The following is a 144,179-nucleotide window of genomic DNA, read 5'->3' on the forward strand; positions in this document are numbered from 1 at the left end:
TATTTAATTATTTTTACTTATTTACTTTATAGCACATTCACTGCCCCCTCCCACAATCCTTCCCCTATTGCCCATTCCTTTCCCCTTCTTATACGCTGAGGGCCCTCTGGGTATTCCCTACCCTGTCACTTCAAGTCTCTGTGAAGCTTGGTTCTTCCTCTCCCACTGACTTTGGACAAGGAAGCCCAGCTAGAATAACACCCCCCACACAGAGACAAAAGATTTTGGGATAGCCCCCAGTCTAGTTGTTTGGGACCGACATGAAGAACAAGCTGCACATCTGCTACAAATGTGAGGGGAAACCTAGGTTCATTCTGTGTATGTTCTTTGGTTGATGGTTTTAGTCTCTGAGAACCCCAAGGGTCCAGGTTAATTGACTCTGTTGGTCTTTCTGTGGAGTTCCTATCCCCTTTAGGGTTGCAAACCTCCTTCCTATTCTTCCTTAAGAGTCTTTAGGTCCATCCAATCTTTGGCTGTGGGTGTCTTTATCTGTCTGAGTCAGTTGGTGGGTGGAAATGCTAAGAGAACAGTCATGCAAGACTCTTCAAAACATAACAGAGTATCATTAATGTGTCAGGGATTGGTGCTTCCCCACGGGAGGGTTCTCAAGTTGGGATGGTTATTCATTGTCCATTCCCTCAGTCTCTGTTCCATCTCCAATCTCTGCATCTTTTATGGACAGAAAAATTTTGGGTCAAAAGGTTTGAGATCATATAAATCTTACAATTAGACTTGGACTCATGATCTATAATATGATCCTATACATGGTTCCTTTAAATCCCTATATCTACCCTGATCCCATACATTGTGCTCCACCCTAGTACAGTTGACATGCTTCAGAATACTCCTATCTCTTTTGCTTAGCCCAGGAGTCATATCATGTAAAACAACCTAGCTTACCATGTGTCCACCTGACATTATCTTATGCCATGTTAAATGTTTAGGAGTCACACTTCTTTCACATATTATGCTTTGTCACAACCTGTTGTTTCCATATCACATACAGAAATAACAAAAATTCCACATGCACAAGTCACAACAAAAATGAAAATTCACTGTTTTCTAGGATGAATGACAATCTCCATGTGAGGCACACATATTTGAGATCTTGTAGCAAATATGTAGTAATTTGCCAGCAGTCATCAAGCAGAAGATAAAAAGTAGCAGATGATCTTCCTGAGATGGTTTCACCGTGAACTGTAAAGTCATGATGGATTTTCTCTTTTAAGTAAGGATGAAGAGACTACATTTGTGAAAAGATTCCTTCTATTAATATACTTTTGCTGATAATTTATATAAGAGTTGCTATGAATTAGCCCACCCTTATGAGAAGATTTCTGCAGAACAAGATGCCCATAAACATGCAAGAAGCCTACAGAACTCCAAATAGACTGGACCAGAAAAGAAATTCCTCCCATCACGTAATAATCAAAACACCAAATGCACTAAACATAGAATATTAAAAGCAGTAATGAAAAAAGGTCAAGTAACATATAAAGGCAGACTTATCAGAATTACACCAGACTTCTCACCAGAGACTATGAAAGCCAGAAGATCCTAGGCAGATGTCGTACAGACCCTATGAGAACACAATGCCAGCCCAGGCTGCTCTTCCTAGCAAAACTCGCAATTACCATAGACAAAGAACACAAGATATTCCATGACAAAACAAAATTTACACAATATCTTTCCACAAATCCAGCCCTACAAAGGGGAATAGATGGAAAACATCAAAACATGGAGGGAAACTATACCCTAGAAAATGCAAGAAAGTAATCTTTCAACAAACACAAAAGAAGATAGCCACACAAACATAATTCTACCTCTAACAAGAAAATTAACAGGAAGTAACAATCACTTTTCCTTAATATCTCTTAACATCAACGAACTCAACTACCCAATAAAAAGACATAAACTAACAGACTGGATATGCAAATAAGACCCAGCATTTTGCTGCATACAGGAATTGTACCTCAGTGACAAAGACAGACACTACATCAGAGTAAAAGGCTGGAAAACATTTTCCAAGCAAATGGTCCCAAGAAACAAGCTGGAGTAGCCATTCTCTTAATGAACAAAATCGACTTTCAACTAAAATAACACATACAACTATGGTTTACATGAGAAGAAGAGATGCATGGTTATGACAAATAAATATGTTTAAGAAGAAGCCAAGAAGGATGGGATCCACGTGAGCACAGTACCAGTAACATAGGCAACTAGAAGAAATGAAAACAAAACTAAATATTCCAGACTATTCACCTCAATATGTCAAATGACCCCTCCACAAAATGCTTTTCAGTTGGAAAAGACATGATATCAAACTGCTTTTAGGTGCAGCAGATTATAGTTAAAACATTCCAGGTCTTAAGTAGTTTTGGAAACCTAAGTATATAATGTCCTCTAAGACTTTTGCTGTCCTTGGAAGGAATGAGGGCAGTCTTTAAGATACCCACGCTTCCCAAACTAATTCATAACATCTATGGGATCTACCCTGGAATTGACTTAAGTAAACACATTGGCCCTTCTTTGTTGGATGCTGAAAATCTAGAGAGGAAAATCAAATAGCAACATCATATTACAATTTATGGTTATCAAATTACACCAGATTTTCAAAGCAATAATAAGGATTGCATTTGTTCCTTCTCCTACTCCTTCACCCTTTCTAAGACAATCATATACTACCAATACCCATTCCATGATTGAATACATTAAGATTCAAAGAATTTAAGAATGAGTTCTGAGATTCTTAACTGTGGAAGAAGAGGACAAATGGGCACGATGGAGGATTCAAAGTACAACTGACGTAAAAATCAGTGATACGAAAGAAACAGATGTATAAAAGTTGGGGTCTTAGACAGATGCACTTAACACATAAAATGAGCAGAATGTATAGAAACAAACAGTTATCTAGGACTAATTGCTAGTCTGGGTCTTTTGTTGTTTTATATCAATTTGAGGATTTTCTTTCTATTTATGTGAAGAATGAGATGAGGATGTTGATTGTGATTTCACTGAATCAGTAAATTGTTTTGGTAGGAAGGTTTTTTTTCCACAATGTTAATTCTACCAAACTGTATGCTTGAGAGGTCTTCAAATTCAAATTCACATAGTGATATGTGAATCTTTTCACCATTTTTACTGATCAAATAAAGGCTAGAGCTTGTGATTGGGCAGCATAAGTTAAAAATGGGATGGGAGGTCTGAAAGAGAGAGGAGGAAGAGAATATGGAGCAAGGGTATCATAGCTGTGAGATAGTTTGGTGTGGTGATAGAGCTGCCTGATCTAGACTTATAGCTTATAAATATAATAACTGAAGTGTGTGTTTTTAATACGGGTTTATTGGGGGCGAAAATTACTGCAACAACTGGTGCACCAATGTCTCCCTTGGAACCCTCTAACCTGAGATAAAAGTCCTCCCTCCCACTAAAAATAAATAAATAAATAAACAGCTAGGTCCGTGCTTTAAAACTGCAACCCTGGTTAAAGTAATCACTGAGTGGGTTTAAACGGTTTACCGAGAGCTACTGAAAAACTCCCTCCTCAAGTCACAATGTGGGTGGGTGTTCCTGGAGCCTAAAAGAAAGACCAAGGACTCAGGGGTGATATTGCCTGTAGAATGGCCTTCAACAGCTGAGATTTGACAGCTGGCAAAACAGTATTTAACCTTCTAAAGCTTTCTCACTGGCATAGCGAGCTTATCTGGGCATCTTTGCTCCAGGGAGCCTTCCCTTGCAGGCTTACCCTGATTTTCCCCCAAGTGTAAACAGGATGCAAAACAGCCAGACTCGCTCTACCAACTGAGATTGGTGTGCAAATGCAGCAGGCAAAGGTAGGAGTCCAAAAGTGAACTGCAATATCCCGATGTGAACAGCAGAGGGAGACAAAGGTACAGCAAGCTCTGGATCAGGAAACAAGATAATTTTCAGATACTTGAAAACTAATCTCAGCTGGGCAGTAGTGGCACACGCCTTTAATTCCAGAATTTGGAAGGCAGAGGCAGGCAGATTTCTCAGTTCGAGACCATCCTGGTCTACAGAGTGAGTTCCAGGACATCCAGGGATAAACCCTGTCTCGAAATATAGACGACAACAACAACAACAACAACAACAACAACAACACCCAAGCCGGGAATTAATTCCAGCGCTTCGGAGGCAGAAGCAGGCAGATTTCTGAGTTGGAGGCCAGCCTGGTCTACAAAGTGAGTTCCAGGACAGCCAGGGCTATACAGAGATACACTGTCTCAAAAAACCAAAAAACACAAAACAAAATCAACCCCCCCCCAAAGAAACAAAACCAAAACAGAAAACCAAACAAAAACCAAAAAACCCAGCAACAACAAAAAACCCTAATCTGAAGGATAAAAGTGTTGCAAAATGCGAGGAGTGGTGGGTGTACACCCTCATAGAAGCAGGAGAAAGAGGAATGAAATTAGAGGTTTCCTGGGGTTGGGGATTGGGAAAAGGCATAACATTTAAAATGTAAATAAATAGAATATACAATAAAAAAGAAAGAAAAATGAGAAACACACTAAATAACTTTGGATTTTATGAAGGATATTTTGAATGAATAAACAGGAATGGATTTAAAAGAAGTTGACAGTTATAATTATTACAATATTAAGTAGCTTATCTTCTCAGGAGACAGAGCTCTAGATAAAAAATACAAGCCTTAGGAAAAGGGTTAAAGGAAACCTTGGATAAGATGTTAGAAAAAAAGATGCAGAATTTCATAGATCAGACTGAATGGTAAAGAGGTAACGATAAAATTTGGGAGCAGAGTCTAGAGGATAATTAACTAAAACTAGTAAGTCAAAACAAGATAGTAGCTATAATATCAGAATTACAACACAAAGAGAAATTAAAATCATGGAATCAGGGTCCAGAGTAGAAGATACAGGAATATATAGAGTAGAATGAACAGCACAAAGAGAAATTTAAGACCTGGCAACTGGATTCCGCCCAGACTGGACTGTGCAAGGGAGAGTGTGGACTACAGATGCTAACAGCTTCTGGGTCACGCAGAAGCCACAGAGCTTCTGGGGCAGACCTTGTTTCGGGCTCCAGACATCCGGAAACCTTCCCTGCCAGAGGAGAGGTGTCTGCCCCGCCTGAAAGGGATTTGCCACAGCATCTGGGGGAGACATATTAGTTCCTGGATCCCACCGAGACTACTCTGCGCAGGTTAGAGTGTGGACTACAGAAGCTACACAGATTCTGGGACAAGCCCTGTTTCGGGTCTTCATCTTCTGCCAGGTCCAAATGCCAGATATCTGTCCACCTAACCTGCAAGAAGAGAGATAACCTGCAGAAAGTGCTCTAACCACTGAAACTCAGGAGAGAGGTAGTCTTCCAGGTCTGCTGATAGAGGCTAACAGAATCACCTGAGAAACAAGATCTGACCAGAGACAACTATAACAACTAACTCCAGAGATTACCAGATGGCAAAAGGCAAAGGTAAGAATCTTACTAACAGAAATCAAGACCACTCACCATCATCAGAACCCAGCACTCCCACCTCAGAAAGACCTGGGTACCCACACCCGAAAAACTAGGCCCGGATTTAAAAGCATATCTCATGATGATGGTAGAGGACATCAAGAAGGACTTTAATAACTCACTTAAGAAATACAGGAGAACACTGCTAAAGAGTTACAGGTCCTTAAAGAAAAACAGGAAAACACAACCAAACAGATAGACGTCCTTAATGAAAAACAGGAAAACACATCCAAAGAGGTGATGGAAATGAACAAAACCATACTAGACCTAAAAAGGGAAGTAGACACAATAAAGAAAACCCAAAGTGAGGCAACGCTGGACATAGAAACCCAAGGAAAGAAATCTGGAACCATAGATGTGAGCATCAGCAACAGAACAAGAGATGGAAGAGAGAATTTCAGGTGCAGAAGATTCCATAGAGAACATCAGTACAACAATCAAAGAAAATGCAAAATGCAGAAAGATTCTAACTCAAAACATCCAGGAAATCCAGGACACAATGAGAAGACCAAACCTACGGATAATAGGAGTAGATGAGAATGAAGATTTTCAACTTAAAGGGCCAGCAAGTATCTTCAACAAAAATATAGCAGAAAACTTCCCAAACCTAAAGAAAGAGATTACCATGAACATACAAGAAGCCTTCAGAACTCCAAATAGAATGGACCAGAAAAGAAATTCCTCCCGACACATAATAATCAGAACAACAAACGAACTAAAGATAGAATATTAAAAGCAGTAAGGGAAAAAGGTCAAGTAACATATAAAGGCAGGCCTATCAGAATTACACCAGACTTTTCACCAGAGACTATGAAAGCCAGAAGATCTTGGACAGATGTTGTACAGACACAAGAGAACACAAATGCCAGCCCAGGCTACTATTCCCTGTCAAACATTCAATTACCATAGATGGAGAAACCAAAGTATTGCACGACAAAACCAAATTCACACATTATTTTTCCACGAATCCAGCCCTTCAAAGGATAATAACAGAAAAAAGAAAAAAAAAAAAAACAATACATGGACAGAAACCACGTCCTAGAAAAAGCAAGAAAGTAATCCTTCAACAAGCCAAAAAAGAAGACAGTCACAAGAATAGAATGCCAACTCTATCAACAAAAATATTAGGAAGCAACAATTACTTTTCCTTAATATCTCTTAATATCAATGGACTCAATTCCCCAATAAAAAGATATAGACTAACAGACTGGCTACACAAACAGGACCCAACATTTTGCTGCTTACAGGTAAGCGATCTCAGGGAAAGAGACAGACACTATCTCAGAGTGAAAGGCTGGAAAACAATTTTACAAGCAAATGGTCTGAAGAAACAAGCTGGAGTAGCTATTCTAATATCGAATAAAATCGACTTCCAACCCAAAGTTATCAAGAAAGACAAGGAGGGGCACTTCATATCCATCAAAGGTAAAAACCTCCAAGAGGAACTCTCAATTCTGAATATCTATGGTGAAAATGCAAGGGCAGCCACATTAATTAAAGATACTTTAGTACAGCTCAAAGCACACATTGCACCTCACACAATAATAGTGGGAGACATCAACACTCCACTTTCATCAATGGACAGATCATGGAAACAGAAACTGAACAGGGACACAGCAAAATTAACAGAAGTTATGAGACAAGTGGATTTGATAGGTATCTACAGAACATTTTATCCTAAAACAAAAGGGTATACCTTCTTCTCAGCACATCATGGTACCTTCTCCAAAACTGATGATATAATTGGCCACAAAACAGGCCTCAATAGATACAAAAATATTGAAATTGTCCCATGCATCCTATCAGATCACCATGGACTAAGGCTGATCTTCAATAACAACATAAATAATAGAAAGCCAACATTCACGTGGAAACTGAACAACAATCTTCTCAATGATACCTTGGTCATGGAAGGAATAAAGAAAGAAATTAAGGAGTTTTTAGAGTTCAATGAAAATGAAGCCACAACATACCCAAACTTATGGGACACAATGAAAGCATTTCTAAGAGGAAAACTCATAGCTCTGAGTGCCCCCCCCCAAAAGAAACTAGAGAGAGCACACACTAGCAACTTGACAACACATCTAAAAGCTCTAGAACAAAAGGAAGCAAATTCACCCAAGAGGAGTAGACAGCAGGAAATAATCAAACACAGGGGCGAAATTAATCAAGTGGAAAACAGAATAACTATTCAAAGTATCAACCAAACGAGGAGCTGATTCTTTTAGAAAAACAACAAGATAGATAAACCCTTAACCAGACTCACTAGAGGGCACAGGGACAGCATACTAATTAACAAAATCAGAAATGAAAAGGGAGACATAACAACAAGTCCTGAAGAAATCCAAAACATCATCAGATCCTTCTACAAAAGGGTATACTCAACAAAACTCGAAAACCTGGATGAAATGGAGAAGTTTCTAGACAGATACCAGGTACCAAAGTTAAATCAGGATCAGGTTAATGACCTAAACACTCCTAGATCTGCTAAAGAAATAGAAGCAGTCATTAATAGTCTCTCAACCAAAAAAAAAAAAAAAAAAAAAAAAAAAAAGCTCACAACCACGTGGGTTTAGTGCAGAGTTCTATCAGACCTTCAAAGAAGATATAATCCCAGTACTTCACAAACTATTCCACAAAATAGAAACAGACAGTACTCTACCCAATTCATTCTATGAAGCCACAACTACTCTGATACCTAAATCACAGAAGGACCCAACAAAGATAGTGAACTTCAGAACAATTTCCCTTATGAATATCGATGCAAAAATACTCAATAAAATTCTCACTAACCGAATCCAAGACCACATCAAAACAATCATCCATCCTGACCAAGTAGGTTTCATTCCAAGGATGCAGGGATGGTTTAATATATGGAAATCCATCAACACAATCCATTATGTAAACAAACTCAAAGAAAAAACCACTTGATCATCTTGTTAGATGCGGAGAAAGCATTTGACAAAATCCAACACCTATTCATGATAAAAGCCTTGGAAAGATCAAGAATTCAACCTAAACATGATAAAAGGAATCTACAGCAAACCAATAGCCAACATCAAAGTAAAAGGTGAGAAGCTGGAAACAATCCCACTAAAATCAGGAACTAGACAAGGCTGCGCACTTTCTCCCTTCCTACTCAACATTGTACTTGAAGTCCTAGCCAGAGCAATTCGACAACAAAAGGAAATAAAGGGGATACAAATTAGAAAGGAAGAAGTCAAAATTTCACTTTTTGCAGACGATATGATAGTATATATAAGTGACCCTAAAAATTCCACCAGAGAACTCCTAAACCTGATAAACAGCTTCGGTGAAGTAGTTTGATATAAAATTAACTCAAACAAGTCAATGGCCTTTCTCTACACAAAGGATAAACAGGCTGAGAGAGAAATTAGGGAAAAACACCCTTCTCAATAGTCACAAATAATATAAAATAACTTGGTATGACTCTAAGTAAGGAAGTGAAAGATCTGTATGATAAGAACTTCAAGTCTCTGAAGAAAGAAATTAAACAACATCTCAGAAGATGGAAAGATCTCCCATGCTCATGGATGGGCAGGATCAATATAAAAAAATGGTTATCTTGCCAAAAGCAATCTACAGATTCAATGCAATCCCCATCAAAATTCCAACTCAATTCTTCATCGAATTAAAAAGCGCAATCTACAAATTCATCTGGAATAACAAAAACCTAGGATAGCAAAAACTCTCCTCAAGGATAAAACAACCTCTGGTGGAATCACCAAGCCTAACCTAAAGCTGTACTACAGAGCAATCATGGTAAAAACTGCATGGTACTGGTATAGAGACAGACAAGTAGACCAATGGAATAGAATTGAAGACCCAGAAATGAATCCACACCTATGGTCACTTGATCTTTGACAAGGAAGATAAAACCATCCAGTGGTAAAAAGACAGCATTTTCAACAAATGGTGCTGGCACAACTGGAGGTTATCATGTAGAAGAATGCGAATAGATCCATTCCTATCTCCTTGTACTAAGGTCAAATCAAAGGGGATCAAGGAAGTCCACTTAAAACCAGAGACAGTGAAACTTATAGAGGAGAAAGTGGGGAAAAGCCTGAAAAATATGGGCACAGGGGAACAATTCCTGAATTGAACAGCAATGACTTGTGCTATAAGATAGAGAATTGACAAATGGGACCTCATAAATTGCAAAGCTTCTATAAGGCAAAAGACACCGTCAATAAGACAAATAGGCCACCAACAGATTGGGAATGGATCTTTACCTACCCTAAATCAGATAGGGGACTAATATGCAATATATATAAAGAACTCAAGAAGGTGGGCTCCAGAAAAATCAAATAACCCCATTAAAAAAATGGGCCTCAGAGCTAAACAAAGAATTCTCACCTGAGGAATACCGAATGGCTGAGAATCACCTAAAAAAATGTTCAGCATCCTTAATCTTCAGGGAAATGCAAATCAAAACAACCCTGAGATTCCACCTCACACCAGTCAGAATGGCTAAGATCAAAAATTCACGTGACAGCAGATGCTGGCAAGGATGTGGAGAAAGAGGAACACTCTTCCATTGATGGTGGAATTGCAAGCTTGTATAACCACTCTTGCAATCAGTCTGGCAGTTCCTCAGAAAATTGGATCTAGTACTACCAGAGGATCCCACAATACCTTTCCTGAGCATATATCCAGAAGATGTTCCAACCGGTAAGAAGGACACATGCTCAACTATGTTCGTAGCAGCCTTATTTGTAATGGCCAGAAGCTGGAAAGAACCCAGATGCCCCTCAACAGAGGAATGGATACAGAAAATGTGGTACATTTATACAATGGAGTACTACTCAGCTATTAAAAAGAATGATTTATGAAATTCCTAGGCAAATGGATGGACCTGGAGGGCATCATCCTCAGTGCGGCAATCCAATCACAAAAGAACTCACATGATATGCACTTACTGATCAGTGGATATTTGCCCAGAAACATAGAATAGCCAAGATATAAGATACAATTTGCAAAACACACGAAACTCAAGAAGAACGAAGACCAAAGTGTGGACACTTTGCCCCTTCTCAGAATTTGGAACAAAACACCCAAGGAAGGAGTTACAGAGACAAAGATTGGAGCTGAGCGGAAAGGATGGACCATCTAGAGACTGCCATACCCGGGGATCCATCCCATAATCAGCCTCCAAACACTGACACCATTGCACACACTAGCAAGATTTTGCTGAAAGGACCCTGATATAGCTGTCTCTTGTGAGGCTATGCCAGGGCCAACAAACAGAGTAGTGGAGGCTCACAGTCAGCTATTGGAAGGATCACAGGGCCCCCAATGGAGGAGCTAGAGAAAGTACCCAAGGAGCTAAATGGGTCTGCAACTCTATGCGTGGACCAACAATATGAACTAACCATTACCCCCAGAGCTCGTGTCTCTAGCTGCATATATATCAGAAGATGGCCTAGTAGGCCATCAGTGGAAAGAGAGGCCCATTGGTCTTGCAAACTTTATATACCTCACTACAGGGCAATGCCACAGCCAAAAAGTGGGAGTATGTGGGTAGGGGAGTTGGGGGGAGGGTTTCGGGGCCTTTTGGGGTAGCATTGGAAATGTAAATGAAGAAAATACCTAATTTTAAAAAAAGAAAGAAAGAAAAAAGTACAAGCCGGAAGCTAATAAAAAATAGTAGGAAGAGTCAAAATTAGGTAGGTTATTAATATTGTGAAGAAAAGCAAGATGTGTAAACTTGCATTCAAAAACATAATGCTGTCTTGTATTTTCTAAAATAATAATAATAAAAAAAAAGACCTGGCAACATGGCCTAGAGAAACCACTGGAACTACAGATAAAAGGATTTATGGGTCAAGTTAAGCAACAGAGAGATTAGAATGAAAGTTACAGACGTGACCTGGAAAAGATGCTAGAACAAAAGATGCAACAGCTCACAGATCAGACTCAGTAGTAGAGAGAAAATAATGAGAACTGGAAGCAAGGATTGGAGAAGAACCTTTTAAAATTAATCAAAACTATATAGCAGAATATCAGAATTACAAAGAAAAAATGTAGAAGCAAAACCTTGAACAGAGAGAGTACACAAACGTACAGAAAAGGAGGAATTTAAAATATCAATTAGGGAAAATACTCAACTAGAGACAGAAGATAAAATTAGAGGAAGCCAATCAAAGGTTGTTAGAAAACAAACTTTAGTTTATCTAGTTAGTCTACAACAAAGACCACCATACGATGATCATCCACAGGGTTATCAGGAATTCGAATGGCAACCATGGATGTGTTAGGACTGAGAAAATTGAAGGATAGTATCACTAATTTTGGAATGCATTCACCATTTGTCAAACAAATCCTGACTTATTGGGCTACTAAAAATAGAATAATCCCCCAAGACTGGAAGGATATGGCAAAAACAATGCTAGAACCCGCATCATACTTACAATGGTTTTTATGGTGAAGAGAAGAGGCAAAGGAGATAGCACAACAAAATTGAGCCAGGGGTAGAGAGATTTCCAAAGACTAGCTGCTTGGTGGAGGCCAATTTGCAGAGATAGCAGTGCAGGCTATAATTTGATGAAGAAATCTTGACCTTGTGTCACTTGGCAGTCTTAAGTGCTTGGGACAAAGCTGCAGATTCAGAGAAAAGATTTGAACCATTTTCTCAGGGCATTCAAGGTGCAAAGGAAGCATTGCCTGATTTTTTACAATGGTTGGCTTCTGCTGTGGAAAAAAGTATATAGAATCTATCAGCAAGAAAGGCAACAATTGAGTCCTTACCTTTCAAAACCTTGAATGCTGAATGCAAGGAAGTAATCAGACCATTGAGGACAAGGGCAGGAACAAATAGATGAGTGGATTAGATAGTACAGTTGATGTTAGACCTGGTTTGCCTGATATGACCTTAATGGGAGAAGCTGCTACTAGAGGCCTTGAAATAACCCAAAATTTCAGATGTCTTAATTGGAGTGAGCAGGATCATTTCAGAATAAACTGCAGAGAAAACCAAATTAATCTCAAAACGGAGCCCATGCTTCCTGGAATATGTAAATGATGTGGCAAAGGCTGACTTTAGACTAGGGAATGTAAAGCAAAAACAGACAAATTGGGAAAAACTTTTCCAAGAAAATCCTGGGGGAGGGCATTCTTGCAGGCCCTAGTGCCAGACAGGGTGAGTTCTCTTCCTCAAAACAATTAAACAACACTGCTCTGCAGGCAAATGTGAATCCAGATAAGGCCAAGGCCGATTCTACAGACAATTCAAAAAAATGTAAAAGGGGGCCAAAACCAAGTATTTTGGCAAACTTTTATAGAGGATCAAAGACCCAACCTTAGAATATTATTGAACAATATTGAAATTGGAAGGAATAGTCAATACTAGAGCTGATGTCACCATTTCTCTTCAAAATCTTGGCCTTCAGATTGACACTTCATAAAGTAGACATCCATTTTCAAAGAGTTGGGACTTTATCCCAAATAAAGCAAAGTACCAGATGACTTAAATGTACAGGGCCTGAGGGTCAGATAGGAAAATTAACCCATACATGGCTAAAGTAGCCATAAAATTATGGGGAAGAGATCTGTTAGAACAGTGGAAAACACATATTAATATCCCTTCAGTCTCAGAGGCTGCCCATTAGTTAAGGAATGTTATCAAAGACAGTTACGGACTGTGCAGGCTGTCCATAAGACACAGCAGGGTCTGACAAATCAGCTTTACATCAAGGACACACTGATGTTAAAACTCCAAAAGCCTTACCAGTAACATAGTTATCAGACCAACCCATTTAGATTGATTAATGGTCTATGATAAAATAAAAACCTCAGGCACTAGAACAGCTAGTCCAGGAACAGCTGGAGGCTCCACATATAGAGAAGTCCACCAGCCCTAGGAATTCTCTAGTATTTGTCATTAAACACACACACACACACACACACACACACACACACATACACACACACACACACACACAAGGAGTGACCCATAGCGCTGACCACATATGTGGCAGAAGATGGCCATGTTGGACATCAATGGGAGAATAGGCCCTTGGGTCCTAGGTTGTCCAATGCCCCAGTGTAGGGGAATTTGAGGGTGGAAGGATGGGAGTGGGTAGGTGGGGTATCACCCTCATAGAGGCAGGGGGAACAGGATGGGAAAGAGGGTTTCCAAAAGGGAGACCTGGAAAGGGGAAAACATTTGAACTGTAAATAAAGAAAATATCCAAGAAAAAAAATACTGCAAAGCTACACTGTATTAATGGCATAGGGAAAGACAGTGGAAGAGAATAAAGTCCAGAAATTTTTTTTAAAAAAATGTTATATGTGACACATTAAAATTGTTATTCTATTTTACAAAAAGAAAATAGGCTAGCATATGGAGGATGTTGACAGATCTCAAAGCAATTAATAAGATTATCCAGCTAATGGTTTCTCAGCAGCCTGGAATCCCATTGCCTTCCTTGTTGCATAAGTGATTGATTTAAAAGGTTGTTTTTTCACAATTCCTCTATATGAATATGATAAGGAAAGATTTGCCTTCTCAGTACCTATCTTTAATAGAAGTTGTCCAATAGAAACACATCATTGGAAGATCCTGTCAAAAGAAATGTTAAATAGCTCTACCTTTTGTCAATATTTTGCTCAACATCCATTGGAGATGATTCACAAATAATTCTCTCATTCCATTATTTATCAGTATATGGATGGTATCCCATTGGCTGACTCAGATATAAGTATCCCAGAAAGAATGTTTGATGAAGTAAAATAACCTTGCCTTGATGGTGATTGAAAATCACCCCTGAAAAAATACAAAGAGGGGTGTACTGGCTAGTTTTGTGTCAACTTGACACAGCTGGAGTTATCACAGAGAAAGGAGCTTCAGTTGAGGAAATGCCTCCATGAGATATAACTGTAACACATTTTCTCAATTAGTGATCAAAGGGGAAAGGCCCCTTGTGGGTGGGGCCATCTCTGGCCTGGTAGTCTTTGTTCTATAAGAAAGCAGGCTGAGCAAGCCAGGGGAAGCAAGCCAGTAAAGAGCATCCCTCCATGGCCTCTGCATCAGCTCCTGCTCCCTGACCTGCTTGAGTTCCAGTCCTGACTTCTTTCAGTGATGAACAGCAATGTGAAAATGTAAGCTGAATAAACCCTTTCCTCCCCAACTGCTTCTTGGTCATGATGTTTGTGCAGGAACAGAAACCCTGACTAAAAGAAGGGGATTCTATAAATTATCTAGAATCTAGAATAAGCCTACAAAAGGTTAGACCACAAAAAGTGCAAATTTGAAAAAAAAAAAAAAACAATGAAGGACTCTTAGTGACTTTCAGAATCTACTAGGAGATATGAACTGGCTGTGGCTGTCAATTGGCATAGCTACTAAGGAGATACGAAATTTATTTCAAACCTTATAAGGTGATAAAGACTTAAATAGCCTGAGGAAATTACCAGCCAAGGCTGAGAACTAGTTAGCTCTGTTGGAAAGGAAATTGCAGGATACATATCTATATCATATTGATCCAAAGATCACCTACATCTTAGTTATCTTGCCTTCTTCTCATTCTCCTACTGGAATTCTTATCCAGAGCAAAGATTATATATTAGAATGGATATTTATCACACATAAATAGGGTAAGAAATTTAAAACCTACATAGAAACTTTTTCTGAATTGATACTAAAAGGAAAAATGAGACTTTGACAACAAGCTGGAATAAATCCAGCTGAAATTGTGGTACCTTTTACTCATGCAGAGATTTCCTCGTTATGGGCACAAGATGAACACTGGCAAAAAGCATTCAGTAATTTCTTGGGAGAGATTAACAACAAATCCCCTAAAAGCAAGTGATGTCAGTTCACAAAAAGAAATAATTGAACTCTCCCTCATATAATAAGAACTCCAAATCCTGATGCTAATAAATGCTAATAAATCAGGATTGGCAGGGTAAAAAAATAAGAAGATATAAATAAGGTGGCTGCTAGTCCCTATAAATTGGTTTTAAAATATGAATTAAATGTAATACTTATGATATTATCAGATTTTTAAGCCCGGCGTGTTGGTGCACACCTTTAATCCCAGCACTCAGGAAGCAGAGGTAGGCGGATTTCTGAATTCCAGGCCAGCCTAGTCTACGAAGTGAGTTCCAGGACAGCCAGGGCTATACAGAGAAACCCTGTGTTGAAAAACAAACAAACCTACCAAAAAAAAAAAAAAGTCTCTTAATATAGTAGCTGACTCTCGATATGCAGAAGGGGTTATATGCTGAACTTATTCAAGATGGTTCTGAATTGACTTCAATGTTTGTTCAGCTCAACAAATGATCAGAAATAGGATGCATCTGCTGTATAAAACACATATAAGATTCTATACAGGTCTGCCAGGCCCTCTGGCACAAGATAGTAATGAAATTGATCAGCTATTAATAAGAAGTGTACTAGAGCCTTTTGAATTCCATAAAAAGCACCATGGTAATAGCAAAGGTTTAAAGAAAGAATTTTCTATCACTTGGCAACAAGCAAAGGAAATTGTGAGGCAATATTCTTGCTCATTATATAACTAAACTCTATTACCTACAGGAACTAACTGTAAAGGTACCCAAAGAAACAATATTTGACAAAGGGTGTGTCCCATTTTTTCAGAGTTTGGTAAGCTGAAATATGTGCATTATACTATAGACACCTATTCAGGATTTCATTGGGCAATGGCCTTAGCTTCTGAAAATGCTGATCCTGTAATTACACATATACTAGAAGTTATGGCCATAGTGGGAATATCCACACAAATTAAAATGGACAATGCTCTGGAATAGATCTCTAATGAGATGGAGTACTTTTTAACATAATGTAATATAAAACATGTTGCATTATAATATAAAACATAATCCTACAGGACAAGCAATTTGGGAGAGATCTAATCAGACTCTAAAAGAGATGCTTAACATACAAAACAGGGGCAACAAAAACCCCCAGAGATAAAGTACATAGTATTTAATTAATCTTAAACATTTTAAATGCTAATGTGCAAAAAACTGTGGCAGCTAAAAGACACTGGAGTGTGGGAAAAACCTGCTAAGCCAAAAGAGCCTGTTTATTTTTAGGATGTTCTAACATCAGAATGGAAAAACAGGAAATGTGTTACACTGGAAGAAAAGTTATGCTTGTATTTCCATAGGAAAAGAAAAGCAATGGGTTCCTTACAAGTTGATTAAAATCAGGCATGACAAAGGGAGACCCACTGAAGACCTTGGCTATGGACAAGAAAAAGAGTGACAAGATCAAAAAGATAGCTGAGGTATTTGTGGTGATGTATATGACTCTGTACACAGAGACATCTCTGGGACCAGTTGAGACTTAAATATCTATATACAGCCAATAACACTTGTTGGGTACAAAATTCTCATCACTTATTACATACCATCCTTAAAGATGGCATGAATGGAAATTTATATGGTAGTTTGATTGTATGATCAAACTACCTTCTAAAGAAAGGCAGTTGTCTTTTGTTATTGATCTTCCTTAACTGATATGGGCTCCCTACATGTTCTATATGGGTGCCTTTACAGAGCTATGAGTTGCTTGTAACATTTGTGTATTGCAGATTGGAAGAAGAGAAAGACAGCCCTGATAAGATTCACACTCTAGGGTGCTGAGAATCTAGGACCTTCCATTCCAGCCCCTTGCTTGATTTTGCATCAAATACATCGAAGTTGTTCCCTCTCAAGACTTGCCTCCAGGATATTTACATAACAGATAGCTTTCCCACCCAGCCTTTCAAACTCTTACATTAAGCCATGAACTTTCTGAACACATAAAGACTCAAAGGCAAATGATGCCAGCTTTGACAAAACCAGTTTCCCTATTTCTGATTGGGCCCCCAGAAGGGAATTCTTTGCTCCAATTCAGCTACAAGAATGCAATAGAAGATTGTCATCACAGTCCCATAGGTTGGGCTATATAGTTCTGGCTATTTTATAAATTATAGATATGTTGTCACGTTAAGGGGTAACATTAAAATGTTATAACCTTGGACAAAGAGGAAACTAGAGAACTTAGACTCACGGATTTCTACTTTCCCTTTTCTCTTTTCTATCCTTCCCTCTTAGATAAAGGGAGGGGGAGTGGAAAAGAAAACGGGGGTTTAGTAGTATTTTAGAAATTAGAGAAGTAGACAACTAAAGATATAATATTAGATTTATTCTTAAACAAAGCATTGTATACCCAAAAATCTTACACTGATAGAAATCTTTATAATTGATCCAAATTGAATTTACAATTTTTACATTGGTACAGAATCTATATGTTGATACAAATTTAAGATTTTCATTGGTATAAATCTTTGCATATTGATACAAAATTTGAAATTATTATTTTTACTCTTAGATAGACATTGTACCTATGCAACTCATTTAAGAACACAAGGCTTTGACCCAGTTCTTTTTTTTTTTTGATTTTTAATATTTTTATTACATATTTTCCTCAATTACATTTCCAATGCTATCCCAAAAGTCCCCCATAGCGCCCCCCACTTCCCTACCCACCCATTCCCATTCTTTTGGCCCTGGCATTCCCCTATATTGGGGCATATAAAGTTTGCAAGTCCAATGGGCCTCTCTTTCCATTGATGGCCGACTAGGCCATCTTTCGATACATATGCAGCTAGAGACAGGAGCTCCGGGGTTCTGGTTAGTACATCATGTTGTTCCAACAATAGGGTTGCAGATCCCTTTAGCTCCTTGGGTACTTTCTCTAGCTTCTCCATTGGGATCCCTGTGATACATCCAATAGCTGACTGTGAACATCCACTCCTGTGTTTGCTAGGCCCCGGCATCGTCTCACAAGAGACAGCTATATTTGGGTCCTTTCAGCAAAATCTTGCTAGTGTATGCAATGGTGTCAGCGTTTAGAAGCTGATTATGGGACGGATCCCTGGATACGGCAGTCTCTAAATGGTCCATCCTTTCATCACAGCTACGAACTTTGTCTCTGTAACTCCTTCCCTGGGTGTTTTGTTCCCAATTCTAAGAAGGTGCACAGTGTCCACACTTTGGTCTTCATTCTTCTTGAGTTTCATGCGTTTATCAAATTGTATCTTATATCTTGGGTATCCTAAGTTTTGGGCTAATATCCACTTATCAATGAATACATATTGTGTGAGTTCTTTTGTGATTGTGTTACTTCACTCAAGATGATGCCCTCCAGGTCCATCCATTTGGCTAGGAATTTCATAAATTCATTCTTTTTAATAGCTGAGTAGTACCATTGTGTAAATGTACCATAATTTCTGTATCCATTCCTCTGTTGAGGGACATCTGGGTTCTTTCCAGCTTCTGGCTATTATAAATAGGGCTGCTATGAACATAGTGGAGCATGTGTCCTTTTTACCGGTTGGGACATCTTCTGGATATATGCCCAGGAGAGGTATTGCTGGATCCTCCAGTAGTACTATGTCAAATTTTCTGAGGATCCGCCAGACTGATTTCCAGAGTGGTTGTACAAGCTTGCAATCCCACCAACAATGGAGGAGTGTTCCTCTTTCTCCACATCCTCGCCAGCATCTGCTGTCACCTGAATTTTTGATCTTAGCCATTCTGACTGGTGTGAGGTGGAATCTCAGGGTTGTTTTGATTTGCATTTCCCTGATGATTAAGGATGTTGAACATTTTTTCAGGTGTTTCTCTGCCTTTCGGTATTCCTCAGGTGAGAATTCTTTGTTCAGTTCTGAGCCCCATTTTTTAATGGGGTTATTTGACTTTCTGGAGACCACCTTCTTGAGTTCTTTATATATATTGGATATTAGTCCCTTATCTGATTTAGGATAGGTGAAGATCCTTTCCCAATCTGTTGGTGGTTTTTTTGTCTTATTGATGGTGTCTTTAGCCTTGCAGAAGCTTTGTAGTTTCATGAGGTCCCACTTGTCAATTCTCGATCTTACAGCACAAGCCATTACTGTTCTATTCAGGAATTTTTCCCCTGTGCCCATATCTTCAAGGCTTTTCCCCACTTTCTCCTCTATAAGTTTCAGTGTCTCTGGTTTTATGTGAAGTTCCTTGATCCACTTAGACTTGACCTTAGTACAAGGAGATAGGAATGGATCGATTCGCATTCTTCTACATGTTAACAACCAGTTGTGCCAGCACCATTTGTTGAAAATGCTGTCTTTCTTCCACTGGATGTTTTTAGCTCCCTTGTCGAAGATCAAGTGACCATAGGTGTGTGGGTTCATTTCTGGGTCTTCAATTCTATTCCATTGGTCTATTTGTCTGTCACTATACCAGTACCATGCAGTTTTTATCACAATTGCTCTGTAGTAGAGCTTTAGGTCCGGCATGGTGATTCCACCAGAGGTTCTTTTATCCTTGAGAAGAGTTTTTGCTATCCTAGGTTTTTTGTTATTCCAGATGAATTTGCAGATTGCACTTTCTAATTCGTTGAAGAATTGATTTGGAATTTTGATGGGGATTGCATTGAATCTGTAGATTGCTTTTGGCAAGATAGCCATTTTTACAATGTTGATCCTGCCAATCCATGAGCATGGGAGATCTTTCCATCTTCTGAGATCTTCTATAATTTCTTTCTTCAGAGACTTGAAGTTTTTATTATACAGATCTTTCACTTCCTTAGTTAGAGTCATGCCAAGATATTTTATATTATTTGTGACTATTGAGAAGGGTGTTGTTTCCCTAATTTCTTTCTCAGCCTGTTTATTCTTTGTGTAGAGAAAGGCCATTGATTTGTTTGAGTTAATTTTATATCCAGCTACTTCACCGAAGCTGTTTATCAGGCTTAGGAGTTCTCTGGTGGAATTTTTAGGGTCACTTATATATACTATCATATCATCTGCAAAAAGTGATATTTTGACTTCATCTTTTCCAATTTGTATCCCTTTGATCTCCTTTTGTTGTCGAATTGCTCTGGCTAGGACCTCAAGTACAATGTTGAATACGTATGGAGAAAGTGGACAGCCTTGTCTAGTCCCTGATTTTAGAGTGATTGCTTCAAGCTTCTCACCATTTACTTTGATGTTGGCTACTGGTTTGCTGTAGATTGCTTTTATCATGTTTAGGTATGGGCCTTGAATTCCTGATCTTTCCAAGACTTTTATCATGAATGGGTGTTGGATTTTGTCAAATGCTTTTTCCGCATCTAACGAGATGACCATGTGGTTTTTGTCTTTGAGTTTGTTTATATACTGGATTACGTTGATGGATTTCCGTATATTGAACCATCCCTGCATCCCTGGGATGAAACCTACTTGGTCAGGATGGATGATTGTTTTGATGTGTTCTTGGATTCGGTTAGCAAGAACTTTATTGAGGATTTTTGCATCAATATTCATAAGGGATATTGGTCTGAAGTTTTCTATCTTTGTTCTTTTATAGTTGCTATTAAAAACTGTTTAGGATGATTAAGTAATACAAGTTAAGGGCGAGATAGTAACCTCATGATTATATTAGATTCTGATTTAATTATAATAAAGTGTTTTCAATATTATTAATTTAGAAATAGCTAAGAGTTCTCAAGGTATAACAGTTCATATATATATTCTTTAAAACTTGTATATACATACATATATTCTTCAAAAACATAAGAAGTTCCCAGCATCTGACATTTACAATCTTTTCATCATTATTAGAAACTTTGACTGAGACATATGTGACAATACTCTCTTCACAGTTCAAAGAAGAAATTGAGCATCATAACCTCCATATGCAGTTGCTCCAGTTGTGACAAGGTAACCACTGGGCAGAGATTGCCTATATCATTTGCAGACAAAATATTGTGCAAAAGGGACAAACAGATGTGGGATAGTCAACTGCTAAGCTCTGCCAATACAGAGAAAGCAAGTCGTTCATGTTTCCTGCTTCATATAAAGTCTGCCAGATGGTTCTGGCTCATAAGACTGAAGACAGATGTTCTAAAGTTATGAGAAATTAGGGGCTGTCCAGTTAGTCAACTGTCTCTCCAATTTGGTTAAGTTTTGGAAGCTATGCTTTGTGCTTCCTATATATTCCGGTAATATTTAATATTAGTTCTCAGATTTCTGATGGGGTTGAATATTAGTTATAGTCTTATTATCATACTTAAGTTGTTAACATTGAGGAAGATGATGTAGATTTGAAAGTGTGATTTTCAGAACATAATGCAAGTTAAAAATCAAAACATAATTATAGTATAGAATTGTAAATTCTTTAAGTTAAGACAAGTAGTAAACAACTTTATCTAAATTGACAAATATCATGGACTGGATGTTATGTGTATATCACATTCCATAATTTGCATAATTATTATAGTTGTGCTCAATTTATATCGGATTGAGAGGAACCTTTTTTTATTGAACAAAAAGGAGAAATTGTGTGGGTTGCTCTGATGCTATTTTCTGATGTTAATTTTCCTTCTTTCAGAGGGGCTGCCTTCTGTTGAGCACTTGCTCATATACTCATGTGATATGTGAATCTTTGGGCCATTTTTACTGGTCAAATAAAGACTATAGCCTATAATTGGGCAGGGGAAATAAAAGGTAATGGGGTAGCAGAACCATGTGGCCAGGACAAATTGCAAGTAGTGAGGGTATCATAGATGGGAGTTAGTTTAGTTTGGTGATATTGCTGCCCAATTTAGTCTTATAGTTTATAAATATAATAACTGGAGTGTGTGTTTTAATATGGGTTTATGGGTGAGGGAGGGAATATTACTGCAACAGAACAATAGAATCAGATGCAACTCAGTTCCCTTATATTGAATCTCACTTCAAATAGCTCAAAGACCTAAATGTGAAAATTGAAACATTACAACTGCTAGAAGAAAATGTAGAGCCGGGCAGTGGTGGTGCATGCTTTTAATTCCAGAACTTGGGAGGCAAAGGCAGGCTGATTTCTGAGTTCGAGGCCAGCGTGGTCTACAGAGAGAGTTCCAGGCAACCAGGATGACACAGAGAAAACCTGTCTCGAAAAACAACAACAACAACAAAAAAAAACAAAGCAAAACAAACAACAACAACAAAAAAGGAAAATGTAGTTTGAACCCAAAGTGATATTTTTGTGGATATGGACTTTGTGAAGATAACTCAATTTGTCCAGGAATTAAAAATAATTGATCAATGAGATTTCCTGAAACCTAAAACCTTCTGTATAGCTAAAGAAACACTTGAGTAAAGAATGAAGCCCCCAGAGTGGGAGAAAACCTTGAAAATGTGTGTATCTAACAGGGGATTCATATTCAGAATATATAAAGAATATTTAAAACAAGTAGTCAAGGGCTGGTGAGATGGCTCAGTGGGTAAGAGCACCCGACTGCTCTTCCGAAGGTCCAGAGTTCAAATCCCAGCAACCACCTGGTGGCTCACAACCATCCGCAACGAGATCTGGCGCCCTCTTCTGGAGTGTCTGAAGACAGCTACAGTGTACTTACATATAATAAATAAATCTTTAAAAAAAAAAAAAACAAGTAGTCAAAACACTAATGATATACTGAACCAAGGGCCTGCAATCTGAACAGATATTTCATATAGAAAAAGAGGAGTGATAAATACCTCAAACAGTCATTATTATAACTTAGTAGTTAGGAGAATTCTAATCAAACCAACTTTGTGATTACAACTTACTTCAGTCATAATGTAAAAATCAATAAATGCAAATATACAGACAGAAATAATTCACAACAAATGCCCAAATGTAACCTCCAACAAGCCTGAAGCAAGCTGAGCCAGACCTTGACTTTGCTGCCACTAAGGAGATTACCTAGGGTGGAGCCTTTCTCCCTGGATTAATCTATTATTGTTCAGCCACTGTAGCTGTTCCTCTTCAAGATACTGATACCTGCTGAGAGGCCCTGGAGCTATTCTGGAGACTATGCCCTATCCTGCAAGTCATCACCTGCAGCTGGTTCCAGGCTCCAAGGATGAATTGGCGGGAATGGGCTCCCCCCCCCCTTTTATAAGCACAGTTGCCATTAAACATTTGAACCTTGAACAGACTAGCATGTCTTGGTTCCATTATTTCTCGACCGACCTAGGTTCCCTCTTTTTTTCAGCTCCAGGTTGCCTCCTAGGCTCAAACCGAACATGTGAGCTGCTGGCCGGCTCGCAAAATCAAAGCAGAAATGGAAAAAAAAAGGGAACCTGTATTTACTGTTCATGGTACTGTAAACTGTTCCAACCACTATGGAAATTAAAGTGGAGAACTATTTTTTTAAAGTTATATATGAAAGAGAGAAACATAATTTTTTATTTTTATTTCTTTTAAAAATAGATCCATTTTATTTTTTATTGGATACTTTCTTTACATTTCAAATGTTATCCCCTTTCTCTCATTCCTCACCGCCTGGAAACCCCTTATCCCATCCTCCCTCCCTCTGCTTCTATGAGGGTGTTCCTCTACCCACCCACCCACTCCCACCTCCCTGACTTTGATTCCTCTACTTTGGGGCATCTATCAAGCCTGCATAGGACCAAGGACTTCTCCTCCCATTGATGCATGACAAGGCCATCTTCTGCTACATATGGAGCTGGAGCCATGTGTAATCCTTTGTTGATTGCTTAGTCCCTGGAAGCACTGGGGGGTCTGGTTGGTTGATATTGTTGTTCTTCCTATGGGGTTGCAAACCCCCTCAACCCTTTCAGTCCTTTCTCTAATTCCTCTATTGGGGACTATGCGCTCAGTCCAATGATTGGCTGTGAACATTTGCATCTGTATTTGTAAGGCTCTGGCAGGGCCCTTCAGGAGACAGCCATATCAGGCTCATTTCAGCATGCACTTCTTGGCAAGGGTAGAGAACTCTTTAAAAAATCTTTCATATGACCACCATTATCACATGTTAACATATGCCCAGATGACTCCAATTCCTATCATATTCTTCTTACACCCACTCAGCCACATTTATTGTTATTCTATTCACAATATCTTGAAACTAGCAACAGTATACATATACTTCAAATGGAAAATGGATGATAAAAATTGGTACATATGCAATATGGAACATTGAGTTGTACTTGGAAATATAATCTTAAGGATTAAAGGGAAATAGATGGAACTAGAAAGTATATTGACTGAGACTTGGAAAGACAAATGCTGCATATTTTTTCTCAGTTTAGGCATTTATCTATGAGTATTCAGATCTGAGATTCAAACATAAAATAAGCATGAAACAAGGAAGTAAAACAAATACAATGTGGTATAAGGTTTAGAGGTGTATTGTAGAGGGTCGCAGCAAGAAATACAGGAAAAGAAGGTAGAAGTAGAAAAAATGTTGAAAAGGACGTTTGCATTTCTTTCCACTGGTGACAGTAGGATGTTGAAGTCTCCTATTTTTTTTTCCATTTTTATTAGATATTTTCTTCATTTACATTTCAGATGTTGTTATCCCAAAAGTCCCCTATACCCTACCCCCACCCTGCTCCCCAACCCACCCACTCCCACTTCCTGGCCCTGGCATTTCTCTGTACAGGGGCATATAAAGTTTGCAAGAGCAAGGGGCCTCTCCTCCAATTGATGGCCAACTAGGCCATCCTCTGCTACATATGCAACTAGAGACACAGTTCTGTGGGGTACTGGTTAGTTCAAATTGTTGATCCTCCTATAGGGTTGCCGAACCCTTTAACTCCTTGGTTACTTTCTCTAGCTCCTTCTTTAGGGTCCCTGTGTTCCATCCAATAGATGACTGTGAGCATCTACTTCTGTATTTTCCAGGCACGGGCATAGCCTCACAAGGGAGAGCCATATCAGGGTCCTGTCAGCAAAATCTTGCTGGCATATGCAATAGTGTTTGGGTTTCATAACAATATTTCTTTTACAAATGTGGATGTCCTTGCATCTTGGGCATTGATGTTCAAAAGGAGGTCATCTTGGTAGATTTTTTTTTTCTTGGATAAGTATGAAGTGTCATTCTGTATCTCTTTTAAGAAATTTCACTTGAAAGTAAATTTTGGTAGATATTAGAATGGCTATACTACCTTATTTTATAGATCTTTTTCCCTCCCACTCACCCACCTACTCCTGCCTCCCTGCCCTTGTATTCCCCAACACTTTTATCATTGACATTAGGTTTTTTTTGTTTGTTTGTTTGGTTGGTTGGTTGGTTTTTGTTTTTCAGACAGGGTTTTGAAACCTTTGAACCTTTGTATACTCAAGAATGCATAGATCTTTTTCTTTAGTCTTCTAATCTGACCATGCCTCAATTATTCACATTCGTCCAATAGGAAAATCAAAATAAGAGAAATAGCATGGACTTATTTCCTGAACCTACCAGGCTTCAGGTAATGCCCTCTGTACAAGCAGTATTTGTATGTTACCAAAGACAGTAAGGGTTCCCTGCTTTCTTGGGATGCTTCATTGATTTGTATTTGCCCAGGTACTTTGTTAAATGAAAAAAAAAATACCTAAACTTATATTCTGACAGACAATATGCAGTGCTTGAAGTACAGCATCTAGAATCAGTGTGGATTTCTTCATCATATGATAGTTAACGAATGCATTTCTTATGTAAGGTTTATTATCAAGCCTCAACCCTCAGATGGTATGACTCCAGTAGGAATACTGTCAAATCAAATTTGGCATGTGTATGTCACTCATTTCTGCAGTTTGGGCAAGTCAAAATACATAGGTATAATCTTATGAATATATTGATCAACCTTTTACTTAGAGCCTTTGCTATATTACTTCCCTGTAAAAACTGACAATTCTCCATATATTACCAAGCGTTTTCAAGGATTTTCCCAAAATTATGCTGTAGTTTATGTTACAAGCATTCAATATAATGCCCAGAAACATTATTTTCTGAAAACAGGTAATGGACAATCTAAGCATTATTTTAAAATGAATGAGGGGAGGAGAGTAGGATGGCTACTCCATTATAATATATTTCCTATTCTTATGCCTTTTTAAAAATTGTACAATGATGGTATATTGCTGAATAATATGTTTGGCCTCTTCAAAACAAATTGACTGTCAAGATCCTTTGTTGAGATCTTATGTCAGGTCATTGAAAGTGCCCAGAGCTGAGCACTGTCTAATTTACTAGAGCTGAACTTATGTTTTTGTTTTTCATTTTTTCACTCATGGTGTTGAACATGAAGCGCTTATACTGTATATGAAGCACTGAATTGTGTTCCTTGCTATGTGTTCTCTATTTAATGCATGTGGTACAGCTAATAATAACACACCCTAGGCAATGATGTTAATATGTCAAGTATTAATTTCAGGCCTTGCATATTGAAATATTAACTATTCAGCAGTAAAATTTAGATTTCCTCCTTTATTGATGCACAAAACCTAGCAAAGATTTTTAGTCATTTTTAAAAAAATGTCTAATTGGTCTTCTACAACATGGTCCATAAGAATGCCTTTGGAATTTTGATTTACAATTCCATGTCTACTTTAAATTTGACTTGCATCCTTTTAAATTATATGTGGCAGGGATATTGGCTTGTCTAGCTGGCTGGAAAAGCATTTGCTATATGGCTTTCAGTTTAGAGTTTATAGCTCCTGTGTAACTGCAGGATTTTAGATCCTGGCATCAGAAACACTTCCTCAGTAGAGGAGTAATCATACTACCTGTGTATCTTTTCATTCCCTAGACAGGGGGAAAGCATATAGAAGCTTTCTAGAACAATTAGTCTTATACAATAATCTTGTGTACCCTGTATAGATTAATTGTATCCTGCCAACTACATTTGTATTATTCCTGGAAACAACCATCATATTTTGTTTCTAATGAAGGTGTAAAAAATCTGATTACATGCAATAAACTTATGACAACATCATGCTTTGTGTTGTCCTTCTATCCTGTGCCAGATAGATAAAATTCCCTCAGACGATAATAAGGTAACCTGGCTTGGTAAGTGTTTATGCTTACACCAAGCCAAGGATCTTTTGAGTCTCCTAAGGTTTGCTCATATCTACTGATTCTACATTGAAACTGTAGCCCATTTTGACTTGCTGTCATTTTCTAAATCAGTAACCAACTACCAAATAAATCATGGGAGTCAGGACAAGGTAATTTATAAATTATAATAGACGTATGTGAAGAAATGACAAGAAAGTGAGATGATTACGTAGGCATCTGAATCTACATTTAAAATTTCATTAAAAAAAAAACAACAACAAAAAAAACCAACCAAACAAAAAGCCTGGCAGTGGTGGCACACACCTTTAATCCCAGCACTTGGGAGTCATAGGCAGGCGAATTTCTGAGTTCAAGGCCAGCCTGGTCTACAGAGTGAGTTGCAGGACAGCCCGGGCTATACAGAGAAACCCTGTCTCGAAAAAACAAAAACAAAAACAAAAATATAATATGATAAAATAAAATAAAATTTCATCTCTATGAAATCCCCTTTCCTTTTCACGGGTGCTTCTTTTTCCACTGGAAAATGTTTATCTCTGTTATGGGAAATAAACAATCACTTCTGCTGAGAGCAGACTGGTCTTTTTCTGCCTTCTCTCTTTCTACAGCCTCAGAAATACAACAGTCCATGAAGTTAAGACCTTCTATTGTGCCTCTCAAAATCCTATCTTTTCAATTATACCACAAAATAGCAAACCCTCTATCAGAAAAACTATAAGGGGCTTGACTTGTCCTAACTACATTAGGTAAAACTGATTTGCATTGATGACATTTAGGATGTTACTTGAATAAGAGAGCTTAACATCTTTTTTCACAGAGCCATAGTATTTCTCAAGGGTACTGAGTATCCAAACATTGTTAGTATGATCATGTTCAAAGTCTCTCCCTGAAGTTATTATAAATAATATTTTAACTTCCACTGTCAATTACTCATGACATCTTCTTCTCCAAGAAAAAGACTCAATTTTTTTTCAATGAACTATATATTCTCAATATTATTCTACTGTATAATTTTAGGAACACCATCTTCCATAATGCCTGTTGGTAAACTGAGCTCATTCTACTTGCTTATACCCCAAATGCACTATAATCATAACAGCCTAGGGCACACATCCTTTTCCTGAGCTGAGTATTTCTAAGCAATACCCCACATCAAAAGTTTTCATTTTTCCTCATAACAAAATCATGAGATATCAAAATACTAAAATATTTCTACTTTCTTTCTAAACAATGAAATTTTTCTCAAAAAACATAGAAAAGGAACCTCTTGAATTGATGCTTGAGAGACAGTCTGCTCTTATAATGTTCAATTTACACAGAAAAATATAAGAGATTCTTCAGGAGTTAAAAAACAAATGAAATCAATCACAGAATATTTAATGTTTCCTTTTTTTTTTTTATTCAGAGAAGGATAAAATAGATATAGCATTGCTTCAAATGGTGGCACATATTAAGCCCAGGTAACTTTTAGGCAAAGAAAGTCAGACACACATTTGTTTATGCCATACTGCGCTATAGGCCAACAAAAAATACATTGTAATATTTCCATACAAAAAAAAGTGTAACATGAATCTCAAACATGAAATAAAAATTATAGTTCCAGCACAGAGATTTTAATACAATAATGTGAAGGATTATGAACCAACAGAATCACTTCATATTATACATAATTAAGAGATTTAGAATGGAGTGGCAGTTCTTTCAACCATTGTATTTAATTTATAATCATAGTTTGATTTTTAAATAAAATTTAAACCACTATTCCTTTTTGAATGGGATTTATGTCTGATGTCAAGACAGACATTCTTATCTGGCCTTAATAAAATAATGTAGCACTTGGGGCCAAAGATCAAGCTAAGGAGAGCTGTACTGGAAGCCAAGATAGAGAAGACTTCCATAGCCACCATTACTTTTCCTTTTGTGCTATGGTAGACAGGGAGGAAGGTGATCCAGACACAGAAGAATACTTGCATGCTGAATGACAGGAATTTCGCTTCATTGAATGTGTCAGGCAGATTCCTGGAAAAGAAGGCCAGGGTGTAGCTCACAAGTGCCAAGAAGCAAAGGTATCCCAGGACACAATGGAAGGCAACTGCTGAACCCTTGTTGCACAAAATGATGATGTGACCATGTTCAGCATGAGCATTTTGATCAATGAAGGGTGGAGAAGTAATAAGCCATATTCCACAGACGAGAAGTTGGATGAGTGTGCAGATGGGAATGATGAAATTAGGCGCCCTTGATATCATTAACCGCCTCACTTTTCTATTTGGAACAGTGACCTTGAATGCAATAACCACTGTAATAGCTTTGGCCAACACTGTGGAGAGAGCCACAGTGAAAAAAATTCCAAATGCTGTCTGCTGCAAGATACAAGTTGCAGTGTTTGGGTGGCCAATGAACAGCAAGGAACTGAGAAAACACATGATAAGTGTCAATAGGAGGGTGTAGCTGAGAGTCCGATTATTGGCCTTGACAATGGGTGTGTGTCTGTGCTTCACAAAGACTACAAGCACCACAGCTGTAAGCACAGATAAGCATAGTGCTGTGGTGGTGAGAGCTATGCCCAAGGAGTCTTCATAGGCCAAAAAGCTCACAGATTTCTGGAGGCAGTGGTTCTTCTCTGAGTTTGCATAGTGAGTTTCTGGACACGTCATACACTCATCCATATCTGTGCAGAAATGAAGATAAGTGTGAGTCAATTCCCAGGATGTCTCCTTCTTCCTAAGCTGATACTCAGCAGCAGCTCTTTGAAATCCTTCCTGAATCACCCTTTTTCATTATCATTGAAAGAAGTATTTACATATTCTTTGAGTCATTTCAAATCTTTACTACCCTCACTGCATATACAGACACAAATAAATATAAAAATGGCCAGTGCTTTTCCTATGTTTTTATATGCTTTTCATAATTTTTACTTTGTTGCATCTATTTGATAAGTCATAATATTGCAGAATTATACTGTATGCTCCTAATTTGACTCTGGCATCATCTTACAAAGGTTTTTAGTTCTAGGTTACATGTTTTATAGAATATACATTTTTGAAATTCATTTCCTATATTTTGTTGTTAGATTTAGGATCCATATTTACTTACTTTCATTGAATCCATTGTGTTGTTTAATTTAGCTCATACTGAAAGAAAATTAAATTCAAGGTCCATGACTCATGCGGCTTGCTAGTTAGGAGGGCTTTTTGGGCCAAGGGCAAAGAACAAAAGCTGTTGCTGTTAAGTCATTCCAGCAGCTGGCTAGCCATAAAGATAGGAGAAGACCTGCAAAGACATCCGGACTATCACAGCAGGGATGTCTGGACTATCTCAGCTGAGTCATAAACGCATGCCCCTCAGAACTGCTGTTACTTCGCTCTGCAATACAGTTGTTTGCTGATGTTTAAACTGTCCAATTGTGTGAAGCTGCACCAGTTCTTCCCCTACCCCCACTCTTTTCCTATATAAATCCCTAACTTTTGAGCCTCGAGGTCCACTCTTCTGTCTCCTGCATGAGATACATGTCAGCCTGGAGCTCCATCATTAAACTACCTCGTGTGTTTGCATCAAGATGTTCTCTCATGATTCATTAGGTGTGTGGGCCATCTCGGGACTTAACTGTGGGTTTCCCCACTAAGGTCTTTCAATACTCTGAATGAGTTTGAAATAGTAAATACCATTAAAATCTTGAATCTTAAAATCTTCCATATTAATATGTTGTTTATTATAGCATAATAGTAGTAGTAATAATATTATAGCATAATGTAGTTTATTATAGCATATTAATATATGCTATAACATGGTTTTTTTAACATGTAGAGAAAGAACTATTAAAAGATTTCAAGGTTCTCAAAAAAAAATCAACCAAGTTTTGAATACTCTGCTTTTAAACATTTGTGATTTTTATCTTTAACTAAAAAACATATAGTAAATAAAGTAATAAAAAACCTGCTTGCTGAGTCCTCTGGAGAAAGCCTACCTGACCTGAGCCACCTCCTATCCCATCAAGACATTTTTTTTTTCTATCACCTCCTTTCCATTTTAGTCAGGCAGCTGAGCCTGAGCCATGCAGGTGAACTTTCCTTCTTGATCCATCTTCCCTGCTTCCTGGGTCCTCTGGAGCAAGCCAAGCTGCCCTGAGCATCCTGCTATTCCAGTGGAGAATCCTTTTTCCCATCACCTAACTGCTCAGCTTCATTGAATCTGAGGCTTCTGGGCCATACAGACCTGCAGATCCTGAACCATACAGATGTGAAGATCCAGAACCGCACAACACAAGGAGGTCTGCCACACCAGGACCACCAAGGTTAATCCCTCTCCAATATTTACTACAATAGGAATATCCAGAGACCAAAGTCATCCAGATGGCTAAAGTTCCTTGAAAGAACACAATCAAGAAAATCCAGGAAAATATGGTGCCTTCTGAGCACAGCTATCTTTCTTTTTCTACAGCAAGCCTTGGATATCCTAACACAATTCAAATACAAGAAAATGACCTTAAATTCAATCTTATAAAGATGATAGCCTCAGTCCTTTAAAGAACAAATGAATAAATCACTTAAAGAAACACAGGAAAATACAACCAAACAAGTAGATGTCTTTAAAGAAGAGAAAAATAAACCCTTTAATGATGCACCTGAAAATACAATTAAACAGGTGAAGAGAAACTAAGGAAGTGAAAGATCTGTATAAGAAGAACTTCAAGTTCTGAAGAAAGAAATTGAAGATCTCAGAAGATGGAAAGATCTCCCATGTTCATGGATCTGCAGGATTAATATAGTCAAAATGGCTATCCTGCTGAAAGCAATCTACAGATTCAATGCAATCCTCATCAAAATTCCAACTCAATTCTTCACTGAGATAGAAAGGGCAATTTGCAAATTCATCTGGAAAAATAAAATTCTAGGATAGCAAAAACTATTCTCAACAATAAAGGAACCACTGATGGAATCACCATGCCTGACATTAAGCTGTACTACAGAGCAATTGTGATAAAAAAAAAAAAAGTCATGGTACTGGTACAGTGACAGACAGGTACATCAATGGAATAGAATTGAAGGCCCAGAAATGAATCCACACAGCTATGGTCACTTGATCCTTGACAAGGGAGCTAAAACCATCCAGTGGAAAAAAGACAGCATTTTCAACAAATGATGCTGGCACAACTGGTGGTTATCATGTAGAAGAATGCAAATTGATCCATTATTATTTCCTTGTACAAGCTCAAGTCTATGTGGATCAAAGACCTCCACATAAAACCAGGAACACTCAAATTAATAGAGGAGAAAGTAAGGAAAAACCTCGAAGATATGGGCACAAGGGAAAAATTCTTAAACAGAAGAGCAATGGATTGTGCTGTAAGACAAATGGGACCTTATAAAATTGCAAAGCTTCTGTAAGGCAAAAGAGACTGTCAATAAGACAAAAAGGCCAACAAAAGATTGGGAAAGGATTTTTACCAATCATAAATCTGATAGGGGCTAATATCCAATATATACGAAGAGCTCAAGAAGCTGGACTCCAGAAATTCAAGTAACCCCATTAAAAAAATGTGGTTCAGAGCCAAAAAAAAAAAAAAAAAAAAAAAAAAAGAATTCTCAACTGAGGAATACCGAATGGCTGAGAAGCACCTGAAAAAATGTTCAACATCCTTAATCATCAAGGAAATGCAAATCAAAACAACCCTGAGATTCCACCTCACACCAGTCAGAATGGCTAAGATCAAAAATTCAGGTGACAACAGATGCTGGTGAGGATGTGGAGAAAGAGAAACACTCTTCCACTGCTTGTGGGATTGCCAGCTTGTACAACCATTCTAGAAGTCAGTCTGGAGGTTCCTCAGAAAATTGGACATAATACTACCAGAAGATCCAGTAATACCTCTCCTGGGCATATACCCAGAAGAAGTTCCAACTGGTAATAAGAACACATACTGCACTATGTTCATAGCAGCCTTATTTATAATAGCCAGAAGCTGGAAAGAACCCAGATAAGTCAGATAAGTCATTAGATATGCATGCACTGATAAGTGGATATTAGCCCAGACACATAGAACACCCAAAGATACAATTTGCAAAACACAAAAAAATCAAGAAGAGGAAAATACAATGGGTGGATACTTCATTCCTTCTTAGATTGGGAACAAAATACCCATGAAAGTAGTTACCGAGTCAAAGTTTGGAGCTAAGAAGAAAGGATGGACCATCCATAGACTACCCCACCTGGGGATCCGTTCCATAATCAGCCAACAAACCCAGACACTATTGCATATGCCAGAAAGATTTTGATGAAGGCACCCTGTTATAGCTGTCTTGTATGAGGCTATGCCAGTGCCTGTCAAATACAGAAGTGGATGCTCACAGTCATCTATAGGATGGAACACAGGGCCCCCAATGGAGAAGCTAGAGAAAGCACCCAAGGAGCTGAAGGGGTCTGCAACCGTATAGGTGGAACAACAATATGAACTAACCAGTTCAACCAGAGCTCCTATCTCTAGCTGCATATGTAGCAGAAGATGGCCTAGTCAGCCATCACTGGGAAGAGAGGCCCCTTGGTAATGCAAACTTTATGTGCCCTAGTACAGCGGAATGCCATGGCCAAGAAGCAGGAGTGGGTGTGTAGGGGAGCAGGGCATAGGGAGGGTATAGGAAACTTTCGAAATAGCATTTGAAATGTATATAAAGAAAATATCTAATAAAAAATAAAATAAGAAAAAAACAAACCTGTGCAAGATCTGAAAGTCGAAGTAGAACCAATAAAGAAAACATAAATTGAATGAATTGTGGAGATGGAAAACCTAGAGAAGGGAAAAGAAACAACATATAAAAGTTATGCAGACCCTAAGAGAACACAAATGCCAGCCCAGGCTCCATACCAAGAAAAACTCTCAATTACCATAGATGGAGAAACCAAAGTATTCCATGACAAAACCAAATTCACACAATATATTTCCACGAATCCAGCCCTTCAAAGAATAATAAAGGGAAAACACCAACAGAAAGATGGAAACTACACCCTAGAAAAAGCAAGAAAGTAATCCTTTAACAAAACTAAAAGAAGACAGATTCCCAACTTTAACAACAAAAATGGCAGGAAGCAACAATTACTTTTCTTTGATTTCCCTTAATATCAACGGACTCAATTCCCCAAGAAAAAAACAAAGACTAACAGACTGGCTACAAAAACAGGTCCCAAACAGGGCCCATCTTTTTTCTGCTTACAGGAAACCCACCTCAGGGATAAAGACAGACACTAACTCAGAGTAAAACGCTGGAAAACAATTTTCCAAGCAAGTGGTCCAAAGAAACAAGCTGGAGTAGCCATTCTAATATCTAATAAGATCCACTTCCAACCCAAAGATATCAAAAAATACAATGAGGGGCACTTCATACTCATCAAAGATAAAAATCTACCAAGATGAACTCTGAATTCTAAATATCTATGCTCCAAATGCAAGGGCAGCCACAGTCAGTAAAGAAACTTTACTGTCAGAGACCATCCCCTGAGAAAGCAAGCACTTCACAATCTCCCTGACACGCCAAATGGCCTCGTGCTATGAGCTGGTTCCCTTCCTGGTACCTGAGGCTGTAAAAGCTGAATTGTGGTCCCCTCTTTCCTATCTCTTCCTGACTCTCATGGCTTCTAAGGACATGAGTTACTCCTGAGCCCGGCCTGACATCCCAAGGCTGTTAAGGAGGATCTATGTTCAGGAGATAAGATGCAGCATGCCCGCAACCTGGAGCCTGATTTCAGCCCTCATGTCATCAGATGCCCACTTCATTGTTCTTTGTTAAAATTCCCCCTCGACCCCTCCCTATTCCCCGAGATGTATGCTTTAAAGAAAGGCACCTCAGCCTAATAAACGGAGACCTTGATAGGCACCCTTCTTGGTCTCTGCTTCTCCTTTCCTTCCTCCCATTTTCTACCAGGTTTGCACCCCCCCCCACACACACACGAATAACTGAATCCTGCGGGATGGAATACTTTACTAAAACTCAAAGCACACATTGCAGCTCACACAATAATAGTGGGAGACTTCAGCACCCCACTCTCATCAATGGCCATATTCTGGAAACAGAAACTGAACAGAGACACAGTGAAACTAACAGAAGTTATGAAACAAATGGATTTAACAGATATCTACAAAACATTTTATCCTAAAACAAAAGGATATGCCTTCTTCTCAGGACCTCATAGTACCTCCTCCAAAATTGACCATATAATTGGTCACAAAACAGGCCTCAACAGATACAAAAATATTGAAATTATCCCATACATACTATCAGATAACCACATACTAAGGATGATCTTCAATAACAGCATAAATAATAGAAAGCAAACATTCACATGGAAACTGAACAGCACTCTACACAATGATACCTTGGCCAAGGAAGAAATAAAGAAATGAAAGGCTTTTTAGAGTTTAATGAAAATGAACCACAACATACTCAAACTAATGGAACACAATGAAAGCAGTCCTAAGAGGAAAACTCATAGTCCTGAATGCCTCCAAAAATAAACTACAGAGAGCATAAACTAGCAGTCTCACAGCACACCTAGAAACTCTGGAAAGAAAGGAAGCAAATTCAACCAAGAGGAGGAGACCACAGAAAATAATCAAACTTAGGGCTCAAATCAGCCAAGTGGAAACAAAAAGAACTATTCAAAGGATGAACCAAACCAGGTGCTGGTTCTTTTAGAAAATCAACAAGATAGATAAACCCATTGCCAGACTAACTAGAGGGCACAGGGACAGCATCCTAATTAACAAAATAAGAAATGAAAAAGGAGACATAACAACAGATCCTGAAGAAATCCAAAACATCATCAGATCCTACTAAAAAAGCTATACTTAACAAAACTAGAAAAACTGCATGAAATGGACAACTTCCTAGACAGATACCAGGTACCAAAGTTAAATCAGGATCAGATTAACGATCTAAACAATCCCATTTCTCCTAAAGAAAGAGAAGCACTCATTAACAGTCTCCCAACCAAAACAAACAAACAAACAAACAAACAAACAAACAAAAAAAAACCCCCAGGACCAGATGGGTTTAGTGCAGAGTTATATCAGACCTTCAAAGAAGATCTAATTCCAACTCTCCTCAAACTATTCCACAAAATAGAAACAGAAGGTATGCTACCCAATTCATTCTATGAAGCCATAATTACTCTGATAACTAAACCACACAAAGATCCAACAAAGAGAACTTCAGACCAATTTCCCTCATGAATATCGATGCAAAAATACACAATTAAATCCTTGTAAACTGAATCCAAGAACACATCAAAAAGATCATCCATCATGACAAAGTAGGCTTCATCACAGGGATGCAGGGATGGTTTAATATATTGAAATCCATCTACGTAATTCCTTATATAAACAAATTCAAAGACAAAAATCACATGATCATCTCATTAGATTCTGAGAAAGCATTGGAAAAAATCCTACACCCCTTCATTATAAAAGTCATAGAAAGATCATGAATTCAAGGCCCATACATAACATAATAAAAGCAATATACGGCAAACCAGTATCCAACATCAATGTAAATGGAGAGAAGCTGGATGCAATCCCACTAAAATCAGGGACAGGACAAGGCTGCCCACTTTCTCCCTACCTATTCAATATAGTACTTGAAGTCCTAGCCAGAGCAATTCAACAACAAAAGGATATGAAGGGGATACAACTTGGAAAGAAAGAAGTCAAAATACCACTATTTGCAGGTGATATGATAATATATATAAGTGACCCTAAAAATTCCACCAGGGAACTCCTAAACCTGATAAACAGCTTCAGTGGAGTAGCTGGATATTAAATTAACTCAAACAAATCAGTGGCCTTACTCTACACAAAGTATAAACAGGGTGAGAAAGAAATTAAGAAAACAACACTCTTCACAATAGTCACAAATAATATCAAATACATTGGTGTGACTCTTCCTTGGTCAAGGAAGGAATAAAGAAAGAAATTAAAGACTTTTTAGAGTTTAATGAAAATGAAGCCACAACATACCCAAACCTATGGGACAAAATGAAAGCATTTCTAAGAGGGAAACTCATAGCTCTGCGTGCCTCCAAAAAGAAACTGGAGAAAGCACACACTAGCAGCTTGACAACACATCTAAAAGCTCTAGAAAAAAAGGAAGAAAATTCACCCAAGAGGAGTAGACGGCAGGAAATAATCAAACTCAGGGGTGAAATCATCCAAGTGGAAACAAGAAGAACTATTCAAAGAATTAACCAAACATGGAGTTGGTTCTTTGAGAAAATGAACAAGATAGATAAACACTTAGCTAGACTCATTAGAGGGCACAGGGACAATATCCTAATTAACAAAATCAGAAATGAAAAGGGAGACATAACAACAGATCCTGAAGAAATCCAAAACACCATCAGATCCTTCTACAAAAGGCTATACTCAACAAAACTGGAAAACCTGGATGAAATGGACAAATTTCTAGACGGATATCATGTCCCAAAGTTAAATCAAGATCAAGTTAACGATCTAAACAGTCCCATATCCCCTAAAGAAATAGAAGCAGTCATTAGTAGTCTCCCAGCCAAAAAAAGCCCAGGACCAGATGGGTTTAGTGCAGAGTTCTATCAGACCTTCAAAGAAGATCTAATTCCAGTTCTGCACAAACTATTCCACAAAATAGAAGTAGAAGGAACTCTACCCAACTCATTCTATAAAACCACAATTACTCTGATACCTAAACTACAGAAAGATCCAACAAAGATAGAGAACTTCAGAACAATTTCCCTTATGAATATAGATGCAAAAACCCTCAATAAAATTCTTGCTAACCAAATCCAAGAACACATTAAAGCAATCATCCATCCTGACCAAGTAGGTTTTATTCCAGGGATGAAGGGATGGTTTAATATACGGAAATCCATCAATGTAATCCAGTATATAAACAAACTCAAAGACAAAACCCACATGATCATCTCGTTAGATGCAGAAAAAACATTCGACAAGATCCAGCATCCATTCATGATAAAAGTCTTGGAAAGATCAGGAATTCAAGGCCCATACCTAACCATGATAAAAGCAATCTACAGCAAACCAGTAGCCAACATCAAAGTAAATGGTGAGAAGCTTGAAGCAATCCCACTAAAATCAGGGACTTGACAAGGCTGTCCACTCTCTCCCTACCTATTCAACATTGTACTTTAAGTCCTAGCCAGAGCAATTCGACAACAAAAGGAGATCAAGGGATACAAATTGGAAAAGAAGAAGTCAAAATATCACTCTTTGCAGATGATATGATAGTATATATAAGTGACCCTAAAAATTCCACCAGAGAACTCCTAAACCTGATAAACAGCTTCAGTAGAGTAGCTGGATATAAAATTAACTCAAACAAGTCAATGGCCTTTCTCTACACAAAGAATAAATAGGCTGAGAAAGAAATTAGGGAAACAACACCCTTCTCAATAGTCACAAATAATATAAAATATCTTGGCGTGACTCTAAGGAAGTGAAAGATCTGTATGATAAAAACTTCAAGTCTCTGAAGAAAGAAATTAAAAAAGATCTCAGAAGATGGAAAGATCTCCCATGCTCAGGGATTGGCAGTATCAACAGAGTAAAAATGGCTATCTTGCCAAAAGCAATCTACAGATTCAATGCAATCCCCATCAAAATTCCAACTCAATTCTTCCACGAATTAGAAAGGGCAATCTGCAAATTCATCAGGAACAACAAAAAACCTAGGATAGCAAAAACTCTTCTCAAGGATAAAAGAACCTCTGGTGGAATCACCATGCCTGACCTAAAGCTTTACTACAGAGCAATTGTGATAAAAACTGCATGGTACTGGTATAGTGACAGACACGTCGACCAATGGAATAGAATTGAAGACCCAGAAATGAAAACACACACCTCTGGTCACTTCATCTTTGAAAAGGGAGCTAAAACCATCCAGTGGAAGAAAGACAGCATTTTCAACAAATGGTGGTGGCACAACTGGTTGTTATCCTGTAGAAGAATGTGAATCGAGCCATTCCTATCTCCTTGAACTAAGGTCAAATCTAAGTGGATCAAGGAACTTCAAATAAAACCAGAGACACTGAAACTTATAGAGGAAAAAGTGGGGAAAAGCCTTGAAGATATGGGCACTGGGGAAAAATTCCTGAGTACAACAGCAATGGTTTGTGCTGTAAGATCGAGAATTGACAAATGGGACCTCATGAAACTGCAAAGCTTCGGCATGGCACAAGACACTGTCAATAAGACAAAAAGACCACCAACAGATTGGGAATGGATCTTTACCTATCCTAAATCAGATAGGGGACTAACATCCAATATATATAAAGAACTCAAGAAGGTGGACTCCAGAAAATCAAATAACCCCATTAAAAAATGGGGCTCAGAACTGAACAAATTATGCTCACTGGAGTAATACCCGAATGGCAGAGAAGCACCTGAAAAAAAAAAAGTTCAACATCCTTAATCATCAGGGAAATACAAATCAAAACAACCCTGAGATTCCATCTCATATCAGTCAGAATGGCTAAGATCAAAAATTCAGGTGACAGCAGATGCTGGCGAGGATGTGGAGAAAGAGGAACACTTCTCCATTGTTGGTGGGATTGCAAGCTTGTACAACCACTCTGGAAATCAGTCTGGTGGTCCTCAGAAAATTGGACATAGTACTACCGGAGGATCCAGGAATACTTCTCCTGGGCATATATCCAGAAGATGTCCCAACCGGTAAAAAGGACACATGCTCCACTATGTTCATAGCAGCCTTATTTATAATAGCCAGAAGCTGGAAAGAACCCAGATGTCCCTCAACAGAGGAATGGATACAGAAAATATGGTACATTTACACAATGGAGTACTACTCAGCTATTAAAAAGAATGAATTTATGAAATTCCTAGGCAAATGGATGGACCTGGAGGGCATCATACTGAGTGTGGTAACACAGTCACAAAGGAACTCACACAATATGTACTCACTGATAAGTGTATATTAGCCCAAAACTTAGGATACCCAAGATATAAGATAAAATTTATTAAACGCATGAAACTCAAGAAGAATGAAGACCAAAGTGTGGACACTGTGTCCCTTCTTAGAATTGGGAACAAAACACCCATGGAAGGAGTTACAGAGACAAAGTTTGGAGCTGTGACGAAAGGATGGACCATCTAGAGACTGCCATATCCAAGGATCCACCCCATAATCAGCTTCCAAATGCTGACATCATTGCATACACTAGCAAGATTTTGCTGAAAGGACCCAGATATAGCTGTCTCTTGTGAGACTATTCCGGGGCCTAGCAAACACAGAAGTGGATGCTCACAGTCAGCTATTGGATGGATCACAGGGCCCCCAATGGAGGAGCTAATGAAAGTACCCATGGAGCTAAAGGGATCTGCAACCCTATAGGTGGAACAACATTATGAACTAACCAGTACCCCAGAGCTCTTGATTCTAGCTGCCTATGTATCAAAAGATGGCCTAGTCGGCCATCACTGGAAAGAGAGGCCCATTGGACTTGCAAACTTTATATGCCCCAGTACAGGGGAACGCCAGGGCCAAAAAAATGGGAATGGATGGGTAGGGAAGGGGGGGGAGGGTATGGGGGACTTTTGGGATAGCATTGGAAATGTAATTGAGGAAAATACATAATAAAAATATTTAAAATTTTTTATTTCAGTAAAACAAAAAATTTGTCAGGATAGAGATAAAACATATATACTAGGGAAATTAAACTGAACTCTCAAGTCACCTGCTATGTAACAATAACAATAATAACAAAAATACTTGCACTTGTAGTACTCATAAAGAGAATTAAGTGAATCCTACATATGACTGAGCATAGTTTAAAAACATACAGAAATGGTGCTAAATACACTGTGTTCATGGTGAAATTTTAATGGACTGCTAATTTTTGCCAAGGTCAGGCACTTTAGGGAACAACATCTGAAATTTCACAACAATGTAAATCAAGGATAATTTCAATGTGTAGTGTGCATTCTTTCAAAAGGAAATAAATGGAAATGCAATGTTCCCATTTTAATCATGGAAAAAAAAAACTGTTTCTCCTAACTCTCTCTAGTCAATTTCTGTTGGATTGCAGATCACAGTGGACAATATTCTCTGCAAACCTGTATTTACCTGTCTCATTGGAAATCTCATTGTCTGCACAAGGAGTGCAATAAAAGCAGCAGGTAGCCTCTCCTTCCTGGACAGATTTCCTGAATCCAGGTCTACAGCTCTCACTGCACACAGACTGAGGAATCTGAGAGAAATGACAGCTATTAGCAAATGCTTGAACATTTAGGAGAAATCCAAATAATAGAGTATTTCTGAGTATCATCAAACAGTTAATTTGCAAATGCTTACACTTACAATAAGGATATGGGTTTGGGTATTACTAGTTTTGTCAGATTTTGTGCTACTCAGCTCAAATGTTTAAATCTTCATCCAATACATGGAGTTGTTGTTAAGAGTAGGTCATTGAAGTAGTGTTCTACAAGGTCATGCTGATACTTCAGATTCAACTTACAGATTCTCTATTACCGGATATTATAGGAAGACCTTTTATCTGATGTGGTAATGCATGTAAATTGAGAACTTTAAAGGGCTTGGATTCATCACAGAAACAATCTTTGGGGATTTTCTGTGAGATTTATAGACACATTTACCTGAATGAAAAAGAGCCACCACCAAATGGGTGTCAGTATTTCACTGGCTACTGTCATAAAGAGAAAGAAAAGGAAATACAAGTGGAGCAATCACATTTCTCATCTCTGATTTTCGTCTTGAATGTGATGTCATCACTTCCTCTGTCTCCTAAAACACTCTATCCTCAGTATGTTATGTTGCATGCTCACATTGTCAGCCAAAACAACATATCATTCTGATGCTTTGTCAACATGTTATCTGAAGTAGCAAAGAAAGTACATCACACACACACACACACACACACACACACACACACACACACACGTCTACCTTTTTAAAAACTAATGAAACAAAGGTCACTTTAAATCTCATTGAAATTTCTTAGGCTTGGGTGGAAAAATAAACCTCCTATCAGTGTTTTGAGGTATTGATGTAATTTAGCAGATATTTCATTCATGAGAAACATGTGGACATTATTAAAATTTTAAAATAATATTTTCCATTCACAGAGTCAGGGGATGATTAAGTATTCTACTTTTGCTGTTTATATGTGATGGTCCTAGTGGATAGTTGAATGATGATTGGTACCAAATAAGTATCCATGTATGATTAAGTCTGAGAATTATTATATTTTTAATGAAAGTCAAAGCCACAAAATAAAATGCAACTCACATTTGTAAACATTATAGGCCATTGTATCTTCTTTTCTGCTAAAAACAACTGTTGACCATGGGGAGCATTTGGAGAAAAGTTTCCTACTTTCACCTTTAATGCAAGACCCTTTGGAAAATTCCAAAAATTGAGAATGTCATATTCTGAATCTAAGTTTCTTTTCCCATCCATAACTGTGTGACCTCTCATATGATGCTTCAGTAGGGTGTTCTTTAGGAAAGGGAGTACCTAAAAGAGATGCAGGAAGATATTCTGAAGTATATCTGAGAAACAAAAACATTTTCTTTTTCCTTTTTTTAACACATTTTTATTAGATATTTTCTTTATATACATTTCAAATGCTATCCCGAAAATTCCCTATACCCTCCCCCCGCCCTGCTCCTCTATCCACCCACTCACGCTTCTTGGTCCTGTCATTCCCCCATGCTGGGGCATATGAAGTTTTTAATACCAAGGGGCCTCTCAATACCTCACCTGGGCATATACCCAGAAGAAGTTCCAACTGGTAATATGAACACATGCTTCACTATGTTCATAGCAGCCTTATTTATAATAGCCAAAAGCTGGAAAGAACCCAGATGTCCCTCAACAGAAAAATGGATACAGAAAATGTGGTACGTTTACACAATGGAGTACTACTCAGCTATTAAAAACAATAGATTTATGAAATTCTTGCACAAATGGATGGATCTGGAGGATATCATCCTTAGTAAGGTAACCCAATCACAAAAGAAGTCATTAGATATGTACTCACTGATAAGCATTTTCTTTAAAAAGTAAGACAAACAATAAAAATAAAAGGAAGTACCAATACAGCTAAATAAATAAATGATACAAGGATTCAAATCCATTAGAATTTTAGACTTTTATTCTGGTCAAGAGAAATCATGAGATAACATTCTTCTTGCCCAGAACTTTGCCTGGGGCAGAGCCAGCTCTCCAGAACTCCTCCCATACCCAGAGACAGCTTGATTTCCATGAGGTCCATTACAACCAGGTTCAGGGCTGACCGCCCCCCCCTCATTCCCAATACTCGGCATAACTAGGACCCCCAACAGAGCCCAGTGGACGTAGGACCTATCCACCCTACAAGAGACACATCAACCATCCAGTCCACAACTGGGTTCAGGAGCAGATCAGGTGCCCTAGCAACCACTGTCCATGCCCACATGCAGAGACTGCTTGATTCCTAGGAGGTCCTTAATAACCAGGATCACAGGTGAGCCTCACCCCTATATATGGCTTAATTGGGAACCCCTCAAGACAGCAGACATAGGGCCTAGCCACCCTGCTGGAGAAACCTCATACTTCTGGCCTGAAATTCTAGAGCCCATCACAAACCATAGAGAGCTTGAATCCTAGCAGGCCCATCATAACCAGGCTCCCAGAAGGGACAACCTGCAGTCAGAGACAGCGAGGCCTGTTAATAATAGAGATAACCAGAGGGTGAACAGCAAGTGTGAGAATATAAGCAAAAGAAAACTATTCCACTTAAACACTGTTAAAATCTGGTTCTCCCAGAAAAGCAAACCTCAGATAATCTAGCATACATGAAAATCAAATCTCATGAAAATGATAAAAGACCTTAAAGAGTACATAAATAACTCCTTTAAAGAAATACAAGAGAGCACAGGCACACGGGAAAAAAAAACTTAAAGAGGAATCACATGAAACCCTTAAAGAAATACAAGAAAACATAATTAAACAGGTGAAAGAATTTTAAAAAAAAATCAAGGATCTAAAATTGGAAGTAGAAACAATAAAGAAATTACAAATGGGGAGGCGGAAACTCTGGAGATGTAAAACCTAGGAAACAGATCAGGAGCTGCTGATACAAGCATCACCAACAGAATATAAGAGATAGATTAAAATGAGGGCATAGAAGATACCATAGAAACTATTAACACAGCAGTCAAAGAAAACACAAAATGCAAAAAGTTCCTAACCCAAACATCTAGGAAATCTAGGACACAGTGAGAAGACTACACCTAAGGATAGTAGGAATAAAAGAGAGCAAAGATTCCCAACATAAAGGCCAGGGAACATCTTCAACAAAATTACAGGAGAAAACTTTACTAACCTAAAGAAAGGCCTTTATGCCCATAAACATACAAGAAACCTAAAATACCCCAAATATATTGGACCAAAAAAGAAATTCTTCCTGTCCCATAATAATCAAAACACCAAATGCACTAAAAAAAAAGAAAAAATATTGACAGCAGTAATGGAAAAAGGCCAAGTAACATATAAAGGCAGACCTATCAGAATTACACCAAACTTCTCACCAGAGATTATAAAAGCCAGAAGATCTTAGAAAGATGTCATACAAACCCCTACCAGTCTCAAATGCCAGCCTAAGCTGGCTCTCAATGCCCAGCAAAACTCTCAATTGATATAGATAGATAAATCAAAGTATTCCAAGAAAAACCCAAATTTAAACAATAACTTTCTACTAATCCAACCCTACAGAGGATAATAAGAGGAAAAGTCTAACACAAGGAGGGAAAATATACCCTACAGAAAGCAAGAAAGTAATCTTCTTTCAACAAACCCAAAAGAAGTTAGCCTCACAAACATAAAAATAACATTTAAAAAAAAAACCCAGGAAGCAACAATTAATATTTCTTACTATATCTTAACATCAATGGACTCAATCCCCCCCCCCCCAAAAAAAAAAGACATAGACTAAAAGCCTGGATATATAAACAGCACTCAGCATTTTGTTGCATACAGGAAACACACCTCAGTGACACATACAGATGCTACCACAGAGTAAAGGGCTGGAAAACAATGTTCCAAGCAAATGGTCCCAAGAAACAATCTGGACTAGCCACTCTAATATCGAATAAAACCAAAACTCAACCAAAAGTTATCAAAAAAGATGAGGAAAGACATTTCATACTCATCAAAGAAAAAATCTACCAAGATGACCTCTCCAAGTCTTAACATCTATGGCACAAATGCTAGGGCAACCTTCATAAAAGAAACTTTGAACCGCACACAATAATAGTGGAAGTCTTCAACATGCCCCTCTCACCAATGGACAGATCATGCAAACACAAACCAAACAGAGAAACAAAGAGGGTACCATGATGTCCTGAGAAGGTATATTCTTTAGTTTTAAGATGAAATGTTCTATAGATGTCAATTAAATTCTTTGGTTCATAATTTCTGTTAGTTTCACTGTGTCTCTGTGACATCAACCAACCAGAGCTCTCAGGGTATAAAACAGCAACCAAAGAGTACACATGGAGGGACCCATGTGCCATATATGTAGCAGAGAATGACCTTGTCAGCATCAATGGGAGAAGAGGCCCTGGGTCTCATGAAGGTTTGATGACCCAGAGTAGGGGAATGTGAGGTTGTGGAGGAGGGAATGGGTAGGTGGCTGGGGGCAGACCTTCATATAAGCAGGTAGATGGGGGATGGTATAAGGGGTCCCTTAGTGTGAATTAGTATTTACATATACATTTGAAATATAAATAAAATACCCAATAAAAAGTATTACTACTACAAATCCCTTCTAGTCAGCACCAGCACCGGGTCACCTTGGGCACTGACACCCCACAATCCCCAGAGGATTATCCACGATCTTAGGATCCAAGGTGAGTGGAACACACCATCAGTTCCAATCCAAGTGTGACAGGCCTTTGACAGCAGGAACAAAGACACTAGAGCCCTTCCTGACCAGAGGCCCAGGTTCCTTTTGATCAGTTCTGGTTTACCTTGATTTCGAACAGACTGGACAGCTCCACGGTCCTCAAAGGAGACATCACATCCAGGCAGTGCAACAGGCCCAGGATCTTGGGAAAACAGGATCCCAGGATAACAGGAGTTGGGTCACACCAGTATTTCAGGGTCTTAGAGGAGTTTGACTGCCAAGAACTCTGACACACCCAGAATATCAGGTTCACAGGAGCCCACAATCAAAGGATCACAGAGAAAGCTGGACTCTGAGAAGTCCTGAATCAACAGGGATTATAGGAAGGACAGGCTCCAATCAGATATATTGAGGACAGCAAGCACTTGAGATAATCAGATGGCAGGAGGCAAGCATATGAATAAAAGCAACAGAAACCAACTCTTCCACCATAGCAAGTCCTGGATACACCATTATATCAGAAAAGCAAGACATGGATCTAACATCACTTCTCATGATGATGATGGAGGACATTAAGAAGGAAATACAGGAAAACACAGGAGAACAGCTAAAAGCTCTTAAAGAGGAAACACAAAAATCCGTTAGAGAGTTACAGGAAAACACTACCAAACAGGTGATGGAATTGAACAAAAACATCCAGGATAGAAAAATGGACATAGAGCTCAATCTGCCAGAGCAGGTGAGGGAGCCACATTGGGTCCCGGGTACCTCAGAGACCAGTCTACGTAGATCAGCTCCAGTACTGCAAAGTGTGAGTGAGTGGACTTCAGAAGCAACACAGCTTCTGGGATGGACAAAAAGGCCACCAACAGACTGGGAAAGGATTTTTACCAATCCTAAATCTGAGTGGGGACTAATATCCAATATATACAAAGAGTTCAAGAAGCTGAACTCCAGAAATTCAAATAACCCTATTAATAAATGGGGTACAGAGCTAAACAAGGAATTCTCAACTGAAAATGCCAAATGTCTTTGAAGCACTTGAAAAAATGTTCAACATCCTTAATCATCAAAGAAATGCTAATCAAAAAAAAAACTTGAGATTCCACTTCACACCAGTCAGAATAGCTAAGATCAAAAATTTATGTGACAGCAGATGCTGGTGAGGATGTGGAGAAAGAGGAAAACTCCTCCATTGCAAGGTGGGATTGCAAGCAGGTGCAACCACTCTGGAAATCAGTCTGGCAGTTCCTCAGAAAATTGGACATAATACTACCGGAAGATCCAGCAATACCTCTCCTAGGCATATACCCAGAAGGTGTTCCAACTGGTAATAAGAACACATGCTCCACTATGATCATAGCAGCCTTTGTTTATAATAGCCAGAAGCTGGAAAGAACCCAGATGTCCCTCAACAGAAGAATGGATACAGAAAATATGGTACAGTTACAAAATGGAGTACTACTCAGCTATTAAAAACAATGAATTTATGAAATACTTGGACAAATGGATGTATCTGGAGGATATCGTCCTTAGTGCGGTAACACAATCACAAACGAAGTCATTAGGTATGCACTCACTGGTAAGGGTATATTAGCCCAGAAACTTAGAATACCCAAGATACAATTTGCAAAACACAAGAAAATCAAGAAGAGGGAACACCAACATGTGGATACTTCATCCCTCCTTAGAATAGGGAACAAAATATCCATATAAGGAATTACAGAAACAAAGTTTGGAGCTAAGACGAAATGAAGGACTATCCAGAGAATACCCCACCTGGAGATCAATCTCATAATCACCCACCAAACCCAGACACTATTGCATATGCCAGAAAGATTTTGCTGAAGGGACCCTGATATGGCTGTCTCCTATGAGGCTATCCAGAGCCTGGAAAATACAGAAGTGGATGCTCACAGTCATCTATAGGATGGAACACAGGGCCCCCAATGGAGAAGCTAGGGGAAGCATCCAAGGAGTTGAAGGGGTCTGCAAGCCTATAGGTGGAACAACAATATGAACTAACCATTACCCCCAGAGCTTGTGTCTCTAGCTGCATATGTAGACCATTCCCTAGTCAGCCATCACTGGGAAGAGAGGCCCCTTGGTATTGCAAACTTTATATGCCCTAGTACAGGGGAACACCAGGGTTAAGAAGTGGGAGTGGGTGGGTAGGGGAGCAGGGCAGGGTCAGTGTATAGGGAAATTTCGGGATAGCATTTGAAATGTATATAAAGAAAATATCTAATTTTTAAAAAAAATGTAGGAAGTTTTAATATATGCCATGTGGGTAAAAATTGAGGATGCAATATACAGTGAAATACTATATGATTTCACCTCAGTGCAGAATCTATGGAGCAGTATTTCTGAACCAGTGGGTCCTATGTGTCTCACATATCAGATACCTGCATAGCAGATATTTATATTATGATTCTTAACAGTAGCAACGCTGCAATAGTAGCAATGAAATAATTTATGCTCGGGAGTGACCACAACATATGGAACTGTATTAAAACGTTCCAGTGTGGATATAAAATTGACTCAAACAAGTCAATGGTCTTTCTCTACACAAAGGATAAACAAGCTGAGAAAGAAATTAGGGAAACAACACCCTTCACAATAGTCAAAAATAATATAAAATACCTTGGCATGACTCTAACTAAGGAAGTGAAAGATCTGTATGATAAGTAGGAGGGTAACATTTGAAATGTAAATAAAAAATAAATATCTAATAAAATACCTTGGTGTGACTCTAACTAAGGAAGTGAAAGATCTGTATGATAGGAACTTCAAGTCTCTGAAGAAAGAAATTGAAGAAGGTCTCAGAAGATGGAAAGATCTCCCATGGTCATGGATTGGCAGGATTAACATTGTAAAAATGACTATCCTGCCGAAAGTAATCTACAGATTCAATGTAATCCCCATCAAAATTCCAACTCAATTCTTCTCTGAGATAGAAAGGGCAATTTGCAAATTCATCTGGAAAAATAAAAAAAAAAAAACCTAGGATAGCAAAAACTATTCTCAACACTAAAAGAACCTCTTTTGGAATCACCATGCCAGACATTAAGCTATACTACAGAGCAATTGGGATAAAAATTGCATGGTACTGGTACAGTGACAGAAAGGTAGATCCTCAGAATAGAATTGAAGACCCAGAAATTAATCCACACACCTAAGGTCACTTGATCTTGGACAAGGGAGCTAAAACCATCCAGTGGAAAAAAGACAGCATTTTCATCAAATGGTGCTGGCACAACTGGTGGTTATCATGTAGAAGAATGTGAATTGATACGTCTTACCTCTTTGTACAAAGCCCAATTCTAAGTGGATCAAGGAACTGCACATAAAACCAGAGACACTAAAACTTATAGAAGAGAAAGTGCAGAAAAGCCTCCATGGTATGGGCACAGGGGAATAATTCCTGAACAGAACACCAATGGCTTGTGCTGTAAGATCGAGAATCGACAAATGAGACCTCATAAAATTACAAAGCTTCTGTAAGGCAAAAGACACATTTAATAAGGCAAAAAGGCCACTAACAAATTGGGAAAGGATTTTTACTAATCCCAAATCAGATAGGGGACTAATATCCAATATATACAAAGAACTCAAGAAACTGGACTCCAGAAAATTAAATAACCTCATTAAAGAATGGGGCACAGACCAAGGGACCTCACTTTCTGTTGATGTAAATAAAGAAAATATGTAATAAAAAGAAAGAAAGAAAAAAGAAAAGAAAAAAGAGAATGGGGCACAAAGCTATACAAAGTATTCTCAACTGAGGAATATCGATGAGCTGTGAAGCACCTGAAAAAATTTTCAACATCCTTAATCATCAGGGAAATGCAAATCAAAACAAACCTGAGATTCCACCTCACACCAGTCAGAATGGCTAAGATCAAAAAATCAGGTGACAGCAGATGCTGGCGAGGATGGGGACAAAAAGGAACACACCTATATTTTTGTTGGGATCATAGGCTGGTACAACAACTTTGGGAATCAGTTTCACTTTTTTCTCAGAAAAATGGACATAGCAGAAGATCCAGCAATACATCTCCTAGGACTGTACCCAAAAGATGTTTCAACTTTTCATAAGGACACATGCTCCATTATGTTCATAGCAGCCTTATTTATTGTAACCAGACGTTGGAAAGAACCCAGATGTCCCTCAACAGTGAATGGATACAGAAAATATGGTACATTTACACAATATACTACTGCACAGATATGACAAAACAATGAATTTATGAGATTCTTAGGCAAATGGATGTATCTGGAGGATATCATCCTGAGTCAGGTAGTCCAATCACAAAAGATCACACATGGTAGGCACTCACTGATAAGTGGATATTAGACCAGAAACTTAGAATTCCCAAGATACAATTTGAAAAACACAGGAAACTAAAAAAGAAGGAAGGCCAACATGTGGATACTTCATTCCTTCTTAGAATGGGGAATGAAATATCTATGGAAGGAGATACAGAGACATAGTTCAGAGAAGATCTTGAAGGAACAACCATCCAGAGACTGTCCCATTAGGGATCCATCCCATAAACAACCACCAAACCCAAACCCTAGGCAGATGCCAACAAGAGCCTGCTGCCAGTACCCTGATATAGCTGTCTCCTTTGAGGATCTGCCAGTGCCTGGCAAATACAGAAGTGCATGCTCATAATCACCCACTGGATGGAGTATAAGGTCCCCAATGAAAGAGCCATAGAAAGTACCCAGGGAGCTGAAGGGGTCTGAAGCCCCAAGGGAGGAACATCAATATGAACTAACCAGTACCCCCAGAGCTCCTTGGAACTGTACCACCAATCAAAGAAAACACATGGAGGAACTTGTGTTCTCTTGCTATATATGTAGCAGAGCATGGCCTAGTAGGTCATCAATGGGAGGAGAGGACTTTGGTCCTGTGAAGGCTGTATGCCCCAGTATAGAGGAATGCTGCCAGGACAAGAAATGGGAGTTTGTGGGTCAAGGAGCAGAGAGATAGGAGAAGGGATAGGGGATTTTTAGGGGGAAAATTAAAAAATGGAATAACATTTGAAACCTAAATAAAGAATATATCTAAAAAATAATAATTAAAAAGTTCAACATCCTTAGTTACCAGAGAAATGGAAATCAAAATGAACCTTAAATTCCACTCACACCAGTCAGACTGGCTAAGATCCAAAATTCAGGTTACAGCACATGCTGGTGAGGATGTAGAGAAAGAGGAACATTTCTCCATGGATGATGGTACTGCAACCACTCTGGAAATTAGTTTAGTAATTACTCAGAATATAGGACTTAGAACTAACTGGGAACCCAGCTAAAACATTCATGGGCATATACAAAAGATGTTCTAACATATAACAAGGACACATGCTCCACTATGTTTCATAGCAGCCTTATTTATAATAGCCAGAAGCTGTAAAGAACACAGATGTCCCTCAACAGAGAAATGGATACAGAGAATATAGTACATTTGCACAATGAAATACCACTAAGCTTTTTTTTTTAATGATTTTATGACCTTCTTAGGCAAATGGATGGAATTAGAAAATATCATCCTGATATTTCAAAATAGAGTTTCAAAAGAGCACAGAATTCCTATAAATCACAGATCAGATGAAGCTAAAAATGTAGGAAGATCAAAGTATGGATGCTTCAGTAGTACTTAAAAGGGGGAACAAAATCATCTCTGAGAAGTAGAAGGACAGAGGAATCTGGGAGGAAGAGATGAGGGGAAGGGAAAAATGGGGGCAGGATCAGGTATATGAGGAGAAGGGGGAGATGTACAGAGCTTCTGGAAATTGACCTGAAGTGTGTAGCAATGGGGGATGTGGAACTGGAGGTAGCCACCAGAAATTCCCAGACGTCAGGCACTACAGAGCTCCCACAGACAAAACCACAAACCAAAGAATACACATGGAGGGACCCACGGCTCTAGTTGCATATGAAGCAGAGTATGGCCTTTATCTGGCATCAATGGAAGGGGAGAAGATCCCATTGAAGGCTCAATGCCCCAGTGCATGGGAATGAAAAGTCAGTGAGGCAGGAGTGGATATGTTGAGAGAGGGGAAGCACCCTCATATAAACTGTGGGAAGGGGGGGTGGGATCAAGATTTTGTGTAGGGAAAAACCAGGAAATGTAAATAAATAAAATAGCTAATAAAAAATTAAAAATGCCTAAATATCAAGAAAAAACAGCAGTACGAGAAGTAGGCCAAACAACATATAAAGTTGGACCTATCAGAATTACACCAGACTTCTCAACAGAGACTCTAAAAGCCAGAAGATATTGGACAGATGTCATGCAGACCCTTAATAGAACACAAATGGTAGCCCTGACTACTATACCCAGCAAAACTGTTACCATAGATGGAGAAAGCCAGATATTCCATGACCAAATTTAAACAATATTTTCAACTAATCAAGAACTACAGAGTTTAATAGAAGGAAAAGTCCAACACAATGAAGGAAACTACACCCAAGGAAAGTCAAGAAATTAATTATTTCAAAACAAACCCAAAAGAAGGGAACCCCAAAAACATAATTCCATCTCCAACAACCAAAATAACAGGAACCCACAATCATTGGTCTTTAACATCTCTCATCATCAATGAACTCAATTCCTCAATAAAATACATAGGCTGCGAGAATGGATACATAAGCAGGACCCAGAATTTTGCTTCATACAGGAAACAAACCTCAGTGACAGAGTCAAACATTATCACACTTTAAAAGCCTAGAAATTTTTTTCCAAGCAAATGACCCAAAGAAACACGCTGAAGTGGGCATTCAAATAAAATAAAATAAAATAGATTTTTAATCAAATGTCATAAAAAAAAGTTCGTGAAGGACACTCCATATTCATCAAAGAAAAAAATCCCCCAAGTTGAAACCTCAATTCTGAACCTAAATGCCCCAAATGCAAGTGCACCCACATTTGTAAAAGAAATGTTAATATAGCTCAAAACACACATTGAACCTCATACAGTAATAGTTGGAGACTTCAACACCCCGCTCTCACCAATGGACAAATCATGGAAACAGGAACTAAGCAGAGACACAGTGAAACTAATAGAAATTATGTACCAAATGGATTTAAGATATATCTTCAGAACATTCCACCCTAAAACCAAAAAAAAAAAATATACCTTTTCAGAACCCTATGGAATCTTTTCAAAAATTGATCATATAGTCAGACACAAATAAGCCTCAACAAATACAAGAAGATTGAAATAATTACATGCTTTTTATCATCACCATGACCTAAGGCTGGGTTTTAATAACAAAAAAAAAAAACCAACAGAAAATCCACATACTCATGAACACCAAATAATGCTCTACTCAATGATAACTTGATCAGGGAAGAAACAAAGAAAGAAATTAAAAGACTTTGCTTAATTTAGCCAAAGTGAAGGCACAGCCTACCTAACCTTACGGGACACAATGAAAGCAGTCCTAAAAGGCAAACTCATAGCTATGAGTGCTTTCATAAAGAAATTGGTGAGATCCTATACTAGCTAGAAGTTTAATGGCACATCAGAAACCTGTACAACAAAAAGAAGTAAATACATCCAAGAAGACTTTAAGGCAGGAAATAATCAAACTCAGTGGGGATATCAACCAATTAGAAAGAAGAAGTTTACAAAAATTAATCAACAAAACTGGGAGCTGGTTCTTTGAGAAAACCAACAAGATAATAAACTCTTAGCCAAGCTAACTAGAGGGCACAGAGACAGTATCCAAATCAACAAAATCAGAAAGGAAATGGTAGACACAATAAAAGAAATAGGAATCTTTAAAAATCACATGATCCTACTTCAAAAGCCTGTACTCAACAAAACTGGAAAGTACAGATGGAATGGATGAATTTCTAGGTATATACCAAGAGTTAAATTTGAATCAGGATCAGATAAAACATCTAAACAGCCACATAAACACAAAGGAAACAGAAGCACAAATTTAAAGTCTCCAAACCAAAAATATCTATGTCCAGATGGTTTTAGTACAGAATTCCATCCAACCTTCAATGAAGACCTAATACTAATACTTCTCAAAGTATTCCACAAATTAGAAACAGAAGGAAAATTACCAATTTTATTTTATGAATACTTAAAACTGTACAAAGACCCAACAAAGGGAACTTGAGAACAATTTACCTTATGAATATCAATGTAAAAATTCTTAATTAAATTCCCCCAAACTGAATGCAAGGACACAGTAAAATGCTCATTCACCATGATCAAGTAGGTTTCATCTCAGCAATGGAGGGATGGTTCAATACATAGAAATTCATCAATGTAATCCACTATATTGTGGGGCAATGGGTTATGCACAGACAGCTTAGTCTCCAGTCAAGTTGAGGTCTTGACCCACCCAGTGGTGGTAATTTTCATCTACATGGGACTGAAGGTGGTTCTTCACCCCGGCTCGTGTCAACATTACCACCCCCACAGCCCTCACAGGAGAGGCTCGTGGCTGTCAGTCATGTACACAATGTCCCAAGCTTCTGGCCTTCTGGCTAGACTCCTCCACACAGTTACCTAGCAACAGCACAATAACAAGCCCGCTTTAAAAGGGGCTGTTTGACCCTTCCTCATTCTCTTTTCTTTCTCTCTAAGCTCTCTCTCTCTAAGCTTTAACCTCTCTTTCTCTAAGCCTTCACCTTTCCTACTCTCTAACTCTCTTTCTCTCTTCCCCTTTCTCTCCTCTTGGCCAGGGCTGGTCTCTCTCTTTTTACCTTCTCTCTTTCCCCCTGCTTTTCTATAACAAAGCTCTAAAGCCATCAACTGTCTCTGTTCATCAAGGCGTGCCATGCTTGGAAGATGTGATAGGCTTTCTTCTAATGAGCTGCTTCTAACCTTCCATCAGAAGGCCTTCCTGTGCTCCAGCCACATAAAGGACTAAAGACTCTTGCCTGCATGGGAACCTATCCAGCGCCCCCTTCCTCTTTCCTCCTGCCCTCTCTTCCCATATCTCCGGGGTCTAGTGCCTCCCCGGGGCCCCTATGTTTTCAGCTCCTCTGCCTTATCCAGCGTAGGATGCCAGAGACTGAGAACCTGGTACCAGGAACTGCCCCTTGTCCATTCCCTGCCGTGTGGGGTCAATGGCTTCACACAGCCAGATGCCCATCTGCATGGGGCTGCATGGAAAGTGTCTAGCAGTCCTCCAGCGTCTGCCTTCCCAGAGCACTGGAACTCTGGCAGAAGTTGGGCTCTCTTCCTCTTTCCTCATTCCCTAACACCCACAGCCCTGAACTATATAAACAAACTGTAAGGAAAAAAAAAATCACACGATCATCTCATAAAATGCTGCAAAAGCCTTTGACAAAATACAACATGCCTTCATGGAAAGATCAGAAATTCAGGGAATATGACTAAGGGACATACAGCAAACCAACAACCAACATCCACTTAAATGGAGAGAAACTTGAAGCAATCCCATTAAAATGAAAGACAAGACAAAGCTCTCTACTCTCTAGAGAACCTGGGTGGAAAAGGGGAGCATGAGGGGGAGAGAAAATGTCGGGGGGCAGGAGCAGGTATGGAAAGAGACAAGAGAGAAGTTCAGAGGGCCAAGAGAATGAATAGAAATCAGTAGTAGTGGGGGCTGTGGAACTTGGGGAACCACCAGAAAGTTTCAGGTGTCAGGGATTCGAAAAGCTACCAGGATCCAGCGCGGATGACATCTGCCTGCCTCTGCCTCCCAAGTGCTGGGAATAAAGGTATGAATCACTAATGCCTGGCTGGAACTCCATTTATAAGACACCTACTTAGGATTTTGCATTGACCTCAAGACAGGGAAATTAGTATTTAGACCAGTAAGTATTGATAACATTCTCAAATTTAGGATGCACAATTCGGGTGGCTTGGGAAATAATAAAAATGTCTCATTGTAGACATAACTACGCTCATGAAAGGACATTACCTCCCAAGGGAAGGCTACCATTTTTTCTCCATTAGCATGTCTTTGTATCTGTATTTGCTGAAGATTCATTTCATGGAGACTGTAGGCAACAGCATACACAGCATTATATATATTGTAGCTCTCTTCACTCATGACTGGGTCAAAAAGGGATCTTGGCAGTAACTCCAAAGAAGCATTGGGTTGGCAGTTTTCCAAAAGTTGGCAATCAAACTCAGAAAATGAGCACTTGAAAAATAAATACCAAAACTTGGGAAGATAATTGTCTTCTGGGTATTTGTAGGGGTTAACTGTTCTAATAAAATTTGTAAATTCAGCCATCTCTTCATGGTGGTGTGAAAAAATGAAACTTCCATGTAATGACTCTAACATGAAATAATCAGCATAGGTGTCAACATCCCATTGAGAGTTTAAGACCCAGACTTTCCAAGTCACTAACAACTGTGCAATATGTCGCATTAAACCTTGTAGAGAAACAATGTCCCCACAAACAACTGTCACATTTGCTGATGATTCCTTAGTCTGGACCAGACTTTTCCATAATGCATTTGAAAATGAATTCCAGACGCCAGGGATCATTTGCACAGAGGCTATGCAAATGTTATTTCTCTCCATAACTTGTCTCAAGTCAGACAGAATCTGTGTCCCTTTGTGGTCATCTGGGATAATTAGACCAACCCAGGACCAACTGAAATGAAGCATCAAAGAGACTATGGCAAGAGAAAGAAATGTGTCCTTGGGGGCCATCTGATAGACATAATTAAGCTGTTCTTGGTTATTTAAAATAGAATCAAAAGGCCCAAAAGTGAGCTGCAGAAAACAAAATTGGATACAAGGGCAAGAATATTGTCATCCAACAAATCTCAGTTTTGAATCAAAGGATGGAAAGGGAAAAGATGAAAATGGGTTTAGCATGTTTTAAAGACAACCCCATTACAGAGTTTTCCTCCCAAAATATGGACAGATCTCCAGTTTAAATAAGCTAGATGGTCTCATCCTCCTATCCTTCATTCATACTTCAAGTTCTAAAATCACAATGCACCTTCATAGTTTGCTTTGATAACAGATTAACTCAAAGTGTCCTATTTTACAGTATCTGACACCTCTGACATCAACAAAGTATAGTTCAGACTTAGTTCTTACACACCACTCCTTACCTGAGGTATTTTGTAGAGTTGTAACAGTGTCCCAATGTGAGCAGATGTTGACCATGATGTTCCTGTGAGGGCAGCAGGGGGGTTATTCTTATTTTCACAGCTATAATTAGGTATACCATATGGAAACTTTGTGAGCCACATCAGAGGACCTTCGAGAATATATTTTTCAGTAAATCGAACATTATAGAAATCAAAGCCCAAAGTTATATTGGGTAGAAGATGAGGGTTTTTGTTGATCTCCTCAATAGCAAATAACAGGGCCAGAAGAAACTGGTAGTTTTTGAATTTATACCTGTACAGATTTCATAAAATTATGCAGGGAGAAGACATAGACCATACAACCTTCATATTTTATCACTTTTTCATAATTTACATGTCAAAGTTCCTATAAAATCATTATTTTAATCTCTTCTTATTATTGACTGAAATTAGAATTGGCAATTTAAGTAGATAGGATTAAGTAATATCTACAGTGTTAACAATCATTATAATTTGGGGGGAATATAATTTATTATGTTGCTTTATTTATCATTTATGTGTGGTAAATTTTAAAAAGGAATGTCGATGAATAAGGAATTAGGTTCTGAGAAAACATCATATATCTTGGTATCTTGGTTTCTGTATGCCTCTATCTGTAAATGTAACTTTTATTTCTTTGATGTAATTATCATCTTTGAGGCTTTCTGCTGAGTAAGCTCAGCTTTTCTGGTTCTTTCTGAACAGTGGTTGCCTAGTTCAACTTAGCTGTTTGGGCTCAAAAGTCTTCTTCTAGCTGAGTGATTCAATCTGACTTCTCTCAGCTTCTCACTAAGTTGCTCTACATGTGCTCAAACTAATTCTCTCAGTCTTTTCTAATCCTCATGCTTCATCTCATTTTTTTCACCTTGTTCTTTCTTCATCTGTTGTAGAGTATTCACTCTGCAACCTATCTCTGTTAAACTGTCCTTGTAAAACCTGCCTCTGTGCTCCACAAACTGAACTGCCATGAACTCCACCCCATTGAATTGCCTCTCAACTCACTAACACAACCAAATATAAATGGCTAGAACTCAGAGACTTCCATGTATCTGTCTCCTGAGTACAGGAGTTAGTTTCACCTCTCCTGGATGGACGTAACCTTTTTTTTTTTTTTTTTTTTTCTTGAAATGTGCTGTCCACCAGCCTGACCTTGAATTCAGATATCTGCTCATTTCTGTTTCCTGAGATTAAAGGCTTATACTAAGGGCATGTCTGTATTCTAGCCAGACCAGTCATATTGCTAGATTAAAATCCCACTAAATCTACAATTATAAAGTATCATCTTATCTTCATGCAATCACACAGTTTTCTCCGACAATATCTTATTTAAAGAACAGCACAAAGTTCATTCAAATAATGAATTAATACAGGTGTTAATTCTATGATAATTTGAATATGGTAGCCTGGAATATACTATGTAGACCAGGTGGGCCTGGAACTCATAGGGATTTTTCTGCCACTGCATCTCAATTGATGAGATTAATTCATTTGACTCTACACCCAAATTTATTTTAACTTTTTGTGTATTTATGAGCTGTGTGCTTTATTTATGTCAATGTGAGTCTTTGTGAAGGTACAGGTTCAGGAGTCTCAATAACTATGAGTAAAAGATAGAGAAGATATAGATGGTCAAAACTATACACATTATTTCACACAGTATCTCTTACTCATTTGTTTAGTTATTGACTGGCTGACTGATTTAATTGACTGGTTGTGACAAGAGTCTGACCATGTAGCACCGACTGGCATGGTACACATTATGTAAATCCAATCTGTCCTGGAAATCACTAAGATCCTTTCTGTCTCTCTGTTTCCAGTGGTTTGAAGAGGAGAGCACCATATCATCTGACCCTCCATTTTCTTCACTGTTTTCAGCACATAAACCTAGCACTCTGTCCACAACACTTTTAGGGCATCACATATTCTTGTTTGTACCTTCCATATGATCATGAGATGATAAGAGTACATTCATGTGTTTTGGAAGATTTTCACTCATGCCCTTACACTTGTACTCACATTAAAAGCATTTCACTTTATAATGCAACTCATTTTTTCAGTTAGCTTTACTATTTTATTTTTATTTGTGCTTTCAGAGAAATTTTATTGTTTAATTTTTCAAATTATTCATATAATTATTTACACCCCAAATACTGCTACATCTTAAGTCCCAGCCAGGTGCTTCAGTTCTTTGAAGGATTAGTCACATCCAGGAAAGTAGCTGCTACCCATGGCAGCCTTACTTTCTGTTTTACATCTACGGGTCTATGGTGTGTATCATGGACTTTCTGAACTTTTTGGCTAATATCCTTTTCTCATGGAATACATAACATACATGTCCTTTTGTGTCTAGGTTATCTCATTCAGGATAATATTTTCTAATTCCATTCATTTGCCTGTCACCTCTCACCAATGAACATATCATTGAGACAGAAACTTAACAGAGAAATACCAAAACTAATAGAGGTTATGATTCAAATAGCAGATATCTATAGAACACTTCACTCAACCACAAAAGAATATACCTTCTTCTCAGCACATGGAACCTTCTTCAAAATTTACCATTTAATTAATCACAAATCAAACCTCAACAGATAGAAGATTGAAATAACCTTTTACATCTTATCAGATCTTCATGAATTATTGATGGACTTCAATAACAACAGAAACATCAGAAACTTCCATATTCATAACAACCCTGAAAAATCTTTAAAGAAGTATTTCCATGGCCAACTGCAACACAATTCACTAAATATAAACTTATAGTAACTCTATGAATAACACACTGACACTAAATGAAATGTTATTCTGCATCACCAAGAGAATAAATTATTCACATTATATTATTATTAGACAGATCAAGAGCTGTCTCATCAACACCATAGGTAGACCAACAATGTTACCTAACCTGGACCACTGAGAATTCCCAGAGACTGAACTGTGAAACTCTGGCTTAAAGCATTTCTCCCTGAAAGGTAGAGCCCCTAAAACATTTCCCCAAACTTGTTTTCCCTGATCTTTAAAAATACAGCTAGAAAGAAGCTCTTTGTTCTGTATAGCCAGCAAAAAGCCTTTTTGTTTCTACACTGTACAACCAGAGATGCCTGCCTTCCTGTGCTGAGGACATGGAGATAAAAATTCAGAAAGAACTCACTCCCCACTTCTGCCTTGTAAATTTCATCAAAGACACCCAGAAGAGAAGAACTCTTCCCAACTCCTCCCAACAACCCAACTCCTCCCAATTCCTCAGCTAGCTGTTAAAATCCCCCTACTGTCACCGCTTGGGGTCAAACTCCCCTGCCCCTGCAAGGCACAAGGGGTTCATACTCAGCTAGCTGATAATAAAACCTCTTGCAGTTTGCATCAGTTGTGTTTTTTCTCTCCAGACACTGGGGTGCTGACCAGCTCATCCCAGGACTTGAGCAGAGGCCCAGCTTCGGGGGTCTTACAGAACCACCCACCAAAGAACTTAGATAGGCTGGACCAATGCCCTCATAACACATGTAGCAGATGTACAGCTCAATCTCTGTGTGGGTCCCCCAACCACTGAAGTGGTGAATGTCCCTAAAGCTGTTTCCTAACTGTTGTAAAATGTTCCCTAACAGGGATGCTTTGTATGGCCTCATGGGAAGAGGATACACCTAACTCTACAGAGACTTGATGCACCAGGAAGGAGGATAGCTGGAGGTCGAAGGGAGTGTCATTCTTTCAGAGAAAATGGGGGTGGGAGATAGACACTGTGAGGGGTGCTTGAGGTGGGCAGCATTTGAGATGTAATTGAATTAATTAATCAAAAAGAAAGTAAAATACCATACATCATTCATAGTCATTATCTAGAATATATCAAGAATGTACAAGATTAGGTCCTGCAGAACTTGATTTTAAACTCCAATGCTGATGATACTACAGACTTTAATTATGGAACATGGAGAAAAAGAGCTGCTATTCAAATGGGCTTTCTATTTTTTCTTGGCTAGACTCATGGTGCTGAAAAGGTGCTATGCATGATATCAAGGAAAATAAAATTAAAGTAACCACTACTCTCACTAATCTTTGATACATGAGAGATAAAGTAATGAATTGTCTTGTACAATATGCCCTTTGTAACAAAAATAGACACTTGCTATATGTGGAACCAACCTTTGTCTAATTTGATATAAGGGTCTCTCCATGGTAAGGAACACATGCTCATCACTATAAAAATGGCCAAGTCTCTGTGACTAGATGAGACGTAGATCCAAGCAGTGAACTTAGTAATCTTATTCTTCTAAACGGATTCAGTATAAAATTAACCCCTAGTGACTTATTGCTATGGCTGTGGATTGACTGCATTCCTCAGCCCTTATAAGTTTGTTTCCCCAATAGATGGCAAATAACAAAGAAAGCAATGAGTGATCATAACATAGAGAGTAGTATACTATGAAATGCCTGGTCATAAACAGAGCTTGTGCATAACACCCCTCCCAACAAGGCTGAGAGACCACAGCTAAAGAGAACTTAAAAGAATGTAAGGTCCAAAGGTTGGCTGAAGATAACCTTGAGGAAACCATATTTCCTGTCCACAACAGGGTAGTTGCACATTTGAATACAATGATTATAAAATGATGCACAAGACCATGTGTGGCCACAGAAGATAAAATACCAGTATGGAGAAGGAGGAAGGCACAAAGTCTCACCCCTATCTGAGATGCTATCAAGATTTGATAGTTATTGGGGGAAAGATAGTCACTCTCTTCACTCTTGTGACCCCAAGGAAGTAAACAACACTCAAGGGATGTCACCAATTACAATATACTTAGCGAACATAAACTGCAATAAATTGGAAAAAATAAAAGAAGTGCAAATAGTTGGGTAGAGAGGTAAAGGCAGAGAAAGTGGTTATAGGAGGAGGTGTCAGTGTACATGCATATGCTCAAAATACTTTGAACGAAATTTTTAGAGAATTAATAAAATAATTTAAAATGCCAAAATACAACAAAATTTATTTCTAATAAATAGGTCATTTATCAGAATTGTGAAAAATAAGAAAAATAAATACAGTTTTGGCCATTGGATAGTATACACTCAAATGCATATCTATCTATCTATCTATCTATCTATCTATCTATCTGTCTGTCTGTCTGTCTGTCTGTCTGTCTGTCTGTCTGTCTGTCTATCTATCTATCTATCTATCTATCTATCCATCTATCTATCTATATATTTATAATGGTGAGTATCATTTTGACAACTTTAAGCATATAAACAAAGGTTTACAAACATATTTTGGGGTGCTATTATTACTACATATTTCATAATAAAGCCGAAGAAGGACTCGAACCTTCCAAACACAAAGCAATGTTGGAGATGGAAACTTTAAATGGAGATTTCATCTATTTTTTAGATTCATGTTTTCACAACACATAGTATGTCATAAAATGTACAATTCCTATACGATAGTAAATAACTGTAGTTCAAATTGAATACAGTTTTATTTGATTCTTCCATATTGTGTTCATACAGTAAGCTTGTATTCTACTTTCCATAGTGTGTGTATGAGCATGTTTAATATCTTTCTTTTATAATCAAAATTTTTACTTCTACATTTCTATCCATCAAAATTCATGCCTCACTCCTCTCTTTGTCTTTAGAATACAATCAGTTAAAAACTTAAATTAAGCAAATCATTATTATTAAGAAAATATTCCAGGGGAAAAAAAACCAGGGAAGACATGTATCATGGGGCTCAGCATTAATGCCAGCACTCAGGGACCTAACAAAGCCTAACATAATTGGGAGTTTCATGATATCCAGGGCTACACAAGAAAACCCTAACTCAAGAAAAGAAAGGAAGGACAAAGGAATGAAAGAGAAGAGAGAATTAAAGAGAGTAAAACATTTAGCTAGAAATGGGAGAACATGCCTTTAACGGTGGATAGGATGTGGAAAAAGAGTAACACACTTCCATTGCTGGTGAGATTGCAAGCTGTTACAACCACTCTGGAAATCAGTTTCACGATTCCTCCAAAAATTGGACTTATTACTACCTGAGGACCCTGCTATACCACTCCCGGGCATATACCCAGAAGATGCTCCAACATGAAATAAGAGCACATGCTTCACTATGTTCATAGCAGCCTAATTAATTAATTAATTAATTTTTTATTTTGCAGATGTTGTATCTTCTTAAAAAGTTTTTATTAGATATTTTCTTCATTTACATTTTAAATGCTAACCCAAAAGTCTCCTATAACTTACCCCTGCCCTGCTCCCTAACCCACCCACTCCCACTTCCTGGCCTTTGCATTCCCCTGTACTGGGGCATATAATCGTTGCAAGACCAAGGGACTCTCCTCCCAGTGATGGCTGAATAGGCCTTTGTCTGCTAGATATGCAGTTAGAGACAAGAACTCAGGGGGTACTGTTTAGTTCATAGTATTGTTCCTCCTATAGGTTTACAGACCCCTTCAGCTCCTTGGGTACTTCCTCCAGGTCCTCCAGTGGGGGCCTTGTGTTCCATCAAATAGATTACTGTGAGCATCCACCTCTGTATTAGCCAGGCACTGGCATTGCCTCACAGCTATATCAGGGTCATGTCAGCAAAATGTTGCTGGCATATGCAATAGTGTTTGTGTTTGGTGGCTGATTATGGGATGGATCACTGGGTGGGGCAGTCTCTGCATGGTTGTTCCTACCATCTCAGGTCCAAGCTTGGTCTCTTTAACTCATTCCATGGGTATTTTGTTCCCTATTCTAAAGAGGGAAGAAGTATCCATACTTTGGTCTTCCTTCTTCTTGAGTTTCATGTGTTTTGCAAATTGTATCTTGGGCATTCTAAGTTTCTGGGCTAATATCCACTTATCATTGAGTGCATATCATGTGAGTTCTTTTGTGATTGGGTTAACTCACTCAGAATGATATCCTCCAGATCCATCCTTTTCCCTAAGAATTTCATAAATTCATTGTTTTTAATAGCTGAGTAGTACTCCATTGTGTAAATGTACCACATTTTCTGTATCCATTCTTCTGTTGACATCTGGAGCAGCTTTATTTATAATAGCCAGAATCTGGAAAGAACCCAGATGTCTCTCAACATAGGAATTTTAAGTGTAAATAAAGAAAATGTCTCATTAAAAAAAAAAGAAAAGAAGAGATTTCTTCTTGGTGTATTGTTCCTTTGATGATTATGAAGGGTCATTTGCCACCTATTTTGATAACTTTGTTTGAAACTCTATGTTATTGATTATTAGAATGACTACCCCAGAAAACTGTCAATAGGACAAAATGGCAACTTACCGAGTAGGAAATATCTTCACTAACTCTACATCTGATAGAGGGCTAATATCCAAAATACATAATGAATCCAAGAAGTTATACTCCAAAAATCCCAATAATCCAATTAAAAATGGGTATAGAGCTAAACTAAAAATTATCAAGAAAGGAATTTCAAGTGTCTAAGAAGTACTTAAAGAAATGTTCAACATCCTTAGTCATCAGGGAAATGTAAGTCAAAGAGACCCTGAGATTACACCTCACACAAATCAGAATGGCTAAAATCAAAAACTGAAGTGGCAGTACACTGACAAGGATGTAAAGAAAGAGGAACACTTCTCCGTTGCTGGTACAAACTAGTACAAGGATTCTAAAAATTAATCTGGCAGTTATTCATATAAAAGTTGGAAATACTTTTATATGAAGATCATGCTATACCCTGTGACTATAACTGAAAGATTTTCCACCCTACCAAAATGACAAGTACTCCACTATGTTCATAGCAGCCATGTTGGTAATGGTATGAAGTTGTAAATAACACAGATATCCCCCAGTGGAAGAATGGATACAGAAAATGTGATTCACTTACAAAAAGGAGTACTATTCAGTTATCAAAAATGAAGATATCATGAATTTTGCAGACAAATGGATGGAAATAGAAAATATGATACTGGGTGATGTAACTCAGCCAGATCCAAAAGAACATCCATGGTATGTACTCACTGATCAGTCAATATTAGACAAATAGGTCAGAATATCAATGATACAATTCACAGATAGTAGGAAGCTTAATAAGAAGGAACACCAAAGTTTTGATACCTCAATCCCAGTTAAAAGGGGGAACAAAATAATCATGGGAAGGCAGAAGGAGAAAGCAACCTGGGGGGACAGGGAAGGGGGCAGGATCAGGTATGGGGCAGACAGGAAATACCGAGGGCCAGGAGAATGAATAGAAATATGCAGCAATGAGGAGTAGAGGGCAAGAGGAACCTCTAGAAAGTCCCAGAGACCTGGGATGTGAGAAGCTACCAGGACTCTGTTGAGAGAATATTAGCTGATGTACCTACCAGTGGGGAGATGGAACCTAAAGAGAACACCTCCCTTATATAGACATTGTCCCTGTTGAAGCAGGGGGCTACCCATCCATCTTCAAACAATTTAACCCAGAATTGTTTCTGTCTCAAGGAAATGCAGGGACAGAAAAATGGAGCAAAAACTAAAAGAAAGGCCACCCAGTGACTGGACCAACATAGGATCCATGTCATACCTGCATACCAAACCCAGAAACTATTACTGATGCCATATTGTCCTTACTGATAGGTTCCTGGAATGTCTGTCCTCTTAGAAGTTCTATGAGAAACAGACTGAGACAAATGCAGATACATAAAGTCACCCATTGGATAGAGGTTGGGGACTCATATGTTAGAGTTAGGAGAAGAGCTAAAGGAGCTAAAGGGGATTGCAACCCCATAGGAAAAACAACACTATCAACTTGCCTGGAACCCTCAGAGCTCCCAGAGACTAAGCCCAAAACCAATGCCTCTGGGTACCAGGGCACACTTGTAGCAGAGGTCTTGCCTTGTTTAGCCTCAGCAGGAGAGAGTGTGTTTAATGCTCTGGAAACTTGATGCCCCAGCGAAGAGAGATGCAGCTTGAATTGAGGGATAGGGTGGGGGAGTACCCTCTCTGAGGCAGGGGGAACAGGGAATGTGGTGAAGTTTTAATCCATACAGACTTTAATTTAAAAATTACTGAAGTTAAAAAGTAATAATTGTACTTACTGTAAGTGCACATCCTTGAAATAGTATGGGGCTATTGTATCAGGAATATTATTGCCAGTGTAGTAAATATGAAGAGAAAAAAATGCACCAATCTTCACATCTCCTTTAACATGAAAATTGTCCTTGATTGCTGTATAGCAGTTATCGTTAGTAATGGCACACACGACATTAGGAATATACAAGAGCCCAAAAATCAAAATCCAGAACATCTTAATATATGTGTATATCCTGTCATAAGACTAGTGTATACATATCTAATGATATTCATCAGGTCTATGTTCAGCTCAAATATTTATAAAAACCTGTGCTCCTAAGTTTTTTAATGAGTGTAATTGTTTCACTATTTACCTCAAGCTCTAACTGGTCCCACCTTCACTGTCATTGAGAATTCTGAAACTCTGCCCTTAGGCTCTGCACCTGATGCCCTGTGTTCTGCTTAAAAACAAGTTGAAAAATATGTTTTAGATTGTCTTTTCTAGCCACAGGCACAATGATTTCAGCTGAAAAAACAGACAGCAAGACCTCAGGGATCAACATCCCAAATGGGGTGTTTTGGCCAAGTTTGATTCCAGATACTTTTCCCACGAAAACAACTTCAGCTGATGAAAACAGTCTACACCAGAGGTTTCCATGATAAGAGAAAGCCTGAAAATTCCTATAGCACTCATACACAAGCAAAATAATTGAACCATGCTCTTTCAAACTAAAAACAGTCAGTGGACTATGTTCTTCCTATTGACTTTAAGTGTTTCAAATATTTCTTCAATGATACATTCATATCTGTAGAACAATATGTGTCCACCCAAAATAATCATTTAATTTTGCCCATTGGAAAAGTCAATAGTCCTGAAGCATTCCTCATTTCCAAGTTATCTACTTAATTTCACTTCAAAATTCATGTTCCCTGTTGAGAGGACTGAGTTAGCCAGACCAGGCAAAGTCCATGACAGGCTGCAAACTGGCAATTTGGGAGACTACAACTAAGTATCTTTTCCCCAGAACTAAACAAGTCAGTTCCAGGAAAAATCGCCTCTCATGGGCAGCCAATCAAGAGCTATCAGGAGTTGCCCCATCACCTAGTCTGAGTCACCCATCATGGGCAGGCTATCCAGAGATGTCAGGAGCTGACCCATTACCTAGCCTTAGCCAAGAATATTTAATCCACAGAAGTCTCCCAAATCCCCCAGAGCCTTAACCAATCAATCACAAGGCCATCCATAACCCTGGAGATAGAAACAACCAATCAAGGTAAAGAGAGATCAAATTCATTCACTCCTTCACTAATAGACTTTAAATTAACATTGCATGCACACACCTCTCCCTTCCATCCTGACATATGGTAGACACCTGTGCCCTGGTTCTTTGCAGAATAAAGGCTCTTTGCTGTTATATACTCGGAGTCAGGAGAATCATTCTTTGGCAAATCATAGACCCTTACATTTGGGGGTTCATCTTGGATTTGCTGAAGACATCTGACCAAAATATTTGAGTACCTTTTCTTTTTAAATCTGTAAGTCTAGGTGCCTGGTGTCTATTTCTTGTTTTATCAATAGTCACTTCTTTGTTTTCTTGTTTTGGTACAATCTGGAGACTCAGAAGGACAGAGCGGATGCATATTCTGCCACCCAACCTGGGACTATGGAGGATGCTCCTGAACCCCATCTGGGAGAACTTGCTAGTTCTCATGTGATTTCTGGATTGGCTGTGGGTCTGTGAGTCTTCCATGCACAAGAAGAAAGAACTGTGGGATCAACATTCTGTGTCTGTCCATGAGTACTTTTCTGTGACTTTTGGTTTAGTGTACAAGTTCTTTTTTTCTGTCTCTGTGAATATTTTTCATGTTTTTGTTTTGTTTTGTTTTGTTTGGCCCTGTGTATAAGATTCTTAGATCTCTAAAATGGGATAGGCTCAGAGTACCCTACTAGGTTTGGTCCTAAATCCTTTCAAGGACTTCCACCAAGTCTAAAAAGACTCAGGTCTGGTTATTCATCCCAGCAAACATCTTTTGTAGGAATGAATGGCCCATTTTTAATGTACAATGGCCTGAGGAGGGAACTCTTTATCTCCCTACATCTTACAAGATGAAAGTTATTGTCTAAGAGGAACAAGTGCCTTATATCATCACATGGCAGTACCTGGTAGAAAAGTCCCCTATTGAAACCCTTTTTGTGACCTGCCTTTTTGTAATAGACCCTGCTCTAATTCCTCTGAAGGAAGGTTGGCTTCTACTGCTGCCTAGCTTCTCTGAACCCAAGGAGGTTTTTAGACCACCTCCTTCTATCTCTGCTTCTGCCACCACTGACTCTGCCCAACTGGCACTGGCAGAAAAAGGAGCTGCCACTGACTCTCTTGACTCTCCTGATTTCACTTAGAGTCCACCTCACACTTGAGCTCATATTGCCCACGGAGCTGACTCTAGTATAACATTATCCCTCTGGTCTGCAGGATTCCCAGGGTATAGGGAAGACAGATTATGCCCTATGTATCATTTGCCAGTAATGACCTTTATCATTGGAAACTGCAACTCCCCTCCATCCCCCCATTTTTCAGAAAGAACCTCAGTTCTTATGGATCTAGATTCCATCATGCTGACTCACCAACTCACCTGATGACTGTCAGCTATGGCTCCAGGACTTCTTCACAATCGAGAAAAGTAAGAATCCTGATAGATACCTGAAAATTGATTCTGAGAAGGAATGGGATGTCCACCCAAGTCCAGGCAGATATTGACAGTTTTCTTTGACCCAATCAAACACTACTGGATGTAGGGAGAGGCTCTGGCTCTACTGCCAGAGTCTGATGAGAGACCCCGAGAAGCTGCTACACTGCCCAAAAATTTATTTAAGGTTAGCCAGGTGATGCAGGTAAAGAAGGAGAGCCCTAGAGAATATCTACAAAGGCATTGAAGGTTAAAGGCATACACTGCCTTTGACCTAGAAGCAAGAAAAAGTCAGTCAGCAGTGAATATAGCTTATGTTAACCAAAATGAGCCTGATATATATCAGGGATGTTTTTGCTGATCAGAAATGGACTTAGTTAATAGCTATAGCTGAGAAGGTTTTCAACAACTAGGAGATCCTTGAGGATCAAAAGACCAGAGGACCAGCAAAAGTGCTAATTGTCTCCACAACCTGCAGCTCTTTCAATGAAAGAAAGTTGAAAGATCTAGCTTACAGGAAAGACAGATGTAAGTCACTTTCCATTAATAGGGAGACTTGTCCTCTATCCAAAAAGGATCAGCTGGAGAGGATCCAATGTGCCTACTGCAAAAAAAAAAAGGCTGTTGGAAGCATAGATGTCCAACAAAATTTGTAGAGAGGGCCCAAAGACTTTGGAATTAGAAGAATTAGATGAATGGAGGCATTAGGGCTCAAGCTCCCTTCATGGGCCCTGGGTAATCCTAAAGGTGAGTGTCCTCTCTCTGGCAGCAGGTCTAGGCAAGAGGACAGAACCCAGTCCAGCATAGGTCTTTTCTTCCGCGGTTGAACAGGATGGTGAGTGTCACGGCCTAAAACAAACATACCTGGGCTGGGAGTCTATCAAATCAGGAACTCACTTTGTTTATATAGGGTTGAGGAAGGAAGTGGGGAATTTTGGTGAGGTGAGCTGACATACGGTATGGGGAAGGGTGATGGAGGGTATGGGGTGACTGACAGGGCCAATAAAGTTAATCTTCATCAGAAGTAGCTAGGCCAAGGCAGGCTTAGGCAGGTTTTTCTGAGTCACTCCAATATGGAAGTGAATGAGACAGGTCTCTAAACTTGAGAAAAGGCTCAGGCTTCCTCACTAGGCCTCAGTATCTAGACAAATAAGGCACAAGAGTGGAGTAGTAACACATAGACGTTTTGGTGAACATGGGGCACAACATTCTGTTTTAAAACAACCACGGAAGCCATTGTTGAATGAAAACACATGGATACCAGGGGCAATGGGCACCAAGCCCTATCCATGTGTTATCTGAAGAAATGGTAGGGAGTAGGACATGTGACTAGGACAGATAACCTACTCATTTATGTTCATTCACGGATGCCCATACCACATGCTGGGAAGAGACCTCCTCACCAAAATGGGATCCCAAATCCATTTTGATCCAGAAGAATTGAAAGTGCTGGTTAAGAATGGTCCTATCCATGTTCTGACTTTGTTTCTAGAAAAAAAATATACAAATTCTTTCCTCAACCATCCCTATCTCTGACTGATTACATATAAGATTCCAGGCAGAAGTCCCTGAGGTGTGGGTAGAAAAGGATACAATAGGATTCATCTACCATTGGGTCCTATTAGTCTAACTGAAGCCTGGCGCCACACCAGCCAGAAACAGGCAGTACCCAATGCCCAGAGAAGCCAGAATTAGTAATAAGTCTGCATATCAACTGACTCTGGGAGTCCAAAATTAATACTCCTCTTTACCCAGTTAAAAAAAATCAGACACTATGGACTTGTGCTGGACTTGAGGGAAGTAAACAATTGGTGGAAGGCATCCATCCCACAGTTCCAAATCCGTACACCTGCAAAGCAGTCTCCCTCCAGAGCACAGTATGAACACCATGCTCAATATGAAGGATGCTTTCTTTAGCTTGCTTCTGGCACCCAAAAACCAGCATCTGTTTACATTTGAATGGCAAGATTTGGACAGAAGCTGCATTGGAGAACTAACTTGGACCCATCTGCCTCAAGGATTCAGGAACTCACCTGCTGTCTTAGGGTTTTCCTACTGTGAACAGACACCATACCAAAGACAACTCATATAAGGACAACATTTAATTGGGGCTGGCTTACTTGTTCAGAGGTTCAATCCATTATCATCAAGGTTACGGCAGCATTATCATCATGGCAGCATCCAGGCAGGCATGTTTCAGTAGGAGCTAAGAATTCTACATCTTTATCGGAAGGCTGCTAGCAGATCACTGACTACCAGGCAGCTAGGATGAAGGTCGTAAGCCCACACTCACAGTGTCATTCCTTTTAATAACTCCATGCCCTGGGCCAAGCATATACAAACCATTACACTCACCATCTTTGATGAGGCACTACATGAAGATTGGGTTAGTATCAGTGTTATCAACCTCAAACAACCTTACTGTAGTATGTAAATGATGTCATTAGTGTGGCCCTTGACTTGGAGACATGTCAGGAGGCCACACAAGACTTGCTACAGGAATTGAGTAAGCTAGGATACTGAGTGTCTGTTAAGCTTTGTCAACTAGAGTTCCCCTAACTCGAGTACACACTCAAACGGGAACAGTGTATGCTTTCAGATGTCCAGAAACTAACCATCCTTAGCATCCCAGTTCCACCAAGTTAAAGTCAAGCATGGGAACTAATGGGATTCAACAGATATTTTTAAGAATCTGGGTGAGAGTGTTCACTGAGATATTCATACCATTATATATGAGGCCACCAGGGGCCAAGAAGAAAAGATACAATGGATCCCTGAGATGGACACAAGTTTTTTTTTTTTCTTTACTTTTCTTTGCTTTGCTTTTCTTTTATTCATTCTTTTTTTTTCTTTTTTCTTTTCTTTATTTTTTTTAGAGTTGCTTTCTTGGAAGTTTATTTCTTGTTCCAGTTAATGCTGGCTTTTTTTTTCTAAAGATTTATTTATTTATTTATTTATTTATTTATTTATTTAATATGAGTGAGTACACTGTCACTGTCTTCAGACATACCAGAACTGAGTATAGGTTGAGAACCACTATGTGGTTATGGGAATTGTACTCAGAACCTCTGATAGAGCAGTCAGTGTTTTTAAACACTGAGCCATCTCTCCAGCCTGGACACAACTTTTATAACCTTGAGAAGAGCCTTGTTTGAGGAGGCCATGTGTGTGTTTTGGGCCTAGGTTACCTCACTCAGGGAGATATTTTTTAGTTCCATCCATTTACCTGCAAAATTCATGAAGTCATTGTTTTTAATAGCTGAGTAGGACTTCATTGTCGCTACTGTCTCCGACCAGCAGAAAAGAAGGAACGAAACTGATGTCCTTCTCAAGGCAGTTTATTCAGGCACTTAACAATGTACAGGAAACAGAAGAAGAATGCCCCAACCTCTCCAGTCCACTCCCCCTCACCCCAGTCCACGTAGGCACAGTTCATTGGCTCAGGACTACATTTGTCACATCATCTGATCTTATGTCGTGGTGCATCTGTGCAATGCATCTCAAGGTACATGGCTATCTTGAGGGATATGAGGAAGTCAGGTGCCAGTCCTAAGACTTGGCAGCAGTCCCGGGTGCCATCTTGGGGCCACGGCCACACCTGCTCCTCACATCTCCCCCTTGTTCTTTAAATTGCCAGAGAGAATGCCTGTCTTAGGGTGCCCCCTGCAACAATGCTTCTTACCTGTCATCAGGAGACAGACAGCAGTGGTCTGATCCCTGTCTTAGGTTGGTAACATGTCCAGGGAATCTTACCCGTCATTGAATACTTCCCTAGCATTCCAAGCCACACTTGAGGAGATTATCCCATCTCCACAGCTGCAAAGGCTTGTATCAACAGAGCTTGAGCCCTGTGATGGCGATGTTGCATGCGGCAGATGCACCTAAAGGCCAGGACACTGATGAGCATGCAGCACAGTGCCAGTCCACTAATACCGGCCTATTCTTTAGGTGTGATATAGCTGTGGCAATCCAATTTGCAAGTCCTTCAGCCATGGATACCTTCACCTGAGTGGAATTGATATGGACTATCCTAAAATCTCTTCTGGGTCTAAACAAGGTCATAACCGAAGGGGTCTGCAAGGGCCATGGTACAAATCTAGGCATTCTGGTCACAATAGCTAAAGAAAACATAGAAGCATTCCAACCAACACCTACTATAAAAACAACTATCCTCCTTACATTCTACAACATCATCAAAATAACTACCATTATAAACTAAAAATATAAAATGAGGCCAAACAATACAGGCGTGGCTTTAAAGAATACATTCTTCCCATAAGCAAATTGAATAACAGAAGACTCAAATAATAAAGATCCATTCCAATAAAAGCTAGCATTTCCCCATGCCCCACCCATCAACATACTCAAAGAAGAAAGATCTGTACAACTTCCAATTTTTCCCACACAACAGCCAAACATTAAAGGGATTGCTTGCCCCTCTCTGAATTTCGATATGTCCAATAAAACCCTGAAAACGTTTGATTATGACTGGTACTAATATAAGGGGAAAAGGCAAAATATTTTTTCAAACCACACGCAGCTTACCTGGACTGGCAGCCGGTCCATGGGGGCAGCGAATCTCGAATACCCCTACAAAATGGGGCCCATCATAGATCTTCAGTCATCACTGCAGGCAGCATCATCACTCCCAGGAGCAGCTTCATCAAGGCACCTCTGTCCATCTTGAACTACCCTTGTCAATCGCTCCGGAACCCACAGCAGCTGGTGATGATCCTGTGGAAACACACAAACACACCCTCTCCTCCAGACCAACACAGGATCGGGCCCATGCCATTGTCCACTCAGAACATCCTTCTACATGACTGTGCCTTTGTAGGATGCCTTGGGATTGGCAAACCATTCTGCAGCAATCAAATCATTTTTATCTTTATTCAAAAAATTCAAGGTAAAGAGAGCAATGGCTAATCTCTCCCTAGGAGGAGCACCAGAGGCTACTCCCCCTTTCTGTTTTATTAGACACTCTTTCAGAGTGCAATGGGCTCTTTCAATGATGCCCTGGCCCTGAGGATTGTAGGGTATACCGTGCACCAAGCAGACACCCATCATTTTACAAAAGGAAACAAAAGAAGCTGAAGTATAAGCAGGTCCATTATCAGTCTTATACTCTCTGGGCTGACCCCATGCACCCCATGCCTCAAAGAAATGGGCCGTGACATGTCGTGCCTTTTCTCCAGTATGCAGGGAGGCAAACAACACCCCAGAGGCTGTATCTACAGAAACATGAACAAATTGCAGTTTACCAAATTCTGAAAAATGAATCATGTCCATTTGCCAAATGTGGAGGGGAAGCAGGCCACGAGGGTTTACTCCCACACGTGCCTGAGGCAATACGGAGGCACAGACTTTGCAAGCCATAACAACATCCCTTGCCTCTGCTCTAGTAATATGAAATCGAGAAGAAAGTGTTTTGGAATTCACATGAAACTGTGAATGAAATTCATGAGCCAGTTCTACAGGTGTTTGAATCAAAAAGGCAGAAGCAGCTCTAGCAGCTTTATCAACCAAATCATTGCCCTCTGCTAAAGGGCCAGGCAAACCTGTATGAGCCCGAATGTGTTGGACAAAAAATGGAGAACTTCTATTTAAAATAAAGGATTGCAATTTATTTAACAAATCCCCTATAGTGGATCGAAAAATTCACCTTCCCTACCACTTCCAGCACTGCTAACGAATTAACCACATACTGACTATCTGAAATTAAATTAAAAGATTCAGAATACAATTCAAAAACTTTTATAACAATGTGCAACTCAATAACTTGGGGAGAAGCAGGGGGAAACTGTAGAGTTACTGGCGAGGAGCCATGGACCAAATATGCTCCGCAGCCTGTCTTAGACACATCTGTAAAGATTAAAGGGGCATCAGGCAATGGCACTTGAGAAGTAATTTGTGGAAAAACAACTGGATGAGCTTTAATCAGCTGCAAAATGGGATCCTAAGGGAAATGATTATCCATCTTTCCCACAAAGCTACATCTCAAAATTTCCCAGTCATCAACAGTAGCTGATAATACATCTATTTGCTTCATATTATATGGAACAATCAATTCCTGAGGGGGATTGCCAAAATATTGAATACATTGTTGTAGGCCAATCAAGGCCAATTGTGCTACCGAGGCAGGGTAATAAGACAAGATTTTGCAGGAGAAATCTTGGGATATATCCATAGCAAAGAGGTGCCCTGCCAGAGGATTCCAGTAGGCTGGGTCTCTGAGGGCAGGATGCACAAAATAATAGGACTGAACAAATCTCTTCTCTTTAATGCTGCTGTTTGAATACCCTTTTCAACCAAACTCAATGCTACTCAGGCAGAATCAGTAAACTGCCGGGGAGAATTTAATTCTATATCTCCTGGTAAAATATCATATAATGGTTGTAATTGTTTGTTGGTTAGGCCCAAATAGGGCCATACCCACTGTATATCCCCCAATAGCTTTGAAAATCATTCAGTGTTCTCAAATTATCCGTCCGAATATGAATTTTCTGGGGAGATACTCGACTATCAAAAATTTTTCTTCCTAAATAATTCACCACTTTTCCTTTCTGAACCTTGTCCCGGGCTACAACCAATTGCTTTTCTTTTAATTTTTGGATCACTACACTATATGCGTGTGTAACTTTAATTGTCTCACTCCGAGAACCTCAATAGTCCCTAATCCGGGAACTTAATAGTCTCTAACCAAGAACTTGAATCGTTCCACTTACTTGGGAGTTTTTCAGCCAGCTACCCTGATGCTGATGGTTGTGGACTCATCTCGTCCCCATACAGGCCACCACTTGTTGCTACAGTCTCTGAACAGCAGAAAAGAAGCAAAGAAACCCATGTCCTTCTCAAGGCAGTTTATTCAGGCACTTAACAATGTGCAGGAAACAGAAGAAGAATGCCCCAACCTCTCCAGTCCACTCCCCCTCACCCCAGTCCACGTAGGCACAGTTCATTGGTTCAGGACTACTTTCATCACATCATCCGATCTTACGTCTTGGTGCATCTGCAAAATGCAGCTCAAGGTACATGGCTATCTTGAGGGATATGAGGAAGTCAGGTGCCAGTCATAAGACTTGGCAGCAGTCCCGGGTACCATCTTGGGGAATCCTGATGAGTAAGGATGGTGAACATTTGTTTAGGTGCTTTTTAGCCATTGAAGATTTCTCAGTTGAGAATTCTTTCTTTATCTCTCTACCTCATTTTTTAACAGAGTTACTTGTTTCTCTAGGTCTATCTTCTTGAATTCCTTGTATATTTTGGATGTTAACCCTCTATTGAATGTAGGAATTGAAAAAAGTGTTTCCCAATCCGTGGGTTGCCATTTTGTCCTTATTAGCAGTATCCTTTGACTTACAGAAACTTTTCGTTATATGAATTATATGAAGTCCCATTTCTAAATTGTTGAATTTAGAAGCTGAGCATTTGGTATTCTGTTGAGGAAATCTTCCCTCTGCCAATGTGTTCAAGGCTCTCCGCCACTTTATCTTTTATTCAATTCAGCATATGTGGGTTTTTTTCTAAGTCCTTGATGTACTTGGACTTTAGTTTTGTACAAGGAGATAAAAATGGGTCAATTTGCATTCTTCCACATGCATAGCCACAGTTGAACTAGCAGCATTTGTTGAAAATATTTTCCTTTTCACTGGATGATTTTGTCTTTGTCAAAGATCAAAGATGTGTGTGTGTGTGTGTGTGTGTGTGTGTTTAGTTTTGTTTTGTTTTGTTTTGTTTTGTTTTGTTTTGTTTTGTTTTTTTTTGTAGGTGTGGGTTCCTTCAACTACTTGAATCACCTGCTGGAGGCCGACTTTCTAATTACAATTATATAGGCACCAAATTTTGAATGTATAGAATATCCTTAAGGACTTTCTTGAGTTTTGTTCATTTAGTTTGGTTTCTGTGTGTGTGTGTGTGTGTGTGTGTGTGTGTGTGTGTGTGTGTGTGTGTGTTTGGGTGGTTTTTTTCTAGCCAGCCTTAATTTGTTAAGTAGGGACCTTAGTTATTTGTGTCAGGGTTTGAGACATAACAATAGGGAGAAAGAATAAGCTTAAATCATTTTAGGACAATCCTAAAACTTACTTGAAAAAGTTGAAATCATCTTTGTGGTGGAAAATTACTCAGGTTTTAGACATATGTACTAAAGCAGATCAGGTATTAACTCACATATTTTCTCTCTGAGGATGTTCACTGTAAAATCAGATTTTTTTTTGTTGTTGTTGTTTCTTTCATTGGATTTTTTTTTTATTTACGTTTCAAATGTTTTCCCCTTTCCAGGTCTTCCCTCTGGAAACCTCCTATCTCATCACCCTCCCCCTGCCTCTATGAGGGTGCTTCCCCCTGCCTTCATGCCCCGGCATTCCCATACCCTGTGGCATTGAACCCCAACAGGAAAAAGAGCTGCTCCTTCCACTGATGTCCAACAAGAACATCCTCTGTCACATAGTCTGCAGGGCCATGGGTCCCTCCGTGAGTACTCTTTGGTTGATGGTCCAGTCTCCAGAATCTCCAGGGGGTCTGGAAAGTTGACATTGGTGCTCCCTCCACAGGGAAGCAAACATCCTCAACTCCTTCAGTTTCTTCTCCAACTCCTCCATCATAGACCCAGTGTTCAGTCCAAAGGTAGGCTGTGAGCAACTGCCTCTGTAGCAAAATTGAAATATTATCCACCAGGCAGTGGTGGCACACACCTTTAATCCCAGCACTTGGGAGGCATAGGCAGGCAGATTTCTGACTTTGAGACCAGCCTTGTCTACAGAGTGAGTTCCAGGAGAACCAGGGTTACACAGAGAAACCCTGTCTGAAAAAAAGAAACAAAACAAAACAAAAACATCGGAATATTAATATTCCTATTAGGCACAGACACATCAATATGGCAACACCTTCTGTGTTGGTTAAACTCATGCTAACAACGGACATACAGTTTCTAAAAATTAATTCATTGCCTTATCTAGATTCTTGATTTCCTTGTTCCATAAACCACCTAAATTTTTCAGATTGGACATCAATTGATCATCTGACATTGATAAAATTAGAATCCACTTAAAATGGTACCTACTGTCAAGCAGAAAAACTCTCTCCTTCCTTCCTCCACCTTCCTTGCTTTGATGTGATTATATCAACTTCAAAGATGATAAGTGAACTCAATTCATAATGAAGTTCCTCTTTATTCATATTTCCCCATGAAAGTCAAGGATGTAGGAATAATTCATTCAATTGTTTCCCTTTTCTCACTGAAAAGTCATTTCTAACTGATGTTGGAACAATTTACATGCCTCCCTCCAGGAACTGGAAAAAAAGAGGCAGGATGAGGTGTTCAAAGAAATTATATACAAACAGGTAAACCTGAGCTACAGTACAAATTCTAATGAAAAGAAACAAATAGGCAAAGCATTTGAGAAAAAGGAATAACATTCTTCTTTCTCCAGAGACATTGTAGAATAGAAAGAAATACATGATCAGAGCAATAGAAAATGAAATTTAAAAAGTGTTACAAACAATTGACTTCTTAAAAAGATAGCTATAATTGAAACTATGTATAGCTAGAGGGACTTCCAAAAGGAGAAGCCCTTTTATTCCCTGGTAGGGAAATGGCATTAATAGGATAATGTATGATCTTATCATTGAGTGAAATATTAGCTGCTGAAATCTGTAACTTGACACACAGCTATAGCCAATAGCCCCTAATTCGAAATTTGGATCTGACTCAACTAGATCAACAGATTTGGTTAAACATAATCTCCCCAAGGTCTATACCCATAAATCTAGAGAATTGTTATCCCCATTCATGAGTAATATATTGCTGGGGAATTACAAAATCCCTCTCTTTGCACCATCATGCCTTTCTTCAAAATGGTTACCTCTGCAGTTGACTTTCTCAAACTTAATCTGTGAACTACCTATTCTCTGCATGCTTTCAACTTGCAATGTACGCAGGAAATGTACCTCCTGTTCTGATCTGAAGACAGAAGCCATGCTTCACATTCAAATACTGATCCTTTTACAAAAGGCAGGTCATTATGTGACTGAAATGAGTAAGGTTGAAAATTGCTTGTAATACAGCCCTTTAACTAGAGATTTAGCATTTTAAGGACATTGGAAGCAGGGTTATTGCCCTAGGATACAAGAGACTCAGATCAAGGTCACAACATTACTTGACTCAAAAATATTTTTCTAAAAGTCTAAACATGCAGCTTTTTCTAAAGCTAAAACCATTTTCCTGGGTTTTTAATTGTTTTAAAGATTTATTTATTTATTTTACATATATGAGTACACTCTAGATATACAGATGTTTATGAGCCTTCATGTGGTTTTTGAAACTTTACGACCTCTCTCAGGTCGTCCTTTTTTGCTCCAGGCAACTCAGTTTGCTCTCGCCCAAAGATTTGTTTATTATACATAAGTACACTGTAGCTGTCTTCAGGCATATCCGAAGAGGGCATCAGATCTCATTATTGGTGGTTGTTAGCCACTAGGTGGTTGCAGGGATTTGAACTCAGGACCTGTGGAAGAGCAGTAAGTGCTCTTACCCACTGAGCCATCTTGCTAGACATTTCTGGCCCTTTTTTATTTTCCTCACAAATTTTATTTTATTGTTTTTGAAAGGGGAACTTTTTTTAACTTTTTAAATTACTTATTCTGGCTTTTTTTGTTTTTTTTTTTTAGAATTCAGGTAATTTTATTAGGCATCATACATAATCATCATTAGGTTCAAGGGAAGAATTAGAGAAAGTTGACTGATGATTTTAGCAAACCACTTTACATATACAATGTGATCAGTATGAGTAGGACAGAGACTTCCATAGCTGTCAGAAGACAGGATGCATTAGTCTCCTTCTGGCTCTCTTTCCCTTCCATTTTTTTTTGAATTAATTTTATTTATTAGGTATTTTCCTCATTTACATTTCCAATGCTATCCAAAAAGTCCCCAATACTCACCCCCCCAACTCCCCTATCCACCCACTCCGACATTCTGGCACTGGCATTCCCCTGTATTGGGGCATATAAAGTTTGCAAGTCCTATGGGCCTCTCTTTCCAGTGATGACATACTAGGCCATCTTTTGATACATATGCAGCTAGAGTCAAGAGCTCTGGGGTACTGGTTAGTTCATAATGTTGTTCCACCTATGGGGTTGCAGTTCCTTTAGCTCCTTGGGTAATTTCTCTAGCTCCTCCATTGGGGGCCCTGTGATCCATTCAATTGTTGACTGTGAGCATCCACTTCTGTGTTTGCTAGGCCCCGGTGTAGTCTCACAAGAGACAGCTATATTTGGGTCCTTTCAGCAAAATCTTGCTAGTGTATGAAATGGTGTCAGCGTTTGGAAGCTGATTATGGGATGGATCCCTGGATATGGCAGTCTTTAGATGGTCCATTCTTTTGTCACAGCTCCAAACTTTATCTCTGTAATTCTTTCCATGGGTGTTTTGTTCCCAATTCTAAGAAGGGGCACAATGTCCACACTTTGGTCGTAGTTCTTCTTGAGTTTCATGTGTTTAACAAATTATATCTTATATCTTGGGTATCCTAAGTTTTGGGCTAATATCCACTTATCAGTGAGTACATATTGTGTGAGTTCCTTTGTGATTGTGTTACTTCACTCAGGATGATGCCCTCCAGGTCCATCCATTTGCCTAGGAATTTCATAAATCCATTCCTTTTAATAGCTGAGTAGTACTCCATTGTTTAGATGTACCACATTTTCTGTATCCATTCCTCTGTTGAGGGGCATCTGGGTTCTTTCAAGCTCCTGGCTATTATAAATAAGGCTGCTATGAACATAGTGGAGCATGTGTCCTTCTTACCGGTTGGAACATCTTCTGGATATATGCCCAGGAGAGGTATTGCTGCATCCTCTGGTAATATTATGTCCAATTTTGTGAGGAACCTCCAAACTGATTTCCAGAGTGGTTGTACAAGCTTGCAATCCCACCAACAATGAAGGAGTGTCCCTCTTTGTCCACATCCTCGCCAACATCTGCTGTCACCTGAATTTTTAATCTTAGCCATTCTAACTGGTGTGAGGTGGAATCTCAGGGTTGTTTTGATTTGCAGTTCCCTGATGATTAAGGATGTTGAACATTTTTTCAGGTGCTTCTCTGCCATTCGGTATTCTTCAGGTGAGAATTCTTTGTTAAGTTCTGAGCCCCATTTTTTAATGGAGTTATTTGATTTTCTGGAGTCCACCTTCTTGAGTTCTTTATATATATTGGATATTAGTCCCCTATATGATTTAGGATAGGAAAAGATCCTTTCCCAATCTGTTGGTTGTCTTTTTGTCTTACTGACGGTGTCTTTTGCCTTGCAGAAGCTTTGCAACTTTATGAGGTCCCGTTTACCGATTCTCGATCTTACAGCACAGGCCTTTGCTGTTCTATTCAGAAATTTTTCCCCTGTACCCATATCTTCGAGGCTTTTCCCTACTTTATCCTCTATAAGTTTCAGTGTCTCTGGTTTTATGTGGAGTTCCTTAATCCACTTAGATTTGACCTTAGTACAAGGGGATAGGAATGGATCAATTCCCATTCTTCTACATAATAACTGCCAGTTGTGCCTGCAAAATTTGTTGAAAATGCTGTCTTTTTTCCACTGGATGGTTTTAGCTCCCTTGTCGAAGATCAAGTGACCATAGGTGTGTGAGTTCATCTCAAGGTCTTCAATTCTGTTCCATTGGTCTACTTGTCTGTCGTTATAACAAAACCATGCAGTTTTTATCAAAATTGCTCTGTAGTACAGCTTTAGGTCAGGCATGGTGATTCCACCAGAGGATCTTTTATCCTTGAGAAGAGTTTTTGCTATCTGAGGTTTTTTGTTGTTCCTGATGAATTTGCAGATTGCCCTTTCTAATTCCTTGAAGAATTGATTTGGAATTTTGATGGGGATTGCATTGAATCTGTAGATTGCTTTTGGTAAGATAGCCATTTTATCAATGTTGATCCTGCCAATCCATGAGCATGGGAGGTCTTTCCATTTTCTGAGATCTTCTTTAATTTCTTTCTTCAGAGACTTGAAGTTCTTCTCATGCAGATCTTTCACTTCCTTAGTTAGAGTCACGCCAAGGTATTTTATATTGTTTGTGACTATTGAGAAGGGTGTTGTTTCCCTAATTTCCTTCTCAGCCTGTTTATCCTTTTTGTACAGAAAGGCCATTGACTTGCTTGGGTTAATTTTATATCCAGCTACTTCATTGAAGCTGTTTATCAGGCTTAGGAGTTCTCTGGTGGAATTTTTAGGGTCACTTATATATACTATCATATCATCTGCAAAGAGTGATATTTTGACTTCTTCTTTTCCAATTTGTATCCCCTTGATCTCTTTTTGTTGTCTAATTGATCTGGCTAGGACTTCAAGTACTATGTTGAATAGGTAGGGAGAGAGTGGACATCCTTGTATAGTCCCTTATTTTAGTGGGATTTCTTCCAGCTTCTCACCATTTACTTTGATGATCGCTACTGGTTTGCTGTAGATTGCTTTTATCATGTTTACGTATGGGCCTTGAATTCCTGAAGTTTCCAAGACTTTTATCATGAAAGGGTGTTGGATTTTGTCAAATGCTTTCTCCTCATCTAACAAGATGATCATGTGATTTTTGTCTTTGAGTTTGTTTATATACTGGATTACATTGATGGATTTCCGTATATTGAACCATCCTTGCATCCCTGGGATGAAACCTACTTGGTCAGGATGGATGATTGTTTTGATGTGTTCTTGGATTCGGTTAGCGAGAACTTTATTGAGGATTTTTGCATTGATATTCATAAGGGAAATTGGTCTAAGTTCTCTGTCTTTGTTGGGTCTTTTCGTGGTTTAGGTATCAGAGTAATTTTGGCTTCATAAATTGAGTTGGGTAGAGTACCTTCTGTTTCTATTTTGTGGAATAGTTTGTGAAGAACTGGGATTAGATCTTCTTTGAAGGTCTGATAGAACTCTGCACTAAACCCATCTGGTCCTGTGCTTTTTTTGGTTGGGAGACTATTAATGACTGCTTCTATTTTTTTTTAGAGGATATGGGACTGTTTAGATCATTAACCTGATCTTGATTTAACTTTGGTACCTGGTATATGTCTAGAAAGTTGTCCATTTCATCCAGGTTCTCCAGTTTTGTTGAGTATAGCCTTTTGTAGAAGGATCTGATGGTGTTTAGGATTTCTTCAGGATCTGTTGTTATATCTCCCTTTTCATTTCTGATTTTGTTAATTATAATACTTTCCCTATGCCCTCTAGTGAGTCGGGTAAGGGTTTATCTATCTTGTTGATTTTCTCAAAGAACAAGCTCCTTGATTGGTTGATTCTTTGAATAGTTCTTCTTGTTTCCACTTGGTTGATTTCACCCCTGAGTTTGATTATTTCCTGCTGTCTACTCCTCTTGGGTGAATTTGCTTCCTTTTGTTCTAGAGCTTTTAGGTGTGTTGTCAAGCTGCTAATGTGTGCTCTCTCTAGTTTCCTTTTGGAGGCACTCAGAGCTATGAGTTTTCCTCTTAGAAATGCTTTCATTGTGTCCCATAAGTTTGGGTATGTTGTGGCTTCATTTTCATTAAACTCCAGAAAGTCTTTTATTTCTTTCTTTATTCCTTCCCAGTATCATTGAGAAGAGTGTTGTTTAGTTTCCACGTGTGTGTTGGCTTTCTATTATTTATTTTCTTATTTTTTCTTATTAAAGATAAACCTTAGTCCATGGTGATCTGATAGGATGCATGGGACAATTTCAATATTTTTGTATATTTTGAAGCTTGTTTTGTGACCAATTATGTGATCAATTTTGGAGAAGGTATCATGAGGTGCTGAGAAGAATGTATATCCTTTTGTTTTAGAATAAAATGTTCTGTAGATATCTGTCAGATCCATTTGTTTCATAACCTCTGTTAGTTTCACTGTTCCTCTGTTTAGTTTCTGCTTCCATGATTTTTCCATTGGTGAAAGTGGTATGTTGAAGTCTCTCACTATTATTGTGTGAGGTGCAATGTGTGCTTTGAGTTTTACTAAAGTATCTTTAATGAATGTGGCTGCCCTTGTATTTGGAGCATAGATATTCAGAATTGATAGCTCCTCTGGGAGGATTTTACCTTTCATGAGTATGAAGTGCCCTTCCTCGTCTTTTTTGATGACTTTTGTTTGGAAGTCGATTTTATAAGATATTAGGATGGCTACTCCAGGTTGTTTCTTCCTACCATTTGCTTGTAAAATTGTTTTCTAGCCTTTCATTCTGAGGTAGTGTCTATCTTTTTCTCTGAGATGAGTTTCCTGTAAGCAGCAAAATGTTAGGTCCTGTTTGTGTAGCCAGTCTGTTAGTCTATGTCTTTTTATTGGGGAGTTGAGTCCATTGATATTAAGAGATATTAGGGAAAAGTAATTGTTGCTTCCTTTTATTTTTGTTGTTAAAGTTGGCATTCTGTTCTTGTGGCAGTCTTCTTTTAGGTTTTTTGAGGGATTACCTTCTTGCTTTTTCTAGGACGTGGTTTCTGTCCTTTTATTGTTTTTTTTTTTTTGTTTTTTTTTTCTGTTATTATCCTTTGGAGGGCTGGATTCGTGGAAAGATAATGTGAATTTGGTTTTGTCGTGGAATTCTTTGGTTTCTCCATCTATGGTAATTGAGAGTTTGGCTGGGTATAGTAGCCTGGGCTGGAATTTGTGTTCTCTTAGTTTCTGTATAACATCTGTCCAGGCTCTTCTGGCTTTCATAGTCTCTGGTGAAAAATCTGGTGTAATTCTGACAGGCTTGCCTTTATATGTTACTTGACTTTTTCCCTTACTGCTTTTAGTATTCTATCTTTATTTAGTGCATTTGTTGTTCTGATTATTATGTGTCAGGAGGAATTTCTTTTCTATTCCAGTCTATTTGGAGTTCTGTAGGCTTCATGTATGTTCATGGTCACCTCTTTCTTTAGGTTTGGGAAGTTTTCTTCTATGATTTTGTGGAAGATATTTGCCGGTCCTTTGAACTGGAAATCTTCATTCTTATCTACTCCTATTATCTGTAGGTTTGGTCTTCTCATTGTGTCCTGGATTTCCTGGATGTTTTGAGTTAGGATCTTTTTGGATTTTGTATTTTCTTTGATAGTTGTGCCGATGTTCTCTATGGAGTCTTCTGCACCTGAGATTTTCTCTTCCATCTCTTGTATTCTGTTGCTGATGCTCGCATCTATGTTTCCAGATTTCTTTCCTAGTGTTTCTATCTCCAGTGTTGCCTCAATTTGGGTTTTCTTTATTGTGTCTACTTCCCTTTTTAGGTCTTGGATGATTTTATTCAATTCCATCACCTGTTTGGTCTGGTTTTCCTGCAATTCCTTAAGGGATTTTTATGCTTCCTCTTTAATGTCTTCTACCTTTTTAGCAGTGTTCTCCTGTATTTCTTTAAGTATGTTATTAAAGTCCTTTTTGATGTCCTCTACCATCATCATGAGATACGCTTTTAGATCCAGTTCTAGCTTTTCCAGTGTGTTGGGGTGCCCTGGACTGGGCGAAGTGGGAGTGCTGGGTTCTGATGATGGTAAGTGGTCTTGGTTTTTGTTAGTAAGATTATTACGTTTACCTTTCGCCATCTGGTAATCTCTGGAGTTAGTTGTTATAGTTGTCTCTATTTAGAGATTGGAGCAGATGCTGTGTTCCACTCACCAGAAGTCTTAAGATCCCGTGGCGGGTGTCCTGGGTAGCTGGTGGGTGTCAGCAGACTCTGCGCCCTAGCTACCCTGTTGCTGGTCTGACCGGAAGGGTATTCTGGCTTTTTAAAGAACAGAAATATTACAAGAATGTGTTTTTATTTTATACCTGATGTAAGGAAGCAGAGCTGCTTTTGGAATATTCTCAGTGTCTGACCATGATTTGCCTAGATTTAAGCAATGAATTGAGGGGTGAGAGATGGAGATAAAGGGTGGGATATAGAAACACACACACACACACACACACACACACACACACACACACACACAATAGTAGACAGCAGACAGCAGCTACACTTGTTAAGGCTAAATGAGCCAGCCTAGTACAGGTTTCACATTCAATATATTAAGTTTTCCTTAATTTTTTTTTTTTTTTTTTTTACATTTCAACAGCAGTTTACAATTTGATGAATTTAATTAAGGACAGGAGATATCTAGTCGAGACATTTAGGTAGATGGAAGTTACACTGTAAAGATATTTCCAGAAGTATTTCATAAGTATATCAGTGCCCTGAAACAGAAGTTCATTCTGCAGTGTAAGAGCCCTAAATGGAAGGTCACAGAGGATTAAAAAGATAAGAGAAATACAAAGTATAAAAGCTATCTCTTATGATAAGAACTACTATGAAGAAGAAGAGCATTTCATAAAGTACTTCCAGGGGGAACTTAGAAACATCTAGGAATTAAGCAGAAAATATCATACAATGGAACAAAATCAAAAGCTTTCTAATCCATCAATGATGGACCAGGGGAGAACACCATATATCAAGAATATTACTGTAGGTTTGGACAGTGGACTTGGAAAACATCCCAACACTTAGGCTCCAAACAAATATTGGACCTCTTAAGCATGTTCCTTGGGTTGAGAAGGAACTATATCATTCTTCATACATGAGTACCACAGGTAAAGACTTGTTTCTTCAGGAGAGCCCTTAATAAAACACTATGTTTGTTTTTTGTTTTGTTTTGTTTTTGTTTTTGTTTTTTTCAAATTGATGCCCATCTATAAAAGCTCTGTTTTGTTCAAGTGAAAAACTGAACCTTTATCAGAAAACAGTCCTTAATGTTGACTGTGGGCTTATAATGCACCATTCAGCAGCATTTCAGAGGCATTTTCTTTGATACTGAGTTTAGCTCACTGGCTGGTTTTAAGTCAGGGTTTGTCCTTTGTTATGCTTTGGAGCCATATTACAAATATTTCTAAGAGGCCTACTTGGCATACTACATCTACTCTTTTAGAGACTGTTCTCCATCACATAAATTCTACTTGGTGTGACTTAGTCTCCTAAGCATTGCTAAACCCTCTATATCACCAGTTTTACTCTTACATCAGTGTTTAACATTGGAGAGCTCCCCAACACATGAGATGCCTTTTACAAATAAATCAAAAGAAAAAATGTCAATTGCTAAAGGAACTTAAACAATCTACTAGTCAAATTAAGACTCACTGCCACTGCCACTGTGCAAAGAATGTTTGTATGCACAAGGCCTGGCACCAAATGCATTCCCCAGATTCAGCTCTGATAATGAAGTTATTCAGAAGCAACAACTCGACCCAGGATTGACAAATAGCATAAAACTTATATATGGCTGCATCTAGCTGCTGGTTCCCACTCATTGTTTGGTAGGACCCACCACAACTCTGGCTTCTCACCATTGTGGGCAGTCCATATCCCCACCATGCCAAAACTCAGAGCTTCCCTTAATTCCCCTCACAGTAGCCACCTGCAACAGTCAGAGTACCACACACCAAATCACTTAACCCGGTTCAATTTCAGGGATTCTACAGCAAGACTCCCAGAATAGCCTTCCTCTTCTTCTGACTAGTAGGGCCCCCCTTGAGGCCCTGATTGGCCAGTGAATCTTGAGTAACTTAAACATCTCCAACAGATTTCGAGTGTGATGAAGTATCTCAGCACAGTGGTTCCTGGTACAGGCTGCCAGTGCAGAGGCATACCTTTTCCAGATCTGCAGAGTTATGTGTTTTCATATCATTGTACATGTCTTCCTATAGCCCACACATCTGTTTTCCCATCCAACAACCTGGAGGACCTGCCACTATAAGTAATCACTGATTAGGACTCTTCTCCTCCCCTTTGTGGGCCTTACCATCAGGTGTTCCCTTCTTATTTGTTCTCCTATAAAAGCACTCAGTAGACACTACTCCTTATTCCTATTTCAATGAAAGTGGACAACTTTCTCACCATATTACTGAACCTGAAATGGAGTGAATAATCTTTCCCACATGAGGAAGGGTGCCCAGAATATTGCCAATTAAAGAGAATTTAGGGAAAAAGATTTCTTTTTCTTTCATGGCTTCATGTTTGGTACAGATAAAATTGGAGGTACTTTTCACATAGCAGGTACATGACAACACTGGAGAAAGGGAAGAAGGTGATGACAAACACTGTGGAAGCCTGTTGTTAGCTAGTACATCTTCCTCAGTAGGAAGAGGAAAAGAAAAGAGAAGAGGAGAGGAGAGGAGAGGAGAGGGGAGGGGAGGGGAGGGGAGGGGAGGGGAGGGGAGGGGAGGGGAGGGGAGGGGAGAGGAGAGGAGAGGAGAGGAGAGGAGAGAAGAGAAGAGAAGAGAAGAGAAGAGAAGAGAAGAGAAGAGAAGAGAAGAGAAGAGAAGAGAAGAGAGATAAAAGGAGAGGAGAGGAGAGGAGAGGAGAGGAGAGGAGAGGAGAGGGGAGGGGAGGGGAAGGAAGGGGAGGGGAGGGGAGGGGAGGGGAGGGGAGGGGAGGGAAGGGAAGGGAAGGGAAGGGAAGGGAAGGGAAGGGAAGGGAAGGGAAGGGAAGGGAAGGGAAGGGAAGGGAAGGGAAGGGAAGGGAAGGGAAGGGAAGGGAAGGGAAGGGAAGGGAAGGGAAGGGAAGGGAAGGGAAGGGAAGGGAAGGGAAGGGAGTACTAGTCAAACAGTAGGTGTACATCAATGGGAAGTTGAAAAATCCAGTATTGGTTTAGTCCTTGTGGCTGAAAATCTCAACTTATCCTCAGTATATACCAGAATCCATATAAGAGAAAAACATTACAAATATAAGGAATGTATAAACTTTTTATCAACACCTCAAATAATAAAATCACCTCAAAATCCATAGTGGAGATAAACCTTAAGCATGTTAAGAATGTGAGGGACAGCCTTCTCTACAATCTCCTTTTTTTTTGTTTTTCAAAAACAAAAGAAAATTCAGGCAACTGAACAACTTAAAAATATCCTTTATAAATATTCAAGTTCTTGGATTTAAGAAAATAAAATATCTATCAAAGTATAGAGAGTGTCCAAAACCTTATCCAATATACTTTCCTTATAGAATATCAGAAATGAAGCACCAGGAAATGGTATACATGATATGAATTATTAAATATTTTCCTGCAAAAAATTCACTAAAGAATTTGTTGGAAAATAAGCTATGAATGTAGCAATATGTTAGGCAGAACTATCAAAATGTCTCCTAAATAAAAGGGAACAGATTTGAAGGTATAAGTTTCTGTAGCAATTTAAATTTGACAGACAAATATTTATGCCAAAAATGATTCTTCCTCACCAGCCAAAGTCAAAACATCTATGATATTTTTGTGGAACAAGATATTCTTCTGTTTAATATGAACATAAATTGTGTAACCATTATTGTATTGACAGTATTTTAGACACTGTAATAGTGAATAATAAAAATTGTTTTCAAATTCAATTTCATTATTGCTTTTGTATCAATCCAAAATACATTTATTTCAGTGACTTTGTTCATTTCGTTCTGCCTTCTTGTGGTGAAACTGTTTTATATGAGGATGGCATTATGAAGTTTATATATTCCAGGAAAACAGTGCTTCTAAGACCCCTCAGATTCCTCTGTTGAGAATTCTTTCTTTGGGTCTGTACTCCATTTTTTTAATTGGGTTATTTGGATTGTTTGTGTCTAACATTTTAAGTTATTTCTTTATTTTGGATATTAGACCTCTGTTAGAGATCAGAATAGTGAAGATCTTTTTCTAATCCATACCCTGCCAGTTTGTCCTATTGACCTTACAGAAGTGTTGCAGTCTCGTGTATCAATTGTTAATCTTAGTTCCTGAATCATTGGCTATCTCTTCAGAAAGTTGGTTCCTGTACCAATGCATTAAAGGTATTTACCACTTTCTCTTCTATTGCATTTAGTGTATCAGTTTCATGTTGACTTCTTTGATTCATTTCAAATTGAGTTTTCTTCAGGGTGATAGAACTCTATTTGCTTTCTTTTACGTATAGACATCCAGTTAGAAGAACACCATTTGTTGAAGATGCTTGCAATTTTTCATTGTATGATTTTGCATTCTTTGTCAAAAAACTACTGTTCATAGGTGTGTGAGTTTATTTCAGGATCTTCAATTCAATTCCATTGATCAACCTGTATGTTTTTGTAACAATACCAGGTAGTTTTTTTTTGTTGTTGTTTTTTTTTGTTTTTTTTTTTTTTTATATATATATAAACATTGCTCTGTAGCACAGATTGGTATCAGGGATGCTGAAACCCCAATAAGTTATTTTATTGTTCAAAACTGTTATAACTAACTTGGGCTTATTTTTCTTCCTTGGGAAGTTGAGAATTGCTCTTTCAAGCTCTGTAAATAGTTGTGTTTGGATTTTGATGGGAAATGCATTGAGTCTATATATTTCGTTTTATTTATTTATTTTTTTGTTTTTTGGGTTTTTTTTTTGTTTAGTTTTGTTGTTGTTGTTTTGTTTTGGTGTTTGTTTTTTGTCTTTTATTTTTGGTTTTCTTTTCTTTTCTTTTCTTTTCTTTTCTTTTCTTTTCTTTTCTTTTCTTTTCTTTCTTTTTTTTTTTTTTTTTTTTTTTTTTTTGAGACAGTGTTTCTCTTTATAGCCCTTGGTTTCCTGGAACTCACTTTGTAGTCCAGGCTGATCTCGAGCTCAGAAATTCACCTGCCTCTGCCTCCTGAGTCCTGGGATTAAAGATGTGCACCACCACACCCAGCTTACATTTCGTTTATTAAGACAGACATGTTCACCTTGTTAATCTTACCAATCCTTGACCATGGGAGATTCTTCCATCTTCTGATATCTTCTTCCATTTCTATCTTCAGAGACTTGAAGTTCTTTTCATTCATGGTTACCACTTGCTTCCTTTAAAATACACTGAGATATTTTATTGTATTTGTAGCTATTGTAAAGGGTGCTCTTTCTGTAATTTCTTTCTCAACTCATTTATTGTTTGGATAAATGAAGGCTGCTGATATTATTTTAAATTAAGGTTGTATCAAGCCACTTTGTTGACGTTGTATATTAGCTGTAGAAATTCTTTGGCAGTATTTTTTGGGCTGCTTTTGTATACTTTCATATTATCTGTTAATACTGAAACTTTGAACATTTGCATTACAAGCACTCACATCAAGGTGTAGAGAGGTCAACCAGTAGAAGGAAAAGTGTCCTTAGGGCAAACAAAATCCAAGACACACTGACTCCCTTAGTCAGAAGCCCTCACACACACGCCCAAAATATCAGCAAACTACCATAACATATATGCAGAGTGCCTAGTATAGATCCATGCAGGCTACAAGATTGTGCTTCATTATGTGATAAACCCCATGAGTCCATCTCAGTTATTTCTCTTGGATGTTCTCTTCCTGTGTCTTCAATAGGTCTGTCTTCCATGATTTTGCCGCCAATCTTTTCTTTGGTTTCCTAAGCTCCTAGGTTAAGAAAGTAATGGAGACTGCAAACCTGGGTCCTCTCTGCCTAATGTTTAGGTGTGGATCTCTTCAACTACTACTATCACCTGCTGGATGATGACTGTCTAATTATAATTGGAATAGACGCTAAATTTTGAATAAACAGCATATAATTAGGGAGTTTCTTGAGGTTTTTATATTTGGTTGATTTGGTTGCTGTGTGTGTGTGTCTGTGTGTGTGTGTGTGTGTGTGTGTGTGTGTGTGTGTGTGTGTTTTGAAGCGATACCTAATAATTATATGTCGCAAAAATCCATCTATTTCCCCTTACAGGAAGATGCATGCTCCTCTTTCCCCAATTCTTGAGACTTCCTTGGTACTATGACTCTTTGTGAATTGTAGCATATTTTTTCTTTATATAGCAGATAATATCCATCTATATGATAGTATTTCTCATGTTTTTCTTTCTGGGTTTGGGTTAATCACTCAGAATTTTGTTCTTTTGTTCTAATTTCATCAATTTGCCTGCAAATACTATGATTTTCTTATTTAAATGATGTATAATACTCCATTGTGCATATGTTCCACATTTTCCATACCCCATTTTGTTGAGATTATCGAGGTTGTTTCCAGTTTGTGACTTTTATTAATTGAAACACTGTGAACATATTTGAGCAAGTGTCATTGTGGTAAGATCAGTATCTGTTGGGTATGTGTCCAAGACTAGTTTAGTTGGGTCTTGAGAGAGATAGATTCACAGTTTTCTGAAGAAGCAATATCTAATATCTAAAATTTATCTGCTCCACAATTTGGAAGTACTTTTGTCTAAATATTGCTAATTAACAGTCTTAAAATATTTACCTCTAAAATTCCTGTGGTCTCTAAAAACATTTCTTAAGAGTATGCTGAGCCGGTCATTGGTGGTACACACCTTTAATCCCAACACTTGAGAGGCAGAAGCAGGTGGACTTCTGAGTTCGAGGCCAGCCTGGTCTACAGAGTGAGTTCCAGGACAGCCAGAGCTACATAAAGACACCCTGTCTCAGGAAAACCAAAAAAAAAAAAAAAAAAAAAAAAAAAAAAAAAAGAGTATGCAGAAATCTATGCCCACATTTTCCACATTTTTAAGTTTATTACATATGGGGGGAAAACCTGTAACAAAATTTAGCCTAAAACTTCTTTTTCTTTGTTTTGTTTTGTTTTGTTTTGTTTGAGACAGGGTTTCTCAGGGTATCCCTGGCTGTTTTGGAATTCACTCTGTAGACCAGGCTGGCCTCGAACTCAGAAATCCACCTGCCTCTGCCTCCCAAAATCTAGGATTAAAGGCGTGCACCACCACTGCCCAGCAGCCTAAAATATCTAACAAAATATACTTAAATTAGGGAAAACTCTGCTCATTGTAGTCAAAATCCACGAATGACTAAATAGCTTTTTGAGGCTTAACACATAATGGAAAATGGCCTTCATCGTAGGGTTCTCCTTTTCTGGCCTTGTCTGGGGATTTTAAAACCTCTAACACAGGCCTCTAACTTAGGAATGTCACAGAGACCTAGTTGGGATATAGAATTAACTACCTTCATCCTGGTAAGGACCCATATATCTACTTTCTCAGATTCCTGAAATGCTTTTCCATGCTAAGGAAGCATTTTGGTACAGTATGCCTTCAGCTTTGTCCATTCTGTACAGTCCTGTCCCCTGCTCTCCAAATTATATAAGTCTTGATTCACCTTAAGTAAAGTTGATCTGACTCTCTGTAGATGGTACTGAATTGATCATTCATTGTCCATATGCACAGGGATTAATTAGCCCAGATTTGCTATCTCTGTTCCCATTGCCCCAATGTGCCAATATCAGCTAATGATGCTTGGGGGCAGGGACACTCACGGTGAAAAATCTATAGATGTGTTATCTTAATCTATTACAACTCAATGTATATTTCACTCATATCTTGTTTAGAAAGTGTATGTGTAAATGTGTGCAGTTATTTTTTCTTACTTATTCTCATCTCCCACTTTATAACTGGAACAATTCCCCTTCTCTACACTTATCTCCATTCCCTCAAACTACAATCAAACACAGATATTCTGCCATTTTCCTTCAAAAAAGTGTGGGCCTCTTAGGAATATCAACTGAACAAAGCATCTCATGAGCAAGCAAAATAGTGAGACACCCACACACTATAATCTCACAATGATGATTCTTTTCATATCTTAGAAGGTGACTGTTACGAAATGGCTTTATTAAATTGATTACTTTTATAGAGTTCTCTCAAGAATGAGTTGTTAAAATAGCTTTTAAGACCATCATATCATGCAAATCCTTTACCACATTTGATACATTATATGGGTTTCTCTCCAGTATATGTTCTTTCATGACTTTGAAGGATACTGTACTATGCAAATACTTTACCACATTTGTAACATTCATAGGGTTTCTCTCCAATATGTGTTCTTTTATGCCTTTGAAGATGACTTTGATAATAAAAGGCTTTGCCACATTGGTTACAATCATAGATATTTTCTCTAGCATGCGTTCTTCTATGTTTTGATAACCAGCATAATACACAAAGGATTCAATGTGTGTGCTTTTATGTATCTGAAGATGATTGTGACTTGCAAAGTTTCCAACATATTCCATACATTCATAGGTGTCTCTCCAGTATTAATTGGTTCATCCATTTGAAAGTACGTGTGATATAAGTAAACTTTAACACTTTGGATGTATAGGGTGTATTCAGAGTGTTTTTGTTCAGTAGGACTTCATTTAACCCTGTGTTTGTAATTGGCACATGTAAAAGGTTTACCCCATTCATTATAATCATGAATCACTTTTATGTGAGAATTAATTCAACAACTTTTTAATTGTAAAGAGGAATCAGATATGATAAGGTTCTACTACTTTGTTTATATCCATGGTCATTTCCTACATTATGGGAAATATTTACTTCTTTAAAAATACCAGTGATGACCTTCTAGCTGCCATCTGCACTCAGAAGCTGGGGTTGTTCCACAGCCCTCTGTGCATGGGTCCTGCCAGGAGAGAGCTGCTCTCCTAAGAGTGCTCTCACTCCTGGGCTTGGAAGTGAGCTTTCCACCTTCTTTCCAATAACTGTCCTGAGCAGGAGAGCTAAACCATCTAAATTATCCCATAAACTCTAAGGAAATAGAAGCAGTCATTAAAAGTAACCCAACCAGGGCTAAAGAGATGGCTCCACAGTTAAGAGCACTGACTGCTCTTCTGAAGTTTCTGAGTTCAAATCCTAGCAACCACATGGTGGCTCACAACCATCTGTAATGAGACAGGATATGCTCTTCTGGTGTGTCTAAAGACAGCTACAGTGTACTTACATATAATAATGAATACTTTTTTAAAAGAAGTCACCCAACCAAAAAAATCTCAGGGCTAGATGGCTTTAGTGCAGAACTCTACCAGAATTCGAGGACTTACCAGAAGTAGATCCAAAGAGGACATAATACCAATATTTCTCAATCTATTCCACAAAATAGAAACAGAAGGAATTCTACCTAATCAGTTCCACAGTTAGTCTGATACCTAAAGCACACAAATACCCAACAAAATAAAACATAGCTTAAGACCACCTTCCTTATGAATATCAATGCTCATATACTTAATAAAGTTCTCGCAAACAAAATCCATGACCTCTTTAAAAGGGAGAAAAAAATAGCCATGGTAGAAGATACAGAGACAAAGTGTGGACCAGAGGCTGAAGAAAAGACCATCCAGAAACTGCCCCACCTGGGAATCCATCCCATATACAGTTACCAAATGCAGACACTATTGCCAAGAACTGCTTGCTGATAGGAGCCTAATATAGCTATCTCCTGAGAGGCTCTGCAAGAGCCTGACTAATACAGAAGTGGATGTTCTCAGCCAACCACTAGACTGAGTACAGGGTCCCCATATGAGGGGGTAGAGAAAGTTCCCCAGGAGCTGAAGAGGTTTGCAGACCCATAGGAGGAACAACAATATGAACCGACCAGTACCCCTAGAGCTCCTAGGGACTAAGTCAACAACCAAAGAGTCCACATGGAGGGACCAATTACTCCATCTGAATATATAGCAGAGGATGGCCTTGTTGGACATGAATGAGAGTACAGGCCCTTAGTCCTGTGAAGGCTCAATGCCCCAGTGTAGGGTAATTCTAGGACAGGGAAGTAGGAGTGGGTTGGTTATTAAGCAGGTAGTGGAGAGGGGACATGGGGTTTTATGAGGGGAAATAAGGAAAGGAGATAACATTTAAAATGTAAGTAAAGAAAATATCTAAAAAAAATACCACTGATGATAAGAGCAATTATTACAAGGTTCAACATGATAATATCCTTTTCCTATATGATGTTTTTAACATAATTAACAAAATGTGCTAGCCTTCACAACTTTACCACTACAGTTGCATTCCTATATTTTCCTATAATGTGAGGCTGTACCGGCTAGTTTTGTGTCAACTTGACACACCTGGAGTTATCACAGAGAAAGAGCTTCAGTTGAGGAAATGCCTCCATGAGATACAACTGTAAGGCATTTTCTCAATTAGTGATCAAGAAGGAAAGGTCCCTTGTGCGTGGGACCATCTCTGGGCTGGTAGTTTTGGTTCTATAAGAGAGCAGGCTGAGCAAGCCAGTAAAGAACATCCCTCCATGGCCTCTGCATCAGCTCCTGCTTTCTGACCTGCTTGAGTTCCAGCCCTGACTTCCTGGGTGATGAACAGCAGTATGGAAGTATAAGCCAAATAAAACTTTTCCTCCCCAACTTGCTTCTTGGTTTGTGCAGGAATAGAAATCCTGACTAAGACAGAGACATACAACATTTCCAGAGTTAACAGGACAAAAAGAAAATTTCTACTTTGTTGATGTATTCCTAAGGAGGTTGTGAAATCAATTAATTGTAAACCTTCATTGTTTTCAACAATTTTACTCTAATTCGTGAAAACTACAGATCTTCTAATTGTCCTCTGAGAGAGCCACAGTGTTTATTTCAGTATTCTTAGGCATAGAATATTCTATTCTTTGTGTTCAATACAGAGATAGACAGACACAAAGGCTAGATCGATAGATAGATTGATTGATTGATTGATGATAGAGATACACCTGACACATATAAAACAACAATAGAAAAAGGAAGAATAACAAATAAAACATATCCACGTTGTATTCACACAGTTTTACTTTTTGTTTTCATACACATGTGCTATTTGGATTAAGTTTTCTCTACAACAACCTTCATAACTTCCATGAAATTCCACTCTCAATAATATTAGCAAACTTGCTACTAGTATATAAGCAACATTAGTATGCTATGGACTTTCATATCAGACAGTTTTGGATATAAACTGATTACATATTGAATGTGTACACTATTTGCCCTATCTGAGTGGTATGGGACCAAACGGACTGGCCGTTCTACAGACTAGCTTGAATGAGGTTGTACTTAAAATGGTACTATCTGTTATGGCATTGTTGCCATGTTTTCTGTCTTAAAGGAATGCCTTGCAAACACAAATAGACTACCTAATATTGAGGTACTGCATTTGTGAGAACCTAATAATTGTATCCTTAAATACTTATTTACACTCTTGATTTTAACTGAAGTTTCAAGAACCCATTAAGTTTTCTGCAAATGCCAGGCAGTAGTGGTGCATGCCTTTAATCCCAGCACTTGGGAGGCAGAGGAAGGTGGATTTCTGAGTTTGAGGCCAGCCTGGTCTACAGCGAGAGTCCTAGGACAGCAAGGGATACACAGAGAAACCCTGCCTCGAAAAAAAAAAACCAACAAAAAATGTTTTCTGCAAAGGCATACTTGAATCAGCATGCACAAGAAAATTACCTGTTATGTCTTCCAGAATTTCCACAATATTTTGACCTTGTGATCTTCCAACTTATACCCTAGAATATAACACCAGAAAATGTATGATAGATTACTAGAAGTTAGAAAAATTTTTAGAAACTGTCATCATGAGCTTTACAAACTGGTGTGATCTATTCACTTCATTCTTATTCTTTCTCAAGTGAAATTAGAGAAGTGCATCAATAACAACAACAGAAGCAAACAAACAAACAATCACAACAACACAAGTACATTTGCCCCCTTATTTAAAATAGAGAAACAACATTCACAGTCTTACCTATTGCAGTGAGGTTACTACAGGTCTCCAGCATCACATCTTTGAAGAGACTCTTCTGAGCAGCATCCACCAAAGCCCATTCTTCTCGAGTAAAATTCACCACTATATCCTCATATGTCACTGCATTCTAAAATGTCCCATATATGTAGAAAAGAAAGCAGAATACAGAAATATATGACATTTATATTTCATTGACCATATTATCAAATAATTTTAGTACTTCCCCCCCCTTTGAGTTGGATAAACCATTGAAAGAGAAAGGCCAATTAATGGACATAAAGATCAAGTAACTGGATCAATAGTACTAAGCACACACAGAAATATTGTATGAATAATTACTAACAACAAAAGCGATGAGCAAGATGGTTGGATTGGCAAATGCATTTAATGTCAGCATTTAAGACACAGAGGTAAAAATTTATCATTGTTTTTGATGCTAGTCTGGTCTATACCATGAGTTCTAGGACAGCCAGAGTTATATACTATGACACAGTATCCCTAGCAAAAAAAAAAAAAATCAAATAATCAAACCACAAGGAAGGAAACAAATCAGGATATTCTTAAAATGAATCATACATTCACCCCAGGTGTATATTCATCTTCTACAACCTGTCCCAGTTTTAATTGTAACAATAATAATCTCTTACTACAGGGTAAAGCATGTTTACACAATTAAAAATGGACAGATGAAAATATTAGCAATGTAAATATTGCTGATAAATAAATGGCAAAAAACTGGAAAGCTGGCTCAAAAGTGAAGAGCAATTGCTGTTCCTACAAAGATGGGTCCTCAATCGCCAGTACTTATATGGGGGCCCATAAGTAAACATTACTATAAGTTTAAGAGTTCTGAGGCCATCTTCTGACTACTGAAAATACCAGACACACATGAGATGCATATTTATGCATATAGGCAAAATACTCATATTATTTTCACCATAAATTCAAAGGCAACACAACAGACAGGAAGAATGCCATATACCTACTGTCCTATGACTAAGAAGGTTTAGGAAGTAATAAGGTTATCAATACATGCCATCTCGGAAACGGAATGATTCTCCACCAAATTCAAGACATTCAAGACGTGGGGGAAGCTTACCATAACAGAACATGATTGACATGTACAAAAGCCTACATTCCAGGTCAATAGGCCAATAATGTAAGAACAAACCAACAAAACTGACAGACATGTTGTCCCACATTTGTACAAGTATCCAAGGACAAGACTCAAGTTGATATCGGAGTCTGACGCCTACCTTGTATCCATTCCTGCATTGAGAACAGCCGAGCATACACAGACAAGCATTATCTTCTAAAGCAAATACATAAGGAAAAAAAATATATGAAAAATTTTTTTGTTTTTGTTTTATATTTTTTTATTACATATTTTCCTCAATTACATTTCCAATGCTATCCCAAAAGTCCCCCATACCCCCCCCACTCCCCTACCCACCCATTCTCACTTTTTGTCCCTGGCGTTCCCCTGTACTGGGGCATAAAGAGTTTGAGTGTCCAATGGGCCACTCTTTCCAGTGATGGTCTACTAGGCCATCTTTTGATACATATGCAGCTAGAGTCAAGAGCTCCGGGGTACTGGTTAGTTCATATTGTGATTGCACCTACAGGGATGCAGATCTCTTTAGCTCCTTGGATATTTTCTCTAGCTTCTTCATTGGGGGCCCTGTGATCCATCCAATAGCTGACTGTGAGCATCCACTTCTGTGTTTGCTAGGCCCCGGCCTAGTCTCACAAGAGACAGCTATATCAGGGTCCTTTCAGCAAACGCTTGCTAGTGTATGCATTGGTGTCATCGTTTGGAGGCTAATTATGGGATGGATCCCTGGATATGGCAGTCTCTAGATTGTCCATCCTTTTGACTCAGCTCCAAACTTTGTCTCTGTAACTCCTTCCATGGGTGATTGTTTCCAATTCTAAGAAGGGGCAAAGTGTCCACACTTTGGTCTTCGTTCTTCTTCAGTTTAATGTCTTTTACAAATTGTCTCTTATATCTCGGGTATACTAAATTTCTGGGCTAATATCCACTTATCAGTGAGTACATATCATTTGAGTTCTTTTGTGATTGTGTTACCTCACTCAGGATGATGCCCCCAGGTCCAACCATTTGCCTAGGAATTTCATAAATTCATTCTTTTTAATACATGAGTAGTACTCCATTGTGTAAATGTATCACATTTTTTATATCCATTCCTCTATTGAGGGGCATCTGGGTTCTTTCCAGCTTCTGGCTATTATAAATAAGGCTGTTATGAACATAGTGGAGCATGTGTCCTTCTTACCGGTTGGGACATCTTCTGGATATATGCCCAGGAGAGGTATTGCAGGATCCTCCAGTTGTACTATGCCCAATTTTCTGAGGAACCACCACACTGATTTCCAGAGTGGTTGTACAAGCTTACAATCCCACCAACAATGAAGGAGTGTTCCTCTTTCTCCACATCCTCACCAGCATCTGCTGTCACCTGAATTTTTGATCTTAGCCATTCTGTCTGGTGTGAGATGGATTCTCAAGGTTGTTTTGATTTGCATTTCTCTGATGATTGAGGATGCTGAGCATTTTTTCAGGTGCTTCTCAGCCATTTGGTATTACTCAGGTGAGAATTCTTTGTTTAGCTCTGAGACCCATTTTTTAATGGGGTTATTTGATTTTCTGGAATCCACCTTCTTGAATTCTTTATATATATTGGATATTAGTCCCCTATCTGATTTGATAGGTAAAGCTCCTTGCCCAATATGTTGGTGACCTTTTGGTCTTATTGACGTTGTCTTTTGCCTTGCAGAAGCTTTACAGTTTCAAGAGGTCCCATTTCTCAATTCTCAATCTTACAGCAGAAGCCATTGCTCTTCTATTCAGGAATTTTTTCCCCTGTGACCATATTTTCGAGGCTTTTCCCAAATTTCTCCTCTATAAGTTTCAGTGTGGGTTCATTTCTGGGTCGTCAATTCTGGTCCATTGGTCTACTTGTCTGTCACTATACCATTACCATGCAGTTTTTATCACAATTGCTCTGTAGTAAAGCTTTAGGTCAGGCATGGTGATTCCACCAGAGGTTCTTTTATCCTTGAAAAGAGTTTTTGCTATCCTGGTTTTTTTGTTATTCCAGATGAATTTGCAGATTGCTCTTTCTAATTCGTTGAAGAATTGATTTGGAATTTTGATGAGGATTACATTGAATGTGTAGATTGCTTTTGGCAAGATAGCCATTTTTACAATATTGATTCTGCCAATCCATGAGCATGGGAGATATTTCCATCTTCTGAGATCTTCTTTAATTTCTTTCTTCAGAGACTTGAAGTTCTTAACATAAAGATCTTTCACTACCGTGTTAGAGTCTGTTAGTTGCTTCCGTGTTAGATCTGTGTTAGAGTCATGTCTAGATATTTTATATTATTGGTGACTATTGAGAAGGGTGTGGTTTCCCTAATTTCTTTCTCAGCATGTTTATTCTTTGTGTAGAGAAAGGCCATTGACTTGTTTGAGTTAATTTTATATACAGCTACTTCACCGACGCTGTTTATCAGGTTTAGGAGTTCTCTGGTGGAATTTTTAGGGTCACTTATATATACTATCATATCATCTGCAAAAAGTGATATTTTGACTTAATCTTTTCCACTTTGTATCCTGTTGATCTCCTGTTGTTGTCGAATTGCTGTGGCTAGGTACTATGTCTTCAAGTACTATGTTGAAGAGAAAGGGAGAAAGTGGGCAGCCTTGTCTAGTCCCTGATTTTAGTGGGATTGCTTCCAGCTTCTCACCATTTACTTTGATGTTGGCTACTGGTTTGCTGCAGATTGCTTTTTATCATGTTTAGGTATGGGCCTTGAATTCCTGATCTTTCCAAGACTTTTATCATGAATGGGTGTTGGATCTTGTCAAATGCTTTCTCCGCATCTAAATAGATGATCATGTGGTTCTTGTCTTTGAGTTTGTTTATATAATGGATTACTTTGATGGATTTCTGTATATTAAACCATCCCTGCATCCCTTGAATAAAACCAACTTGGTCAGGGTGGATGATTGCTTTATTGTGTTCTTGGATTCGGTTAGTGAGAATTTTTTTGAGTATTTTTGCATTGATATTCATAAGGGAAATTGGTCTGAAGTTCTCTATCTTTGTTGGATCTTTCTGTGGTTTAGGTATCAGAGTAATTGTGGCTTCATAGAATGAGTTGGGTAGAGTACCTTCTACATTTATTTTGTGGAATAGTTTGTGCAGAACTGGAATTAGATCTTCTTTGAAGGTCTGATAGAACTCTGCACTAAACCCAGGTCCTGGGCTTTTTTTTTTTTTTTTTTTTGGCTGGGAGACTATTAATAACTGCTTCTATTTCCTTAGGAAATATGGGACTGTTTATACATTAACTTGATCCTGATTTAACTTTGGTACCTGGTATCAGTCTAGAAATTTGTCCATTTCATCCAGGTTTTCCAGTTTTGTTGACTATAGCCTTTTGTAGAAGGATCTGATGGTGTTTTGGATTTCTTCAGGATCTGTTGTTATGTCTCCCTTTTCATTTCTGATTTTGTTAATTAGGATGCTGTCCCTGTGCCCTCTAGTGTGTCTAACTAAGGGTTTTTCTATCTTGTTGATTTTCTCAAAGAACCAACTCCTCGTTAGGTTAATTCTTTGAATAGTTCTTGTTTCCAGTTGGTTGATTTCGCCCCTGAGTTGGATTATTTCCTGCTGTCTACTCCTCTTGGGTGAATTTTCTTGCTTTTTTTCTAGAACTTTTAGATGTGTTGTCAAGCTGCTAGTGTGTGCTCTCTCCAGATCAGCCTTAGTCCATAGAATTCATATAGGATGCATGGGACAATTTCAATATTTTTGTATCTGTGGAGGCCTATTTTGTGACCAATTATATGGTCAATTTTGGAGGTCCCATGAGTTGCTGAGAAGAAGGTATATCCTTTTGTTTTAGGATAAAATGTTCTGTAGATTTCTATTAAGTCCATTTGTTTCATAACTTCTGTTAGTTTCACTGTGTCCCTGTTTAGTTTCTGTTTCCACAATCTGTCCATTGATGATAGGGGTGTGTTGAAGTCTCCCACTATTATTATGTGAGGTGCAATGTGTGCTTTAAGCTTTACTAAAGTGTCTGTAATGAATGTGGCTGCCCTTGCATTTGGAGCATAGATATTCCAAATTGAGGATTCCTCTTGGAGGATTTAACCTGTGATGAGTATGAAGTGTCCCTCCTTGTCTTTTTTGATAACTTTGGGTTGGAATTCGATTTTATTCGATATTAGAATGGCTACTCCAGCTTGTTTCTTCAGACCATTTGCTTGGAAAATGTTTTCCAGCCTTTCACTCTGAAGTAGTGTCTGTCTTTTTCCCTGAGAATGGTTTCCCATAAGCAGCAGAATGTTGGGTCCTGTTTGTGTAGCCAGTTTGTTAGTCTATGTCTTTTTATTGAGGAATTGAGTCCATCAATATTAAGAGATATTAAGGAAAAGTAATTGTTGCTTCCTTTCATTTTTGTTGTTAGAGTTGGGGTTCTGTTCTTGTGGCTGTCTTCTTTTTGGTTTGTTGAGGGATTATTTTCTTGCTTTTTGTAGGGCTTGATTTTCATCCTTGTATTGGTTGTTTTCTGTTATTATCCTTTGAAGTGCTGGATTCGTGGAAAGATAATGTGTGAATTTGGTTTTGTCGTGGAAATCTTTGGTTTCTCCATCTATGGTAATTGAGAGTTTGGCCGGGTATAGTAGCCTGGGCTGGCATTTGTGTTCTCTTGGTGTCTGTATAACATCTGTCCAGGATCTTCTGGCTTTCATAGTCTCTGGTGAAAAGTCTGGAGTAATTCTGATAGGCTTGCCTTTATATGTTATTTGACCCTTCTCCCTTATTTCTTTTAATATTCTATCTTTATTTAGTGCATTTGTTGTTCTGATTATTATGTGTCGGGAGGAATTTCTTTTCTGGTCCAGTCTATTTGGAGTTCTGTAGGCTTCTGTATGTTTATGGGCATGTCATGCTTTAGGTTTGGGACGTTTTCTTCTATAACGTTGTTGAAGATATTTGCTGGCCCTTTAAGTTGAAAATCTTCATTCTCATCTACTCCTATTATCCATAGGTGTGGTCTTCTCATTGTGTCTTGGATTTACTGGATGTTTTTTTTTGTTAGGATCTTTTTGCGTTTTGTATTTTCTTTGATTGTAGTGCTGATGTTCTCTATGGAATCTTCTGCACCAGAAATTCTCTCTTCCATCTCTTGTATTCTGTTGCTGATGCTCGCATTTATGGTTCCAGATCTCTTTCCTAGGGTTTCTATCTCCAGCATTGCCTCACTTTGGGTTTTCTTTATTGTGTCTACTTCCCTTTTTATGTCTTGGATGTTTTTATTCAATTCCATCACCTGTTTGGTCATGTTTCCCTGCAATTCTTTAAGGAATTTTTGTGTTTCCTCTTTAAGGTCTTCTACCTGTTTAGCTGTGTTCTCCTGTATTTCTTTAAGTGAGTTATTAAAGTCCTTCTTGATGTCCTCTACCATCATCATGAGATATGCTTTTAAATCCGAGTCTTGCTTTTCGGGTGTGTTGGGGTGCCCAGGAATAGGTGGGGTGGGAGTGCTGCGTTCTGATGATGGTGAGTGGTCTTGATTTCTGTTAATAGGATTCTTACATTTGCCTTTCGCCATCTGTTAATCTCTGAAGCTTGCTGTTATAGTTTTCTCTGGTTAGAGCTTCTTCCTCTGGTGACTCTGTTAGCCTCTATCAGCAGACCTGGGAGACTAGCTCTCTCCTTAGTTTCAGTGGTCAGAGTATTCTCTGCAGGCAAGCTCTCTTCTTGCTGGGAAGGTACCCAGATATCTGGTGTTCGAACCTGCCTCCTGGCAGAAGTTGTGTTCCACTCACCAGAGGTCTTGGGATCCCATGGGGGATCCTGTGTGGGTCCTTGCGGGTGTCCGGAGACTCCGCATGCAAGGCACCACTGGGCTGGAGTGGACCGGAAGGGACTTGTGCCCCTGATCAGGCCGGGTTATCTGCTTCCCTAGTTAATGCAGTCTCAGGTCTGGCGCAATTGGATTGGAACAGACACTGAGTTCCACTCACCATTGGTCTTAGGATCCCGTGGGGGATCCTGTGTGGGTCCTTTCGGGTGTCAGGAGACTCCGTGGGCAAGGCACCCTGGTGATATCCTCAGCTTCATGCATCCAAGTCTGGGATGAGTCTCCTTTATTTTGTTCTGAGTTCAGCCACCAGCTGGTTCACATCCATCTCCTCCAAGGCAAATTTCTAAGGCCATTCATATATGAAATTTTTAGGTAGCAAAATTTTCATCATAATATTATTGTACATAGTACAAAGATTATTGTTGCATTATTCACACACTGATATCTGTGCTACCAAATCTGGGCACAGTATCAGGTTAAGTATTTCCTGCCTCAATATTATATAAGGATTGATACCCATTTTTCTCTATTTTTTTTTCAATAAAAGCTGATAAGCCAATGACTGAGAGGGTGATAGAAGAATGCAAGAACTTGTCCCAATCATAACATGGAAAATAATAATGGCAGAGCAGATTCTATCTAGAGACAGTCCAGAAGAGGATGAAAAGAGATGAAAACTACTCAGTTACTCTTTCCTTAAAGGTTGCAAAATAAATATCATAGTCTAGTTTCAATTACTTAGGTGTGCCAGGTGTCGGTTACTTATGAGTGCCAGGTGCCAGGTGCATGCCTTTAATCCCAGGACTTGGGAGCAGAGGCAGGCAGATTTCTGAGTTCGAGGCCAGCCTGGTCTACAGAGTGAGTTCCAGGACAGGCAGGGCAACACAGAAAACCCTGTTATCCCATCACACAGGATTCAGTTATTCGTGGGTATGAGGGGGACCGCAAACCTGTAAGGATATGGGAGGAAGGGGAAGAAAAGCAGAGACCAAGAAGGGTGTCTATCAAGGTCTCTGTTTATTACTCTGAGGTGCCTTGTTTTAAAGCATACATCACAGGGAATAGGGAGGGGTCGAGGGGGAATTTTACAAAGAACAAAGAAGTGGGCATCTGCTGACATGAGGGACGAAGTCAGGCTGCAGGTGGTGGGCACTCTGCATCTTATCTCTGGAACATAGATTCTCCTTGACAGCCTTGGGGTGTCAAGCCGGGCTCAGGCATAATAACTCATGACCTTGGATGGCATGGGAGTTCAGGAAGAGATAGGGAAGAGGGGACTATAATTCAGCTTTTACAGCCTCAGGTGCCAGGAAGGGAATAGGGAGGAGGGAGTGATAACCAGTTCCTAACACAAGGCCTTTGGCCTGTCAGGGAGATTGTGAAGGGCTTGCTTTCTCACGGGATGGTCTCTGACATCTCCCCCTTCTAAATTAAATTTAATAAGGCCACACTTAAATGAGGTGATCAAATAATCTTTCTCATCCTTAAATGAGTGGGCGTTAACCATGGCTGGGTGGGACAGTGACCCGATTCCTCCCGTTGGTGATGTCATGACCCACACTTGTGGCTCTTGGTATCTTTGGGAGATGGGAGGCAAAGCCTTAGAAAAATTCTTTATTTGCAACTGAAACTAGATACCAATCTCCATCCAAACCGGGTTTGTCTCTCAGCGAACTCAGAAACGGTCTATTTGGACCTTCCCCTGCAATGCCTAGCTTGTACCCATACTGGGCCGTTACCAGATTGGTATTATCACAAACCAGTATGCACAGTTCTGAGTTCAGTGCAGCTCCTAAAGGAGAATTGTCAACCTCAGATTCAGTAAAGCCTCTACAAGAAGTATGCCAATTGTAACACCACAATTTGTGGCTCTTAAGTTATATTTGGAGTTGGAGGTCACCCTTCCTCGTCCCTATTGTCTCCAAAGCCTGAGGAACCAAGGTGACCCTGAATTAGCAGCAAGGGTGGAAAACTGGAGATGAGTTGCTGTTTCTGCCTCGGTGGGAGGAGGATCTTCTTCGTCTGAGTCCTGGATATCCAGCTAATGGTAGTGGACTGCAACTGGCTTACTTAAAGCAGCTTCAATCTGTGACTTAACAAAAGTGTTTAATTTTCTAAAGGCCCAGGGGCCAAAAGAAAAAAGCAGCAAAATACCGAAGAAAAGTCCCAAAAGGCTGGGAAGTAAGGTGGTGACCCAAGGAGAAGTAGAAAACCAATTTTATACCAATATTCTTGTTTCTCTCTGTTGCATTTTCTCTCTTCTAAACTAGCTCTAACTTTGTCTATACTACCTTGAACTAAACCAGTCTTGTCAGAATAAAAACAACATTCTTCTTTGAGGGCTGCACATAATGACCCTCATTTGAGAAAGAATGTCTCTCCTCCATAAATTAACGGGCAGACCAGGGATGACATAAGGCTGAATAGAACCAGAGTTTCCTTCATCATCTTCCCAAGTCAACAACTGTGAACTCTGGAGAGTATTTTTTGATTGTCCAATTCCCTGTAAATGAGTTAAAGAGGTCTTTAAAGGCCAACCAGGAGGCCAGGCACTTTGTGAAATCACAGTGGAATCTGCACCTGAGTCTAAAAGGCCCTCAAAACGCTTGCCATTTATCTTAAGGCAGAGTGTCGGGCCATCTTTGGTAATTGCTTGTACCCAATAAAGGTCTGATGACCCTGGCTGCGAAGAGCCATGGCGTTTGCCCATTGCTGGATAGGAAAGGTAGAGGCAAGGCTTGTGCTAAACGTTGCCCATTGCGTATAGATATTGGCCCTTGAGAGGCACTAACTAAAATTTTAATTTCTCCAGTGTAGTCATTATCTACTAATGAGGGATGGACAGTAATTCCTTTTAAAGTGACAGAAGCACGCCCTAATATTAAAAAATAAGTATTGGGTGGAGGAGGCCCATAGACCCCCATGGAGAGGATGTAAATGCCATCCTCTGGTGTTAAAATTGCGCTGGTGGAGGAACACAAATCCAGGCCTGCGCTGCCTGTGGTGGTTCTGGAGAGACCAGTAGCTGATTTGTCTGCCGGCTGTACCCCGAGGCTGGAAGAAATGAGTTGGTTTTGTGGACTCGGGGCTGTCCCCCATACTTGTTTCCCTGAACAGGATGCAAGGGACTTCCAGACAAATCTGTCTGAGCTCTGCAAGTGTTTACTCAATGCTTGCCTTTCTTAAAGTGTGAGCAAAGAAAATTGGGCCGTGTAGGGCGAAAAGAATGGTCAGCAAGTTGTGCTGGAACACCGTTAAGGGAGGGTGCAGTGGGTCACTGTCGTGCAAAATGTCCAGGCTGGCCACACTTAAAACAACTTTTCTGGGGGCCAGCTTGCTGAAGAGCTGCGCCTATTGCCATAACAGGCCGAAGAGCTGCATCCATTGCAAGATTGACTGAGATATCTTGTGAGTAAACATATCAACATCACGACAAAGATGAATCATCTCATTAAGATTTTTGTCTCTAATCTTACCGAGCAAGACCGCCATACAAGCTGAATTGGCATTATCAAAAGCCAATTGTTTAACAAGTTTATTGTCTGCATCCTCATGACCTAAGGTCCTCTCTGCAACCTCAAGCAAACGACTTACGAATTCACTATAGTCCTCTTGTGCTCCTTGAATAATTTTAGTTAAAGGAGTAATAATGGAACCTTTCATAGGAATGGCATGCCAAGCTCCCAATGCTGCGTTAGCAGTCTGAGCCAAGAGACCCGCTGGAACAAGTTTTTGTCTGGCTTCTGTCACATATTTTCCTTGACAAGAAAGCTTTTCAAAGGTCCTGAGAGTAGATGGCGCTCGAGGGTTTCTTTGATTAGCTACTGCAATGGTCTGGCAATGATCAAAATCGGCCTTCCAAGAAAGAAACTGTGCATGAGTTAAAACTGTCTGAATCACTCTGATCCACTCACTAAGGGAGCATATGTCCGCCTCCTGGGAGGGCTTCTAGGAGCGAGAGTGTATAAGGGGCAGATGCAGAGTTAAGCTCTTTTAAGTCCCTGAAATGTAGTTTACGAAACTCTGTCTGTCAGATAGGAAGAGTCAATTGTTCTTCCAGCTCGTGCTCTACTTCATTTTCACTCTCATAATCCTCTCCACCCTCGCTGTTAGTGTTTATGGAGAGATCTGCCTGGGGCAATTCTAAAGGCCCTATTTCTGCAGATGCAGATTTGGCACGGATGGCTGAAGGCTGCTTCTCCCCTGTAGAAGTGGGCAGGTCACAGCTAGCAGTTCTGGTGAAGCAAGTGATTACAGGGAAAGCCAACGTTTTGGTTTTTAAGACTCGTGGAGCTGTCTTTATTATGCCGCCTGAGACTGCAGCTGGAGGAGGGGCAAGGATAGTCTCTTTTAAAGAAATTTGGACTGATGCGAGCTCTGTGGACAGGCAAGTATACTGTTGCTGTAACTCTAACACTTCTTGTAATTCTACTACCTGAGAGGGGAGCTTATCTTTAGCATCAATGAGAGTGGGAACCTGCAGAGCCTTAGGCCATGGCCCAGGAGCACAGATGGGTGGCAAATAGGGAGGGGTACTGCAAGGCGGGGCTGAAGCACATAGCAGGGCCACATACAGGGCTGGACTACCTTTTCCTCTAAAGTGTCTGAGTCCCCAGAAATTAAAGGGCCCTCAGCCAAAGAGTTTTTTTTTTTTTTAAGATTTATTTATTTATTATCTGTAAGTACACTGTAGCTGTCTTCAGACACTCCAGAAGAGGGTGCCAGATCTCATTACGGATGGTTGTGAGCCACCATGTGGTTGCTGGGATTTGAACTCTGGACCTTCGGAAGAGCAGTCAGGTGCTTTTACCCACTGAGCCATCTCACCAGCCCCACTCACCAGCCCCAAAGAATTTTTTAAAGACTGGATTGATCAGTGGTGGTTTGGTAGGGGCAGGCTGCACAGGCAAAGTGCCTAAGGAGACATGCGGATAAAGAGTAGCCTGTGGCATTTTAGGACCCTCTGCAGTTTTTGGAGGCTTTGTAGTAGTGAGGGAGCCCTCTACAGCTTCCTGAGACAAGGGACAGGGGCAATATTCTGCCACTGACAAAAGCTGCTATTTCTCTGGATCATCAACTGCATTTTCTACCAAATCATGGATTAAACTCCAATAAGTAAATACATTTGCAGGGAACGCCTTGGGGCCCTGCTTTGCCAAAATGTCATTTAATTCTCTACCTACTCTTCTCCATTTCTTACAATGTATTTCTGCTCCATCTATAATAAACCACGGACATGACTGGTCTATGAAAATAAAAAAGTCTATCAAATCTTTCTTTTTAACTCAAACTGCTCTTTCCCTGAGAGCCATCTTTAAGTCACTTATAAAGGCTGCTTCTTTGGATAGCTTGTTTCCTATATCCTGGAGTGGAGATGAATCAGTTCACCAAGGACTTCTCACTCCTGTGAGTGGCAGAAGGGGTCCTTCACTACTTTTAAATTCTTGGGGTCATGACGAACTTCTCTGGAACCTCCACTGGAAGGAATTATGATTCAGACCTTGCCCTCACGTTGGGTACCACTTATCCCATCCCGTGGGATTCAGTTATTCGTGGATGCAAGGAGGACTATAAACCTGTAAGGATATGGGAGAAAGGGGAAGAAAAGCAGAGACCAAGAAGGGTGCCTATCAAGGTCTCCATTTATTAGGCTAAGGTGCCTTGTTTTAAAGCATACATCACAGGGAATAGGGAAGGGTCGAGGGGGAATTTTACAAAGAACAAAGAAGTGGGTATCTGCTTACATGAGGGCCGAAGTCAGGCTCCAGGCTGTGGGCACTCTGCATCTTATCTCTGGAACATAGATCCTCCTTGACAGCCTTGGGGTGTCAGGCCGGGCTCAGGCATAACTCATGTCCTTGGATGGCATAGGAGTCAGGAAGAGATAGGGAAGAGGGGACTATAATTCAGCTTTTACAGCCTCAGGTGCCAGGAAGGGAATAGGGAGGAGAAAGTTATAACCAGCTCCTAGCACGAGGCCATTTGGCCTGTCAGGGAGATTGTGAAGGGCTTGCTTTCTCACGGGATGGTCTCTGACACCCTGTCTCAAAAAAAAAAAATTAGGAACTAGATTTGTTACTACAAGGGCATTTGACATACCAATGAGTGACAAGAACTCCCTTAGAATAAAATCTTACAAACAAGGACTCTGGGTAAGTTTTCAGGCAGGAGCTCATGGCGCCTTGAATAGAACTTTAGAGATTCAGCTGGTCAGCAAACAGTTGCAGAAGAGTAGAGAGAAAGGAAAATGAAATGCAGGGGCAGTATTTACAGGCAAGCCCCCAAAAACTAAACAGAGTTTTCTAGCTAGGCATGAGGCTATATTCCTATGACAATGGGTTCAGGTTAGCCTGACTCACACTGCACAGTACAGCACACATTTGTAATACCAATAACTTCCCAGAGAGGGGCAGGGTCAGGATTGCTGAAGCATCTCTGGGTTATAAGTGAGGGTAAAGAGATGGGAAAAATATTCCAATCAAATGAACCTAAAAGGTAAGATGGTATAGGTATTTTACTACTTCACAAAATAGAAGATTTCAACATATACGAATAGGCTGATGATATGATAGTATATAGGAGTGAACTATAAAGTACCACAAGCCCATGGAAGGAGTTACAGAGACAAAGTTTGGAGCTGAGACAAAAGAATGGACAATCTAGAGACTGCCATATCCAGGGATCCATCCCATAATTAGCCTCCAAACGATGACACCAATGCATATACTAGCAAGCGTTTGCTTAAAGGACCCTGATATAGCTGTCTCTTGTGAGACTAGGCCGGGGCCTAGCAAACACAGACGTGGATGCTCACAGTCAGCAGTCCAGCTGTTAGTACTAAGACAACAATCCCAGTCTCTGCAGAACCTTAAAGAAGAGATAGCAGTTTAGTTCTAAGATTAGAACTAGTAACTAGAAGAAGTGGGAAATGAAAGATCCTGACAGAATGTAAAAGGACACAGAAGCCCTGAAATTGGCAAGGTAGATGTCAGTGTTAGCAGAACTAGCTTCACTGATTTAGAAAAATAGAGGTGCACAATGCTCTGGCAACTCCTTGAACCTGTGTGTCTGCCAATGTTTCAACCGTTCTTTGACCCATGTGTGTGCCCACTGATGAAGCCCATTGCCAGGTGTTTGTGACATTGGTTGCTGAGAAAGAGTCAGAAAATCTCCCCAGCAACCACAGCCCCGCCAATCCTGAGTTGCTACACCTGCACCAGACTCTTTCCTTGTACCCCTCCCATACCCATTTCTTGAGAATAGACCTTGTTTAGATCTGGAAATCCCCTACTCCCCCCTTCTCCTTTCTCCCCTGAGGGCCTATAAAAACTGGGACCTCTTTCTTCTTCAGGTCGACTCCTCTACCCCTGCGTGGGCTATGAGTCATCCCCAGAGCTCTGGCTTTCCCCGAATAAAGCCTCATGTGGTTTGCAACAAGCTCAGTCTATCATGAGTTCTTGGGTGTCTGCTTTTGTCCTGAGGCCTGAGCTAGGGGCTCCTCTCAGAGTCTTTCAATTGGAACCTTCAAAAGACCTGTTCAGCAGCTAAACAAACCTAATCTCTGATGTAGGGATGGGCAGAGTGGTTGGCTGTAAATAAGGGTTGTCTCCTTTTGTAGTTTGGAGCCCTATTTCTGAAATATCCTGGAGAACAAACTTGAGTATCCTAGAATTCTAATTGCTATAGGCCTGGTTGAAATACTGCTTATTTGTGAATGTTATAGTGACAATCTTCAACCATAAAAAGTCTACTTGGTGTGATTTACTATCTCCTAAAAACTGGTAAAACCTTTACTCATCAATTTTAGTCTCTTTGTATTGAATATTTTATTTATTAACATTTCAAATGTTACCCCCTTTCCTGGTTTCTCCTACTCTTAGTCACTTTGTATTGAATATTTTATTAACATTTCAAATGTTACCCTTTTTCTTGGTTTCCCCTACTCTTAGTCACTTTGTATTGAATATTTTATTAACATTTCAAATGTTACCCCCCTTTCCTGGTTTCTCCCACTCCCCCAAAACCCTCTATCCCATTCCCACTTCCCCCTGCTGGTATGATGGTGTTCCCCACCCACCCACCCACCCACCCAATCCAGCTTCCCTACCATGGCATTCCCCTACACTGTGGCATGGAACCCTCACAGGAAAAAAGGCTTCTCCTCCAACTGATGCCCAACAAGGTCATCTTCTGCTACATATGCAACTGGAGCCATGGGTCCTTCCATATGTACTCTTTGGTTAGTGGTTTAGTCCCTGGGAGCTCTGGGGTTTCTGATTAGTTTATACTGTTGTTCTTCTTTTGGGGTTGCAGACCCCTTCAGCTCCTTCAGCCCTTACTATATCTCCTCTCTTAGGGACCCTATGTTCAGCTCAATAGTTGGATGTAAGCATCTGCCTCTGTATTTTTCAGGCTCTTGCAGAACCTCTCAGGATGGCCTTTCCTTCAGTCTCTGCTCCACACTTTGTCTCCATATTTCCTCCTGTGAGTGTTTTGCTCCCCTTTCTAAGAAGGACAGAACCATACACACTTCAGTGTTCCTTCTTGTTCAGCTTTATGTGGTCTTGTGAATTGTATCTTGGGTATTCCTAGCTTTTGGGCTAATATCCACTTATTAGTGAGTACATACTATGTGTGTTCTTTTGTGACTGGGTTACCTCACTCAGGTCACAGCTTAAAATCATATGTGGCTACCCACATAGAGATGCCACTTAAAACCTCCAAAAAAATTTAACTTCAAATGCATTTCACACCTAAATTCTAAAGGCATAACATGTTGAAGACAGCCAAGAAATCTGTCCTTTTGGATTTCCCATTCTGCCAGGCATGTTTCTGTACACAAGTTTATTTTAGAAATGTGCAGATGAATACCCACAGTTAAGCAGTTCAGATGCCACAACTACCTCCTGAGAATGGCCAGTACCACAGGGGCTTCACAGTTGGCTGCACCTAGATGTTAGTTGACACCAAGTCCTTGAAATGACCCTCCTTTTCAGCTCCCTCCTCCTCTTCATTGAGACATTAAACATGTGCTCACCATTTTGCAACATTGAGGCATGCCTGAGATCCTCTGACACAACCCAGCAGTAGCATTCACTACAGAACACACTGAAGCAATAATGCCTGCTAAGCTACAAGAACCTAGAACATGGCGACCAGAAAAAAACCTCCTCCTATTCTGATTAGCAGGGTTGCCTGGAGGTTCAGATTGGCCAGTTATTCTTGAAAGACATGAGTAACTCACTCAGCGTTAAGTGTGTGTTAAAGCAACACCACAGACTGGTTCCTGTCCAAGGCTTCCAGTCTAGTGTCAGACATTTTCCACATCGGCAGAGATATGTATTTCAATAGCAGTTTATTCTGTCTTCCATAGCCTATTTAGCCATCTTCCAGACAGGCCCTTGGAAGGATCCACCACTCCAGCTCATGTCTGATTAGCAGCTGGCTCCTACCCTTTGAGTGGGATCACCAGAACACAACTGCCAAGCTTCCACTCACATTACAGCTATCAGACGATGTTTTCCCTTATTCCAACTTCAAAGTGTTAAACTTTCACAGTAGTGACTCAACTTGCAGTGAAGTGAAAACTCTGTCCCACACATGGAAGAGTTCCCAGAATAATGACAATTAAAAAGAGAATTTAGGAAACAAGAGGGTTTTTTTTTTTTTGTAAATTTAATCTAAACTATAGCTGCCTTTCTCATGGTATGTATGGGACAATGTAGGAGAAAAGCAGGAGATAGTTTACAAACACTGTGGAGTAGTATTGTTAACCAGAACATCTTCCACATTGGCAATGTTAAAAACAAACAAATGAAAAACAGATAAAACAAAAAGACATCCTCAACTCTGCTAGTAAAGATCAACAGACAAGTGGGGGGTGGGGGTGTGGTACGCAGCCAAGATGGCTGTGGGCATCGTGGAAGGCAGCCCTAGTCCCAGGGCCACTATGGGCGACTGAGCAGATATCAAGCTGCTTTCCGGTGATGTGACCTGCAGGTCTGGCCAAACATCTGCTCAGACCCCAGCCATCCTGCTGCAGCTTCCGGGCCTGGTGCCATGTTGTCCACTCCACCCCACCTCGGTCTTTTCCCTCCCTGCACACCGCTTCTCAGCGCCCGCCAACCCCAAGCCCAGCCCCTGCTGCCTGCTGTCCACCTCTTGCACCTAGGCAACAAAGATGTCGCTTGGAGCCTTCCTCCATGCCCTTGGGACTAGGCGCGGGAGGAGAGCATCTCTGCTTCAACCTGAGCGATGAGCTTTACTTCTTCCCAGCTGCTATTGCTGCAGGAGCCAAAGGCCCATTGATCTCAACAAGCCCATCAACAAGCAGATCTACAGGGGGACCCAGCCCACCTGCCAGGACCTCAAGGAGTTCACAGTTGCCACAGAAAACATTTCCCTGCTGGTGGCCTTCTCTATAGGCCAGGTGAAGTATTTGAACCTCATCAAGAAAGACACCAGCAAGCTATTCAATGAAGAGTTGCTGATTGACAAGACCAGGTGACATATTTGAAGGGGCTGCCTGAGTCAGAGAGTCTTCCATGCTTCTAACGCCAGTGGCCACCTGTACCGCTACATCACCTACCTGTGTGCCTCCACCCAACCCCAGAAGAGTCTGCTGAAACAGGGTGAGAGGTTTGCTGTCCATGAAGCCAAAAGCAAAGTAATCCACAATCCACTAGCCAAGTGGGTGAGGGGCCAATCAACAAATTTGCATTCTCACCTGATGGCCAACACCTAGCCTGCTTCAGCCAGGATCACAGCCTGCATGTCTTCTACTTTGACAGCATGCTGTGAGGGCTCATGGAGAGCTAATTTGGGGGTCTGCTATACCTGTGCTGGAGCCATGATGGCTGCTACATCGTGACAGGAGGGGTTAGATGATTTGGTCACTGTATGGCCCTTCATGGAGGGTCTTGTGGCTGCTAGAGATCATGGCCACAAGTCCTGGGTCAAGGTTGTAGCCTTTGATCCCTACACCACTCACACAGAGGAAGCAACATCAGCCAGTGGTGATGGAGATCCCAGTGGTGAAGAGGAGGGACCTTAGGTCACCAGCTCAGACACAGGAGCCCCCGTGTCCCCACTGCCCAAGGCTGGCTCCATCATATACTGCTTTTGGCTCAGCTGGGAAGAACACACAGTTCTGCCTGTGGGACTTCACAGAAGATGTGCTCTCCCCTCATCCATCTCTGGCCTGTACCCACACCCTTCCAGGCCCACCAGCTTCTGGTAGTTCTGAGGCTGAAGAGACAGGTGCATGCCCACTGTCCTGCTCCCTGTAATGTTCCAACAGCTTCCCACACCCATCTTGTGTGGCAAGCCTGGTGGATCTAGTGTAGTGATGGAGCCTGGCATTGGCGCTTTGCCATAGTGACACTGCAGGGGGGTTGAGAAGGAACACAAGCACTACCACAGCTTAGGGAGCATCTGCCACAGGGGCAGTGGGGGCAATAGCAGCAATGATAAGCTGATCTTCACCCTCACTCATCCCCCACCCCCCGCAGCCAATTGGATCCAGCCAATTGCTGGGCACAACACTGTGCCCTCAAATCTATGAAGTTCCCTATTGGAGACTCTCTTGTGTAAGAAGATATTTCAGGAATGCCTGGCCTGTAGGAGTGTACCATCACTACCTGCCAAGAGGGCCTCATCTGCACCTGGACTCTGCCAAGCAAGGCATTCACAGACGAAGAGAATGAGGCCCAGGCAGGGGAAGCAAGTTTCCCCAGGTCACCCAGAAAGGCAATGGTAGAGGGCATTTCCCCCCAACCAGGCAGCTACCCTAATGGCACTGTGGTGTGAAACATCTATGTCCCATGTCCCTGGCCTCCTAGCCATAACCATCCCTGCTGACCTCAAGGATCACTGTATTAACAAGAGTAATCATGATGGAAGGACTGCTACAAGCCCCACACTGCACAAATAGTAGGGGATCACTAGATTGGCCCAGCCATGGGGATGCAGTGGCCTGTGTGGCCATGGTCCAGTCCTCCACCCACCACCAAGTTCAATGACCAGTTCTCTGAAGCATCAGTGTTAACCACATCCCTGTTCCAGCTTGTGACTGTTCACATCTGAGAGAGATTTAGCCCACAACAGCCCAGCTCCACAGTACCCCTGTGTGAGAGGGCAGGGCAGGGGACATCCCCCTCCAGCCAACACCCCACCTCATGCAGTGATCTGTGCTTTTGAAAGTGTTAAATTATGGAAGTCCCCAGGGCCCTCCTTGTACCACTAGACCTCTTATCTATACTTAAGTCCTTGTTTACAAAAAAAAAAAAAAAAGAAAGAAAGAAAGAAAGAAAGAAAGAAAGAAAGAAAGAAAGAAAGAAAACAAAACTGGTAAAATGAGTGTATGTACATAGGAAATAGATGTATTACTCATCTATCCTATCTGAGCCTTCTGGGCCAAGCCAAGCTTCCCTGAGCAACCTGCCATCCCAGGGACATATCAATTTTCCTGTCATCTTTCTGCCCAACAATAAATAAATAAATGAATAAATAAATAAATAAATAAATAAGGAAGCCCAAGACCAGAAAGTTTTAGTACAGTATTACACCAGACTTTCAGTGAAATATTAATACCAACACAACTCATTGTGTGAGGCTACAATTACCCTGATACCTAAGCCACAGAAAGACTCAACAAAGGAAAAGCTCATCAGATCTATTTCTATTATGCACATGGATGCAAAATAATAAAATACTCACAATTTGAATCCAAGAACACATTTAAATCACCATGCATCATAATCAAGTAGGCTTTATCCCAGGAATACAGGGATGATTCAATATATGAAAAATAATCAATGTAATATACCATATAAACAATTTTTTGAAAACAATCACATGATCACCTCATTAGAAGGTGAAAAATCCTTTGACAAAATACAAAACCCCTTCATATTAAAAGTACTAGAGAAATCAGGAAAAAATGCACACACCTAAATATAATGAATAAAATATACACCAAATCAATAGCCAACATCTAACAAAATGGAGAGATACTAAAATCAATTACACTAATATCAGGGACAAGACAAAGCTGCCCACTTTCCACTCACCCCCTATCTATTTGAGATAGTAAATGAAGTTCTTGCCAGAGCAATATGACAACTAAAGAAGACCAAGGGGAGGCAAATTGAAAATGAAGAAGTGAAATTATCTCTATTTGTGTATATATGACATGTACACAAGTTACCTCAAACATTCTAGCAGAGAAATCTTACATCTCATGCTCCAAGAAGAGCAAGTGGTAGCTAGGACTTCATTAAACTATCAACAGGATAAAATCAAAATATATGCCTTTCTGGTTGGCGCCAGCACCAACACACCTGGGGCCTTAATCAGTCAAACAGACTGATTAAGCAAATTATTTACTGAAACATTTCACTGAAATCCAAACACAAAGGATTTACTATAAATTTCATTTAAAGCCACTATAAATTTACTATAAATTTCATATAAAAGCTTTACTTTATATATCATTACACACAATTGGATGTTCATGAGAGCTTGTGGACTAATTCACAAAAGATTTTGAAATGGCAAGTTCATTCAATGGTTTCTCCAGTTGTTTAATTTCAGATTCAGCTAGAATTTAATATACTTGATGGTAAAATTCAATGGAAGAATACAAAACTCAATTATAAGATTTTAAAGTCAGTTGTTCATACTTACTTAGCTATTATTGAATTGTATGTTTGCTTCATCTCCAAGAAGCTGTTAACCAAGATGCCAGGACAAGGCTTTTGCATTTTAATGCCCTGTGTTATTAATATTCAGGGGTACACCTAGATATCCAAATACTTGGGTGTTGGAGCCTTCTGAACTGAAGATTTTACACTGGATATAAACTGTGCTGAGTGTATACCTATTATGCGCTATCCAAAACAGTATTACTCGCTTCACCCACGTGGACTCCACCTCCCATTTGATGGTTAGTTTACACAGATAACTAGTAAATCACACTGTCACAGAAACCCAGAAGAAAGAGTGGATGCCATATTCTAAAGACAGATGCCAAGGGATATGAATACTAGATATTAAATTTGGGTCATAAGTAAAATCAGGGAGCATTCTTAAATGCTCTGGCAATTTTACAGCTCAGTCTATATGGAATTCTTGAAAGGGCATGAACATACATGTATGTGCACACACTCATACCCACACAGACACCGAGAGTAATAGTTCTCATGAGCACAGAACATGTTCATAGAAATAGTAAAATAAGATTGTGTATTCCAGGCTCCCAACTCCACTACACTTACTCACAGATACAGCATGATGCCCAGGAGTTCTGACACCACAAGACTCACAGGCAAGTCTCCCATATCTGCCAATACCTGGCCTAACTGGGATCCCTATCCCTGGGACACAGAAGACACAGTACCTCCCAACCTGCCATAGACACATCTTTCCATTCTGAAACAGTGCCCTGGAACTGCGCCAGCCACCCTCGCTCCACCCAGACCCAGAGTCACCTTTACTCCCAGGATGTCTGCCAAAGCTAGGCTCACAGATCAGGTACTCCAGACCTCCCTCTCACACCCAAAGATAGCCTTACCCAAGGAGGCCCAATATAACCAGACTCACATGAGGAACAAGTTCCAGTCAGACACAGCAAGGTCAATTAATACCAGAGATAACCAGAAGGTGAGAGGTAAGCATAAGAACATAAGTAACAGAAACCAATGGCATTTGGCAACTTAAGAACCCAGTTCTCCCACCACTATAAGGACTTTATACTCTAATGTACCAGTAAAACAAGATTATGATCTAAAAATCCCACCTCATGAAAATGATAGAGGACTTTAAGTAGGAAATAAATTACTCTCTAGAAGAAAAACAGGGGAATACAGTAACACAGGTAGGAGCCCTGAAAGAGGAAACACACAAATCCCTTAAAGAAATGCAGGAAACACACTCTGAAATAATGATTTCGAAAGAAATCAAAGTATCCTAACTGGAAGATCATATGATAGTATACATTAGTGACCGTAAAAATTCCAATACTAGCTTTCCACAGGTGATAAATACTTTCAGGAAAATGGCTGGATACAAGGTTAACTAAAAATTAAATAAATAAATAAATAAATAAATAGCCCTCTCATATGCCTCCTACATACAAATGACAAATAGATTCAGATAAAAATCAGAGAAACAAAGCAGCTTCAGTTAATATAAAAAATATTACAGCAACTTTAAAACAGTGATGGAAAGACATATATGATAAAAAAACTTAAGTACGTGAAGAAATTGAAGTAGATATAAGAAATGGGGAAATTGCCGGATCCCACCCAGCCTAGTCTGCGCAGGTGAGAGTGTGGACTACAGAAGCTAACAGCTTCTGGGACAGGCAGAAGCCACAAAGCTTCTGAAGCAGACTGCTTTTGGGGCTCCAGACATCACAGGCACCTTCCCTGCCAGAGAACAGGTGTCCAACCCGCCCTGGAGGACTTTGCCTAAGCACCTGGGGGAGCCATCTTGGTTCAGGGATCCCACCGAGACTAGTCTGTGCAGGTGAAAGTGTGGACTACAGAAGCTACACAGATTTTGGGACAAGGCCTGTTCCGGGTCTTCATCTTCTACCAGGAGGCAGGTCCGAACTCCAGATATCTGTGCACCTTCCCTGCAAGAGGAGAGGATGCCTGCAGAGAGGGCTCTAACCACTGAAACTCAGGAGAAATCTAGTCTCCCAGGTCTGCTGATAGAGGCTAACAGAATCATGAGAGGAACAAGCTCTAACCAGAGACAATTATAACAATTAACTACAGAGATTAAGAGTTGGGAAAAGGCAAATATAAGAATCTTACTAACAGAATCAAGACCACACATGATCATCAGAACCCAGTACACCCACCTCAGCCAGAACAGAGTACCACAACACACCGGAAAAGCTGGATCCAGATTTAAAAGCATATCTCATGATGATGGTAGAGGGCATCAAGAAAGACTTTAATAACTCAAAGAAATACAGGAGAACACTGCTAAAGAGTTACAAGTACTTAAAGAAAAAGAGGAAAACACAACCAAACAGGTAGAAGTACTTAAAGAAAAACAGGAAAACACATCCAAATAGGTGATGGAAATGAACAAAACCACACTAGACCTAAAAAACGAAGTAGACACAATAAAGAAAACCCAAAGTGAGGCAACGCTGGAGATAGAAACCTTAGGAAAGAAATCTGGAACCATAGATGCGAGCATCAGCAACAGAATACAAGAGATGGAAGAGAGAATCTCAGCTGCAGAAGATTCCATAGAGACCATCGGCACTACAATCAAAGAAAATGCAAAACGCAAAAAGATCCTAACTCAAAACATCCAGGAAATCCAGGACACAATGAGAAGACCAAACCTATGGATAATAGGAGTAGATAAGAATGAAGATTTTCAACTTAAAGGGCCAGCAAATATCTTCAACAAAAGTATAGAAGAAAACTTCCCATACCTAAAGAAAGAGATGCCCATGAACATACAAGAAGCCCACAGAATTCCAAATAGACTGGACCAGAAATGAAATCCCTCTGTACACCTAATAATCAGAATAACAAATGCACTAAATAAACATAGAATATTAAAAGTAGTAAGGGGAATAGGTCAAGTAAAATATAAAGGCAGGCCTATCAGACTTATACCAGACTTTTCAACAGAGACTATGAAAGCCAGAAGATCCTGGACAGATGTTTTACAGACACTAAGAGAACACAAATGCCAGCCAAGGCTACCTATACCCTGCCAAACGTTCAGTTACAGTAGATGGAGAAACCAAAGTATTCCACGACAAAACAAAATTCACACATTATCTTTCCACGAATCCAGCCCTTCAAAGGAAAATAAAAGAAAAAAAAAACAATACAAGGAAGGAAACCATGTCCTAGAAAAAGAAAGAAAGTAATCCTTCAAGAAACCTAAAAGAAGACAGCCACAAGAACAGAACCCCAACTCTACCAACAAAAATAATTGGAAGCAACAATTACTTTTCCTTAACATCTCTTAATATCAATGGACTCCATTACCCAATAAAAAGACATAGACTAACAGACTGGCTAACAGGACCAAACATTTTGCTGCTTACAGGAAACCCATCTAAGGGAAAAAGACAAACCCTAACTCAGAGTGAAAGGCTGGAAGAGGATTTTCCAAGCAAATGGTCTGAAGAAACAAGCTGGAGTAGCCATTCTAATATCGACTAAAGTCAACTTCCAACTCAAAGTTATCAAAAGAGACAAGGAGGGGCACTTCATACTCATCAAAGGTAAAATTTTCCAAGAGGAACTCTCAATTCTGAATATCTATGCTCCAAATGCAAGGGCAGCCACATTCATTAAAGAGACTTTAGTAAAGCTCAAAGCACCCATTGCACATCACATAATAACTGTAGGAGACTTCAACATAACACTTTCATCAATGAACAGATCGTGGAAACAGAAACTAAACAGGGACACCGTGAAACTAACAAGAAAAAATGAAACAAATGTATTCAACAGATATCTACAGTACATTTTATCCTAAAACAAAAGGATATACCTTCTTCTCAGCACCTCATGGTACCTTCTCCAAAATTGACCATATAATTGGTCACAAAACAGGCCTCAACAGATACAAAAATATTGAAATTATCCCATGTATCCTGTCAGATCACCATGGACTAAGGCTGATCTTCAATAACAACATAAATAATAGAAAGCCAACATTCACGTGGAAACTGAACAACACTCTTCTCAATGATACCTTGGTCAAGGAAGGAAAAAAGAAAGAAATTAAAGACTTTTTAGAGTTTAATGAAAATGAAGCCACAATATACGCAAACTTATGGAACACAACGAAAGCATTTCTAAGAGGAAAATTCATAGCTCTGAGTGTCCCCCAAAAGAAACTAGAGAGAGCACACACTAGCAGCTTGACAACACACCTAAAAGTTCTAGAACAAAAGGAAGCAAATTCACCCAAGAGGAGTAGACAGCAGGAAATAATCAAACTCAGGGGTGATATCAACCAATTGGAAACAAGAAGAACTATTCAAAGAATCAACCAAATGATTAGCTGGTTCTTTGAGAAAATCTACAAGATATATAATCCCTTAGCCAGACTCACTAGAGGGCACAGGGACAGCATCCTAATTAATCAACTCAAGAAAATCCCCATCAAAATTCTAAAAGAAGAGATTACACACCTTGAAAGGACAATTTCCAGCTTCCAGTACAAAAACCCAAGAGAACCAACGCAATCTGTTACAATAATAGAACTGCATGCAGGCTGGAGAGATGGCTCAGCGGTTAAGAGCACTAATTGCTCTTCTAGAGGTCCTGAGTTCAATTCTCAGTGACCACATGGTGGCTCACAATTCTTTCTAATAGGGATCCGATGCCCTCTGCTGGTGTGTCTGAAGACAATGTACTCACAGACATGAAATAAATAAATAAATAATTCTTAAAAAAAAAAAACCTGCATGCTATTGGCATACAAATAGTAAGGTGATTGATGGAATAGAGGTGTAGAAACAAATATATTTCCTCTGACATATGTTCACCTGGTGATTGCTAAGCAATCCAAAATATATACACAACAACAAGAACAACAACAATAACAAAAAAAAAAACACAGCACCTTCAACAAGTAGTGCTTCTTAAACTATAGCTCTATATGTAGAAAAATGCAAATAGATCTATATTCTTTACCCTGAAGGAAACACAAGTCCAAGTGGATGAAACACTTAAAATAAAACCAGACACACAGATCCTGATAGAAGAGAAAGAGGAGAATATCCTTGAGTGCACTGTCACAGGAGACAACCCTATTGAAATGACAATAATAGTGCAGGAAATAAGATCAATAATTAGTAAATTGTCTATCATGCAACCGTGTTGTTTCTGTAAAGCAAAAAACCCAGTCAATTGGACAAGAGACAGTCTACAAAAGGAGAAAAGATTTTTGTGATATGCAAATCAGATAGTTTTTCAAAATACAAAAATATGAATCATAATATACAAAATATCTACATACCAAGAATCAAGATCTTCTAAAAATAAAAACAAACAAACAAACAAAAATATTTAGGAAACAGAATTCCTATGTAAACAGAGAAATCTCAATAGAGGAATCTCTAATGGTATAGAAAGAAATTTTCAACATCCTTAGCCACTATGGAAATCAAAAGGAAACCTACTTTGTGATTCCATATTAAACATGTCAGAATAGTTAAGGTCAATAACAGAAGTTTATATGAGGGAGAATATAGACTAATGAGACCATACCTCTTGTGCTTCTGAGTGTGCAAGCTAATGTTGCCACTGTGTAGATCACTATCAAGGCTGTCAGAAAAGGAGGAATCCATCTACCTCAATAACCAGCTATACCACTCATTGGCATTGTGGGAGTTTGCATATGCTTGGCTTAGACAGTGGCTTTATTAGGAGGTGTGGCTTTGTTGGAGTAGGTGTGGCCTTGTTGGAGCAGATGTGCCAATGTGGGCTTGGGTTTTAAAACCCTCATGGTAGCTGCCTGGGAGCCAATCTTCTCCTAGCAGCCTTCAGAGGAAGATGTAGAACTCTCAGCTCCTCCTGCACCATGCCTGCGAGGATGCTGCTGCTCCATGTTTGATGGATAGAATCTCTGAATCTGGAAGTCAGACTTAATTACATGTTGTCCTTATAAGAGTTGCCTTGGTCATCGTGTCTCTTCACAGCAATAAAAATCTAATACAGGCATAGGTGCAAAAGTTTCTCCATCTACTGTACCACAAGGAGACTTGATCAACTATGTTCATAGCAGTTTTATTTGTACTAGACAGATACTAAAAACAAAATTATATGTCCCACAGCTGAAGAATGGATAAAAAAAATAGTACATTTACACAATGGAGTATCACTCAGCTGCTTAAAATGACAACATGAAATTTCCAGGCTAATGAATGCAACTAGAAGAAAATAAATAAACCTAGATGAGAAAACCCAGACCTAGAATGACAGAAATGGTATACATTCCCTTATAAGTGGATATTAATTCTTAGGTAAATTACAGAGAGGATACATGAAGAGGAAAGATATAGAAGGAGGCATGCATGTTTCTGGAAATGAGAAATAGAATAGACTCCATGGTTAGACTGTGTTGGATGTGAAAAGAAGAGAGAGAGAGATCATTTGAAGGAAGAATGTAGGGAGAGAGCAGAAAATGCAGGGAGAAAGAGATGGAATTAGGGGAAATTTCCAGGATAGTATAGGAAATTAATGGACTGAAATCCTTCAGGAAACAAGGAGGGCAACCCTACTGATCACTCCTATTAAAGGAGAGTCTGAACTGGCCATCTTCATAGTCAGCAAGGCAGCACTATGATGAAAGGTTTACATTACCTTGTATTGTTCTCTAAGGAGGTCTCTAAAGAACCCATGCTGATTTTAGGAGAACAAAAAGTTACTCATTGAAAACTGACCTCAGAGACTCACTGTTGAAGTCAACTTTGACACAATCAAATAAAATAGAAAATGAAGTGTGTGCAGGCTTGGAGCCTTCACCCTATGTTCTAGAGTCTTTGCAGAGAGAAGGAAGTCCTCCATAGGCCACAGAATGAAAACCCTGGACACAATCCAAACTAGAAAATACTTCAGCTGCGACATCTACAGCCTGAGAAATGTCCTGAGCCAAAGTTGTAACAAATTTTTTGAATGACCAATCAGTATTTGGATTAACTTAGAGAGGTGGAAATCAGGGGGAACCCATGCCTTATACTGTACGGATTTCCAGAAAACCTCACATAGACTTATTAAGCTCAAATATTGCTAGCATGGGTATCAGGTAAGTTCTCTGTTTATATGTTATGGCTATTAGCTTGGTGATTTGAATAATCCCTCACAGTGGAAGCAGGTATATCTCTGATTCTTTTGTTTGGTATGGATGGTATTTTTTTCTCATTGGCTTGACATGTCCAGGCTCTCAACATGGCTTCTCTGTCTTGTTTTGTTCTATTTGAATTTCCTCTCTTTGAAGCCCCTTTCTTTAACAGAGAGAACAGAAGGGGCCGAGGAGGATAGGAGGTTGGATTAAGTGAAAGGAGGTGGGGGGGGGGAGAAGCACTGGCCTTAGCATACTTTATGAGAGAATAATCTAGTTACAATAAAATTAATTTAATATTTCTTAACTGAAAATTTATAGAAGAAAAGAAACAAGGAGCAAAGAAAATCAAAATAGTGAAGACAAGGAAAGCATTTTTGAGAGATACAGATCTCATTCTATTTGAGTACAGGATGAACATCACACAGGGTTTCACTACAAGCACATTCCTAGGCCCTGTTCCAATATAGCAAATCAGAAGTTGTGTACTCCTCAGCGTTAGAAAAAAATTATACACACACACACACACACACATATATGTATAAAGCACAAAACAAACTCAGGTCATTTTCTTCTGTTATTTTTCATTAGTTGGAATAGTAGAATTACAGAGGTAACTGCTCACTTAATTTTAAAAATATTCTTGCTTCCCTTTAAGAAAAAATCATAAATATTTAGTAAATATTCAAATAACAAAAATACCTTTTTGTTTGTTTGTTTGCTATTTCAGCTCATTTTGTTTATTAGATATTTTCTTTATTTACATTTCAAATGCTATCCCAAAAGTTCCCTATACCGTCCCCCATCCCAGCTCCCCTACACACCCACTCCCAATTCTTGGCCCTGGTGTCCCCCTGTACTTGGGCGTATAAAGTTTGCAAGACCAAGGGGCCTCTCTTCCCATTGATGGCCAACTAGTCCATCTTCTGCTACATATGCAGCTAGAGACATGAACTCTGGGGGTGCTGGTTAGTTCATATTGTTTTTCCTCCTATAGGGTTGCAGACCCCTTCAGCTCTTTGGGGACTTTCTCTAGCTCCTCCATTGGGGGCCCTGTGTTCCATCCAATAGATGACTGTGAGCATACACTTCTGTATTTGCCAGGTACTGGCATAGCCTCACACGAGACAGCTATTATCAAGGTCCTTTCAGGAAAATCTTGTTGGCATATGCAATAGTATCTGGGTTTGGTGGCTGATTATGGGATGGATCCCCAGGTGGGGTAGTCTCTGGATGGTCCATCCTTTCGTCTTAGCTCCAAACTTTGTCTCTGTAATTCCTTCCAGGGGTATTTTGTTCACTATTCTAAGGAGAAATGAAGTATCCACATGTTGGTCTTCCTTCTAGATTTTCTTGTGTTTTGCAAACTGTTTCTTGAGTATTCTAAGATTCTGGGCTAATATACACTAATCAGTGAATGCATATCAAGTGACTTCTTTTGTGATTGGATTACCTCACTCAGGATGATATCCTCCAGATACAACCATTTGCCCAAGAATTTCATAAATTCATTGTTTTTAATAGCTGTGTAGTACTCCATTGTGTGGTGTTACAGAGTACTGATACATTCATTATATAGTACATAAAACATAAACAAAATGCTTTGTTAAAAGTTTGTGTTAAAACACATTCTCCAAAGAAAAAATAAAAGAATTAACTTCTGGTTATTTTCTCAGGAAAAATATGTTTCTATGTCTCTGCAGCCCTTCATGTTTCTTTGAGATTTCAGGAAAACACAGGCCCACTGAAGCCCACACACACACACACACAAATTGAAGAACAATTTAATGTCTGCTTCATGCTAAGTACCATGCACACCTGAAAAAAATCTCTGAAACTCAAACGCCTCATGTGGTCTGGAATTTAGTTTCCATGACACACTGTCATTGTGGCTGCTGGCAGTGGAAATATTGTAAAAGGATTCTAATCAAATATGGCTGAAGGATGATTCCCAATTGCCTATTTTTTTCCAGTTGCCAAACTCTTAGTAAAATTTATCACAAAAGACTGAACTTGGAACACAATCTTAGGAACTTTTAGAAACAAGATATTCAAATTTTAAATCTGTCTTCCCAATGCACACCAAAAGTAATATCTGTTATTCACACTGAACAGTGATATTATTATAAGCAACATATCTTCCTATGACCATAATTGTAGTCTCCCCCTCCACAGGGAATCTACATTAAGTAAGATTCAAAGGTCAAGGGCCTCTGAAAAGGTTATCACATGTACCAGAAAAACCAGAGTATCATTCAAAATTCATAACAGTCCTAGCAGATTTGACACTGACAGTTTACACATCCTGGTTTTCCTACTGCCCTTCTCTCCAACATGGCAAAGCGTAGGACATCCCTAACTGCTCCTTAGAACTGGATCAGAGGAAAATCCTAGAGTGTAAGCTAACTCCCAGTCGTGCCCACCCCGTCCTCAAGGAAGACACAACATGTTTGGATTCTTCTCAACAGCTCTATTGCAGGAACGCATCAATGCTGCTATGGGGACCCCAGGAACCCAGAGAGGACTCCTTATATACACCCCAGCACAGGGAAAAGCTTTGTGTCCTCCTGGGATTGGTCAGTCTTCCGGCACCTTAATTTGCATGCACCCCCTTGGGAGGGGTTGGCGCCAGATTTGGGCTAGCACCTGGGCAGTGGTGTTGTTTACTGGCCGTAATGGAAACCGGTGCCATCTTTTAGGCATAGGCTGCCTACAACTCCCACTGTTGCTAACTAATTTCTAGATCTGCCAGAATCCTTAATTAGCTGTGACCACCCAGATTGGACACAGAAAAATATCACCTCCACTACTGTAGGATTAGAGCTCAAATGTGTCAGACAGAACAAGCCTTCCCAGAAATGCCCTTCCACACTACGGGCAGACACAGCCCAAGTCTTGGAAATTTTAAATGTCGTAGAATCTTCTACTTTCCAGGGGCAACATTTATCATTCAAGGCACCAGGTCCTTTGCATGTATATTTCATTAAATACTCAGTGTCCACTGCAGCATTTCTAACTAGTATCTGGGGAAGTCCAGCAGCCAAATATTAGTCAAATCCAAAACATAACAATTCAAGCAAGAAGTGGCAATGAATGTAAAAACAAGAAGTAGTTAATGGGAGGTGAATGGAAAAAGAAATAAAAAGGAAAAAACATGTATGTCCCTAGACATGCTACAGTAGAAATTTATTGCGGATACATGTAAAAGTAGAGTTAGAGACAGGAAAACCTTAGAGAGTTCAGAGTCAACTGGCACCTGAGCCATGAGAAGATAGGAGGAAGAGGAGAGGAAAGCCAGACTAAGAGATGAGGTGGGTAAATGATAGAACAAAAAGACAATATAACTAATTTGGGTGAATTTCATAAGGAAGGGAAGCAGAGAGAAGTGCAGCCAAATACCTGGGATCCAGGGTGGTTTTGCAAGCCATACACTGTAAAAGTAGGGATAGGGTATTTTGGGAGAAACTGATATCATGGCGATCTTTGGTTTGTCAAATAGGCATCTGAGCCATTTGTGCCAGAGTATGAGACTTAACAATAGTGAGACCTCTGGGCATGGTGGCACACGCCTTTAATTCCAGCATTGGGGAGGCAGAGGCAGGTGGATTTCTGAGTTCGACGCCAGCCTGGTCTACAAAATGAGTTCCACGACAGCCAGGGCTATACAGAGGAACCACGTCTTGAAAAACCAAACCAACCAACCAACCAAACAAACAAAAGTTTAGGAGACCATATACAATTAAATGATTTAATTATAATATCAAAATTATTTTATAATAAAAAATATTTTAAAAATTATTTTAAAAGTTGAAATAGGATTTGTGGCTGAAAATTATCCAAGTATTGGACCTATATACTGAAAGAGACCAGGTATTACTCATACCTTTTCTCTGGATATGCATTGTAAACCTGGAATAGGAACATACCTACTAGGCACAGACACAGCAATTTGTCAAGAACTTGTGTGTTGCTTCAATGCATATAACTACAGATATTTAGTTTCTAAAAATTAATTAATTACCTTCTCTAGATTCTTGATTGCACTGTTCTGTGAACCTCCTGTGTTTTCACATTTGAACTTGTCTTGCTCAACTAACACTGGTAACATTAGTATTCACTGACAACTGAAACTACTGTCAAAGAAAGAAACCTCTCCTCTTCCTTCTACCCTGTTCCTTTGTTTGCGGTGATTACACCATTTTCAAAGTTAATCAATAAACACAATTCATACTAAAGTCCCTCTTTTTCTGTAATTTCCCCCAAGAAAGCCATGGAGATGAGAGTGCATTCATTAATATTCTCTCTCTCTCTCTCTCTCTCTCTCTCCTCATTGACCAGGCAGGGCAAAGTCTTGAAGAATTTACATGCTTCTCTTAGGCACTGGACAGCAGAGTTCAGAATAGGTGTTTAAAGATATTACATAGCAAAAGGAAAGGCTCAGCTACAGAAAAAAATGCTCTAAAGAGAAATAATCACAGCACTTGAGAAAAAATAATAAAACAATTAATTCTCCAAAGACTGTATAATAGGAATAAAAGATAATCAGGGAAGTGGTACTATAAGAATAAGAAATTATTCCCCTGTGCCCATATCTTCGAGGCTTTTCCCTATTTTCTCCTCTATAAGTTTCAGTGTCTCTGGTTTTATGTGGAGTTCCTTAATCCACTTAGATTTGACCTTATTACAAGGAGATAGGAATGGATCAATTCACATTCTTCTATATGATAACCATCAGTTGTTCCAGCAGCATTTGTTGAAAATGCTGTCTTTTTTCCACTAGATGGTTTTAGATCCCTTGTCAAAGATCAAGTGACCATAGGTGCGTGGGTTCGTTTCTGGGTCTTCAATTCTATTCCATTGGTCTACTTGTCTGTCGTTATACAAGTACCATGCAGTTTTTATCACAATTGCTCTGTAGTACAGCTTTAGGTCAGGCAAAGTGTGGACACTTTGCCCCTTCTTAGAATTGGGAGCAAAACACCCAGGGAAGGAGTTACAAGGACAAAGTTTGGAGCTGAGACAAAAGGATGGACCATCTAGAGACTGCCATATCTGGGGATCCATCCCATAATCAGCTTCCAAATGCTGAAAGCATTGCATACACTAGCAAGATTTTGCTGAAAGGACCCAGATATAGCTGTCTCTTGTGAGACAATGCCGGGGCCTAGCAAACACAGAAGTGGATGCTCACAGTCAGCTATTGGATGGATCACAGGGCCCCCAATGGAGGAGCTAAAGAAAGTACCCAAGGAGCTAAAGGGATCTGCAACCCTATAGGTGGAACAACAATATGAACTAACCAGTACCCCCCAGAGCTCGTGTCTCTAGCTGCATATATATCAGAAAATGACCTAGTAGGCCATCAGTGGAAAGGGAGGCCCATTGGTTGTGCAAACTTTATATGCCTCAGTACAAGGGATTGCCAGGACAAAGCAGTGGGAGTGGGTGTGAGGAGGAGTGGGTGGGTGAGCATGTGGGGGATTTTTGGGAAAGCATTGGAAATGTAAATGAAATAAATACCTAATAAAAAGAGAAAAAAATAATAAATTTAAAAAGTGTTACTCGGCTGGCGAGATGGCTCAGTGGGTAAGAGCACCCGACTGCTCTTCCACAGGTCCAGAGTTCAAATCCCAGCAACCACATGGTGGCCCACAACCATCCATAACGAGATCTGGAGCCCTCTTCTGGAGTATCTGAGGACAGCTACAGTATATTTACATATAATAAATAAATAAATCTTCAAAAAAAAGTGTTACCAATGATTGACTTCTTAGAAAGATAGATATATCGGAAATCATGAATAGCTACAGTAAGTTTCAAAAAGAGCAGGACATTCCCAAGTAGGGGAAATGGCATCAATAAGATAATGTATGATCCTGTCGCTATATGCAACATTAGCTGCTGAAACATATCACCTACCACACACAGCTATAGTCAATAGAACCAGATTAATATTTTATCCTGTCCCGAGGGATTCAGTTATTCATGAGTGCGAGGGGGACGACAAACCTGGAAGAAAATGGGAGGAAGGGGAGGAGAAGCAGAGACCTAGAAAGGTGCCTATCCGTTTATTATGCTGAGGTGCCTTGTTTTAAAGCATACATGGCGGGGAATAGGGAGGGGTAGAGGGGGAATTTTACAAAGAACAAAGAAGCAGGCATCTGCTGACATGAGGGCCAAAGTCAGGTTCTAGGCAGTGGGCACTCTGTGTCTTATCTCTGGAACATAGATCCTCCTTAACAGCCTTGGAGTATCTGGCCAGGCTCAGGCGTAACTCATTTCCTTGGATGGCATGGGAGTCAGGAAGAGATAGGGAAGAGGGGACTATAATTCAGCTTTTATAACCTCAGGTGCCAGGAAGGGAATAGGGAGGAGGGAGTAATAACCAGCACCTAGAACGAGGCCATTTGGCTGTCAGGGAGATTGTGAAGGGCTCGCTTTCTCAAGGGATAGTCTCTGACAATATTTCTGAGTGGATTCAACTAGATCATCAATATTTGCTTCAAAATAACCTCCTGAAGGTTATGTTGGTATAGAGACAAATCTGGGAAATTTTATTCACGTGCATGACTTAATAAATGTTGGGGAATTACAGAATCACTCAGTTTACCTCACCAGGCCCTTAATCTACAGTGTGTGAGCTAGCTATTTTCTACATTATTTCATTCTGAAGTGTACACAGTAAACTGTTCTTCCTGTTCTGATTTGAAGGAAGAAGCCATGCTCCACATGCAAGTCCTTTTCCTTTTACTGCAAAGGACTGTTCATTACAAGACTAAAATGAGTAATGCCTCTCTAGTGGTACAGTCATTAAACTCACAAATTTATGAAGTTTAGCAAGGTCAAGCATGAGATCCAGGTGACCACATACCTTGTTTCATAAACATTTTTCTACAAGGCTACCAGCTTTATTCATAACAGTGAACATCTTAGTGTGAACACACACCATGACCAAGGCAACTCTTATAAGGACAACATTTAATTGGGGCTAGCTTACAGGTTCATAGATTCAGTCCATTACCATCAAGGTGGGAGCATGGCAGCATCTAGTCAGGCATAGTACAGGCAAATCTGAGAGTGCTACAGCTTTATCTGAAGACTGCTAGTGGAAGACTAGCTTCCAGGCATCTGGGATGAAGGTCTTAAATCCCACAGCACAGTGACACACCTATTCCAACAATGCCACATCTCCAAATAATGCCAAGAAGATTCAAATCATGTTAGTTAGCAATATGAAAAATATTAAATGTCCCTTGACTGACTAATGGTCAAAGAAAATGAGGAAAAGGCTGGCTTAGCAGGTAAGAATGCTCCTCTGAAGGTCCTGATTCAAATCCCAGCAACGACATGGTGGCTCACAATCACTCACATTTAGATCTGACACCCTCTTCTGATTTGTCTGAAATCAGCTACAGTGTACTTATGTATAATAATAAATAAATCTTTGGGCTGGAGCAAGCAGGGACTGAGCAAGCATGGTTGATGGGAGTGAGAAGGCTTCCTAAAATTTAATTCCCAACAACTACATAAAGGCTCACAACCATCTGTACAGCTACAGTGTACTCACATATATAAAATAAATACATCTTTTTTAAAATAAGAAGAAAACGAGGTAAATCTACACAATGGAATACTGTTTAGCTATTAAAAATTAAGATATCATGAATTTTTCAAGCAAATGGATAGATCTTGAGAATATCATCCTGTGTGACATAGTCCAGTCCCAAAAGGACATACAAGATATGTACTCACTTATACATGGATAATATCCATAAAATGTAGGTACCATGTCACACTATACTGACTCCAAAAAGTTAAACCAGAAGTAAGGCCCAAGCAGGACACCTGAATCTCACTTAGAAGGAGCAATGAAATAGTCATATGAGACAGATGGAAGGAGGGAGCTGGGAGGGAAGAGGGATTTGGAGGGAAATGTGGGTTTCAGAACTGGGTGTGGGGAAGGACAGGATAAATGGGTTATATGGCCAGAAAAATTAATAGAAATGTGCAAAAGATGGGGGGGGGAGGTGAGAAGCATTTCCAAGGTGAGACAGAGACCTGGGATAAGGGAAGTGCCTAAGAATCAATGGAGGTGACCTTAGCTGTGCCTCACTACAATCACAATAAGGAACCTGAAGAAGCTGCCTCCTGCTGCCAGGCAGGAACCCTAGTGGAGCTATAGAGACAACAATCCACCAACAAAACTTTCAATCCAAAATTTATCCTGTGTACAAGAATTGCAGGAATAAGGAATAGAGCAGAGACAAAAGGAATGGCTAGCCAATAACCACACCAAATAGAGCCATCCCATGAGCAAGCACCTATTCCTGCAACTATTAATGGTACTCTGTAATGATTACACACAGGAGTATGCGGTCCTCTGAGGGTCTCCAAAAAGCATCTTAATCAGACACATGTAAACATCCACAGCAAACCAGTAGATGGATCTTGGGGACTCTTCAGTAACAATAGGAGGAAGGATTGTGGCTCCCAAGGGAATAGGAACTCCACAGGAAAAACAACAGTGTCAACAAAACTGGACTCTTAGGGCTCTCCTAATCTGCACCATGAATAAAAGAACATAAGTGGACTGGATCTAGGCGTCCCTGAACATATGTGTAGATGTGCATTTCAGCCTTAATCAGTGTCCCAAACAACTGGAAAGGAGGCCATCCCTAAAGTTGTTGCCTATACATGCAATACATTCTACTCGTTGGGCTGCCCTGGCTGGCCTCAGTGGGAAAGTAACAGACTAATCACAGAACCTAGCAGAGACATTAACTGTCAGATTTATTTTTTTGGAGGGGAGAATACCCAGGGGAGACCCCACCTGCTCAGAACTGAAAAAAAGTTTGGATGGTAGGAAGGACTGTGGTGATGGGGGTGACCAGGAGGCAGACAGTGAGTGGGATTTAAAGTGAATAAGTAAAATAAATATATAAATTGATAAAATAAACAAAAGAGTTCTGTGATTTAAGCATATCAAACTTGTATGGTTCCTGAATGTAATTGGTGATAGAACTCAAAAGGAAGAAGCTATGAAGGGAAGAATTAGTTATCTTAGATAATATGAAATTAAAAAAGAGAGATATACAGTGTTCAAAACTAGTGGTGATTACATCAATATCTAGAACTTATTCCAGTGAAAGTAGAGAATCAACACTTCAAGGGATATTGTATCAGAAGGAAAGGAAGAAGAGAAGGAGAGGAGGCAGGGAATATAGGAGGGAGAGAGGGAGGGAGGGAGGGAGGGAGGGAGGAAGGAAGGAAGGAAGGAAGGAAGGAAGGAAGGAAGGAAGGAAGGAAGGAAGGAAGGAAGGAAGGAAGAAAAAAAGGAAGGAAGGAAGTGAGGGAGGGAAGGAAAGAAAGAAATAGGATTGACTGCAGGTAGTTTTATTTTCCTTTTATGCTTAGGATAAATACCTTTGAGGTTCTGAAATTCCTACCAATACATTAGGGATGAGTTTTCCAACCTTTGGGTTGTGACCTCTCTGGGTTCAGAGAACCCTTCAGCAGTGGTCATCTAAGATGATCAGGAAATCAGAAAATTATACTATAACTTATAACAGTAGTAATATTAAAGTTATGACTTAGAAAATGATATATAATCATGTTGGGTGGGTCAACACAACATGGGAACCTGTATTACAATGTCACAGAACTAGTTAGGGTGAAAACAGCTGATTTAAATTCATTATACAATTTTATGGGATTTTGGGATCAATCAAGATGTTTGTGAGTTTTAGTTGAGTAGTCTACTAACTGAATCTTATGCACATATTCTGAACAGAACCTAAAGGTAAAGAACAAATATAATTCAGTTTCCTTGAAGAATCATGTGAACTATGTTTTAAGTACATTTTTGCTCCATTCACGTATTTTATCAGTGAGCAGATGAAGTGTGATTTTTTTCTGGCCTGAACAAAATAATGTAGCACTTAGGGGCAAATATTATGTGTAGGATGCTTAGAATCAAAGTTATGATGTGTAGACGTCCCTATCCACCATGACCTTCTCTGTGGTATTGTGGTAGACTTGGAGGAATGTGACCCAGGTGGTGCTTAATACCACTGTGCTGAAAGCAAGGAACTTGTCTTCATTAAATGAGTCAGTGTAACAGAGGTCCTTTGCCTTTGAGTATCACTTAATTTTAATGTCATGGGGAAGGGGAGACTCAAAAGCTCTCGCCATAGGAAGATATGTTGCTCATATAATCTCAAACCTGTGATCATAAACAGGCATTGGGTTTGGTGGGTAGTGGGAAGGCAGATATGAAAAGTAAAGATACACTTTCTAGAAATTCCTAACATTGCACTCTATGTTCAGTTTAGCTCATAAATTTTACTAAGAGTTTGGAAACTGGAAGAAAAAAAGATCATGGGATCATCCTTCAACAATATTTTTTTTAAATTTCTATGCACATGTGCTCATAGATAATATTGGTCAAGTTCACATTTAAAGGATTATGTACTTATAATGGATCCCTATGGTCAGTGCCCTATTGCTAATAATGCATACAATGACAGCTTAAGCATTTTCAAGCTATTTCTCCCATCATATTTAAATCTCCTAAAGACACTGTCATTTATCAAATGGATGTGAGAATTTGAGCCATTTTCTCTACATTACAGACTGAAATACAAAATGAAGAAGAGGGAGCACATAATCTATTTGAAGCATTTGCCATCAAATGGTTTTTATACTGTTCTTTTATTTGGGATGTGAAGAAAATAATCAAGCATTTAAAAGCTTACGTTGCCAGATCTCTGAGAAGCAAATGACTATTACAGTATAGTGTTAAAATCCAAAAAGTTGGCCAGCCCTGCCATCTCTGCCTGAACCCACCAGAGGCTACCAGAAGCCCTAGAGTACTCTCCATGCCACAGGACCTAGGGATCGCCTGAGGATCATCAGTGAGTGAAATGTGACATCAGCTCCAAAGAATAGCAGAGATTCTTGTGGCAGCAGGAACAGGGACAAGGGAACCCTACCCAACCAGAGGCTGGGATTCTTTCCAGTTGGGGCCAGCCCAGCAATCTTGTGCCTGAACCCAGGCGAGGTCGCCAAGAACCCAGAGGACTCTACTTGCCACAGGACCCCTAGCACAACCGGAATATCGAGATCACAAGTGAGTGAAACACATCAGCTCCAATGAATCGAAGAAGGTTTTATGCCGATAGTAACAGGGACAGAGGAAGCCCACCCAACCAGAGGCTGGGATCCTATCAGGTCAGGACCAGTCCCGCCATCTTCTGAGTGAACCCAGCTGAGTGCATCCAGGGCCCCAGAAGACACTCCATGCCTCAGGACCCCTAGCACACACAGGACCTCTTTATCACTGGAGAGCACATGGGCGACAGAAGCAACAGAACTTCTTGAACAGGGTCCCTTCAGCCCTTCATCCTCAGCCAGGAGGCAGAGCTGAGACACAGATCCCTGGGCATCTTCCTTGCCAGGGGAGAGTAGGCCTACTGGGAGCGCTCTGACCCCAGGACTCAGGAAGTGGAACAGAGCTCCAGACTTCTGGACACCTGCCCTGCAAGAGGAGAGCTTGCCTGCAGAGAGTGCTTTGACCACTGGGACTCAGGTGAGAGTTGGACTCCCAGTAGTGCTGACAGAGGCTAACAAAATCACAGGATGATCAAGCTCCAGCCAGAGACAGATTGCAAATTGACACCAGAGATTAGCAGAGGGCAAAAGGCAAACGTTAGAATCTTACTAACAGAAACCAAGAACACTGGACATCATCAGAACCCAGTATGCCCACCACAGTGAGTCCTGGATACCCCAACACACCCAAAAAGCAAGACTGGGACTTAAAATCATATCTCATGATGGTGGTAGAAGATTTTAAGAATAGAATTAATAACTCTCTTAAAAAATACAAGAGGAGGGACCAGTCTGCGCATGTGAGATTGCAGACTGCAGAAGCTACACAGCTTCTGGGACAAGCAGAAGCAACATAGTTTCTGGGAAAGGCAGAACCAACACAGCTTCTGGGACAGATCCCATTTGGGGATCCAGACATCAGGGCAACTTCCCCGCCAGAGGAGAGGTGCCCACCCGGGAGGGCTCTGACTGCCTGAGCAGGAGAGGGAGCCATCTTGGGCCCCAGCTCCCTCAGAGACCAGTCTGTGCAGGGCAGCTTGCAGACTGTGAAGGGTGAGCAAGCAGACTGCAGAAGCGACACAGCTTCTGGGACAGATGCCATTTCAGGCTCCAGAAATCTGGGCACCTTCCATACCAGAGGAAAGGTGCCCACCCAGGAGGGCTCTGACTGCCTGAGCAGGTGAGGGATCCCAGGTCCCTCAGAGACTAGTCTGTGTAGGTGAGAGTGCGGACTACAGAAGTGACACAGCTTCAGGAACAGGCAGAAGCAACACAGCTTCTGTAACAGACAGACCCTGTTTCAGGCTCCAGACATCCAGTCACCTGCCCTGCCAGAGGAGAAGTGCCCGCCAGGGAGGGCTCTGACTACCTGAACAAGTGAGGGAGCCATCTTGGGTCCTGGGTACCTCAGAGACCAGTCTGTGCAGGTGAGATTGTAGACTGCAAAATTGACACAGTTTCTGGGACAGGCAGAAATGACACAGCTTCTGGGACAGACCCTGTTTCCAGCTCCAGACATCTGAGCACCTTCCCAGCCAGAAGAGAGTTGTCTGCCTAGGAGGGTTCTGACCACCAGAGCAGTTGAGAGAGCCAACTGGTGTCCCAAGTCCCTCTAAGACCAGTCTGTGCAGGTGAGCTTGCAGACTGCAGAGGCAACACATCTTCTGAGACAGGCCCTGTTTCGGGCCTTCATTTTCAGCCAAAAATTAGGTCTGAATGCCAGACATCTGTGCACCTTCCCTGCAAGAGGAGAGCATGCCTGCAGAGAGTGCTCTGACCACTGACCTTCAGGAGAGAGCTGGACTCCCAGGACTGCTGACAGGGGCTAACAGAATCACAGGAGGAACAAGCTCCAACCAGAGACAACTATAACAACTAACTCCAGCGAAAGGCAAATTTAAGAATCACACTAACAGAAACCAACACCACTCACCATCATCAGAACCCAGCACTTCCACCCCATCCAGTCCTGGATACCCCAACACACCTGAAAAGCAAGAATTGGACTAAAAGTCATATGTCATGATGCTGATAGAGGACATCAAGATGGCATTAATAACTCACTTAAAGAAATACAGAAGAAAAAGACTTAGAAGTCCTTAAAGAGGAAACACAAAAATACCTTAAAGTATTACAGGAAAACATAACCAAACAGGTGATGGAATTGAACAAAACCATCCAAGACCTAAAAAGGGAAGTAAAAGCAATAAAGAAAACCCAAAGGGAAACAACTCTGGAGATAGAAACCCTAGGAAAGAAATCAGGAACTATAGATGAGAGCGTCAGCAACCGATATGAGAATGAAAGAATCTCAGGTGAAGAAAATTCCATAGAAAACATGGGCACAACAATCAAAGAAAATGCAAAATGCAAAAAGATCCTAACTCAAAACATCCAGGAAATACAGGACAAAATGAGAAGACCAATCCTACAGATAATAGGAGTAGATGAGAATGAAAAATTTCAACTTAAAGGGCCATCAAATATCTTCAACAAAATTATAGAAGTAAACTTCACAAACCTAAAGAAAGAGACGCCCATGAACATACAAGAAGCCTACAGAACTCCAAATAGACTGGACCAGAAAAGAAATTCCTACTGACGCATAATAATCAGAATAACAAATGCACTAAATAAAGATAGAATATTAAAAGCAGTAAGGGGAAATTGTCAAGTAACATATAAAGATAGACCTATTAGAACTACTCCAGACTTTTCAGCAGAGACTATGAAAGCCAGAAGACCCTGGACAGATGTTATGCAGACCCTAAAAGAACACATATGCCAGCCCAGATTTCTATATCCAGCAAAACTCTCAATTACCATAGATGGGGAAACCAAAGTATTCCATGACAAAACAAAATTCACACAATATCTTTCCATGAATCAAGCCCTTCAAAGGATAATAATGGGAAAACACCAACACAAAGATGAAAACTACACCCTAGAAAAATCAAGAAATTAATCCTTCAACAAAACTAAAAGAAGACAGCCACAAGAACAGAATCTCAACTTAAACAACTAAAATAACAGGAACCAACAATTACTTTTCTTTAACTTCTCTTAACATGAATGGACTCAATTCCCCAATAAAAAGACATAGACTAACAGACTGACTAAACAAACAGGACCCAACATTTTGCTGCTTGCAGGAAACCCACTTCAGAGAGAAAGACAGACACCTCAGAGTAAAAGGGTGGAAAACAATTTGCCAGGCAAATGGTCCAAAGGAATATGCTGGAGTAGCGATTCTAATATGGAATAAAATTGACTTACAACCCAGTTATCAAAAGGGGGGGGGGCACTTCATACTCATCAAAGGTAAAATCTACCAAGATGAACTCTTAATTCTGAATATCTATGCTCCAAATGCAAGGGCAGCCACATTCATTAAAGAAACTTTAGTAAAGTTCAAAGCACACATTGCACCTCACACAATAATAGTGGGAGACTTCAACACCCCATTCTCATCAATGGAATGATCCGGGAAACAGACACTAAACAGAGAAACATGGACACTAACAGAAATTATGAAACAAATGGATTTAACATATAATTACAGAACATATTATCCTAAAACAAAAGGACATACATTCTTCTCAGCACCTCATGGCACTTCCTCCAAAATTGACAATATAATTGGTCAAAAAACAGGCCTCAACAGATACAAAAATATTGAAATTATCCCATGCATCCTATCAGACCACCATGGACTAAGGCTGATCTTCAATAACAAAATGAATAATAGAAAGAAAACATTCACATGGAAACTGAACAACACTTGATTGAATGATTCCTTGGTTAAGGAAGAAATAATGAAAGAAATAAAAAACTTTTTAGAGTTTAATGAAAAATGAAGCCACAACATACCCAAACTTATGCGACACAATGAAGGCAGTTCTAAGAGGAAAACTCATAGCCCTGAGTGCTTCCAAAAAAGAAACTAGAGGGCATACACTAGCATCTTGACAGCACACCTAGAAGCTCTAGAATGAAAGGAAGCAAATTCACCCAAAAGGAGTAGATGGCAGGAAATAATCAAACTTAGGGCAGAAACCAACCATTTGAAAACAAAAAGGACTATACAAAGAATCAACCAAACCAGGAGCTCTTTCTTTGAGAAAATCAACAAGATAGATAAACCCTTAGTCATACTACCTAGCATGGCACAGGGAGAGTATCCTAATTTTAAAAATCAGACATAAAAAGGAGACATAACAACAGAACCTAAGGAAATCCAAAACACCATCAGATCCTACTACAAAAGGCTATACTCAATAAAACTGGAAAACCTGGATGAAATGGACAACTTCCTAGACTGATACCAGTTAGAAAAGTTAAATCAGGATCAGATTAATGATCTTAACAGTCCCATTTCCCCTAAAGAAATAGAAGCAGTCATTAATAGTCTCCCAACCAATAAAAGCCCAGAACCAGATGGGTTTGCTGCAGAGTTTTATCAGGCCTTCAAAGAATACCAAATTACAACTCTCCTAAACTATTCCACAAAATAGAAACAGATGGGAGTCTACCCAATTCATTCTATGAATCCACAATTACTCTGATATCTACACCAACAAAGATCCATCAAAGAAAGTGATCTTCAGACCAATTTCCCTTATGAATATCGATGCAAAAATAGTCAATAAAATCCTCACAAACTGAATCCAAGAACACATCAAAAATGATCATCCATCATGACCAAGTAGGCTTCATCCCAGGAATGCAGGAATGGCTTAATATACAGAAATTCATCAACATAATACACTGTATAAACAAACTCAAAGACAAAAGCCACATGATCATCCCGTTAGATGCTGAGAAGGCATTTGTCAAAATCCAACACCCCTTCATGATAAAAGTCTTGGAAAGAACAGTTATTCAAGATCCATATCTGAACATAATAAAAGCAACATACAGCAAACCAATAGCCAACATCAAGCTACATGGAGAGAAACTGGAAGCAATCCCACTAAAATCAGGGACTAGATAAGGCCGCCCCCTTTCTCCCTACCTATTCAATATAGTATTTGAATTCCTAGCCAGAGCAATTACACAAAAATATTGATCAAGGGAATACAAATTGGAAAGGAAGAAGTAAAAATATTAATGTTTGCAGAAGATATGATAGTATATATGTTACCCCAAAAATTCCACCAGAGAACTCCTAATCCCGATAAAGAGCTTCCGAGCAGTAGCTGGATATAAAATTAACTCAACAAATCAGTGGCCTTTCTTTAAACAAAGGATAAACACAATGAGAAAGAAATTAGGGAAACAACACCCTTCACAATTGTAACCCCCCCCCCCATCCTGAAGCAGGCTGATCCAGACCTTGACCTTGCTACCACTAAGGAAATTACCTAGGATGGAGCCTTCCTTCCTTCAGCCACTGCTGCTGTTCTCCTTAAAGACACTGATACCTGCTGAGAGACTGCTGAGCTATTCCGGAGACTACACCCTATCCTACTCTTCGTCACCTGCAGCTGCTTCCAGGCCCCAAGAATGAATTGGTGGGAATGGGCCTCCTCCCTCCCCCTCCCCTTTATAAGCACATTTGCTATTAAACATTTGAGCTTTGGTCAGGAACCTTGACTTAGCTTCATTTTTCTCTCGACCACCTAGTTCCCCTCTCTTTCAGCTCCGGCCTACCACTGAGGTGTACCCGGTCCATGTGACCCCCAGGCCAGCTCGCAACAGTCTGGCACCTGGGCCAGGGACCTTAGGAAGGTCAGGAAGATGCTGAAAGAATGCTGTTTCGTGTGGAGCTCCACAGGAAGAAAAAGAAAAGGATCATATCAGGTACCGAAGCAACAAGTACACAGGCTAGCGCTAGCTTAAAACTTCATTTTATAAAGTGTTGCTAGAGGTACAGGAGGATACAGGCTAAGTTTATAATCAGTGCTAACCCAATGCTGGTTTCCACTTAGGTTAGCAGCGAATTATTCGGAACTAGGAACTCAATCAGGCAGTTGTCCACAGTTTTTCAAGAGCTGCATCAGGCAAGAGGAATAGGGTTTAAAAGAAATGAATCAGGCAATTGTCTGCAGTTTTCAAGAATTGCTTCAGGCAAGAGGAGTAGGGCTTGAAGTACAATTCTTAGAAATTTTTTTAGATAGGATACATTCCTGTTGCCCAAGGTTCAAGGAAGAAAATACTTTAGATATCAGAACCTGGGAGAAAATTGGAAAAGCCTTGAAAATCACTCGGGCAGATAATTTCACCCTTTGCCTCTGGGCGCTCTTAAAAGATGCTATTGAAAAGGTGATCTCGATCTACTCACAACACCAGCCACGGGATATTAAGACTTCAGGTGATCCGGCCACCATCCCAGCCAGAGGACAGGTATCTGCCCGGCCCGGGAGCCCTTTGCCTCAGGAGCAGCGGAAGCCATCTTGGTTCCAGAACTCCGCCGAACTTAGGAACTTAGTCTGCACAGGTGAGAGTGTGCACCACAGAAGCTGACAGCTTCTGGACAGGCGGAAGCAACAGAGCCTCTGAGGCAGCACCCTTTTGGGGCCCCAGACATCCGGCTGCCCTCCAGGCCAGAGGACAGGTGTCCACCCGGCCCGGGAGGCTTTTCCCTCTAGATTGGTGGTAGCCATCTTGGTTGCGGGACTCCGCCGAACATAGTCTGCACAGGTGAGAATGTGCACCACACAAGCAGACAGCTTCTGTGACTCGCCAAAGCAACACAGCTTCTGGGAAAGGTGCTCTTTTGGGCCATCATCTTCAGCCAGGAGGAGGTCCAAACACCAGATATCTGTGCACCTTCCCTGTAAGAGAAGAGCTTGCCAGCAGAGAGTGCTCTGAGCACTGAAACTAAGAGGAGAGAACCTGTCTTGCAGGTCTGCTGATAGAGGATAACAGAATCACCAGAAGAACAAACTCTAAACAGAGACAACTATAACAACTAACTCCAGAGATTACCAGATGGCGGAAGGTAAACATAATAATCTTACTAACATAAACGAAGAGCACTCACCATCATCAGAACCCAGCACTCTCACTTTGCCCAGTCCAGGGCACCCCAACACACCGGAGAAGCTAGACGGGGATCTAAAAGCATATCTCATGATGATCGTAGAGGACATCAAGAAGAACTTTAATAGCACACTTAAAGAAATACAGGAGAACACTGCTAAACAGGTAGAAGACATTAAAGAGGAGCACAAAAATCCCTTAAAGAATTGGAGGAAAACCAGACCAAACAGGTGATGGAATTGAATAAAACCATCCAAGACCTAAAAAGGGAAGTAGACACAATAAAGAAAACCCAAAGTGAGGCAACTCTGGAGATAGAAACCCTAGGAAAGAAATCTGGAACCATCATCAGCAACAGAATACAAGAGATGGAAGAGAGAATCTCAGCTACAGAAGACTCCATAGAGAACATCGGCACAACAATCAAAGAAAATACAAAATCCAAAAAGATCCTAACTCAAAACATCCAGGAAATCCAGGACACAATGAGAAGACCAAACGTACGGATAATAGGAGTAGATGAGAATGAAGATTTTCAACTCAAAGGACCAGCAAATATCTTCAACAAAATTATAGAAGAAAACTTCCCAAACCTAAAGAAAGAGATTCCCATGAACATACAAGAAGCCTACAGAACTCCAAATAGACTGGACCAGAAAAGAAATTCCTCCTGACACATAATAATCAGAACAACAAATGCACTAAATAAAGATAGAATATTAAAAGCAGTAAGGGAAAAAGGTCAAGTAACATATAAAGGAAAGCCTATCAGAATTGAACCAGATTTTTCACCAGAGACTATGAAAGTCAGAAGATCCTGGACAGATGTTATAAATAAACTAATAGAACACAAATTCCAGCCCAGGCTACTATACCCAGCCAAA

General features: G+C 39.7%; 1 protein-coding gene and 1 pseudogene across 2 annotated transcripts; one reads left to right on the top strand and one right to left on the bottom strand.

The window, feature by feature from the left end:
• Positions 1-28,607: 28,607 nt before the first annotated feature.
• LOC147000504 (vomeronasal type-2 receptor 116-like) lies at positions 28,608-66,604 on the bottom strand. 2 transcript variants are annotated; one of them, XM_085832959.1, is made up of 6 exons: positions 66,345-66,604; positions 57,301-57,592; positions 56,147-56,953; positions 42,622-42,849; positions 41,440-41,563; positions 28,608-29,987 (listed from the first exon to the last, which is right to left on the bottom strand). In XM_085832959.1, exons 1-6 carry the CDS (start codon positions 66,551-66,553, stop codon positions 29,056-29,058), a joined length of 2,592 nt encoding a protein of 863 aa, XP_085689085.1. In that variant the 5' UTR covers positions 66,554-66,604; the 3' UTR covers positions 28,608-29,055. The 2 variants fall into 2 exon arrangements, with proteins under 2 accessions (XP_085689085.1, XP_085689086.1); XM_085832960.1 differs by having other exon boundaries at positions 28,611-29,987; positions 57,301-57,362; positions 66,345-66,594.
• Positions 66,605-110,698: 44,094 nt separating this feature from the next.
• On the top strand, positions 110,699-116,172 carry LOC147000505 (dystrophia myotonica WD repeat-containing protein pseudogene; annotated as a pseudogene).
• The last annotated feature ends 28,007 nt before the right edge of the window (positions 116,173-144,179 follow it).

This window comes from Mus caroli, unplaced genomic scaffold (genome assembly GCF_978045245.1).
Source record: "Mus caroli unplaced genomic scaffold, Mus_caroli_1 scaffold_18, whole genome shotgun sequence".
In the NCBI taxonomy this organism is placed as follows: domain Eukaryota; kingdom Metazoa; phylum Chordata; class Mammalia; order Rodentia; family Muridae; genus Mus; species Mus caroli.

Bases quoted from the DNA above. Each gene is read 5' to 3' on its own strand.
- LOC147000504 (XM_085832959.1), bottom strand. From the start codon at position 66,553: ATGTTCTGGATTTTGATTTTTGGGCTCTTGTATATTCCTAATGTCGTG. The intron at 57,593-66,344 runs GTAAGTACAATT...AAATCTGTACAG, and splicing joins TTCAAGGATGTGCACTTACA to GTATAAATTCAAAAACTACC. The intron at 42,850-56,146 runs GTAATGTCCTTT...CATCTCTTTTAG, and splicing joins TGGTAGCCTTCCCTTGGGAG to GTACTCCCTTTCCTAAAGAA.